We start from the raw sequence: 143,739 nt of genomic DNA, 5'->3' as shown, positions 1-143,739 counted from the left end.
GATTTTTAACGAATAAAAAAAATGAATCTAAGGGTAAGGTGTCGCCTGTTTCCTCGCCGACTTCACATCCGAATTCCGTCCAGAGGCTCAACTCCTCCGACTTTGCGCGGCCGGTCTAAGGTGCGCGACTCCGGCTCAGTATCTCCCTCTTTGATCCCCGGCAGTTGTACAGCCCTGACGCCAGCTCCAGATTTACCTTCTGCTTTCCTCTGCTATAGGCTGAGTGGGAGTGTGGCTTTCTATTGGTTGCTGTATTGACATATAGTGGAGCGTTACAGCAGCAGCAGTCACTTCTTTTTCAGTTCAACTTTTCTGTACATACACATATTTATCTTTATACCGCCCAGAGAATGTGCAAAAAATAACAAAGAAGTAGGAACAATCTCGATCCAACGTGATGTACTATCCGCATTCAAATTAAGGAAGCATCGCACCTTATTTTTCTTAGTTATATATTGGCTCTTCTTAAGGTGCGTTTTTAAGCCACGGGATCACTCAATACAGTGACAGCATGCATTTGATTTTGAGCCTTCTGTTTTCAACTTTCAGCATTTGCCAGACACTGCCTTCCCGAAACATTTATACAAATCACTGGGCTGTACGAATTTCTGGGGGACGCGAAGAAGCTGATAAACTTGCTACAAAATATGGCTATAATAATTTAGGACAGGTAAGAGACTTGATTTCTTTTAAGATTCTGTGCAATTCGCTTGAAGCCGCAACTGTTCTGGGCAGTTCGCTTGAGTGTTTCTATCAGAAGAATGTGTATTGGTGGGAAGCTTGTTTGCATTGTACTTGTTACCAATTCCTCAATCGTTTCATTTTTCCGTTGCTGTCTCTGCGGGTTAGATTCTTCGACTGCTTCGTAGACTAAAGAAAGCGACAAAAACGTAAAATAATGAGGCGATAGTACTAAATCTGTGTAGGAATTAAAAACCGCAAAACGGGGGAAGAAACCGTCTTGTGTCTGGCGTTTGGCGTTCAAGGTGTTTTCTCGTCTGGAAACCAAAATACAAAATAAATAGGATGCGACTTTTCAAACATTCAGCCTTACAACAACGTACCATTTCTTTTCCGGCTTATCCGTTTGAAACGTCTCTAGATTGTAAACTGCCGACACACAAGTCTGTCTTTAGAAGCGCTTTCCAACTTTTTCAGCAGCCTTTTCGCTTCTCAGATTAGCGTGATATCACTGGCCATCTTGCGGTAGAGCAGGGCAGTGCTCCCAGTTCTTTGTATTACATCGTGGGAAGGTGGTTATTTGCTCCGCAGACCCTGGGTTCATTGTTTCTAAATAATTAACATTCGCAAGCCTAGAACAGCTGTGCACGACCGAATTTACTTCTCTTGATTAGGCACTGTTGACAACCACGCTTGGGTTTATGCAAATTAATAGCTTGATCATTTAAAACTGACAAGCTGCGTGTCAACGAGTGTACTTTTTTGTAGTCTCTGCTTTAATCAGGATGCAAAACATTCATTGGCATCCCCGGAATCTGGGTCTCTAAGCCTTCAAAACGTTCATGTGTGATTTTGCCAAATAGATCGTTAGCAGGAAAAGATATAAGGACATAAATGAATATTTTTAGTTCAAACGTAAGATTATGAGTTTGGTAAGAATTACACCCCGTTCTGATTGTCGTGCAAGTATGTGTATTATTAGATAAATGGGAAAAAAAATATCTTGGCGTATTAATACATCTGTTATTGCTATTCTAAAACTGATGTTCAATGACGTACGCAATTGCTGCCTTTTAACTGTGTATTTTGGACCATGACTTGACTTGACTTGACTTGACTTGACATGTTATGTTATGTTATGTTATTGCTATTGTGTTACTGTCTATTGTCTTATCTTCTGTCCTATTTATATACTGCACCTGAGTGACTAATGAGAAACACTTTTCATTATACTATGCACCTGTGTAAGTTTAATGACAATAAAGTTGAATTGAATTGAATGACTTAATATAAACACGTTTCCTGCCGTTGTGACACTTGTTTTAAATAAGGAAATAATTTGTCGTCCATTGGCTTTAATCACATATTGACTTCTTAACGGAATCACTGAACTAGAAAGAATCTAATCAAATAGGTAATGAAATGGCATTCTCGCGGTCTTATTGTCTTTCCTCGATACAAGTTTATATAATTTCTTCGCAATAGCCACAGTGTTTACTTTCTTACATTAATCAAATGGAACAATTTCCACGTACTTAAAGGATTTCCTCCTAGTTCTTATTAAACCTGGACAACCTAACCAAAAAATGCTGCATTGAGTTTTTAAGATATGGCAAAGGTATTTGTTTCTGTGACAGCTCGTTTCCTCTCTCCCTGGAATTTGAATTTTTAAACATTTTGCACATCAAATCCTGATGTTGCAGCCACAAGCACATGGTTTCATTTACTCTGCGGTGATCATCCTCAGAGCAACTTCTGTATGTTGTCTTGTTGCATTTTTACAGGAAGCTCTGATTGTCTGCGTGGTGTTTTCCACAAGTAAATCTGGATATACTTATGTTTAAAGATATAGTTACACTGTTTTTCCACCAAACCTCCATTCAAGGCTAGGACTCGGAGTTAAGACATTGTGACATTTGCTAAAAATCGTTCGAACTGAACAGAAAGAGAGAGGGTGAGAGAGACAGCTGTACACACCTTTTATAGATGTGAAGATCTCTGGGGCTCTTTGTGAAATTCCATGTGTTTTTTTTATTTCAGAGTTCATTTTTGTGCAAATAGCTGCTGGAATGACTCCTTAGGTTATAACATGCCTTCACTTGAATTATAAATATTATTTGCATTTAATGTAATTAAATATGCCTCACTGAGAAAAAAAAAAACCCCACAAAGGACACAAAGCATTTATTATGTAAAGGTCTGTGTGTTCTGTGCCCTTTAACACACTTAACAGTACAAGACCTTCAAGCCTGCAATAGGGTTTAAATATTCTTTAGAACTTAGATTCTGTCAAATTATATTTATAGCCTATGCTGTTGTGTAGGTATGTCTAATGTTAAAAGGAATACACCTCTAATGCCTCCAGGTGCATAATGTTGTTCTACACCAGTGTTGCTTGTAGAGATTGAAGACTGAAGGTTTCGAGGTGTCGGGGCACTAGGCAGTGGTTTAGAAATATTTACTAGCAGCAGTCTAACCTTGAGCTCAGTACCTGTCTCTTTGTGTTGTTTAGATTGGAAGCCTGGAGGATCATTATCATTTTCATCACAGCAAGGTTGTCAGGAGATCTGCTTTCTCTTTAAGGGGTTCTCACAGCTTCATCAATATGGACCCTAAGGTAGGAACTGGACAAATGTCCACTAACACGCTGTCATAAGGATGTTGCAAATAATAAAAGTATTTTTTATCCATCAGGTTAAACCAATTAAATAAACACTACAGTCAAACCCCCGACTGAAACTGAGCATTGGAGCATTCCTTATGATATCAAATATAATAATTATTACGTTAATAATGGTTTATCTAGCATCCAGCATGATGCAGGCTACTTCTCCTGAGAAGAGAATATAAACTCTTCAGCACCACGTAAATTCACACATTAGCAAAGCTAGACAAAATGAGGTCTCTTGACGAATAAACAACACATGTATTTGTAAGATACAGATCTCTTTGTGTATTCTGTTTAATAATAATTCTAGAGTTTGAGTTGTAGTGTGTCTGTTGGAAGGAACAGAGAGTTATGTCAACAATGTACAAGCTAGTTTCTATTCCACTGGCACACATATAATGTATTAATAATGCAGGGGCTGTTTATAGAGCATCATCTGATAAAGAATCCAGGCAGGTTTAAGACAAAGTCAAGCTGTTTCCTTGGCCTGAAACCTGGCCTCCTTACTAAGATTATCTTTTTCAGACATTCCTGATTCTCAGGAGAAATAAAACCTAGGAGCTCATGCTTTGAGTGGCGTTGGCGAATAGTCATTGCGATCATATCGTGTCCAAAGACATCCACACAAATGGAAAGCTGAGCTCAACACTTAATAACCTTCTTTATCGGTGTCAGGCCAGTTGATCTGTGCTGTACATTGAATTCCATTTTCCCACTGTTGCCACTACAGTGCTGAATAGCAGCACTGCAGAGCTGCATTTTATTGCTATATGATTTGAAGGCCTTCCTATTATTGTGACTGGACTATTTATCAGTTAAATGGAGTATAACTGCATTGTAATGGTGCAATAAAGAGGTTTTTTCCCCCTGTTAGAGATAAACCTTGTGAGCAACCATTAAAGCTTCTCGGAAGCAAAATAAAAGCAGAAATGTTCCAGCTGAATTAGGTTTAGTTTTGAGACAAAATGAGAACGTTAACAGTAAAGAGGTTTTCAAAGATGATGGCAAAGGAATTCATCTTGTCAATTATTTATCTACTCTGGAGCATACCCAGTTCCCTTAAGCAAGGCAAAGAAATTGTTACAAAGTTCTGCCTGTGTGACTTAGAACATATGATGGCATTCAGAATGGTAATTTGTAGCAATCTACACTTGGATGTTTTTTAACCGAGGCAATTTTTTACTAGGTTAATTCTTTCCTGTGCTTGAGTACATTTTCATGGCAAGGAAATGGAGTATGTATTGTATTTAGAGCTGATGATAAAACTGTCTTATAGAACTGTAAGACATGTGTCGACTAGCCCAATAGGAATTCTGAAAAGCCGATTTAGATGTTAATATTTGAAACTGTGTCTGTCCTAGTCACTATGTGTCCATAACCAGCGTCGTAATCCAAAATAGGTAAACAAGCTCAATTTGCTTCGATGACTTTTTAATTGAATTTGAATTTGAAATGTTGTAGCTGTCAACTACAAGAATGCCAGAAAACATGTTATTATATGGGTTTAGAGTTGACTGCATTTCTTTCCCATATTCTCAGAAAACTTCAATCCCAAAAGAATCTTTTGAAATTCCATTTTATGTCTGACCTCTTGTCCTACTTTCAAAACTAACAATAAAACATGAGTTGGCCAATGCTTCATTCATTTTTAAGGATTTCTTTTTAAATGAAAGAAGTTTCTGGCAGCCTAACCATTTTCATTTCCATTAAGAATTTCAAGGTTTCTGTGTCCCGTTCCAATAGTTCCAATATGGAAAACATTCTGTAGGCTCTGCCTGGAACGTGGGTAAGCTGTCTGTCGTGGAGAATAGGCAATGTCATTGTCACACGCATTCCCAAGTCCTTAGGTGTCATTATGCATATTGTTCTTTAAGCTTTTTTGGCTGAAACAGTATTTCCTTTGTTATCCAAATCTATCTTTACAGCTTTATGGAAGGTGACCTGATCACAGACAATCCAACATCCCCATCCTTGAAATTTAAAATGGACATACTGTATCATTGTTATTGAGTGGTGATGTGAAACAAGCACAGGTTCATTTTACAGGGGGTTTTGTGTGTGTTGTGTGTTGTGTGTGAGCCTTAGGTTTTCGACTGAGCTGTTTGGAATGGATTGCATATTGATGATCTCATTCTTTGTTTGAGTGAAAGGAGAGGATACACTTTACTATGACAGGCAAAATATACTGAAAGAATGCGTAAATGTAAATGGTTGAATTGGTTAAAAGAGGATGGCATACAGTAAAATGTATTTGAAACTTTCAATGATATATTCTGTGCTCTTTTGAATACTTTTGGCTGGTAGCAGGAAAGGCCATTACAAAGCACTTTTCCCTTGCTATGTCTTTTTTCATTAATAAGGAGAGCTTAATAAATAAACAAATCAGCTGAACGATGGATAGATTTCGCAAATTAAAATATGGAAGCTGTTTGCTTTCAAAAAAGATGGCAAAGGTCCCTAAATTAGATGTGTGTGCCCGTTTTAGATTTGGAGATTAACTGCTTTGTCTGAAACCCACTGCAGGTTCATTGGATTCAGCAGCAAGTGGTCAAGTCCAGGGTCAAGAGGTACATCAGGACAGATCAAAATTTCATCTACTTCAACGATCCTAAGTGGTCCAACATGTGGTATATTGTGAGTAAGCCTCCTTTTTTGGACACATTCCCATTTAACACAACACCAGAAACATACTGGAAAGCTGAGCTTTGGCCCTTACTAGTCTTCTTGTTTGTTAACCCTGTTGTTTCTGTGACCTTTGCCCTCCTGGCTTCGCCTTTCACTTGGTAGGTGCAATGGTTTTCTCACTTACTAAGAAGCACAGGGTTTATTTTTGTTTCTCTTGCACCTCCCCCACAACAAACAGGCTTACAGGATTTATTTTTTCAGGGCAATAATATATACAGTACATGTAAGTAATTTACTCTGTGATTCAATGTCATCTCAAGGGGATACCTTGTATATTATACATTATATATTATACAGTACAGAAAAGGAATGGCTTTTATTTGTTGATTACATTACTTCATATATAGCCCCCATATTACCTCCCTTTCTCTGCAAGGTTTACTCTATATTCCCTGGTGTTGTTCTGCAGTGTAAATAGAAGCAGACAGCACTAATGTTGTGATATTGTTGATTTCTCTCTGTTTGAAGTGCCTATCGCTGCCGCACAGTCTGAAACGTGCATATTAATAGAATTGCATCCTGAGCTAATGTACCTGCTGACAGATTTTTTAATTAAATGAGTTTGTGATAAGAGGTCTTTATATTTACTCATGTGTGAAATTGTTCTGCTTCAAATGGAGTTCTGCGAGAGTTAAAACCCAGTACACTCGGGCTTGGAATGGATTAAACCGGGCAACAGGACCAACCCGTGTCTATGACGTGATAGCAGAAAAGTCTTTCATCAACTGGAGTGTTCGCCATTTTTCTGCAGTCAGTGCCCATGTTTGTGTAAAAGGACTAGTTAAAAATGTGGTAAACATTTCTCTTTAAGCAATTTCAGATTGTAAGTTTTAGAAAATATGCTACATTTGGTATATGTGTATGCATTTCTCTATGTATATGTAAATACTGTATGGCATACAGTATGTCTAGCCACCTGTCTGTCCATACCGTATATACAGTAGTCTATACATGTCTCTCTTTCTCTTATTGGGCTGGGAAATAAAGCTGTCATTTTTAGGTTTCCAATTGATTTACCAAATATACAAAAATAAACCATTAAATACTTAAATATATATCATTTATCTCGTAAATCTGAATTATAACAGCATGTTTGGAAAATATTATGAGCTTTGTTCAGTTTCCAGTGGTATCCACTGTATACAGTACAAGTTGAGTATCTGGCATTCATGACCTCGGTACTTTCTCGGAATCTTCTCATGGGAATATTTCTGTTTTGCTAACTTGTTTTTTTCTCATGTGCTCGGAACATTGACAGTGAAATCTGAACAGGACGATTTCTGTTTTTTTTTTATGCGTTGTGCACTGCTGTAGCCCAGCATTTATTTGCACACAAATTGTCCCATTTTAAGAGTATACCTCTATTTCAAGCTCATCACAGCATTTCTTACCAACTGCTTAACGGAGTGGATCATGGATGACGTCCCTGTGCTCATTTGTCTCAGTTTATTTCCCAGCAAGGTTCACAGAAAAGATCTCTGTGATTAAATTAATCTGCAGGGTCCTGGCAGGATAAACTTCACAGACAGTATTGGGAGATATATATTTTAGGTCAATCATTTCTTATATCCCGTGACTGCATCTCGTGATGTAGCTTTCAAGTGAGGTTAGGAAATACTTGTGCAAGGTAATTATGACAGAGTTGTTTATCATATACTGTATACTACTAATTGTCAGATTTTTCACCTCTCAGAAGAGAGGAAACAAAAACTTGCATAGGGCCTATTCTGTCTGTCAATTCTGAAGTCTGATAAAATAGTTTATCTTGTGACGTATCAGTGAAGTGTATATATGATGTGGATCATAAATATATACCACTTCCATATTTGATGGTTTAACCCTGTGAAGCTGTGACTAGGAAAATTAGACTCCAGACCTCTGCGTGTTTATTTAGAAACGTAATTGAGTACTTGGCATTATTCTGGAATGTTCAAATGCTTAGTTTGCATGTATGGAAATGCTTAGTAGTTTGCATTTAAGGTATGAAATGACACCAGACTTTTTTTACATGCTACAAAGAGGTAGCTAAGTAGGGTTCCAGCTGAATGAGTCTTGAGATGCTGATGACAAGCAGTATACTGTCGGACTTTTTGTTCTTATTTTTAAACATTTAGAGGAAGGGGACAGGGCTTTTTGTCCATGTTGCTGATGTCTCATACTCTACATTCCTCACATTTAGTGCTTTTTGAGTATGAGTCACTCAGCAGAGGAACAGGGACAAAAGAACTCGGCTCATTCTTTTTTCATTTTAATTTGGACAGCAAATAGCAGAATTTCTAAAATCATACTTTTTTCTGAGAATGAACTCTTCCAGTCTCTCTGTGACATTGCTGTGGAAAGGCCAGGTATGCATTTGGACAGCCTCAGTCTGGGGGAATATGCAGGTCTCTCCAAATCAGGTTCTTCAGATAGCTAAAAAAATGGTCATTTTGGCCAGTGGAACCAAGAGACGAAAGACTTGGTTGAAGTAAAAAGCTGAAGGCTACTGTAACCCCAAGTGGACCAAGTTTAGATTGTCCTCAGCTTTCTGACAGTGTTGCAGATTATTCAGGACCAGGTACATGCATTGGAGCGGACACATTTTTTGTTATATCTGTAATGGAAATATCAAAACCCCTTAAATCTGAGCAAAAGAAAGCAAGATAGAAATCAAGGTCCAGGGTTCATGATTTTCAATATGTTACAAAAGGAAGTCCTTCACTAACCAATGTAACAATACTGAGTGGTTTCAGTTTCTTTTTCCTAAAGATTAAGATCATCAATGCACATTGCAGGCAGACGATTTAATCATTAAGCCTTTATCCCCTCTGAACAGTAGCTATAGAAATCCTTTTGTGTCTTTTGTATTACCAACCCTGAGCTGCAATCTTCCATCCGGTCCAGTGAGACCAGTGCTTGTTGTGCCTATTCAATTAAAATTCACAAGATGAGATGATTAATTTTTATTGATAATGTATTGATCTGATGGCATTATTGGCACCCAGATAACACCTGCATTAAGGACAACAGTGCATGCATTTATTTGTCCCTGATGAGAACACAGAAAGATTTTTCTGAATCTTACAATTGTAGATGTGATTAAATGAAAATATGAAAACTGAATGCATTCCATCAGTAAACTTTCAAGGTCCTGAGCCTTTTCAGTTTTCCCAGCAGTAAGAAACATTTACAGCATGTCTGATGCAAGTGCAATGCTACTGGCCTACTGTAACTCCACTTCATTTCGTTTCCTTTTTGTTCACTGGTAGGACAATGCCCACACAGAAAACAGCCATTACTGTCAGACAGTTTTTTCTAAATGTGGTGTATGTTGTTCTATTGAAAAGCTTTTTTGAACAGTAGCAAAAGTGTTAAAATGGTAGGTGCTGGGTTTTCTCTCTGTTGCCGTCATTCAGCACTGCAGTGACAGAAGCGGCCGCTGCCGGTCTGAAATGAACATCCTGGCTGCCTGGCAGAGAGGCTACACGGGGAAGAACGTCGTGGTCACCATCCTGGACGATGGGATCGAGAGGAACCACCCTGATCTGGCACAGAATTACGTAGGTTTCATTGAAAAAACCACCTCCACATCAAGGATCAGTAGAGCCCGCCAGTGAGAATACACCGCTGCTGTACCATGAACCAGAGCCCCTGCAGATTAACTCCAGAGAATAGCTCCAATATGTAACTACTGAGAGCAGCACAGGGGGGTGGTGTTTTGCACTGCTGCCTCGTGGCTCCTGGGTCCTGGGTCTGAGTCCTGTGTGGAGTTCCTACCTTCAAAAGACATGTAAGTTAAGTGGTGTCTTTAAATGACCCCTGCAAGCTTGTGTGTGTGTGTGCCCAGCAATGGACTGGACTGGGGAAGCCTTGTGTTTCTGAAATAGGCTTCGGCTTTCCATGACTCCTAGTACAAACACGCGGCTTCTTAACACTGGATGGATGAAACCATCGAGACATGCCGCCTTGCCATAAATAAACTGCATTTTGCTATACTTTTCAGCTTATAGTTGTAAATCATGGCCTGCAGCGGTTCAAATTTATTACATGCGGCTCAACAGCGGAGCAATCATGTGACGCGACATAAAAGTTAAAGAAAGCAGAGGACTGTTGTTTTTTTTTATTGCGCTGCACCTGTGATGATTTTTGTTTCTTTTTCCTTTTTTTTTTGTTTCCAGGATCAGCTGGCAAGCTATGATGTCAACGGTAACGACCACGACCCCACTCCGCGCTACGACTCCAGCAATGAGAATAAGTGGGTGCCAGCCTCTCCCTCTGTTGACAATTGGGTTTTTGTCAAGGCCCTCCAGCTTTGTTGGGGGAGGGGGGGTGAATGCATAAGTATTATGATGTAACGCTCTTGATTAATACATTGCTTTAATTAAACGCCCCAGCTGCTTTTAATGTGGGATCTGTGTGGGTGTTCAGGTTTTGGCGAGTAGAGAACATCACCTAACCATCCTAATCCTAGCTAGGGCCTCATGAGCACTGTGGGGCACCGAGAGGGCTATGCTGTGAGTTTAGTTTGGAGAGCAAAACTAGACTCCCGAGGAGCTGGCTTTTTTCTTGCTGCTATTCCCTTGCCGCCTTTGAAAAATAAATGAGCCATTCTCCCCTTCATCGTCCCAAAGTAGCCCAGAGCAGTGGCTGCTTCGGGGACGAGCGGCGACGAAGGCTGACGTGCGGTCACGGTCCTTTTCCCCGCCCAGCTTGTTTATCCGAGAGAAGCGACTGTAAGATATCTCGGTTAATTTCTTCGGGGGTTGAATTTCAGCAATAGGATTTGCCCTTAGCCCAGATGATGTGCCCGGCTTTTTTAAAAAAATCAATTAAAGCAGCACAGCGGAGCAGGTGTGTTATGTGTCACCCCCATCACACAGAAACGGCATAGAGGAGTCTGGCACAGGGACGTCTCTGATATACCTGCCCTGGGGTTAGAATAGCAGCTTTAATATTCATTTCCACACCTTTCACACACTATGTTCATTAGTACAAAGCTAATGGGAGAGGGTGTAATGCAGTACTTTGTATGCTGAGGTACCTTATTGGTGTTCAGCACCACATTCAGTCTGAAATGAACTTGCGATTGCTCTGTGGCAGGCCTCACGACTTCAGATACTTCGAGGGGCTAATTAAAACAACCAAGCTTCGTTCTGAAATTACATTTTTATCTCCCACTCCCTTCCCGCAAAACATGACAGGTTCACCTCTTTCGCTTCTTTGATTTTATTTTTCAAAAGCACCTTATAGGTGCTTATTATAGGCAGGCATCACTTTTGATTTGCTATGGACGTCGTTAAAAATGCATCTGCCTGATTACCTTAATCTGTCTAGGGGTGAGAGGACAGACATAACTAAGGTGATGCCTTTTTATCGCAGCGGGTTCCATGACTTCTCTGGATTTATTCAGATTCTCTGATATCCTTCAGCTCTGTCTAATCTTGTGCAAAAGCCCATTTGAAGCTGCCTTTCATTCTCATAAGCAATATTGAACTCATCTGCCAGCAAGACATTGTTGGTTACTAAATCTTTCGTTAAATATAACATAACATAATAGCTCACTGTTTTATGTGTACAGTGAGATTACAGTGTTAATCTCAACTGGTTTTTTTAAAATCAACCTGGGTATGGTGAGATCTGGGTATTTTATATAATGTTTTATTTCCAGCCTCTTAATGTTGCAATTGAGGCAAAAAATACCAACCCTGTACATATCATGTCGGTTGTCACTGATAGTTCTGTATTTAAGTTCACAAATTCCTGTATTAGTGGTGGATTAGTCTTAATTACTTTTCCACATTGCTACTTTGAGAACAGAAGATGCAGTGGGCATGACTTAAGGAATGACATACAGTCATCACAGGTTGTAGGATGTACAACATGACTTGAGTCCTTTCCCTTCTGAAAATACTCTGCAAGGAGTGCGGGTCTGTCTGTTTTTTGAGGAAAAATCATACCAACAAACAACGGAAGTAGAGTAAAATGAGAAATATGGCGATGGATTTTGTTTCTGATAGATCAGTGTGTTTTTTTAATGTTTTTCAGGCATGGAACACGATGCGCCGGGGAAGTGGCAGCTGTCGCAAATAACTCTCACTGCATCGTTGGTATTGCGTACAATGCTCGGATAGGAGGTAGGGTCTCTGAGCAGAATTATTCCACACGTGTGCACAGGATTAACCTTGAGGTGCTTTGGCACTGTGAAAGGGTTTCACTACACATTAATTTGGTGCCTTGGAGTGGGTGTACATTCATGCATTCACAAAACTATTAATTCATTGGAAGTTTCTGCAGTGTGGATTCAGGGAATTTTAATCAAAAATGAGAATCGAAGCATATACTGCTTACCCTGCGCGTTTTTTTTCCATCCGCAGCTGTGCTTTTGAAATCCTAAGATGAAAGTTTTTTTTTCTTTCACAAAATGCCAAGGGTGGCATCAGGCTCCGGAGTGCTGCCAAAGGAGTTATTTGCACCAATTATGCAATGTAGTTCAGATTATTTTTTTAGATGATGCAATCAGTGAGGCTCCACGTTGGAGAGGAGGGGAAGTGGCAGGGGGTGGGGGCTGGAGGCGAATGATGGAGGCCTGAAAAAACGGAATTTCAAATACATTCTTTCAGTCTATTAGAACGTTAGTCATGCACACAGAAGTAGCTGAGTCTGCCACTGGTGTGTGGAAGTGTGGAAGGAAGAGTGTCCTTCTTCTGTTATATCACTGCCGATCACATCCTCCCGATGGTGTTTGGTTGAAAGACTGAGGCTCAGACAGTAAATGCTCCATACACTGATCTGTGACTGAGCTGCTCCACTAGCGGACTATGAATGAGCTGCCTCAAGTGTAGGTTGGGTGAACTCAGGCTGCTCAGAATGCAGTTCCCTTGACCTGCCAGCAGGTAGCGCCAGTGAGCAGGCAGCGCAGTCGGTGAGAGCTGCGCTCGCCGGTCCGCTTGACGCCGGATGTCCTGTAGGATCGGCTGGCTGGCAGAGATGGGAAGAAGCGGGCGGCCTGGCAGCGTGCCGGGCCACAGGAAGGCATGTGAAGCTGTCTTGGGAGTTCAGGGTGAGAAAACGGCTCACGTGAGAGACAGCAGGTGATGCCGCTTTGGAGGGCAGAGAAAAGAAACGCAGCTGGAGACTCCAGTTTGTGTAAAGTAAATAGTCTTGATTGGGTATTTCAAAAGGTGCCTGGTTTACTTCTTGGCTTCAGGTTTTTTTTTCTCCACAAAATTTTCATAAGGAGCTTAACGATGCCTCTTCTGTATGGAAAATCTTTCTGTAGCAGGAGCTTGTCTTTATGACACATGTCTCAGTAATGAAATGCACAGTTTTAGTAGCTGCTTTGACTTTTAAAATGGAGCTTTAGTTATTACGGTTTGGAGCAGTTTTATGTGCAACCTCAGCTGTTTGACTTTCATGTACTAAGACTTTAGAAAAGTCATGAGTCTTCTAAGAGAAATGTAGAAGAGTCATCTGCTTTGACTTCAGAAAACACAATGGTATCTGAATTTCTGTCTACAGCTGGTTTATATATTCAAGATACAGCACATACAGCAAACTGAGATTACACATCCATATGTGTTTTCGATTCTCCATAATATGTTTGACTGGGGAAGAAATAAAGCTAATTAAGGGACAGAGGTGTCCCTGCCTCCCCCTCCCAAAGAAAGAAGAAAGCCGTCAGGTGTGTCTTCCGTGCGGAGAGACAGAACGTTTTGAATCTCCTGTTTTTCTGCTTCGTATTACATTGTGTGTCACCAGAACAGAGCTTGTCGAGCACATTAGCAACAGAATATCCAAAATGGCTATGAGAACAATTACAGATAAGAGGAGGCCATTCGACCCATCTTGCCTGTTTGGCGGTTAATTAATTAATCCAAGCATTTCATCCAGCAATGTCATAGAAACAAAATACAGCTGTGGCTTCAATAACATGGCTGGTTAGCTTCTTCCATATTCCCACTACCCTTTGGCTTCTGTTTTTGGTTTTAAGTTCCCACTTGGGTCACCTGTCACTGCCCTCTGGTTCATGTTTCTCTGTTCCATCGGAAGGAATCCACTGGGTTGACTTTGTCAGCGCTTTTGAGGATTTGGGACACTTGTATGTGGTCTCCTTGTAGTCCTCTCGTGTTCAAGACTAAAAAGGTTTCCTCAGCCTGTAAGTATAGGCCATTCCCTTATCAACATTTCTCTGGGCTGATTCCAGAGACTTATCTTGAATTTTGGGCTAGCTTATGCGCAAGATTCTGACTTCCGATTTTTAACAGTAAAATATAAACAAGCTCTCTGGTATTCTCTAGTTATGGTTATAAATTTCCAGTTTTACAGGATGTTCGCTGTTTTTGAAATGCCCTAAACACCTCTTGCGTGACATATTTAATCCAAGGTTTGCACAATGTGTTAAGATGGAATACTTTAAGACCATGGATCTGACTCACTAAGCCTTGGATCTAGTCTTGCGTATAAGCCCTGCATTCCATTTTGTCTCATTCTGCTCCTTTTACATGTTTTCTCATTCTTTTATTATAAGTCTTTAAGGATCAAAATTTATTGTGAGAGTATTGGTGGTGCTAATGTCTCAGAGTATAAGAATTATGATTTATGTACTTCTGTATAGAGGTCTCACGTGGATGACTGGTAATATCTAGGCTGTTCGCCAAAGTAAAAAGTAAATAATGTCCAGACTGAACCCCTTGGTAACATCACTCTTCATGTAGCATTATAACCTTTCCGAATATGTAGCTTTTAACCCTGATGCTAATGGAGCAACTCTGAAAAGTGCTTCATTCCTTTATTTCCACTGCAAGCATTTTCCACTCTTTTTGGTGAATTCACTAAATATTTTCAAATGCAACCAAGCAGCTATTTAGTATGGAAATAGTCTTTGTGTATAGCAAGGTAGTCTATTCTGAATTTAATGAAATAGTTATAATAACAATACTACTACTACTATTACTACTACTAATAAAAATAATAAATTATTCACCATCTTTCTGAGTGTTAATTATTTTTGCAATCCCAGTTTAGCTTTCCCATTTAGCAGCTTTTGCTAAAAAAAAAACCTTATTGGAAAGGAGAAGTATCTACAGAGTTCAGAAAAAGCTATCAATTTCATTTGAATAGATTCAGGCACATTGCTTTCCAGGGTGTTTAAACTCTCAGGAAATAGAGTTCCCTGAATGAAATTCACACAAAAGGAGTTCCTACACAGATGCTTTTTCAACGGCTTGACTTATTGGTGAAAAAGGGAAAGAAAATGTGCCCTCAATGTGGAAACAAACAAAATTCCCCGTCTCTTAAAACATCAGGATGTTATTTTCAGTGTTTTCAGAATTTTATTATAATTTTCACCAGTTCTTTCAGCTCTCCCCAGTCCTGGAGTAAAGTAGTTTCCGAGGGCTGTTCAGCTAATTGCCGATATTTGCTCTCAGGCATTCGGATGCTGGATGGAGATGTGACAGATGTGGTGGAGGCGAAGTCTCTTGGCATCAGGCCCGACTACATTGACATTTACAGTGCCAGCTGGGGGCCGGACGATGACGGGAAGACCGTGGACGGGCCCGGTCCTCTCGCCAAGCAAGCCTTTGAGCTGGGCATTAAAAAGGTGCTGGGGTCCAAGGTGGTGGCCTTTCCTCACGAACACAGAGGCATTAGAGGAAACAAGATTGGTGTGGGTGTGGGTGTGGGGAGTGGGCATTGGAGTTAACTTTGGTGAGTTTGTCTGTGCATTTCGATGCTATTAAAAAGATAAAAGAGAAGGTGAGATTGGGAATAACAGGGGTGACTGAGGAAGAAGAAGCTGATGAAGTAGTTTCCTAAATGACTGACCTGGTATGCAATAACTGGACTGCAGGAGGTGTAGAAATATGTTTCAGACTAAGCTCACGCCAATGGCCCTCACTATGAATCCAAGAGGTCACCAGTCCCAAACAACAGCAGCCCAGAGGTCCTGTTGCAGGTTCTCCTTCAGTCCTGGGGCCAGCACGCCACTGACGCTTCTCTCCTTTGTCTTGGGAGTGCAGGGCCGGAAGGGACTGGGCTCGATCTTTGTCTGGGCGTCAGGGAATGGCGGCAGGCAGGGAGACCACTGCTCCTGTGATGGCTACACCAACAGCATCTACACCATCTCTATCAGCAGCACCACGGAGAACGGCAACAAGCCCTGGTACCTGGAGGTCTGCTCCTCCACGTTGGCTGCCACCTACAGCAGTGGAGAATTTTATGACAGGAAAATAGTTGAGTATGAATTTCATGTTTTTGGTTTCATGAAGGTTACCAGCATTCACTCTCCCATTTTTCCCCCATTTTTGTTTTCCAAAAAGCTTTTAATGATTTTCTTATGGGAACATGAAATGATTTAATGTGCCAAGTATTTTCAGCACAGACATTTTATATCCATCACTTATTTATCTGCAGATAAAGAGCAGATTTTCACTGCAGAATGAATGCATCATCATTGATGCAGACACGTCTGTTTTTGATTGCTTACTGGTACGAGGATTATATTTATTAAAGGAGCTGTAAACAAGTCAGGATAGCATGTATCGGCTGGCAACTACAGAAGAGGAGAAAAAATAGACTGGAGTAATTTGCATCCATCCATGATCAGACAGTTGCTTATTCTTGATAAGGACAATGACATCCCAGAGCCTGTCGTGGAAGCTCCGGGCAGGCTGGACAGTGTGCCTGTCCATCACATACCAGTTGCCAAATGGACTCATGCACACAGAAAATTCAGATATATCAATTTACCTCGCCAGCTGAATTATTTTGGGAGGTGGAAGGAAACTGGAACAACTGGTTAAAACCCATGCCAGCACACAGAGAACATTCCAATCCCATATGGAAGATAATGGACTGCAGACTCGAACCCAGGACCCAGAAAGGAGCAGTGAAGCAGCAGTGCAAACCGCTACACCGATGGGTTGCCGATGGGTGGAAATTTTTCATAATGGATGGATTATTTTGAAGGATTAAATCGCCCTATTCCATGTTCAGAACACAGTATTAATTAACCATCTTAAATTCTCCTCCTGTGGCTGACACTAAAATGACAGCTGCCTGCAGTGATTCCCCGATTTGTGATTTAAGTAGCTGAAAGCATGTCTGTCTGAGTTTTTAAAGTTCTCTTTTGAATTTTCCCAGGGCTTTTCTGAGCTGCTCTCCACTTCCCCAGATAGTTATTTCTTTTCACGCAGAAACAAGCCAAAACACTTTGAGAGTTTCCACAGCCCTAGACAACTAGAAAGACTCATCCAAGTGACCAAGCTGAAAGGACAGAGGAAAAAAATGCAAATCCTACAGCTGAAGATATACTTTCTGCAATTGAGAGCTTGTCTAAAACAATGAATGACAGATTGAGGTCCCCGGACAGTTCTCTTGCGTCTGTTCAGAAATCTTTATCTGAGCTGGCTACTTCTGGCAGTGAAATGGGGATCGCCACCACTGACCATGAGGACCACATGGTCAGTAGTCGTGAACAAGTTTGCAAAGAGGAATACTGATTGTGATGCCCCCAGCTGTAAAGTTAGAAACCCTGAAGGGACTAGAAAATGGTCTGTGGCACATTTTGTTCTGAAGCTCTTAGGGCAGGATAACTCTGAAGTCACGTATTGTTGACAGAGCACACTACTGGGGTCAAGGCCTATTGAGCCAGCACACCCCTGTGGCGTAATGTCTGGAATCCACTGCAGTCCTACTACTCTGCCTATATTGCCAATGTGGCTGAGACATTCCTTCAATACGGATGGAAGGACACTGGTGTGAAGCAAGGATTGCATTTTCCTAGCCTGACTGTAAGTCAGGCAGGGATCCACAGCTATGTTTTTCACTTTGCCGAAGGAAGCTGAGGAATGACAGTGGGGATTTCTTGAGCATCTGGTAAGACTAAAGGTCTGGTTAATTTCTGATGACAACATGGAATTCTTGCAAACAGGACAACAAAATGCAACTATAACTGGAAAAGAATCCGAACAGGATACAAAACATCACTGTTTAACATCTTCATGACCTGCACAAGGCGGGGGGTTTGAACTACAGTAGGTAGAACACAAGTCGGTTGCATGTGTCAGTTCTTCTGTGAGTGTATGTAAGGCCATGCATCCTCACTGCAAATGTCTGATACAAAGGAGTAATGTGTTTAGGAAACTAAATTGAAAATATAGATGTGGGCAGCAATCATCAGTTGCCAGGCTGATATATAAATTTATATCACACTTTTGCATATGTGGTTTCCTAAATGTGATCCATAGCAGCCCTGACCCTACCTGTGCCTTCTAAGGAGTTAGAACACAATTTTGCATTTCAGTTTTAAAAGGAGTTAAAGGTCCCAAATGAGGACATTGAGATGACACGTAACACAACCTACATGCATACTGAGATTTGCTTAAATTGGCTTCATAGTTTCAGACATATCATTCTGATTTTTTAGCAAATCCAAGATGGCAACCAAATTATGTGACCAATCATCTTTTCATGAACATGGTACAAATTGACTCAACAAGTTCCAGACATCTATGGTGTTCAGTTTCAGAGAACAGTGTTTTTTTCTTTGTATTGTGTCAAAAATGCACTATCGTGGACCAACCATGTGACCTACTGGTCTAGCGTCCAGTCTGACACAACTTTCCATTGGCCTTTACAATTCCACAACATTTCGGCAGTTTGTTTCCTGAGGTTTTGATTACATTGTCATTCGAAAATATTTCAAGAAAAATAATAACCTGAGCAATATCAACATAGTTTCACCAATTTTGTCAAAGTAAATTTATCACGATGAGCTGCTATGATAAAACTCTGGCTTTATTTTTTATGGTCCTTTTCATTCATTCAAATTAAAACAAAGTATTGGCAAGGTTAGGAAGTGCACCTGTGTTTGGGATTTATATACAATATACTCACAATATACTCCCTTATTGGAGCAAATTTATATTGTCGTCCCTAACACCCGTACACCAGTAAAACATTTTAAAATGTCCCCACGTACATTACAGCACATGCTTTGTTTTGAACTTACACAGTTGAGGTAGCAGTATAATTTTTGATTAAACCAAATTCAGTTTGCATATTTTTCAGCAATGATTTTGGTCTAGAAACAAATGATATCTTCTGATACTTCTGGCTCGTAGAGTTTGATACCTTTTGACAAGGTTCAATGCCTTTTTACTTTGTGACTGATTACTAAAAGTTTGATATGGGGGACAGGCTTCACAGGCTATAAGCACCTCAATTAAGGGGAGTACAAGCTGTCAGGGCTATGTATAAAATAAGACATAAAGTGGTGTTTAAGTGGACCTGAAGGATATTAATAAAACACTTCACCGAATTGTGCATATAGTTGTATGCAACTTCACGCACAAAAGATATAATAAACTTTCTCAGCTTTCTTTACCTGTCAAAAGTAGATGACATGGATAGATACGTTTTGAATGCAGACTTCCCAGTTCAGGAAATAATAGATGCAGGAAAGTAAAAATGCTGATCAACACAGATGCTGGCCTGACTGTTTTACCGTTTTGAATGAGGAAATGACAACAGGTTGTTTGTATGAGTGACCTCATTTGTACAACAACATAAACACCAATGTGTATTCTGCAACTAAGTAATTGACACACCGTGTTCCCAATCTTTTAAGGAAAATTCCATTGAAATATTTTTGCATTTTGGGAGAATAGAAGACAATTCCCAAAAGTGAGAAATAATGCATGGTCTCCGGATAACACCCATCCGTCCTCCCAACTTGAACAATCTATGCCACCATTCTGAGAACTCTCAGGGGCATGAATTGATACCCTAGTCTTGATCCCACTATTTGCATATCTTACCTTTTTTTAATTTTCAAAGTATCAAATGATTAATTAGCAATTATCTTGCATAGGAAGCTAATGCTCCTATTTAAATTGATTTTTTTAAAGATACATTAAATAAATTGAAATGGGGTGTCAGACATTGGAGCATTCTACCCTTCTTTATGATAGGATGCGTAAAAGACGTCTGTATCTTTTTCAGAAGAGATTCCTTCTTTTAAAACTTCTGATTCTTTTGTATTGCTACTTATCTAGGGCTTTACAGTATATCACATTTCCAATATACATTGACAGCATAAGGGTAGAAGTTGCATTAGACTATCACACTTTAAACATTATCATTGAGAAGGTAATGCAAGAACTCTGATTATATTGGAAGGATGGTATTCCAGGTGATAGAATCAGAAATTCCATCATGGTGTGCCATTGAAAAAAGTATTAATGTGATCACTTCCTTTCCTGCACTACTATTCTCAGCAGTAAAACCACCTAAAGCTATAACAGATAATGTCATATTGAGAAATTCTCGGAGTATATTGAAATAGATAAAAGCCAATTGTAACCCGTCAGATACTTCCATTTGTATTGTATTATTCTGTAATCATGCTTACCTCTTCCCAATCTCATGAGGCATTCAAAGCTCAAAGAAATAAAGGACTAGCTAAATGTGATAGATTATGATAATAATTTTTCCTCATTGGAAAGAAATTTGATTTACTATTAATGCATCTTTCGATATTTGCAAAGACAACGTCCGTCAAAACTTACCTCGGTTTGAAATTTCCCCCAAAGTACATAGAAATGTACATGTTAGACCCCCACCTGGGTCAATAAAGCTAATTTCATGTTTTTTTTTTCAAGTCAAATAAATGACTTAAACAAATTTGCGTAAAAATATCTGAAGTGCAGAAAATGGGCTACAGGTTTCTGATGGGCTTTGGGAAGGAGAACCAGAGAAAAACATATATCTGTGCCATGAATGCTAAATACTTAGAAACCATGCCAGACTGTGCCAGAGTCTATTTCATAAACATTCTGTTTTTAATTTTCATATGCGATGCTAACAGGTTATTGTAGTAAATATGGGAAACTGGGCCCATGGAGCATTGACTATATGTGTATATTTCAGTGAGGAGCAGCTAGGTATCTCAGGTTTCCTAAATGTGTAGTAGTAGTCTTCAGTTCTTTGTTTCTGTGCTGACTGTTGTGTTTCTCTGTATTGTTTTTTTTTATTTTGGGTTTGTGGTAGTAATTGTAAGATTATAAAATGTAAGACAATTCTTTAAGCCACTGCTAGCAGTTGAACAGTGTGGATGTAAAAATGCATATGGTTTTGCTTGGCTTAACACTTGTGTCCAGCTGAGGTGGAGTGAGATTGCCTTGTGCTCATGGAGCTGTTCAGCTTGTACTGTTTGGTCAATGGGCATTGTGTCCTTTGCACCATTGACCTACAGTACTCTTAAGAAGTAGTCTGAGAACCATGAGCATTGTTGAGAGGATAACTCGATGACATCTGCACATGATTCAGAAAGATCTTGCGGTAATTGTTTACAGGTTGTAAGTCCACAGTCACTGCTTGCGTTTGGCTGTTAACTCTGTGGGTGTCCTGGTTTGTTTATGTAGAGCAAAAAGAAATGTTTACCTATAGTTGTTGAACTCCACCGCTCCGGTTTCACATTAAAAAACAAAATGTACGGTAATTCACTAAAGATGTTTGGGGGAAATCCTATTATTTGTTTTCAGGACAAGTCGGGGGAGAAGACAGCTTATAATGTAATCAGTTTATGTTTCATACAGGCAGGGAAGGCTGGACTGTGTTAGCTTTCTGTGACATGCAAACTGTCTGTGGCTCTGTTCTGTGCAGGTCACCACAGACCTTCGTCAGCGCTGCACTGATGGTCACACAGGCACATCTGTCTCTGCACCTATGGTTGCTGGTGTTATCGCTTTGGCACTGGAAGCCAAGTAAGTAAATGAGAGGCCCCCAGCGAGTCTTAACCATAAGAATTCAGGTTCGTGTTAAAATATACACTGCGGAACCACACAATGCTGCAAAAGGTATCCAAACAGGAAGCTCACTGCAAATTCTGAAAACCATGCTCTGAAAATGTACTGACGTCCAGGCAGTGTTGCATCAGAGGCAAGAAGTCATCTTTTAATATGTCCCATAACAGATTCTGCCAGGCTCTGGTGTCAAAAGGAGAAAACTGTTAGGTAGAGAGTTTCGCCACAGGAGAGATTTGACCCCAGGTAGTTGATGACAGACTGTACCCATTCATGAATTAGAGGTAGTAATTTGTCAGTAAAATAGACTTCCCGTTTGGATTGCTCAAAGCATTACATTTACAAATCTTCACTGACTGGAAATACCTGAATTTAGTTAACTGAAGAAGATCTTTGCAACATTTTCTTTATTAAATGACATGATTTTCTGCCACCCCCTTAATAAAGTTCATACTTTTTACTGCAGTTATTCAGCCTTTCACTTCATCTGCATTGAAATTCTTAGTTGTGCTTCCTCCTTCTTAATGGAGGCTTAGCATGTTGAACAATAGAATATAAAAGCAGCTTTCCACTGCAACAGGTCTTGAGTGGAACAGAATGTACTGTATGATGACCTGACTGGAGGGTTGTACGTTTGATCAAGGGCACAAGTATTTTTTCACGTAGGTGACATACTGTAAGTAATGAATTACACATGACCTTTGAAGCTTTCATCTAATTGATTTTTTTGAATAGTGTGAAATTCTAATGCTATTTTCCCTCCCGATTTGTCATCTTTGATGCATAGCAACATTTCTTGCCTTCTTTATTGCCACTAGAACCACTTACATTTTTAAGGCATTTGCAAAAGGGGAGCATATTTGGACTGGTTTAACCTCAGAGGCAGTGGTTGGGGCATGGACCCCATTCTTACACTCACTCTTAAACACAATTACAACAATATTCTCTGGGATGGTTTGCAGCCCGTTGATAACCTGGAGAGATGTCCAGCATCTCCTGGTGAAGACCTCTCGGCCTGTCCATCTGAAAGCAAGTGACTGGAAGACCAATGCTGCTGGCCACAGAGGTCAGTGCCACTGTGTGACACAAAACCAGGCTATTCTGTACTTCCACCAGATATGATTAACCCTGTGTGTTGCGTCATCATACATTGACGTTTGATGACTGTTCAGATCATGCAGACATCCAATTTAATAGAGCACCCAGAGATATGATGTAGTGATGAGGATAGGTTAGGGTTAATATAACTACAGTGTAGCTATAGATGCTTAATTTACATTCAGCACACCCAGTAACCAGGAATGATGCTTAATTTTTCTCCATAACACTGCCTCTAGCATTATGAATATATAAACGTCTTTGAGTGTTCTGTTCATTGTTAAGAGGACTGTCGGGATGCAAAAGACACAAATACGAGAGCCAGCAAATATATTTATAATTCTGATTTCCACAGTCATGCTGGCAGCCGACCAGATCGCAGCCGAACTCTGCCGGCTCTCATCAGTGTGTGTCTCTCCTCAGTCAGCCATCTGTATGGCTTCGGGTTGGTGGATGCAGACGCCATGGTGGTGGAAGCGAAGAAATGGAGGTCTGTGCCCCCACAGCGTGTGTGCACCAGGACATCTGAGAGGAGGACCAAGTAAGGAGAGGGGCCGGGCGCAGATGGGCTGAATTTGGGATTACCTCAGTCCTAGTACTTGAAAAAAGATAAAGCTAACTGTAGTGAGTTCAGGTCTTCATTTCTCCTCATTTTGCTCCTCAGTCTCAAACATGCTATTTCACTTGCATATGAATTCACTGTCTGGTTTTGGACAGAGTATTTTAGTATTTTTAGAATATATTGTGGGACATAGGTGCTGGCAAGCTTTTATCTGAAAGTAACAGACTTGGAGAAAGCCTTAATGAAGCATTCTGTAATGCTTTAATCAATCACTGATGTAATTAATTATCTTCCCCTCCTGCAGCATCTACTAGCAGAATTGCAGACGTTTTGATATTTCTCTTGCTCACACAACTTCACAGTCCAGATCAATATTTTAATAGGTTGTCTGATAATAATCATCTATAATTATCACCACTTGTCTTTGCCATGAAGCCAATGTCATGATTAGTTCGTGTCTAGGTAGTAGATGCATTTAGCTTTTAGAACCTTATTGCAAACTTGTTCATTTGCATAAAGGTCTGTTAGCATGGTAGAGAAATTAATGGGACTCTATGGCCGTTGATATATATTTTAACCCTGTGTTACATTGGGAAATGCGGGCAGTAACCATGTTTTCAACAAAACGTGGTCTTTACATTGCGTCTCTCAAATGTGGGAATTGCACAAAGCTGTGGATGTTTTTTGTTAGGGAATGTATGTAGTATCTAAACCTTGTGGGCCTTCAGAAGTTGCCTCTTTGTGTTTGCAGACAGTGATAATAAGAATAAGAATAGTGATAATGATGGTAATCAATTAACCTTACGATCCAAAAACATAAAACCACCGCCCTCTATTTTTTTTTGCCAGTAAAACCCAAACCATCCATGAAACGATTGACTTCTACTAGAAAAGCTTGGCTCAGCTGCGTTAATCGTTGCTTAGATAAATAACGAAGGCCCTGACTTCTCTGACAGCCTAGCACTTCCTGTTTTTCAGCGAGCTTCCAAGCCACTGCCGAGCTCTTGGACAACAGTTACCGAGCTTGCGAAAGAATAAACAATGTTAAACTAGGTCAAAGGCCTTGATGTGATTAAGAAACACTAAAAGCTAGCTGCACTTTTATTTGGCGCCATAAAAGTGTCATTAAAAACCACCCAGAGAGCAGCAATTTGCAGAGGAAAGCCAAATCTGGTCATGTTCCCTACGCATGAGTATATCTCTGCATAGGATTTCATGTTGAGCTTATTTTTATTATGATTGTTTTAATGCAGCGATAAGGACTAATCATACAATTTCGCAGTTGTAATTTCTCTGCACTCCTTCCCTTATTCTGAAATGGCCGGCGGGCTTTAATGTTCAGACCATTAAACCCTGGGCTTTAATTGTTTCATTTAAATCTCATTGTCACCTATGTGTTCTGTGCCTTAAACAAGTAAACAGACAAAAACAAAAACAGAAATAACTTTGTGAACTTCCTGGACTGCTGTATAAATGATCTTCTATTGCAACAGCAGCAGGCAGGAAGCAGTCTTTGATTAAATTTGAAATGAGGGCAATTTGCCCTTGAGATATTATGAGACAGGGCAGCCGAGGGAAATGAGATCACTAGACCAAACCTTTCTGAGTAGAAGTGGAAGTGCAGCTTCCCTGCTGTCAGATACAGAGTGGAGGTAGTTCTCGCCACTTTTGCATTAAACTGGTAACGCGAACAAGTAACGCAGAGGAAAGTCTGATGTGTTTTGGGGTTTTTGTTTTTTCTAAAATCTCTAAAGAAGAGGCAAGGCAGCTGGACTCATCAGTACCAATTTCCAGGCAACTAGTTGTTATGGCAATAAAGTGTTGAAGTTCTCGAGCACTGTGAGGAAAATCAGCTGCAGGAGGAAATTGTATGGGTAAGCTAGAAGGCGTAGGTAGTGCCCCAGTGAGGGGTAATTGAAAAGCACAGTGTGTTTTGTGCTTGTGGATGTGGAAAGAGGGGCCGGTTTAGGATGAAGTGTTGAAGGGGTGATTCAATCCACACTGGTTGCTGCTCTTCAGATTTATTTTTCTTCTTCTGTGATTTGGGAAGGGTAACGTGGTCGAAGTTCCTAAAAGGGGATCTTAGCCCTCCATGCCAGGGCGGTTTAGCGCAGTTCTGCTCTGCCCCAGCCACAAATGAGGTCACGGTCACACACAAGCCCAGAGCCTACACTTCCCAGACAGTGCCACAATCCACTGTGACCTAAGAACAGGTCTGCAGCTGCTAGGTTACAAAGGGGTGATGTTAATTCCTGTAACAAGCTCAGTGTGGTGAGTCCTGTTTCACAGACTGGCCACCTCATTGCACACCAGGATGAGTGAGCGTGCTTCAGCGTCAGTGCTGGCTTGGCTCTTGTGCAATACACTACTCTTGGTGTTTTATGGGCATGTTTGAGACTTCACAGGGGAGTTTCCTACAGCTTTCTGTGTGTGGCCTTAATGTTTCCTTGAAGATGTCAATGAGGAGGGTAGTTTTCCATAGGTACTAAAAATCGAAAGCTAATTACTGTGCTTGTTTTGGACTGCTTTTCTGTTGTATTAAGATGATGAAAGATATGTGCTGGAAGTGCGATGCTCAATTTCAACACAACATTTGAAATGTTGGTTCTTGGTTTTGAATTAATAAAAACAGCATACTTCAATATATTTTGAATCTATTTATTATGCTGATGCAATGGAGGTGATGCTTTGAAATAGTATTGTTCAGAGCAATTGGAAAATGAACTGCCAGTGTGATAAAGACCTGTCTTTCACAGCCCTTATGAATCAATACAGATATCGACCTTCCACATAATTGTCTGGATGCCTTCACAACATATAAAACAGTTAACTGTGAAAAACATATCTAAATTGTGCTTGTTAATTGAGATTGTACTGTGGATGTAAAGGCTGCCATTTGTTTCTCTAACTTCTCAGGCTTTAATCTGGGCTTTCTATATATTTTGGCTTGTGTCCATATTTTTTCCTTTGTATATCTTTACCATCTGGATGTTTTCCTTCACCATTATTAATTTGTACTGCGTAAGTTAAACACACACACACAGATGCAGAAAAGCCATTTTCTGGGAACAATTATATGTTATCCCCTTGTGATCAGCCAATAAATATATCTGCATTGTGACAATGTAGAGGAATCTGTGATGAGTTTAGGTCAGACAGTTGGTCTGACCTATCGGCGCTTCATTGCTCCAGAGACCAAAGGAGTTGCAAGCCACGTTCCACACAGGGAAGACTGAGAAATCAGCAGCACCTTTATTTATTTCTCTATGCATATAAGCGAGTATGACCAGACAGAGTGTCTGCAACCGTAGTGGCGGATCAGTAATGTCACGGGTGGGACAGTTGCTCAGAGCCAGAATATCCCTCAAAAAGGGAAGTTAGAAACTAGAGATAGATGTGTCAGGCTTTTGGGGATAGGGGTTATGTTCTTGACCTCTGGCCAAACAGTATCCATCAGCTAAAATTCTAATAGTTTCGGTTAAGAACACTTGGGGAAATAAAGGTGAAGGTTACAGGCCGGATCTTAGGGAGGGTTGGGGAGAAACACTGTGAGTTCCCCCAGAGTCGATAAATTACAGGTTCTGTGTACAGTACATAGGTCCTTCTAGTCACACTCCCTGTGCACCATAGGAGCAAAAAGTGCTGGAATGCATTACAAAGATCCTATTACTTAGCCTTTTTTTACAATAAAGTTTGTGCTTTATTGTAAAGCGGCAGTTTCTCTGAGATTCCTAATGACTGGGGTACCTGCCAAGGAACCCTGCATATCAGCCAAGTGATTCCCTTTCAAATGACCACTGAACCACACTGTGTGAGACCTGTCCTTACTCTCGCTGTGCTGGCTGTCCAGCTGTTCACAGCACATCCCCCAGTAACAGACTCCACAGACTTCATACTGCCAACTCTGATTGTTTTCATTTAATTGAAACTAATGATAACAAACATTACGTGTTGGAAACAAATTGGAAAGTATGTATGTTGGAGATTAAAGACCTGCATGCTGGGAGGCTCCAGTCTTTGTCCCAGCGGTGTCTTAGTTCACCAGTGGGCGTGAAGCCTTCGGCAAATGAACACGAAATCTCTGGCTCTGCAAGTTTGGATTTGATATTTTTTTTGAAACTTTCAGTTGGTTATTTCTGTGCTTCAGAAAAGGGAAAAAATGTTAAACCTCAAAAAGGAGGGTGCGGGGGATGATAAGAGAATAGTATTATGAAGACATTCTTCCAATACTTTCAGTCTGCTTTGTGCTGTACATAAGCCTAGAGCTGAGCTCCCTTAGCCTGTTACATGAACTGAATTCATAAAGTGATGTTAGGCAACTTAGAATCTGACCTCAGTGTTTTCTACTGCCCTTCATTCAAAATGTATTATCATTCATACAAGACTGATAAAATGAAGATTACCTCAAACAAAGGCTCACAGAGCTAAGGAGACAGAGTTAAAGGGATAATGCTATGAAATGTCTATAATTTAACAGCATTTAGCAGGATTTCTAATCATGTGATGAAGTTATAAATTTAGGAAGTTAGGCAGTGAGCTGTTTGTCCAGGCTTAATATTATAAACACCTTTTTTATGTTTAAAGGACTTATTCCCTCAAAGACTTTAATTACAAGAGTGCGTTTCTCTATCTCTTCAATATCTGAACTAGAGATCAGGGTTTTGTCATGTGTCATCTATCAAGTTGCTACAAACCTTGTAAGATAGTAACTGCGGTTCTGATTTTTGGAATCTTTGGTTTGTGCATTATTTCTGAGAGATGTTTTGTACTGGTTTTTAGGAAGACGTACAGGTTGTTAATATTCATATTACCGAGGGTACTGAAAAAACTGGCAGACAATGGCCCGACTTACAGCCAGAATATATGAATTTGTTTATGTGTTTGTTTTTATTCTTACTTCAGGTCTTACTATGGTAGTCATTGAGATACACAGGGAAGCTTCCTTTACACATGAGATGGCCTAGGATGCTAACTGAATGAATGATGTTAGCACTTTTGATATAAAGAGCTTGGCACTAGCATTACTGTACCCAGGCTGTAAGACATGCATCCTAATTCCCAAGCTTTTCCCTGATTCTGACAGCTAAGGGTGGCGGTCAGTAACTGTTCTGTTTTTGCAAAAACAATTTCCCCAAAAGGTACATCCGTCCCGATCAGATCCTGAACAGCACCATCGCCACGTCCGGCTGTGCTGACCACCCGGACCAGCACGTGGTGTACCTGGAGCATGTTGTGGTCAGGGTTCTCATTGTGCATCCTCGCCGAGGAGACCTGCAGATCAACCTCATTTCACCCGCGGGCACCCGGTCACAGCTATTGGCAAAGAGGTGAGTGGACCGCATGCCTCTTCCCTCAGAGCGGGGCAGCCAGTCCTTTCAAGGTTGCACAAGAGCGGCCAGCGACAGGTTCAGCAGATCACTGACGCAAAGCCTGACACTTCAGGGGGGTTCACTCCTTTCTGCTTTCTTAGCACGTGCGCATGGCTTGCGTCCTTGCTTGATGCAGCCGCTGTTTCGCTGGCTCGCTGTCTCATTTCAAAATAGGGGACAAGTGTGCAAGGGGAAAGGCATCCTGTATCTCAGGAGCATGCTGTGCACTGCAGCTGGGGTCGGCCATTTCCGTGAAGGGACCAGTGGTGACAACTAGAGGAGCTTCACTTCGCCATGAAGAATGCTTTCACGCAATTCCCTTTCATGACAACTGAAAATGTTAGCTTCTTATTTTTGGGTCACCTAGTGGTTGTGTGTCATTTTAATTAGAATGTATTTAAACAAAGCCATTTTTTTTGCATCTTCAACAACATTTAGATGCCTTTTTTATTAAGGAAAGAGGCTGATAAGAGAGAAATGATTGCAATTCACCGTCTCATGAATAAAATCAGAAAGGATTTGGATTTTTTTAGATAAAAAGACGGATGAGTTCATTTGATGATTATCAGGGGAAGCGTTTTGCTTAAAATGTAAATGAAAAAGAGATGAGTCTTTCTCCTTTTTAGTTCACTTAGATCTTAATTGCATTAGTCAGTTCCAAGGAGTTTCTAACATTTGTGGGTTTTTTGCATAGTTTAATCATTTTCCTCTGTGTATTCTATATTTTGACATTTCTGTAAAACACTGGTTAGCTTTTTTAGCATCAAAGTGGCCGCTCTTTGTAGCGTTTTGATATTTCCTTTTCTCGGTTGACTGCTCTTTGTAGCGTTTTGATATTTTCTTTTCTCAGCTGACTGCTTTTAAAATATTCATGTTTTTATCAGACAATATGTATAATGCATCTGGCAGGTCATGCTCCTGGTATTAAGATGTCATTTATTGATCTTTGGCAGTTATGTGTTTTCTGTTTGCAGTAAATAAGATGAATATCAACAAGATCTTATGTACCAAAGCAACTTCTTTTCTGCCCCGGAAATGGATGGATGGATTGATAAAGTATTTTAGTAATTACAACAGAGTGTGTGTTGCCAGATAAGACATTTGATTTCAGTTAGTGGTGACGAGACTCTGGCTGTGGGCTAGTCTGGACCCTATAAAAGCTTTTCCTGCTGCATCAATGAACAAATACATTTGCTTCTTAATTTGCAAGCCATATGCGTTGCTCAATTAGATTTTCCCTTAAAGTAAAAGCATGCAAGATACTTATCCTTATACATCTAAAATAACAGAAACCTACAAAGTTAATTTAAAGTTGTGGCTAAGAGCCAGTAAGAAGGAGCATTGTGTTTGAATTGGTGCTGATTATCCTTTGTGACAGGAGCTAAGAAAAGTTTTCTTTAATCAAACCAAAAACACTTCAAAGGAAAGGGTTCCTCCAGTTGAGCACAAAAGAACACGCTGTTCTTCTTCATTGATTTGTATCATGAAAATTGATGACTGAAAAGCCTTCAACTGACAACCTGAACTTGTTCACAGAGAATATGAACATCATGTGGCCTCACAAATGCCAGTAGGAGGTTTATAGTGGTATAAGTGAGTTTAATCTTAACATCTACAGTATCTCTTGCTAGTTTTGCTGAACTGCTGAATGATCTGATGTGGATAGGTGTCCAGCAAGGGTTAAGTTTAATTTCTTAGTCAAGACCAAAGTCAAAGTCAGGTTCTGGGAACTTGAAGCTTGCTACCTACAGTATTCAGGTTATTGCTTTTGGCTTTCCATCAAGTTTGACAATAATGAAGTCATTTCTTTATTCCTATAAGGCAAGCATCAGCTAAAATGGCTTTAAAATAATAACTTTTATAACTCTGTGATCAACACATGTTATAAATAAGTCTCTGGTTGAAACCAAACAAAGGCATATTGGAAATGTCTTAAATATCCTAAGAAAAGATAATAAAATTTGCATAATAATTCTTCTTCTTATGATATTTTTTGGGAATTAACTAAGGAACAAAATGAATTTTGCCAGAAAACTTCTGGTTCCAAGGAAACACTTGCGGTTTTACAAGTTTGACTTGCCTTTTGCTTGCACGTCCAGGTTGTTTGATAACTCCAATGAAGGATTCAGAAACTGGGAGTTCATGACTGTGCACTGCTGGGGTGAGAAGGCTGAGGGACAGTGGACCCTGGAGATTCTGGACTCACCCTCTCAGCTCCGCAATCCTGAAGTTCTTGGTAAGTGTTTTATTTATGGAAATTTATAGAAATTCCTTTTTGGAATTTTGAATTTTGCTGAACGTTTGCACAGGGTGTTTTTTTTTTGCCTTTTTGAACTGTATTTGAAAGTTATGAAGGAGTTAGTTGAGAATCATACAGTGCCTTATAGATGTCTACAGCCTATTGAACTTTTTCACATTTTGTTGTTTCAGTGGCTTAGAGTTTCACACATTTAAAAGGATTTGCCCTCTTCTGTGATCTTATTACACGTCATACTCCCCACTTTTAAGGAGGAAAATGTTTTTATTGGGAATTTTTTAATTTTTTTATTTTGTATTTTAAAAACACAAAATTAAAAACTCATAATTGAATATCTCTCAGACCTCCCGAGTTACACTTGGTAGAAGCAGCTTTCGAAGTCAGATCTGAGGAGTGCTTTAGTTTACCACTCTTGGGTAGAACACCTGCAGCATTTTCAAAGATGTCTTTGGCCTCATGGTATCCCATTCTGATCAGTCTCCTTCTTGCTTGGACTTTCAGTTTGTGGAACCTCCTGATTGAGACAAGGTCTTGGTGGTGCCTTGAACTTTCTATTGCTTATATATGCTGTAGTCCCGACCATGGTTCAGATGATACTCAAGGCCTTTGACCTAGTTTTATACCTATACCCTGATCCGTGCCTTTCCATAACGTTATCGCTGAATTCTTTTGAAAGCTCTTTGTTTTGTTCATTTTTTAAGTCTTTACTTGGAAATTTTACTTGCTTTACCCAGCAGTGGGAACCTACAGGAAATGCTGAATTTGTCCTGAAAGCATGTGAATCATCGCAGTTTAACACACTTGGACAAATTAGCATATTGTGTGATATTGCAGGTGATTGGATAGACCTGAGCTAACACAGGATTGTTATTACAAGGGGGGTGGACTCTTATCCAGTTAGCTTTTATTTTGAATTCATTTTCTACAGTCTTTTTCACTCGGGTGTTGTGGGATAGGATGTGAAGATAAATGGAAAAAAGATTGATGCATTTTTTTCAATGCATTTTAATAGGGCAACAAACTTTTGAAAGCAGGTATAAACTTTCTATAGGCACTGTATACAAATAATTATATTTTAGAATGATTTAAACTGCTATATGCTACAGTATCTTATATCACAATGCCATGAACAGTATATTAATTTCCTCTTGCACCACATAGAAAAAGACAGTATTTGTAAGAGCTGAATTTCCTCCTTGTATTAACTTTATTCACTGCGCAGAATGCAAAGTGCCGTTGAGACAGAATGCTTTTCTTCCTTCTGTGCGCACACAGGCAAACTGAAAGAGTGGACTCTGATCCTGTACGGGACCTCGGAGCATCCGTACAACTCTCACTACAGCCCTCACCACTCCCGCTCCAGGATGCTGGAGATTCCCAGCCCAGGACAGGAGCGTAAGGAGCCAGATCTGCTGCTCCAGGAGACCCCCGACGAGGAGGAGGTGGACGAGTACAATGGTAGGAGGCTGGAAACTGCCCTGGTCCTGCCTCGACTCTGTGCAGCCGCTGACCTCCGAGAAGTGGCTGTTTAAAGATTTAAAAAGGCCTTAAAAACAAACAATCCCTTTCGGGTTTCTGATTAGTTCAGCTAGTAAGCTGAGGGTATCCTCACCGGTTCAAGCTCACCCAAAAGAATTTGGCCCAGTAGTGCCCTGCTGCTTAGGAATTTTTGATTAAATCCCAGATTTGAACCATGGATATGTGGTCTTAATAATAATAATGTGGTATTTGGCCCGCTTGTACTACAGCAACAGCATTCCTCATTCAAGTCCTGTTGGGCACTTCCAAGCTCCCATCGTAATCGTGCTGTATTCCCACTGATGCTCGGTTACTCTCTTCACCCTGTTGGCTAGCAGAGGGTGGAAGATGTGGCCTGAGTGTCTTCACAGGTCTCAAAGGCTCTGCCCTTTGAGCCTTGTTGACGTATTAGCCATTTCAGACTGGAGACGTATTAGCCATTTCAGACTGGAGCTGATAAAACTAGCTTCGACAAAATAGTTTTTGTCAAAGGACAAAAAAAAACTTAACATTAAGAATAGCTTCACTGGAAGGCTGTCATTCCACTATTTGGTAAAAGATCCAGGGGACTGGCATCAACATTTGGCTTACTTTTTTCCCCAGAGATGCAAAATGCTGTGCAAATTGCATAAACTTTAAAATCAAGAAGGTGTTACAGCCCCTGCGCCTTTTAAAACAGAATGCCATTTGTTGTGCTTGTAGTTGTTTAAAATGCCAGGATTCTGGACACAGAGTGGCTTCTTCCTACACATAAAGCGTCTGCTACTGTAGAGCATTCCTATCTATCTAAACGTTCTTAATCTTGCAGACATTTGTGATAAATTAACTTATAAGCACATACCTACTAAATCTAATACATTGCATTCAAACCAGATTTAAACAGACCGATCTTCATTGTCAGGCTCAGAGGGTGCAGCTGATCAGTGTGCGATTGTCTTGTAGGACCATGCCACACTGAATGTGGAGACCAGGGCTGTGATGGCCCCGAAGCCGATCATTGTTTGAACTGTATCCATTTCAGCCTCGGGAACATCAAATCTGGCAGGTAAAGGACTCCATTTTCGAAACGCATCAAGAATATTTTTCTTTGGAATCACTCAACAGTGCGATAGATACCTTTGTCCCAAGCCTCAAGGCAGAGAGAGCAGATCTCTGTTGTGCTGCTATGCTTTCTGAATCTGAACCTCACTGTGACTGCTGAATTAGCACATTTCCATTTGCTGTATTATGACACATCCAGCACTGTGAATGGGTAAGGGAAAAGAAAGCAAGAGCTCTGCTCCCTTTTGGAGCCTTTCAAGAAAGGATGAACAGCGTTATAAGGAGGTTAATGGAACAGGTGTTAAACCGCAATTAAAAAAACCTAATTGCTTTGAACTACAGTGAAAATGAAACACTTCCAGTATACGTTTTCACAGCCTTTTCCTGTCCAAGTAATCTCCACTAGAAAAAGCTACATTAGGTCTTATAACTGTCCTAACTGCCTGTCTAGAATAAATCATCCAGGCTGTGGTCTGCCAAAGTCTATGTCATCTAAGTATTAGTGAGCCATTAAACACATTAGACTCCAGTGCTTAATGGATCCAGCCCATAAGCTCATATTTTTCATCCTCGAGCATTTGAAGCTGTAATTCTTTGCTCCACAATTGACAGGACTTGTGTCAGCTACTGTCCCCTGGGGTACCACGAAGACGTTGAGGCGCGGCGGTGCCGGCGCTGCTACAGGGGTTGTGAGAAGTGTGCGGGCAGGGCGCACAACCAGTGCACTTCCTGCAGAAGGGGCCTGTACCTGTGCGCTGAGGAGCACACATGCGTGGAAATGTGCCCTCTGGGCTACTTCCCTGATGAAAGTAAGAAAGAGGAGGAATTCACTTAAACATACTGTACATGTGTGATAAAGAACTGAACTGCAGAAATGTGTTATTGGGGCAAACTTCCATCTGGTTAAAAGCTAAAAAACAGCATGTACAGTAACTATCTATTCATTACTATATTCTCTGAGATGTAAGCGCAAGTAGAAATTGTGCTTTCAGGCATGGTGCTTCATGGCGGAAACTTCTATTGAGGAACTCATTTATGGCATTTGAATTTCTGGAAGGGGTAACAAGCGATTAAACGATAGCATTTAAATGCCCACCATCCTTAATGAAAAAAATTCATACTTGGAGAGAATAAACCTCACATGCCCATCTGGTAAATTTTGTTACTCTGAAGTATGTTATTACTAATTGTGTCCATGAAGGTGTGAAATGGAAAGAGTTAGTGGTGCTGGAAGCCTATTAACAAAGTTGAATTCTGCTTCCAGACAGATGTTTTAAACGGGATTCATTCAGTGTGTGCTATAAATCCTTTAGTCTGTCCATTCTGGCACCTGGTAAAGCCTGCTATTTGTTTGCATTGCTGGTTTCTAAAAGGAAAAAGGTGTGAAAAGCTATCTACAGCTAATTTCTTTCCACCTTTGATCGGGTTTTGAATATTTTGTTTGTCGTTTCGGCCTCCCTCTTGTAAGAAGTACTGCCCTGTTCAGCCGTCTGACGCAATGTGCTCTGAACTCTCCCCGTGGGTGGTTTTGGGGTCTGTCAGTCAGGTGCTCTTTATATAATTAGCAAATAAACATTTCAAACGCTGCGCTGGACCAGTAACTGCGCCAAACATGAGGTCAAGCTTGCTAGAAGGGCATTGGCTTCCTTTATGTTTTATCTTCCTTTTTTCTGTTAGTTCAGAAGCAGTGCTTGCCATGTCACGAAAACTGCATGATGTGTCTCCGGGATGCAGACCGGTGCACAGCTTGTAACGAAGGATACAGGTAAAATACACCCTGGCACACGAACAGCCTGCGCTTCACACTGTCTTGTGTCTTAAGAGATGCGACATTATTAGTTACTCGAAGCTGCCGGAAAAATGGAATGGCTGTTAATATTACCCCTTGAGCTGTCAGGTTCTGTTAAACTGGATGGTTTCCTTGAATACAGAAAAGGGACAATCGCTGTACCGTTCTGCTTTCCTGTGTAAACTGATTCAGATGTAAATAGGTTTGATTTTTTTGTCACGGACGGGAATTCTGCGAGATAACTGGTGAACTGAACTCTTACCCTGTGCTGTGCTGTGCCCATGGCCCCTCGCTGCCCTCCCCCACAGTCTGGCGGGCATGACCTGCGTGCCAGAGTGTGCCAACGGCACCTTCTTTCACCTGGAGGAGATGAAGTGCAGTGCGTGCCATCTGTCCTGTTCCACCTGCACGGGTGAGCTTTACTTCCATATCAGACATCGGTTCCTTTTCGGTGAGGCTACAGACAGATGCATTTTGGAGGTGCTTTTCAATCTGTGAACATACAGTGCTGAGGAAACATTTTACGGGTCTCTTCCAAATTCTGATGAAAAGGTAGCTGGAATAATTTCAGATAATATCCAAATACTCACCAGGTGTTCCCCATAAAATAAGTCATGGATAAAACGGCACACAAATCCATAACCTTAACCATAATAATGTTATTATTCCACATTGCACAAACTTGTTTTTTACACGAAAATGCATTTTTTTGCAGAGGTATGCAACCCACTGGTTCATGAAAGTGATATGTAGTTTTGATGGAAATGTAGGTTTTGGTAACCTATTATTATGGCAGTTATTCAGAATCACAATTTAAGCCTTTTGTAGTGCGAGTGGTTACTTGCCTGTGGTATACAATAGTATGTAATATTATATCAGGGATTAAATGAGAGATCTTTACCACTGAACAACATTCTTAGTTTGTCTGTTGCAAGCCCCATATGTAATTTACTGAGAAATGGGAGAAGTGTGACCTTTTTTTTTCACTGGTGCTCTATTGTGGTTCAATAAGTGGTTGTGTGCTGTTGACTGCTCAGGGCCTGGGATGGAGGAATGCATCCAGTGTGCCAAAGACTTCCTGCTGCAGGAGTGGAGATGTGTCCCAGCGTGCACTGAGGGCTACTACCCTGGGGAAGCTGTAGGTCTGCCTCAGCAGATCTGTCGCAAGTAGGTTCTGTGGTACCGCTAGGATTGTAGGACTGTGGAGTCCTTTCAGTTTATTTAGAGAAAGGTAACGATGCCTTAGGGCAACATGATGCCCTAAAATATGTAAATCGAGCCAGATCTCCTGTAATAAACTCTGATTTAAAAGAACCAGCTGTAAAGTGAGGAGAAATTATAGAAGGGGTGCAGATGCATAGATATTGGCGGCATGTTCAAAGGTGCAGTACATTTGGACATGCCCTCCAGTATCTGTACGAACTGCAGCTATCAACCCCTCTACCTTATTCTTTCCTTTTACAGTTAGACTGTCCCGCAGGCTGATGGTAGTAATTAAACCATTCTACCAGAGCATCCACACTTGTGTTCCATAGATTCTGGTGATGGGAATGTCAGGGAGGGGAATGGGATTAGACACACAGTTACTGGGACCTCTTGGTTCAGAGCCAGCTGGTGGCGGAGTCAGGCAGGCAGGGAACGTCTTTCATAACTGTAGTCCTGGAACTTTCAGGAGCCACTTTTACAGCAGCTGCCCAGATCTCTGCTGTAACTATTTAGCAGTTAAGCCCATCGCCAGCAAATCACAAATGTGTTTCTTGAGTTATAGGGGTAGGCCAACTCCATTCACACCTAGATGACTGTAAGAAGTGTGGTCAAGCCATCTAGTTGTCAGCTTCTCCTGAGCTTAAAAAAGACTTGTTTTTCCCTGAAGGGCCAAGATTTTCATGGGGTCTTTAACTCCAGCTGAGAGCTGATTCTGTCTGACAGGAAGTTATGAATTAAACTTTGAGATTGGAAGTTGAGATTCAGCACGGTGAGATTCAGCATCAGGCTTCTTTGCCGATAAGCTTGCATAAAAGACTTGGAGACTTTATGCCTCTTCAAGACAGTTGTCTCTGCTGACTGATGGTAAAGCAGAGGTGAGGCAATGGTATATGAAGCACACCTCAATAAAAAGAAATGATTGCACACCCAGACATTATGAAGATGCTGTGCAGATAAAAAGCAGAGCCAGCTGAACACACACCCTATACTCAGAATTATATCTTTTAACAGACTGTCAACGTTTCAGCAGGACAACTTTGGCTTGCTAAAAATTAATTCTCAAACCCAAACCCTCCAAATCCCAAATGTTAGGGGAGTACCCTTTGGTTTAAATTGGAAGAAACAATTGAATAAATAGACACATCTGATTTAATAATTTATCATTAACAGGCTACACGAAACACACCTGCCACCTATGGCACCACACACCTGCCCAGGCTGAACAAGTCACCTGTAGCAACTTGTCTGGTAGTTTTTAGACCAGAAACATTTTTCTGAACCAGACACAACCCGAAATCGCTCTTCAGTGTTAAACAGGGTGCGTTTAACATGTGAAGTCTCTGAGTCGTTCATCTAGACATACCCCTTTATTTTCAGTGTTAATCTTGCATTATGTGATGCTAATTTTGAGGATTTGCTTGCTGTGTTCCTGAAATGAGTCGTCTTTTCTGAGGGTGGAGGCAAGCTGTGAGTGTGCATTCAAATCTCCTCCCACACGTGCAAAAAACAGAAACTGAACTGAGGAAAAGAATCAGGCTTTATAGAGAACTGGCAGACCTAGTAATGATTTAATATTTTTTCATGCAACATTAAGGAAAAAAGTTACTTTCCCACCTTGAGTTAACTAAGGGTTGTTTATATTATTCTGTGTTTGAGGTAGGTTTCAGTAAAAACCTACCTTGTTAGCCTTATCTTACCTATACAGTAGATGAAGTTACATAACATGTTAGTTATGACTCTTAATTCTGAAACTTTTCTGGAATATTTATTGGTACTATATTGTCATTAATAAGGGTGATTTGGATAAGTTTGGTGATACATTTCTTTCTTACCTCTAGATGGAATATGTTCCTAAAACATTTTTTTTCCTTTTGTTAATTTTTGGGATTCCTTTTTTTTTTTCATGAATCGTCGAGCCCTGTGTTTCTTGCCTTCATTCACACCAACATTTCCTGTGTTGTCCCAGAGGCAAAGGGAGAAGTGATAATTAAATATCAGGAGAAACAGAGTCCTCACATCTCTGAAATCATTTAGGTCCCTGGTGTTTTTACCAACCCACTTTTTCTTGGAGATACAGGGCCACAGCATCTCTGAGTCGCCTCCCATCTGTGTCTGATTAATAAGAGCTCAGCAGCTTCAGCTGGCTAAACTTATACTGTGCTGAAAAAAGGAAGAAAGAAAACACAGCATTTTGGCCGTGGAGCCTTCTCAGGTATGAGCTTCTTCCTCACACCTGAAGAAGGCTTCACAGACGAAACGTTGTTTTCTTTCTTCTTTTTTTCAGCATGGAATAAACCTATTACTTGTTCCTTTGCAGCCTATGTATGCTGATGCAGCTACCCGTACTTACACTGGGCACATAAACATTTCTGATTAAGTTATTGTGCTGGGAATGAAGCAGTTATCCTTGCCATGAGTTAAGAGTGATGGTTTGGAAACACAGAAATTCTGGAAAGGCAGTGCTTACAAAATTATTCCCAATTGCTGGTTTGGATTTGGTTGAGTCAGAAAGTGTTGCCTCAGCATGCATTGTCCCTGGGTCTTGCTGGGTTGGCACAGAAATTAACGATTTAGCACGTAGGTAACAGTTTTACTCAAGAGTAACTTTTAGGATCTGTCGTTGTTTCTTCATTTCCATAATTGCCCATAAGTCACTAGTGTAGTGCAATTTAAAAGGAACAACAAAGAGACTCTGTTATATAAATCTCTTCACCTGCGCCGCAACTAAAAATTTATAGTCGCATTCCAAGACTCTAGATCACTCTAATGGCTGCGATTAAGGCCCAAACAGAATGGAAGGCTGATTTTTAGAATTGGTTTGTATAAATCAGACTTTTGTTTCCTGTAAGTCTTCTAAATTAAACCAGAGGTTTTAAAAAAGGTAGAAGTTGATGCAATGGATATTGAGAGAACAGCGGTTAAAAAAAAACCCATATACTGTAGTTCCATTAGACTGACATCATTATTTCTGGGAATGACATCGTTTTGTGGATTAGAGGGGGGTGGGCCTACAGGAGTAAAGAGCGACCACAGATGATTAAGAAGGGCAGTAACACATTAGGCTTTGGTCTTCTCCCTTCATCGTTTTTATTGAAGTCAGGTGTAGGGAACAGTAGTTCGGTTTCTGCTGAACGATGCAGCCAATGTCGGAGAAGCAGATCCAGCTGTGCTGTGCCTCAGCCAGCTAATCGGAGTGCGTTCCTGCACGCAGCGCCATTGGTCATGTGATTCACGTTCCTGGGCTGCCTGCCCTCTGTTTAACCCAGGCCGTCTCCAGGGATCAGTCAGGACACCCGCAGGAGACACGGAGAAACGATGAAGGAAAATTTTAACTCTGTCTTGGCTCTTCCTCCTACAGCAGGATTTTTCTTCCATCAGTCTGTCCCTGCTGTTCATATGACTGGTGTCTGTAGCAGGTTTATACTGTGGGGCCGGAGTCAAGTGATGTACATTTACGTCAACACAGGAGCTGAACAGAACTTGTATATGACTGTAGATATGAGTCGATGGCCACTAGAACTATTTCCATTGTAATATGGACATGGTGTAGTGATTATGTTATGTCACCTATACAGTGCCTTGCGAAAGTATTCGGCCCCCTTGAACTTTTCAACCTTTTGCCACATTTCAGGCTTCAAACATAAAGATATAAATTTTTTATTTTATGTGAAGAATCACCAACAAGTGGGACACAATTGTGAAGTGGAACGAAATCTATTGGATTTTTGAAATTTTTTTAACTAATAAAAAAATGAAAAGTGGGGCGTGCAAAATTATTCGGCCCCTTTACTTTCAGTGCAGCAAACTCACTCCAGAAGTTCAGCAAGGATCTCTGAATGATCCAATGTTGTCCTAAATGACTGATGGTGATAAATAGAATCCACCTGTGTGTATTCAAGTCTCTGTATAAATGCACCTGCTCTGTGATAGTCTCAAGGTTCTGTTGAAAGCGCAGAGAGCATCATGAAGACCAAGGAACACACCAGGCAGGTCCGTAATACTGTTGTGGAGAAGTTTAAAGCCGGATTTGGATACAAAAAGATTTCCCAAGCTTCAAACATCCCAAGGAGCACTGTGCAAGCGATCATCTTGAAATGGAAGGAGTATCAGACCACTGCAAATCTACCAAGACCTGGCCGTCCCTCTAAACTTTCAGCTCAGACAAGGAGAAGACTGATCAGAGATGCAGCCAAGAGGCCCATGATCACTCTGGATGAACTGCAGAGAACTACAGCTGAGGTGGGAGAGTCTGTCCATAGGACAACAATCAGTCTTACACTGCACAAATCTGGCCTTTATGGAAGAGTGGCAAGAAGAAAGCCATTTCTCAAAGATATCCATAAAAAGTCTCGTCTAAAGTTTGCCACAAGCCACCTGGGAGACACCCCAAACATGTGGAAGAAGGTGCTCTGGTCAGATGAAACCAAAATCGAACTTTTTGGCCACAATGCAAAACGATATGTTTGGCGTAAAAGCAACACAGCTCATCACCCTCAACACACCATCCCCACTGTCAAACATGGTGGTGGCAGCATCATTGTTTGGGCCTGCTTTTCTTCAGCAGGGACAGGGAAGATGGTTAAAATTGAGGGGAAGATGGATGCAGCCAAATACAGGACCATTCTGGATGAAAACCTGTTGGAGTCTGGGAAACTGGGACGGAGATTTATCTTCCAACAAGACAATGATCCCAAACATACAGCAAAATCTACAAAGGAATGGTTCACAAATAAACGTATCCAGGTGTTTGAATGGCCAAGTCAAAGTCCAGACCTGAATCCAATCGAGAATCTGTGGAAAGAGCTGAAAACTGCTGTTCACAAACGCTCTCCATCCAACCTCACTGAGCTCGAGCTGTTTTGGAAGGAAGAATGGGCAAGAATTTCAGTCTCTCGATGTGCAAAACTGATAGAGACATACCCCAAGCGACTTGCAGCTGTAATCGCAGCAAAAGGTGGCTCTACAAAGTATTAACGCAAGGGGGCCGAATAATTTTGCACGCCCCACTTTTCATTTTTTTATTAGTTAAAAAAGTTTCAAAAATCCAATAGATTTCGTTCCACTTCACAATTGTGTCCCACTTGTTGGTGATTCTTCACATAAAATAAAAAATTTATATCTTTATGTTTGAAGCCTGAAATGTGGCAAAAGGTTGAAAAGTTCAAGGGGGCCGAATACTTTCGCAAGGCACTGTATATGATGAATGATATTTTAACACAAAACGGAAAGTGTTCTTAGGACTCCACAGCTGACTTTGTATTTCCTTCAGGCGGCATTGAAAAAGATTTAATCAAAGTCATTTTAAGTCATTTTAATGAATCTGTTTTATTTTAATGAGCTTGATCTACTTAGTATACACATGGTGGGTATTTTGTTGTTTTTAATTTAGATCTTATTTCTAAACTGGGGGTGTACAGCATGAAATTAGCTATATTGAGTGTACAGCATGAAATTCCAGTTCATTTGTTCAGAGTTGCATTCCTCTTAGAGGACAGATGGCTATTTAAGTATTGTTGTTAATTATGTAAGGTGGTGCTACTGAGTTTTCCTAACATCTAAGAATGGATTTTTGAACCTGTCCCTTGTTGAGTTGACTTAGCACGACCAGATAGAACATTTGAAGCAGTCTGGATGTTCCTGAAGAACAGAAGCTTATTTCACCCTTTGTTTTTAAGGACTGCTGGGATTTGAGGCCCAAAGCATTTTTCGGCTGTGTTGATTTCAGTTGGCAACAGCTGAGAGCTGGAAATAAGTTGCCAGCTTTGAGCAGACTGCATACAGAGTCCTTCTCTATCAGTGCTACTTCCCTTCGTGTAAAGAAAGAATAGCTGAGATGGTGAAAAGGCAAACAATACATCAGATTATCTGCTTCAGTGTGAAGAATAAACATGCAATAGAAAAAAAGCTTAATAGAAAACTCTAAGTGTCACAAGTCCATCTTGGAAACCGATAAAGACAAAGAAGCTGACAAAAGAGAAAACCGATTTGATTTTGCAGCTAGTAATTGACTTTTAAATTAGCCACTGACTCATAAGCTTTGTCTCTTAAATCCCGTCTCTATGCTCAAAGCTGAATGGCTCTTAATAGGTTTTAAAGTCACTGTTCTGTGTTTCCACAGTGAAAAGGTGGTGTCTAACTAGATGTGTGAAGCTGTCACTCTGTCCTGTAAATGACCTAGTGCTGTTCATCTCACTGTCATGAAGACTCTGGTCGCAGTGTAGATGTTCATGAATATTCATGTCATGATGTTTCTGTTTTTATTGACTTATCGTGCAGTTAATTATTCTTGACAAGCTTAAAATATAAGAAAAAATGGTCCCTTTCCCTTTCTTAGGAAAAGATAAATGCAATTAAAAACAAGGTATACAGAATATCAGTGGAAATTGTTCTTTTCTTCAAAACTTTCTTCAAACCTTGTATACTAAAATTGTCCAATTGTTGCACTTACAATTTTTGTGTACCTAGGTTCTTACTTATAAAATCTATATTGTGTTTCCCGTTTTTTTTCCAGATGTGAAGAGAATTGCTTGACTTGCCATGGTGCAGGACGAAACTGTACAAAATGTAGAGATGGATATAGCCTCATCAGTGGCACATGTATAATAAATGCAACATGTAACAATGGTAAGCTAAATTCACACAAATAACTTCCACTTTAAACAGGCTACCTCTACCTTTCTAAAAACATTCTTTTTCTGACGCACATCTGTCTAATTTCATTTCACCATAAAATTATCATTGCACGCAGATGCTTCATTTTTGGGGGAAAAAATCGTTGCATAGCATGAAAGCCTGCATAGAACCCTGGTACTCTGTAACAGGGACTACCTGATATTGTGGTAGTTTTACTGAGAGCAGTGTTGATGTCTCTGTGATGTTATTAAAAGTCTGAGAACATTTCTGAAATGTCTGCACAGATGCCACAGTTCACTGGATTGGAAACCTTTAGCTGCACTTCTAAACCACATTAATATGTGGAGTTTGTATTGCACTCTTCTCTCTGAATTTGGGAAATAGGATACAGGAAGGCTTCTGATTGATATTGGAAACCTATTTCAGAGCCATTGCATTATTCATTAAAATACATGCCTCGTTAGTAATACTGCTGAACTAATAAATTGTATCTGGTGGGTCATCTCTGTGCTGCTGTGGGTAGTTTTCCAAAGCTGGACAGAAGGCTGCCATCAGGTTTATTCAAAATTACTGCCACTTTGGCCTTGGGGCTGGGGGCTTGGAACTGTTTCAAATAAGTTTTAAAAGTCTTTTCGTATCTAGGTCTTTTAAGAGCCTGCTGTTAGTCATTCATGGCACCTCTTTTTAAAACTCATAATTTCTGAGAGCTCTTGACAGTTTCGCTTTCTAATCGAAATGCTCAGAGCTTTGTTTGTTTTCAAAGAGACACATGTTGCGTTTGTCTTTTGTCTCTCCGAGTGCGAGTTCCTCTTTGAAAAACCTAAGCTTTACATTTCTTTGCAAAATGCAAAGATTTATTTCTATTCGAGTAGTTACTGAAGTCCCCACTTGAGCTGTAAATGTCTCTCTCTTTTGATGTTACCTTTTTGGGCTGTACAGCAGAGATGAAAGAGAAATATCCTTTATTCTTTCAGACCAATGTTTCGTTTGTTTTTTTTGCTGCCGAGGCCCTGTGCTGTCATCAGCTCTTTACACAAGGAGTTAACTGGTATGGTCTATTGGCAAGAGACTGGAAGCAGTTCAACTTCCCTGTATTTGATGTGTGTGCTGTGTGTGAGATGCACCTACACACTAATGTTTGTGTTGGAGCTGGTTTTGCAGCTTCTCGGAGGAGATCCTTTTCGGCTGTAACTACCACTTAAGAAACCTCTGTTTAAGATTTCCCCCACCTGGCCTCCAAGAAAATAGATATTGTTTTAGCTGGTTCCAATATCCATAGTCGTCACTTGTTAAAAAAGGCACTCACTAATGAAGACAAGGTGCCTTGCGGAGTGCCCTGCAGAAATAAGCAGTTGCTTTTCCCTGGTGGACCCTTCTGTAAGTTCAACACAAGGTCTGAAACTCTTTCCAGTGCAGTGGCTTGACTGTGTTTTTTGCAGCATTTCATTTTGCTGGAGTTGGCTAGGCTGCTATCTGTCCTCTCTCTGGACTGTTCCGTCTTTGTAGAATTACAATAACAATCTTGAAACATGCACTATGTGACCTGTGCTTCCCCTCCCCCCCATGTATAATCCTGGAAGGATTCATTATTTTCTGTCTGAGATTTTGGTTTTGGTAGAAAAAAATAGACCCACTCTGAGACTTCTGTGGAGTTCAAAGAGAAAACATTACCTGGGCAAGAACGCAAAATTGCTGTGAGCAAATAGGGCCCCACATGCTTTCCCCATGAACTCATTCAGTTATATAACATTTCATAGGCGTAGCTACCAGGAGCTTTCCAAAACAGTGCTTTCACTGTGTCTAGTCTGAGATCCTCATTAGAGCAGAGGGAAAGACCAGGAAAGGTGTTGCTGTTGATGGAGAGTTTTCTTCATCTTTATGAATATGCCACACTTTCTTTCTTTCTTTCTTTCTTTCTTTCTTGCGAAATGGCCACCCAGCGGATGAAGTATTTTGTGAGATGGTGAAATCCAACCGACTGTGTGAGAAGAAGCTCTTTCGACAGTTCTGTTGCCGGACGTGCTTAATGACTGGATGAAGTTCAATTTCCCGGAGAAAGAGAGACTTTCCAAGATATTGACTCCACAATCTGTTGTAGATTTTTTTAAACTGGTAAAAAAAATCATCTATCAATTTAAGGACCCCCTTTGTTATGATGCATGTTTAATTTGAATAAAATATATTTTTAAGGTTGTCTGATTTTATACACTGTACACACAAGATGACATTCAAGCATTTTTTTTAAATCCAAAAGCTACATTATTATTAAAATGTGGTGCTCTGTGTGGTTGTATATGATGGTATATGAATTTCTGAACCACTGTATAGAGGCGTTAAGTATGTAACTTTCCGTATTAACAGGTTTTTAAATGAACAGTATTGTAAGGTTAGCCTTTTCATCCATTTAAAATGGTATATTGCATAAAAATGTTAATGTGAATGGATTTTTAAAGGGTTAAATAGGATTGTTGTACATTTTACACAGTATTGTTGTTTTGCCTTTATTTTGCTTCTCTAAAATCTAACGTTCACGAGACCCATTAAAAATGATCAGAAGAATCAGTTGAAGAGTTCTGCAGATCTTACTGAAAAATTATTTTCCCCCCTAAATCAGATTTATACTTTACGCTCTTGGGTAGAAGTGAATAAATTGAGTGTCTGTCTTTCTAGTCTGTTATTATAGTCTTATCACACAACTAAAAATTGCTTCATTTTCTAGGCTAATTATTAGCAGAAATGTTCATTATAAGCTGCCCTTACAACTTACCTAGCAAGAGCATGTCATCATTTCTGTCCAGGAGAATGGCTATTTACCTTTAGTGACATGCCAACCAAATAATTTCAGTAAAAAAAAATTCAAATGAACCTCATTTTTCAGATTGCTTAAGAAGACGTGTTCCACAACATAATAAAGAAACTACTGGTCAAGAGTTAGTTAAGAAGAATACAATTTGTGTCCCACAGTAATGCTTAATAATTGGAATTAATGTATAGAGATTGAATTAAAACAGATGTTAAGGAAGAGTGAAATACTTTTGCAAAATGTATTTGCAAATGTAAGCAGTAAAGGTTTTTGGGGGTTTGCTGGGATGGAGATGATTAATAAAATATTCTCCTTTATCAGGAATTATTCATCTCCCAGTAACACTCTGACATCAGTATGTCCCTTTTCCAATGATAGCTGCTGTAGTTGGAGTCAGAGTTACTTGTCAGAGCCCTGCTTAATGCTGAAAATATAGGACAAGTTATTATTCCTGGGACAGATCCCTAACATACTTTGTAGACTTAGAAATGTTAACTGCAGATTGGTAGCTTATGTTTTTTACCCAGTGAATTGTAGTCTGTTGAGTGTGTCATTCCTCCAGAAGGAACTTTTTTCCTGCAGTATAGCTAGATCTTCAGTGTGTTTTATGTAATGAGTGGCCAGTTAAGAGACAGTTCAGTCCAGCTGAGCTGGTCTCAGTCCAGTTGTACAGTGTGGAGCTTTAGACTGGTAAAATTCCAATATTTTCCTTCACAGGGTGGGTGTGCTGTTTGTTAATAAAGGGCCAGAGACTAGTGGCTACACATGAAATGAATTGTCTGCTTTGTAGAGAGATGCACGTAGTCTGGGGTCTATTCAGTTACTCTTTCTCACTCTGTGTCATACTGTATACAGTTTACTAAAATGTCAAGAAGCTACTCAAACCTCTTTTATTCTGTATCGCTTGTACAAAGTGAGCATAAATCCGAGGCAGAAAACGAAAAGGTTGCTGAAAAAAGTGTTTGGCCAATATTTTGATCAAAATGAACAAGCATTTATACAGTACCTATTTACTATATGCAGCTAGATGTTTCACTGGTACGATGTGGGCAAAGTACAGTACCTTGCGCTAGGTTACAACCGCAGTGCCTCACCTGGAATTTAAACCCACAGCCATCCATTGACCAGCCCAGAACCCCAACCGCTGCTCTAGACGCTGAGCATGAAGCTGTCCACGTTCCAGAAGATGAATGGGTCGGCGGAACCAGTCCCGTGGAAGTGTCGGCTCTTTTTACCGCTCAGTTCATTCTGTACGTTTACGTTTGGGCGCATTGGAGGCTTTTTTTTTGCCCCTGCCTGCAAACTTGTACCATGTTATTTAAAGATGTTTAGAAATGTAAAATGTCCCCTACCCATATCCCCCCCCCCGACCTTTTGTACTGAGGTCGTGTCTGTTTGTTCCCTCCGGTGCCTCTTCTTGGCGCTCCTTGCTTCGGTCCGGTGTTGCCAAGTGTCAGGAGCATGAACTGCGCTTCCACTTACATTACATTCCGCATCGGAGCGGGGCTTCGGAGGGAAAGAGAGGAACTGAAGGACTTTGTTCCTATTCTTCACGTTACTGGAATGATAGCAGTTACTTGTCTGAGCATCATACTTCTTGAATAAAAAAAACAAACAAACTCGATTATACCAATGTTTGCAGTTCATTGTTAGTAAAAGTACTTTTAACAGATGGCAAACGCTTTAATTGTTCGTGAAGCAGCAGACGAATTGTGTGTATGTATTTTAATGTAGTGTCAGTCATCTTAACAAACATGGGATGGAGTCCCCCTATAGGATTTCCTGAGATGTGTATTACTATAGAAAGTCTTATATGCCTATCAACAATGTATTTTCTCAAAACACTGGGCACATCACATTTGTTGCTTTGGTGAAAAAAAATGGTCATTGGCCGGTAACGATTTGAAAGTCTTCCTTTTTGACAAAAATGTCACTTTTATTTTAAAAACAAAGTATTGTAAAAAGTTTGAAATCTCACAATTTTTGTTAAGGCTTTGTAATAAAGTTGAATATATTCCATCAACAAAGATCATTGGGTGTGTAAATGTGCATTGTAGAAGTTTTGTATAGCAGGTAGAGGGACTTATTTAAAAGATGGGAAAAGTGGCACTCCGTTAATGACAGATCTCTTTACTTCAGGTGCAACAGTGATCTGATTTTCCCCTTGTTCTCTTCTGTCCATGAATAGCTAGCCATGTGGACTTTCTTTATAGAAACTTGCCTACCACCCTAAGACAGGGGAAATACTGTAATTTCATATCAGGCATTTGAATATGAATGTGAAATTGAAAAGTGCAAATGAAAAACACTTGCCACATACTGTTGAATGCTAAGTCCAACTTGTCTTACAAATGCTTGCTTTATTGATCCTCTGTATCAAGGATTTAGAAAATCAAGCTGCTGAGGGAAAGAAACTCCACTGGAATTAAACTGTAGATGTGGAATCTGATCACTGTTAAACACAGATGATGCTTTTGGAAAATGACTTTTTTCTTCTCGCTATCATTAGTGCCCATAAAAATAGTTTCAACAATAGGTTCCTGATATGTATTGATCCAGGGCAACATCAAAATGTCAGAGCTTCAGAAACATCATGTTACCTAATGTTCAGACACACTATACGGATTTAAAGTCCTGAGCACTATTTAATTTCTTGTCTAGCTTTACTAGAACTGGAAAAATAAATAAAAAATACTAAAGTCCTTTAAAGGCCCTGGTGATATTTTTTTAATTTGTACATTAATATGATGTCTTTAGGTACTTATCCTTCCAAAATAATCATTACAGAGCAATGACCCAGAACATCATGGAATGTGCTGGAGAGTGAGTTTATTTAACACTGCTTTGACTGTGCTTTAAAGGGCTAGGGTTGTTGTTTCTGTAATAGACTATTGATTTTGTTTCAGATTTGGCATTAATTTCTATTAGGTTTTCTCATTTTAATTTCAAGTCTCAGGTTTGGTCAATGTCCTTTTACTTGATCACGTGCGCTTTGAAAAATGTTATCTGACATGCTAAATAAAAATATATCTTGCAGTCCTTTTTTTACTATGACTCGCGTTGTCTCTGTGAAAAAGTGTTGATAAAGTCTTAAAGAGCCTTATTTTTATGTTTATATATTTTTATATCTGCCAAAACCAACTATCTTCTGTACCGTGGCTAAGCATGCTGTCAAATCCGTCTGGCGGAGTCCTGGAGTCCTGTTATTGTAATATGTGGTAATACCAGTAGAAGTATAAACTAGGATTCTTAATGTCTACTGTACGTATCAATTCTTCAGTTTAAGCCTTCACAGGCGAGAAATTGAAAGAGACAATACACAATTGCATTCAGCTTCCAGCCGTGAAATTTCACAGACACTGTATTATTTTTGACTGAAATAAGTGAGAAATAAGTAAGAAACGTGAGAAACTAGGAAGAGTACCTGTAGCTGAAAGTGGAAAATGTATTATTAGACATTTAGAACGCCTAAACCTGTTAAAAGGGAGACCTTAAACCTGGCTTTTGTAGCATGTCTCATGTAGCAACCGCTCGACAACATATATCTGAATTAACTCAAGACGTGTGACATGCAGGATTTTTTTTCTTTTTTAGCGAGACTCAGAGCACTTCATATTGAAACGAACATACAAACGATTTATCTGGGATTCTTTAGAATCAACGTCCTTCCTAGCTTTCTACAGTTGTAGAAAGGTAACAGTACATACTATTATTACTCACTTCAGCAGCTACACGATTTTGCCCTGTCTCATCAGTAATGGTGATGGTAAGGAAAAGAATACGGAAGATGAAAGCAAAATAGTGTTGAAAATCGTAAACTTATTTAAATTAAAACGAAACGGTTAAACAACCATGTTTTTTCCCCCGTTGTTACAGAATAACCTGTCAAAATCAAATACAGGCCTGACAGCCAACAACCAGGTTGTAATTATAAATTCAGCTGACTTTGGTGTAGTGTTTCTATTATTGATTTTTTTTTTCCTGAAGGGTGTTCACTTCGATTTATTTTTCACAAGTACAGGTAAACGTACGTTTGTAATAGGAGGCAACCAGCGACCAGGAGTTAATCCTTGTGGATGTGTGCCACCATCTGGCAAAAAGGGAGACTGTTTTTTTAAAAAAGGGGGAAGTAACGTGAATGCTAAATTGATTTTATTTGAAGAACATTGAATATCGCATTGTAATATTTTAACGTATTTACTACACGTTGTTTTACGGAGTACACACATGGAGTACAGTTTTTAAATTCAGATTCCTAATAAAATGTCAACAAGTTATATTTACATAAATTTCACTGAGTAACTACAGTTTAACGCCCATGCCATGTATATGTTACACAGTCTGCATATTCCCATATTTAACAAACACTAATACTGTGTGTAATCCGATAATAAAAAAACCACAACAAAAGTTCTGTACCTTTAAGGATGTTAAAGAAAACGGCAATAGTCAGAAAGAGTGAAAGTAAAACTGACTGCCAAGGTAAGCAATGTCGTTCTTCTTAGAGGAAATGAATGCCTTTTTGAAAAACAAAAAATAAAAATAAAATCTAGCATTATCTTGAGTATCTCAGAATGTCATGGCAAAACATAGATTCATTTCCTCCTGCGTGAGAGACGTGATTCCCAGTTTCCATTTTGGCGAGAATGTGTTTATACTGTATCTTCCGTCGTCTGCAAAATTACTTTGTAATCTCTTAAATTATGATGGCGCTGAAGAGGTTTTGAGGATCTCAGGCGGGTCTCAGACTACCAGCAATCGAATTGCCTTTCTCACTGAAAAGTGATATGAGTAATGGATCATTTCAGTTTAAATCCTGAATGTCACACAGGATACTCTATACTACGACTAGCTTTTTGAAAATATAATTAATAACGAGAGGCAGTGACTTCCGTATTTCTGAATCTTCAAAAGACAGCTTGTATAGGACAATGATTCATGAGATAAAATGTAAAATGGGATTTTGGTATCTAAAAAGATTAACGTTTATTAAAATTGGTGAAATAAAGTAAACAAAATGTGTTTATTACATCTTTAAGGCGTGACTGTCAACTTCTGTTGTGGTTCCCTTCATAATTTAAAATAAAAGAAGCAGTTAAAGCGATGTGTATATACAGTATATTAGACTTATAAATGATAAATTCATTACATTTTTAATTGTAGTTTTTTTTAATCTCATAATCCGCTTCATCAATATAGCAGGGTCGACAAAAAAAAACGTTTTTGACTGACAGGACCTTGCAGGAATACAAAGCCTTTCTTTCTAAAACACACTGCACTTTGATCAGAAAGTTAAGACTAACTCACAAACAATTATGCTAATCTGAGGTTCAGTTCAGTTGAGATGAACAAAAGACTTATGAATCAATCACTGAAAGAAGTGTTTTTGTTCTCTCATACAATCAGAACTTTAAATTGAGCGCAAGCAATATCAGATCTATTTATAATCAACATACGGCTATGAAAAGTAACCCTACACAAGCCTAAACAGCATAAAATCATGTAGCATAAACAGGAGTGAAGACCATGACTCAAGGTAGATACCACTCACTTTCACATAAGCCTATGATTATCTGCTCTCGAGAGGCTTGAGTCTCTAATTTGTTTTGAGACCTTAAGGAGCTTTACAAAGCAAAGCGGGGCAGACCAGTTACTAATTCTCTGAATTACTGAGTAGTACACATCAGGATTAAAATATTAACTTTAGAAAAATATAAAATACTTTTTTGCTTTTTGTCAGTGATGGTGTGTATAACCTATGTACTATATTATTATTTTTTAATCCTTATAATGTATGTCATGTATGTCAATGTATGTCATGGTGAAAACTAAATCTTACTAGATTTATTAGTTGCTTCAGTAATGGTCTGCGGGAAGAAACAGTTGGATCTGTCACATGTAAAGGTCAGCTGTTCAAATTTAATTTTGGGATATTTATTTTTTTAACCATTTTATTAGTTTTGCACATTTACATCTTAAAATACAGCCTCTCTTTTCCTTTCCTTTTTTAATCCTCGTGATCAATGTTGGCATTATATAACAAATGTAATATTATATATTTTTTGCTTGTATTGTTAAGACATTTCAGATTCACAGTTTATCTGGGCTTTTTAGGAGATGGAATATCCTTTGGCAAAAACACCAGGTGAGTCACCCTCTTTTGTGCCGTGTTTCATTATATACAGTACATGTGCTTCAGGTCCAGGGAGTTCTTTGATCAACAAAATCTGCTTTAAACTATTGCCCTAGACCGAACAGAAAGAAGTATTTACAGCAAAAGGTATTTCTAAACAAATATAAAAATATTGTAAATTCAATAATTTTTGTATGATCAATTTAATATTTTTTGTATTTCATTGTAAAACTCCTTGTAAAAACTTAGGATCTTTCGGTTTGAGAAACTGAAGGCAGAGGTTAGACATCTTTGTGTGTCTTCTATACGTGCTTGTCAGTGCTAGCAGAGCAATCATGTTACTGCATCATGACGTGACCTGTTATAAAACCTCAGACAGGAGGATTGAGTCAAAGATGAGCTGATGAGCGCTGAGCTGAGATACGTACTGTATTGGTATGGGAAACAGCACTTTGCTTTGTGTTTTCACCACGTTATGAGTTTCCAGCGTGATACTGTAAGTATGAGGCCCTGACTTTGAGCTGCACCATTATGGAAGTGATGAATTGTTCAGGAGATGCAAGCCTGCTCGACAGCTGGAAGTCCATGCGCTGACAGACCCTGCTCTCTCTCCAGGCCCGGGTTCTGGGATAAGCCAAGATGACCGATTGAAAGCAGCCCGACTGCGTATGCAAAAACAGCAGGATGCCCTGGTCAGGCAAACAGAGCTAGAAAAGGTAACAGCTTTGAGAATATTTCAGCTAGTGTCCCTTCCAATAGGCTTTGCCATTACAGGCTCATTCATTATTTAACTGATAATAAACAGGGTCAATGTACTGTACAACTGTACAATGTACAGTTCTAATTACAATAAATCAACTTAACTGGATGTTAAGCTGCAAAGGTCTAGTCTTGCAAGGCTAAATCCAATGTTGTCCTGAATAATACTCATAAGACATTAATTGTGTTTAAATATTAATGTTTAGATAGAAATATCAAAATATATACCAAGAGGCTTACCTGAAGTTCAGAAGACTCTGGAATATCCTCCAACTCCGTGTGAGAAGCCTGTGACTGTGTTCCTTAGTGTGCTGCAGTCTGGCTGCATGAACTCACTCTTAAGCTCTCGCTAAAAGTAAAACTCATACCAGAGCCACAGCAGCTCGATGAGCTGAGCTCATCCTGGTTTCTGTAGCATTCAATGGGCTACAAACCATGCAACCCCCCTCCCTGGACAGGACACCACTCCATTGCGGGCATCAACCCCAGCAATGCTGGTCCCCACTCTCACAGCTGGGTGGACTGGAGCCACTGGGGAAAAGTACCTCACTCAAGACACAGCAGCAGAGCCTGCAGCAGGGACTCCACTCCACCTCACTCTCCCCATCCCCCTGGCTCTCCCTAGCTTGGTTGTAATTTATACCTGAATGTACAAATAAAACAACTTCATTAGCTCCATTTAATTCCATTAAATTATTAAGGTTCATTATCTTTTAAGGCATTATGATCAACTTTTCTACATTTGAACAGCCCACTATTCAAGTAAAAGTTATTCACGAAGCCATTCCAGCTGAAAAGTATCTCTCCTTTTCTGCCAGGAGATTTAATTTAATTTCCTTTCCAGTGTAAAATGATATATTCATTAAATAGCATGCAATTAACAGTTCAGGATTTTTGTTGTGCATACCATTAACGTGGGTGAGAATAGCCAGCTTTTCTTTTGGTTTCACTTTACGTTTCTGTCTTTCAACCCCAGCCTAGTGAGGTCTGTGCTCCCAGTCCCTCGGTGAAGGCTGACTCGAGCCACAATCAAGTGCTGAAGGCAGAGAGGGGTAAGAAACGTGCCGTGCTGAATGTAAAAGGCTTTGCCCAGGGCAGGGAGAGAATCGCACCTGTCTAATGGAATTAGCTGCTCTCATCTCTGCTGTGGCTCTGTCAAAGCTCAAGGTTAACTTCAGAGCCCAGCTAGCACATACAGGCTGCTTGAAGAACTTAACTGATGGCTCACAAAAAAACGTGACGCCGCCTCTGCTCCGCGTCAGGGAGCCAGCGAAAGAGAAGAGTCGCTGGCAAAGGCAGTTCCCACAGTGCAGGGAATTAATGGAGGTTTCAGGGCAAGAGTTGAAAGTGAAAAACATAAATGGGAATCCTCATAGAAGACAGGTGATATTGTGATTCTCTCGATGAAGAAGAGTGCAGGGGAAGGCACTGTTGTAATGCATATTTTGTATTTAAGGTTTATTTTCTTTCTGTTTCTGTCTGGGAGGGTCACTGGGATATGACCAAATTGGTTGTTTTAAGGGATCTGGCTTCAGAGTGGTTACAGGTCTTGGTGGATTTTCCTTTTGCCAGGATAAGAGTTGTTTTAAGCTCTGTGTAGATAGGTTGAATTGAAGTAACCTCTATTGCCCCTTAGGGAATGTGTCTTGCACATAAAGAGCCCATAAACATACAACAGATATGCTATAATACTATAATACAATACAATCACAGTACAATCTACCGAACGACAAATTGACTTTGTTCAAAACCTGCATTGCACTAGAGACCTTATTCAGATCTAAAAATAGGCCCTAAAACTTCAGATCTAAAAATGTATTCTTTCCCCTTGTGTATTTTTGTCTTACCGAAGACCGTCTGTCTCTGCTCCATGGGGGGCATCCTGATAAAGAGTATGACAGAAAACCTGCCCACAGTCTCTTCCCACTCTTCACAGCTGCCCTGGGGGAGACCTGTTCCCTTCCACTTGTCAAACTATTAGTGGAGCGGCAGTCAGCCAGCTCAGTTTGAGCAAATCTCATCACAGGTTACAAGCAGAAAAATCTATTACTGGGAGAAAATAGGAACAAGCTTTGTTCTATTGAGCCTAAATTGCCTTTACGGCATCTCTTATTGTATAAAGAACAAAAAATGTTGATTATCTAAACAAATATAAACTGAACCTATGAAATACAATTGATCAGGGATTTGTTTCTTTCAATCTCTGTAAGAAATCAAGGTCCATGTTTCAGTTACATTTCCTGTGCAATCGGTGCAGCACAGTTAAAACAAGCCCTGCAAGCCCTTCATGCTTCTGAACGCACCTTAAGGACTTTAGAAGTCAATACTTCTGTGCTTCTATATCACATCTGCTGAACTATTGAGAAAGTATACCAGTGTCCCTAGAGGCATAGAGGCAAAGTCAGAAAAAAAAACTTTACTGAGATTTCAAAGAAAGAAAAAAAGTAAATGGCTTGAAGTTCCAATAGAACAATCGAACAAGCTACATGTTCATCTGACATGGTGACTTATAAAAAGATTGGACGTACTGGCATTGATTTCAGGAAAACATCTGGGATTTTAAGAAAAAAATATAGAGCAACAAGATCTTTAAATATGGCCTTCACAACCCATGTAGACAATACTTCTGACAGATCTACACTAGTATCACATTTGAATACTAACTAGAAACGTCAGCTGGGTCTTAATTTGTGTACACGATTAGGAGAATAGCCTTCAAAATAAATGTTGTTTATGGTATCCTTGGCCTTTGACTGCTTTCTGTGACTGAACACATTTTCCCTCTGTGTCCTAGATATCTTCACAGAGAGACTAAAAACAAGAAAACAACCTTAGCAACAGCCTTTAATCAGCTTTAAATTATGTAGAATATCAATCCCTTATAATAAAATCATCTTTTGTTACTTAAGAGTGACAGCATTTGAGCTTCAGCAGTGCACTGAAAAGAGTTATAGTATGCTAGGATGATGCTATCTACCGGAGGTGATCTGAAATATTAGTACAAAGCCTTATGTTATGTTAGGCTTATGTTAAGCCCTTATTTTTTACTAGATTATTAATATCTAATATATTATTATTTATAAATTATAAATTATTATTATTAATATTATTCATTTACATTTGCAGGAAAGTTTTAATGAATTAGGGAGCTTTTTGCAAATATGCTTAACCAAATCTGTTCACATGTGATAGTCTATAGTCTAGATGCTAAATGTTTAATTCTTGTGTTACTAGAAAATAACAGTACAGTTACTGTACAGAACGAATGCACTACTGTTGCTGCAGGACAGACACCATCAAAATGATGTCTTGACTCAGTGGAAAAAATAACTGCAGAGTCTTAGTTAGAAGGTGTTACTAAGTTCTTCAGCAGCAGAATCTTTCCTGGAAAAAATCAATATGAGTCTTCGTGTATGAGTACATGACATCCTAACGCACTCCTCCTCTCATTATGATACCTTTTACTATGGAATCTTTGGGGAAGACAGGTCTTGTTGTTTCGTAGATCCCAGAGAACATGTGGCTCAGGATGATGCCAGGAGAGCAGCCTGGCTCCGGATGCAGGACAAAATGGACGCAGATGCAGAACACCACAAAGCCAGATTGGTGAGGCAGCATTTCGAGTGTTTTTTTCTTCCCTTTCCATGCAAACCTGCCAATGTAATGGTTCAGTAAATCAATTACTAATCCACTGGGGAATGCTTTACCCCTTGCATATCAGAATCAGTGGGATAAATGGTCTATTGTTCTATTAAGCCAAGCCTGTTTTATTTAATCCTTTTTCAAAATAATGGACTGAGCACTTCAGAAAACAGACTGAATTGTAAATGCACACTTTTTGTATTTTTCCATAAACATGATGCAATAAATAGTCAAGGAACACAAATGGCGTTCTTGCCTGCATGAGAAAATAATTTGAAGGCTACAATACTGCAGATAGCAGTTAAGTACAGTATAACAATATAGCTGTATTTTTTATGATGATCAGTTTGTGTTTGACTAGTCTAATTAAGAAAGAAAGTTTTCTGCACTTCATTCTTTAACGAACATTTAGCTGATGAACGATATGAACTGGATTCTCAAAGAAAATTTACGTGCCACAAATACACTGCCTTCAATCCCAGCCCTTCTGGTGTATTTGAAAATAATTCATGTCGAAGTGTTTTCAGAAGATTGCCTTGTAAATGTATCCTGTAGTGTTCCACAGACAGTGCACAGCAGAATTGTGTAAAGGACACTGAATTCATTATGAAGTGTGTGGACTGGGTTGCCACCTGTCTAGTTTTCATCTAGGAACAGGGTAAAGGTTTATTCCATGTTGAAAGGAAAAGAAGAGACACAATGTTATGGCTGTGGAGTCTTCTTCATCTGTCTCTGAATGCAGAAGAACCTGAAGACGTCTCCACAGCTGAAACATAATGTCTCTTGGAATGGAATAAAACTTTACCTGTTCCTTTGCAGTCTACACATGCTTGAGCAGTTACCTGCTTAAACTAGTTTTCATCTAGATGGTCCGGTTTTTGTTCTGTGCATCCAGTTTGGATGTCTTACTTTTTGATGGTGTGCAGAAATTCAGAAGTGCAGCCCGGATCTCTGACCTCTGTTGCAGAGACTGAAATGGCTGTGCCAGGACCCCCAATCAGTCCACCCAAAGCAACACTTTGGTGATATCCCCACAGGTGGTTCCTTTTCCTGGAAAGGGAAAGCACGACATTTGTTTGGGAATTCACTGTGGATAAGATTAAGATCTCTTTATTAGCCATCTGCAATTTCTTGCAAATTCCTGCAAGCATTACTTTCCTTCAAACATGTCTTATGTTTCTCCTTCCTTTTGAATATTTTACAAAACATTACTGGCACAAGCGTCTCATAATTACTTCATTGATTCAGCATTACAAAAGGGAGTGGCGCTGTGCATGTGTGAGCCAGTGCAGATGCTGTGACCTCTGTGCTTTGACAGATGGAGGAGGCGGAGAAGAAGCAGCAGAGAGATAAAGAAGCTGAAGAGCAGAAGAAGAAGGAGAAGATTGAGAAGTGGGAGTTCATGCAGGAGGGCAAGAGCTACCGAGGGAAGGCGAAGGCAGCACAGGTAGACCGTACCATGAGAGCGCGGTTGGTATTTTAAAATGATCAACCAAATCACATAAGCTCCATACACTGTACTGTGTTATCCACCCTGAAAGCAGTCTCAAAACATGTGATGTTGCACATGGATCTCACCTCTTTTCCACAAACACTGTTCTTCCCATGCAGAAACACTGAAATGCACACCTTTATGATAATCTAACTGGCAAAAGCAGAATTAAGGCTGTGCCTGGGGCAGTATAGTTTGTAAGGTAAAGTATGACCCAAATGATGGGAAGATATGGCAAAACAGATGTACAAGGTAAAAACATGGAAAAGCCACAGAGGTACAGTACATACTTACATACTTCAAAAGACAAATGTGCCAGAGCAGCTGAAAGTTGAGTGAAAAGTACCTCCACTTTATTGTTTTGTTTGTGGAATACTGATGACTGTGAAAGAAAAGCGATGATGTTATTAAGTCTGCCGGCAGTTGCATTCCAGGAGTGCTAATGGAAAAGCACAGCTTCTCAATGATTTCCCCATGGAAGAAATCAATGGCAGGATTTTGAAATTGTGCGGTGCACGTTAAACCATCTGGTGGGATCAATGTGGTGTCTTTGCTTTCTTAATAGCAAGAGACAAGTGAGCTCGCTGCAGTTCCCAAGAAGACAAGAGACAAGAAGCCTCTAAGGTCAAATGGTAAGAAGAGCTAATAATAACACTGATCTTTACTTCTACTCCCAATGGACAGCATGCCAGAACAGCAACTGGTCTGTGAACTTAAATTGCCACTATGTGATTCTCCTAATATTATAAAATCCATACCAATAAGTTGAAGATGTACAGGGAATAAGTATTGTGATTAGCTACAAATATCTTTAACATGAAAGTAGTGGAGCAAAGCTGCTCTCTCATCCTGCAGCCAGAGGTGAAATTTTGGAGTTTCTTCATGTATTTGTTGGCCTCAGCACTGTTGGTTAAAATGTGTATGCTTGGCATTTTCCCATTCTTACAAGACAGTATGCATAACAGTCATCTGTCATCCTAAACCCCATCAGGCCTTGACTCCAAGTGCATATCCTAATGTACATAAACCCACAGGAAACCAGGCTGGGAAAAGGGCTCAGCCATGAGTTTTATTGCCGCAGTTTAATATGAAAAGGCAGTTTTCCGTGATAGTAGTGGTGCATCATCTAATGTGCTGACATACACAAGGGTAGAATCACTTTTCCACGCACATTAACCTGCGCAGGACACACAAATAAGTTTCGTGAAGCAAAAAACAAATGCAGATTAAAATGTTAACCTTCTTGTCTGACAACACTGGTTTAACGTTTACCTGAACTACATTGTGTCTTTGCCTCCACAGACTACAACCCCCTGTCAGGAGATGGGGGCTGTGGCTCCTCCTGGAGGGCCTCTCGGAGGAGCGGTGGAGGATGAGGTTAGGGACCCCAGTCAGCGCTGGGGTCTCCCTGTTGCCAGCTGGCACAGTGTGCTGACAAAGACATCGTCTTACTAGGCTTACCAGACCTAGCATGCAATATGACCACTGGAGACAACTGGGATTTCATGAGCAAATGTTTTGGAATGTATGCCCCAGAGGTTATTTTATTTATCTTTCTCCCCTATAAGCCTTAAATACAGGTGTCTATTTTTTTATTTGGAAGGTAGTCTGTCTCACAGTAGCATTGCATGCCGAGTCTGTAAGCTATTAATGAAATCATCTTTTTAAAGAGACTTTCTCATTAAGATGGTAGAAATAGATAAGATGATGCCTTGTATAATCGGCATTGTGAGTGCATTATTTCTAATGTTGCTGAGGTGTAGAGCTTAATTTTTAATACTGTAAGTGCCTATGCAAACTGCCAAATGCAGAACTATATTCTTTCGGAAAGAGCTAAGCAATAAATGTATGTAAATCAAGTACTGTATGAAGTGTTCGTATAAACTTAATAAAAACACTTTAAACTCTCTCTACAAATGTTTATGTAAACAAAAAAATCTGTTCTTTTACATTTACATGTCTGTAGTGTATATAGACTTACAGTAGAATACCGAATTCAAACCTTTCTAGTCCTTCATAAGGACAGCTTGCAAATGAGCAGAGGCGATTTAGCCCGTCTTTGTAACGGACACGGACTGGAATCCGTGTCAGATATTGTAGAAGACCCTATGCGATGCGGTAAGAGCTGGAGAAAACAGGAGGCGTGGTAAAAAGGAACACACAGGGGTTTAATAGTGCACAAAATAATAGTGACAGTCCGTGAGACAGTGTACGGGGAAGACAAAACGGCATCCAAATCCAAACGAGTCCAAGGGCAGGTCAAAGCACAGTCCGAAAGTCCATCAACTGGAAATCCATCCTGGAACGCGACAAAGTTAAAATCCCCGAGAGAGGGGAGCACACAGACGAACGAAACATGGAGGTCCAAGGGTGACGGGGCGAGATCCTCCAGACCCCGGGCTCAGGAAGCGGGAGGTGTCGGGGATGAGGCCTATGCCCTCAGGAGACGGACGTAGGGTTTCCTGGTACTAGGCGGGCCTCACGACATCTTACCCTAATGATGAGCCCCGAGGACTGGAGGAGCTGGTCTTTAAATAATAACGCTAAAAGGGTACACCTGGAGAGCTAAATCACACGAACAATAATGAGAGCAGTGGAGCGCCCTCTAGGGAGGGATGTCGGGCATGACAGTCTTGCTTGCTTGGCTTTGAGTAACCAAATGATCCAAAGATCTCATCCAAGCTCATGCTCTTCTCTGTCTCAATATGGTCGATGCAGCTGTATTGTGAAATGCCACATGTCACTGTATGAAAAAGGAAAAGGAAAGTAAATGAATAAATTAATGATTGTTAAGCAGCTCCTGCTCTCTGTGTCTCCATATTGGTCCACATTCATTGTCAGTCTCCAGCACCAGCTCCTGAAAGCTGTGCAATAATTCATTAAACTCATATAGAGCTTTTGTGGACACTCCACTCAAAGCGCTTTACAGGTAATGGGGTCTCCCCTTCACCACCACCAATGTGCAGCCCCACCTGGATGATGCGACAGCAGCCATAGTGCGCCAGAACACTCACCACACATCAGCTATCAGTGGGGAGGAGACCAGAGTAATGAAGTCAATCATAGATGGGGATTATTAGGAGGCCATGATTGATAAAGGCTATAGGGAGATTTGGCCAGGACACCACAGTAACACCCCTATGGCTTTCTAGAAATGCCCTGGGATTTTTAATGACCAGAGAGAGTCGGGACCTCGGTTTTATGTCTCATTCGAAGGACAGCGTCGTTTGTTATACAGTACACTGTCCATGTCACTACTGGGGCATTAGAACCCACACAAACTGCAGGGTGAGCGGCCCATACTGGCTCCACTAACACCTCTTCCAGCAGCAACCTTAGCTTTCCCAGAAGGTCTCACATCCAGGTACTGGCCAGGCTCACACCTGCATCGTTTCAGTGGGTTACCAGTTGGGAGTTGCACAGTAATAAAGCTGATATAGTGCAGGGATGAGTAGCATCTGTATTTTAATCAGTATGTCTTAATAAACATAATGTTATCATAAATGTTTTATATACTTTTAAAAACAATAAATGATAAAAATATCGTTTTGCATTTTCTGTAGACTCTCTATAATTTAGTATTTTTTTTACTACCCACTACAGGTTTGCGTTCAGGCCCTGGAATATGAGCCCTACCAAAATGGCCTCTCATTTCTCATACGAAACATCCGGGTTGTTTGGGTAGTCCGCTCTAATGTGTTTATCTCTATGGTTCGATGCTGGCTACTGCTGCATGCTGGGAATAAATGCAGAGCCAGTTAGCGGCGTGCTAGGGGAAAGATTTTCTTGAGGGAGCTTTGGTTGTGGTTGTTTAAATTTTATTTGTAACCTTCTTTAAGAACAAAATCTATCTGTTGCTATGGTGAAGTTGTCGGCAGAGTTGATCGAACAGGCGGCTCAGTATACAAACCCTGTTCGCGACAGAGAATTGGACCTTCGAGGTACGTTGCGGGCCGCAGGACGGATAAAGCGGTAAATTTAACAAAGGCCGCGGAAGATATTGAACCGAGTTAAATAATATTTTGTGATTTTGTATATCATCACTTGCAATTTAAAATCCGATGTGTCGAGCACTTAACCTTTCAAGGCGGAACGTTTTGTTTTTAATCGTTTCTTGCGAATTATTTTATCACAAATGTACCGTTTTAAATAAGCGTAATAACTCGTACGTGGCATGAAATAATTTTACTGTTTTTGTGTGAAAACAGTAGAACGTGCACGTGCATTGCAGTAAGGTTTTCTTTTCTAAAATTTTCATTGTTATGCGACAATATTGATAAAAGGCGAGTTCAGAAGTCCTTGACGGGTTTCTGCAGCTATTTTAAATGTAGCCGTGTTCAATACTGGGGTGCTGCTAGGGTCTCAAATCATGTTATATACGAGATATGCAGCTATTGTTTTTTTAGATGCATACAGTTATTAGTTTATACATTTTTCAAGGATGAGGAGTGAGATACATTTATAAGCTAATGATTCAGCGACAAATAACTAGAGTTGAGTCTGAAAAAAACGGTTTTTTTTCCATTCGTTGAAAGGAGACCTTGGCAGATTGGTGCGCCTTGATTGTGGCTGAGATTCTTGTTTTCAGTGGCCGATAAGTACGATTACAGAGATGAACTCTGGTCAGTGTCCATCTTCAGTGTGCAGTCTGATGTTTTTTTACTTGACAGTCCTACCAGGCTAGACATTCTCCTGGTGACACTTTCCTGACTGGCCATGAAGGGTTAAGAGTGGTGGTTAAGTAGCAGTACTAGAGTATTGTGGGTTTTGTCCCCGTTTGTTGTTCTCATCCCAATTTCTCGTGTTCAGGTTATAAAATCCCTGTCCTGGAAAACCTGGGAGCCACATTGGATCAGTTTGACACTATAGATTTCTCTGACAATGAAATCAGGAAGCTAGATGGCTTTCCCTTGCTGAAAAGAATAAAAACGCTGTTGATGAATAACAACAGGATATGGTGAGCATAACTGGAACTGTTATTCATTAATAATTGTACACTGCATAAAGAGTATTTTCCTGTAAATTTGAGTTAATTGGCTTTAATTGCATGGTCCTCATTGTTGGTTTAATCTTGTAAGCTTGTGCTTGTTGTGTTTTCTAGCCGAATCGGTGAAGGTCTTGAACAGTCTCTTCCAAATTTGAGAGAATTAGTCCTCACAAGTAATAACATCCAGGAGCTGGTAAGCTATTTTTTTTGTCTGGCCTTTCTTATTTACACATGCAGAAAGATGTTTTAAGCTGTGGTGTTATGTGTTGACTCACATGCATCCCAGTGTTAATGTGGATTTTCAAGTGTGCCTTTTTAAAAATAAAAAAAACTTCTAAATCTGTTTATTTTTTCCCTAGGGGGATTTGGATCCTCTTGCATCGGTAAAGAGCCTAACCTTACTGAGGTATATATATATTTTTTGGCTTCCTCTAAAATGAATTAACTCTTGTTGTGGTCATACTCTTATCTGAAATTGAAATTCATTGGGAAATTTGGTTTGGTATTAAGTGTAACGGTAAAACTATAATCATTAACAGGGAGCCGAACTAAATGAATAAGGATATGGGTCCTGTCTTCTCTTGTCATTCATCTTAATTAAAACCTTACTTCCTGCAGCAGTACTGCAAATTGTAAAGTAATACAGGAAGGCTCCACAGCCGAAAAGTTGTTTCTTTTCTTCTATTTTCAGCGTGGTATAAATTTCTACTTGTTCCAAGTAATACAAGTCTACAACCTGAAGAGTAAAATACCTTCTGATAGAAAGATTTATGTTCTGTAATATATTGCACGAAGGAATGCTAGTTTTGTTATAGGCGGTGAAACACATGGAGTCCAATTTTTTTAACCCAGGCTGGAATTTTTGCATGTGACAAATGCTTTTCTGTCAGTACCTGTCAAGAGCCCGTCATTCATTGATCTTTCATTTATTTGCTGAATGCTATTAGTGGTCTGTGGAAGCTGAAAGTGATTTTGTCTATGAATGTGGTGTACATGATTTGGCAATAGAGACCGCATTTCCACTCAGTCACTAACTATTGGTTTTGGTTGATTCTTGAGCCTTTGAGCAGATTCTTGTTTTTACTCCAGAGTTGTTGGAGCTCTGGGGTTCTGGATATATATTTTTTTCCAGCCACAATTCGGGTCTTTTTAGTATGGTCATAGAAAATAAATTGACATCTGTGTGATTGTCTTTCGTTTTTCAGTTGGGAAAACAGAAGTCAGACCGCATACCTTAAAGGGAATATTGAGATGGAATTAACATGATAAATATAAAAAACACAGAAATCAGTTTTCTCTACTTTCTCTGTTAGGATGTTTGCTTTTTCCCTGTAGTTCTGTCAGTGTATAAACTCTCATTAGTCATTAAAATGTCAGTACCTTAACATTTGTTTTTGGAGATTTTGCAAATTGTTCTTGTCAAACTCTTTGTTGTTGTAAGGAAATGCTCCACAGTTCCACAGAAAGATACAATATCCTGAACCCAAACTATATTATCGAGAAGGTATTGATTGGTATATCATTCTGTTTAACATGCATCAGCCTGTAAATACAAGTTTTTGGCGTAAAACACAGTTTTCAACCTTTTAATTTCAAATTAATTTGAAATAAAATTGAATTTGGCTTGCTTTTTCCAAAACTTTGTAGTTCACATCTGTAAATTGAATTATCTGTCAACTGTAAACTAACCTCGTACTTATTTTTTCAGCCTTTTAAGGAATCCAGTAACCAACAAAAAACATTACAGGCTGTATGTGATCAACAAGATACCACAGATACGAGTGCTGGACTTCCAGAAGGTGAAACTGAAGGTAAATTCTGACCTTATTAAGGAAAGGGGGTTTGGACAAATGAGTCTTTAAAGTTCTGTGCAGAATCAAGGAAACTTCTCAGTGCATGTATAATATTTCATTTTAATCTACATCAATTTTACAAGACATAACGGCTTGTTTTTTTTTTTCTAGTCTTGGTGACATTACTGGGGAAATACACTGTGGCAAGGCAGAAATGGGAAATTGTACTTTTAGGGAAAGCTGAAAGGATTTGTTTACGGTTCTCTTACAAGTTTTGTCAAGTGGAAACTGTTTACATTAACTGTGTGATGTATCGCCTTAGGAGCGTCAGGAGGCGGAGAAAATGTTCAAAGGCAAACGGGGTGCACAGCTTGCAAAGGATATTGCCAAGAGAACAAAAACGTAAGATGAAAGCACTTGATCTAGCACTGACCTTCAGAAACACTGGAACCTGGCTGATAGTTGCACAGTCGCCCATATGTCCGTTAACTTTTCCTGGGCATTCACTAGGAAAAACAACCACCATTTCTTTAACTACATAAATTCTCAGTTTCGGGTCTTGGAGTAAGTCTGATGGTTTTCAGTGTTTCTGAGGAGAGCTGTTTCAAGAAGTACCCGACTGTATCAGTATATTGACAAAGAAAAGATACTACACTGATGTTGTTCAAACTTAGTGTTAAGGGCTGCGAGAAGCTATACAGTGGCAAGGGGTGTGTGTGACACTTTGCTTTTGTGTTGTAGGTTCACTCCTGGTGCAGCCCTCCAAGCTGAAAAAAAGAAAACCGGGCCATCCCCAGCAGATGTCGAAGCTATTAAGGTAACTCTAGACTCTTGTATGGTCAGGACAGGTATTTGTAATGCTTGTGCTATTTGCAGTAAACTCTTTATCTTAACACCTGAGAGCACAGGCATGTCTTTTCCGTCTTTGCTTAATTTTTTACTTACTGTTTACTGTTTTTGTATTTATAAAAAAAAGTTGTCATTGCTGTGACATGCTTTCATGTTGTGGGTTCTCCTGTCAATCTACAGAATGCCATAGCAAATGCCACATCTCTGGCTGAAGTGGAGAGGTTGAATGGACTACTGCAGTCGGGACAGATTCCAGGCAGGGATAAGAAACAAGGTTAGTGTGGCACAAAGCTTATATGAGGTGCTATATAGAGATTTGTTCTAGGAAATGATTTTTTTTTGGTCAGTGTTCTGTTGGTTGAATGTATCTTGGGTGGGATCAAATTGAATCCGTCCCAGTATATTGATGAGACTTGACAATCACACCCCACTAATAACCATGCAAACTGTAAAACCCACCTGTTGCTGTTGAAATGTTTGCAGACAGATACATTGGGGCTGAATGGATGTTAGCTGGTAGGTGAGTGGCTGACAGCTGATGATTTCAAGTGGATGTAGTCTTAATTGGAACAGTTTGCAAAAGACATTTGAAGAAAAGTCTGGCTCTGGCTCAGGGTAAAATCCAAGGCCTTTTGCCCTGAGCCTTGGGTTTTGTCTGTGCTGTAATTCAGGGGTGTGACAATTCACCCTCAATGCTTTTCTGGATGGTGTTTGAACAAGGTCCTTCATTACTTAACACAGTTTATTTGAATGACCTAAAATATCAGCTTTTTTATACAGTTCTTTTAAAGAATTTCAGTCCTCTGGGTCTGGACGTGAACACTTCTGATCAGTTGCCATACTTGTTTTAGGGCCGGCAGGTGAGGAGGAGGAGCAAGAGGAGGAAGAAGAGCAAATGGATGAAGACATTCCTGTTAATGGGTCATAGTACATTTTTTAAATATAAGGCACCCAAAACTATGGGTGAAAGTGCCCAACTGTAGATTTATTTTTTATACCTTTTCATGAAAATGTGTCCACTTTGTGAAAGACTACACAACTTGTTTGAAATGTTGGGATTATAAATCAGTTAATACTTAATCTTGTGAAGTGTTTCTGATCCTGACCAGGTTTTGTGTTTATAATTTCAGACCATTAAGAATAAGGGGCTTAGTAGTTAAACTCTTGATGTAAAAGAAATGTACAGTTAAGGTCATGTGTGTAAATGTCCGAATGGGGCTTGTTAAGTCATGTTCATGTTGCCAGTATCTTTAAATAAAGTGTATGATTGGACAAAATGTTGCCCTACATTTGTTAAAGATGCATTTCTCATTTACTGTGTAAACCATGACATGAAAAATCCTTGTATGTTTGCTTGCTTTTGTTTACAGTGAAATAAAGATGTAATTTTATGATGATAATGATGCTTTGCAGACTGTTTGCATGGTATTTCACTAAGCAGTTCAGTTCAGATGAACAGTAATTCAAATCAAACATTACATATGGTTATTAACAATGTGTTGGTATACAAATATTTCTAAAACGTTACAAGATCATAGCTAGAGTTGCCAAACATTTGGGCAGCAGTATGGAACAGTATAGTTCTGGAGTGGACATATGGTGGGTTCAAGTTGGTTGCTCAACACTGTTGTTGCACTTCAAGTTATTCCTGTAAAATACTCAGTTCTATAAATTGGTGCAAATATAAATCGGGCTGGACAAACAAAATTGGCCAGATATATGTGAATAAAGCCAGAGTACAATTTTTAACTACACATTAAGAAGACAAGCATTGTAGTTTTAAAAAGGTTTCTAAATGCAGAGACCCCATCCAACTTGGTAAGGGCTGGATAAGTAAGAGATCACTTTATTGGCCATATACAGTTTCTTGCATTAGGAATTTGTCTTTTAACATACCCCAACTTGCTCTCCATGAGACACAGGCAGGGAGAGAGAGGTTTGGGGTCAGAGCACAGGATCAGCCATTTATACACCACCCCTGGAGCAGCTGGGGTGAAGGGCCTTGCTCAGGGGCCTAACAGAGTAGGATTCATCTGCCAGCTGCAGGATTTGAACCGGCAACCTTCCAGCCACAGGCGCTGATCCTTGGCCACAGTGCCACCGCTCTGCCCATCACATCTCTGTGATGTGAAAATGAAAATTCACCCTGTTGAGATTCCATGATTTTACATATTAAGACATATCTCACCTTCACCTAGTCCTCACCAAGTCCTGGTAGTAGATAAATCTTACTTCATGTGACAACACACAACTTTTTGTCATTATTAACAAACAAATCAGCCAACACTAAGTAGCCTTAAAAAAGTAAGTGCACTCTATGACTTAGTAACATATGGAACCCCCTTTAAGCAGCAATACCTTGAAGTTAACGTATCTCAGTTACGATATCTTTGCTGACTGCACTATCTTTCTTATACCCGAAGAAGGCTCCACAGCTGAAATGTTGTTTTCTTTCTTCTCTTTTCAGCATGGAATGTACCTATTAGTTGTTCCTTTGTTTCCTGTAAGATTTTTCTTATTTTTCTTCAAAAACATTGTTTCCTTTCTTCTCTTTTCAGCATGGAATAAACCCTAACTTGTTCCTTTGCAGCCTATGCATGCTGATGTAGCTCCCTACTTGCGCTGTGGAGTTTACTGTGTTCTTTACTAATACTGAAGGCAAACCTCAGCCCACCTTTATATTTAGTGATTTAAGGCTCTAGAGTTGTTAAATTGTCTTCATTAAATCTTTATTAATTAGGATGTCTTATTTATCAATTTGTATTACTCATTTGTAGTGGTGTTCCTTGTTTATATTTGTGAATCATTAATATTTAGATACCTTATGGACATTATCAGGGCATACCAGTGTGTAGACAAAGGAACACTCAAACAGTAAGAAAGCTATGGAAATATAAGAAGTGCTATGTGCTATATTTGAGTCCCTTTGCTTTTGTAGTAATGTGTATTGCTAATTGTTGATGTTCTGTTATATAAAAAATGTCTAAAATATTAATGAATATGGATGAAGAACTACTACAAGGACCATATTTTCCATTGATTGTGCGTCGTTCCTGCACAATACTACAGTGCGATGACGAAACATTTCCACCGGTGGGCGGTGTCTGTGACATCACATCCTTCTCTGCTGCTGTCTGGCCGCCTGCCGCTGCTCCACGTCACCCATCGCTGTGATTGGTGGAGCGGGCTGAGGAGGAACTGGATAACAAGCGTTGCGGAAACGGGCAGCCTGCTGTTATATAGAAGCGTTTTGTTTTGTTTTTATCTGTGCTTTTGGTGAAAATGGAAGTGGATGAGTCGACTACTGAGATTAAAACTGAGACACCTCTCAAAAACCAGGACCTTAGTTTTCTACAGCAGAGTTGTGAGTTTTAAAGCCGCTTTGATTATCTTTCCAGAAAGTATTATTGTGTTACTTTTTAGTAGTAGTACTGTTATGATGGTCAAGCTACACATCAGCATGACAGGATGTTATACCCAATAACGATTAAATTATTGCATACTGTTGATCTCGTTTAACCGAGTTGTCATGTTAAGAAGCCACAGCCATTTTGTTCTCCAGGTTTGGTACAGTTTACTGAATGATCCTGCTAACTGCGCAACAGTGATTCGGAATCGTGCATGAATGCACCTGACACTCCGTTCTCAAGCAATACACCAGTTTTACTAAATTTAGGAAACTAATAATCCGAAACGGTATACTTTGGATTTGTGTTGTATGTTGAACTACTTTCACACGCGAGTAAAAATCATGCGCTTTCACTCTTCGTTAATCTTGTACTTCAAGGAAATGAAGTTTTCTACCAAAAACCGACTCTCACGGAGACCACCTCTTTTCTAACCCAGGACAGCTGAAATCAAACACGGGAACTGCTTTGTATTGTATGTCGGGTATTTTCAAAACTGTCTGTATGGACAGGCAAGGAGTTGTGAAATGAACTTCAACAATCCACATGAAGGCAAAGTTATATTCTGCAGACCATTATAAGTAATTTACATTTCTTAGGGACTTCAACTTGTCAAGAAGTAGATCATCCCTGGTAAGGGTTGTGGTAAACAGGGCATCTATCTTGGAGTTTTAGGGCTGAAGGGAGGAGTATATACTGGAAAGGATGCTAGTCCATTGCAGAAAGTACACAATCACTCAGGGACAATCTCCCATTATCATCTTTGGAAGGTGGGTGGAATTGTACCTGGCAAAAACCCGTGTTAACATGGGGAGATGATGCAAACTCTGAATGAAAGAATTGGGCCCTAGAGCTTAGATGCAGCAGCATGAATTATCATGCCACCATACTTTTCTTAGCAGATCATAGAGGTCCTTTTTAATTTTTTACTTAACGTATTTCATGGAATACTTCTGAATAGTTCAGAATTGCCTTCAGTGTTAATCTGTTTGCCATAATTCTTGATTGAATTTGAAGCTGTACATTTAACCTGCAGCTTTCTGTGTGTCTGTCTTTGCAGTGGGAGCTCTTCTTTGTGATTATGGCTGGTACCTGCTGTTCGGGTGTGTTGCTCTTTACCTGCTTGTCCAGCAGCTGAGTAAGAGAAGAGCAGAACGGCATGGATCAGGTCCCGGAGATGTTCACGGTCAGTGTACAGGCCTGCTGGATTATTACTGAACCGTAGGCCCAAACGGGCCCATAAGAGTTCTCATTTCTAAGCCTTTTCTGTCCAGTGTATTGCCTTATGATATCATTCAAGGTTAAGGGATGACTTGTGCTGAATACATTCTGCGAACAGCAGTGAAGATTATTGCGTTGTTTGGTGTCTTTTCCTTTTCTGTTTTTTTTTTTGTTTTTGTTTTTGAGTGTGTAGTTTGTGTTTGTTGTTTTATTTTCCCTTTTGGCTGGTGCCTGAGCTGCATGTGTCTCTTTTTTTGCACCGTACCTCTTAAACGGGTCATCCTGAAACTTGAGAGCTGTTCTGAAGTTGCCCGTGTTCATGTTTGAAAAGATCCTTCGGCTGTGGTGGAGCGCCAGGCAGCTTTAGAAGCCGCCCGTCGAAGGATGCAGGAGAAGCTGGATTCTAAAGCGGAGCAATTCAAAGAGAAACAAAAGCAGGTGTGTACTGTGTGGACCTGTTTAGTGTTATATTAACCGTTTGATGGGGGTGGTGTTAAAACATCACCCGCAAACATTCAGTCCTCATATGCCAAATTAAAAATAAGAAGCTGACAGTTGGGGGAAAACTATTAGTATCCCAGTGCTGAAAAGAGCAGATCTTGTACTGCTGACTGCTGATCCTGTGTTTTCCTCCTTAGCTTGAGGAAGAGAAGAGAAGGCAGAAGATCAAGATGTGGGAGAGCATGCAGGAAGGGAGGAGTTACAAGGGCAACCCCAAGCTTCTGCATGTGAGCAGTCGTTCCAAGCAACATATTTCATCGCATATGTATGTTGTCAGCCTAGATGCACTGCTCAAGCTAAAAGTAACCTCTTTTTTAAATATTCTGCAGCAGAACACAGAGGAAGCCAGCTCGACAACCGTTTTAAAACCCAAAACCAAGAAGCCACTTCGAGATAGTGGTGCGTACGATCGGCCTCTTTCTCATGTAACGCGTCCCGTGCTTGGATGTGCTCTTGGAATTTTTCTAGACAGCCTTTTCGAAGTCTCGTTTTAAGATGTGGGTGCAGTTTCTTAATTTTGGAAATAAAATTGGATAGTCAACATAGGGGAACATTGGCCAGCCATCTACATTGGAGAAACAGGAAGGAGACTCGGAGACCGCTTCAGAGAACATGTCAGGGCTGTGAAGATTAAAGATCTCTCCAAGCCCATTGTTTCTCATTTCACCTCTTGACGGCCACGACCACTCTAATCTCCCCGTCTGTGTTCTCAAAGACGGTTTTCCAAACTCATACATCAGAAAGACCATCAAAACTAAAATTATTCTGCAGCTAGGATCACACATTCTCCCTTCCCTTAACGACAGATTACTGTTCTTTTAAATTTTCTCCATTCATTGGAAGTTTCATTTCACATCTCTCTGCACCCATTCTGACTTCACACCTCTTGATTGGCCTCTCTTTCTGTCCCCTGCTCCCGCCTCTCACTCCTCCTCCCTCCCAACCTTTGTTCTCCCGCTACTTTACCTTTGCCTACTGCCCTGTCTCTCTCACACCTGAAGAAGGCTCCACGGCCGAAACGTTGTGTTCTCTTTCTTCTTTTTTTCAGCATGGAATAAACCTATTACTTGTTCCATAGGGGAACATTGTACATTTTGCATACTGAATATTCTATATGACTTAAACTAGCTGCTATGATCCATGTTTTATGCAGTATTTTCTAAATGTAAGAGATCAGGCATCTTGTAAGCAACAAGGCAAAGTGTTGCTGACAGTCTATTAATACTCAATCTTGTATTTTTTGCGAGTACTAATGTACTTCCCTGTACTTGTAAGCAACCAGAGGCAACTTGTAAAATAATTGCACTCCTTGTGAAACCTCTTCACAAATGGCTTGATGAAGGTGCTCTTCTGATTGCAGCTTCAGCCGAGATTCTAACGGTCTGTGTCATTTTTCAGGGTTCAACGCTCTAACGGGTGAGGGGGGAGGGTCCTGTACCTGGAGACCTGGCCGGAGGGGACCCTCTGCTGGAGGATGAGGTTAAAGCAGGTCAGGGTGACACTGCTGCAGTGACCTCTGACCCTGCTCCAAGAGCATGCACAGATCTGCTGAAAGCTGGCAATATTCATGAAGTCTTACAAGCGGCTGTTCCAAAACCACCCCCCCCCCCCCCCCCCCTCCAACTCAGTTTGGTTTTAGCGTAGCAGTGACTTATGGAAACCCATCCATATCTTTATTTCTGGGCACAAAAAAAGCTTCATCTGTCCTTGTGTACGGGGTGTTGTGTAAAAAAAAAAAACACCTGCAGGTGAAATGCAGTTCCCAGGAAACACTGTGCAATTTAATGGAAATGAGATGCAGGTGAATTGGATACCAGGTACTGATTATGCCGGGTGACAAAGTAACCATTTTTCTTAGTACTCCGTCTTAATCTATGTTGTTGTCCTAGACAGCAGCACGCAGTATTTAGCCATCAGCTGTTGTAAATACTGATCAAATGTCAACTGTAAAAGGTGATACTGCTACTTAGGACTAAATCCCTATGTTTTTTTTATTCAGCTCTGTCTGAGCAGAACGTTGGATGGAACGAGTCTGCTGTGCTTCTGAGATCGACGGCTTTTAATGATGTCACCCTTGTAAATGGCAGAGCTGCCAAAGGGGGTGACTGATGAGTTTCAGGAGAATGTGTGTGTTCGTGGGTTTTTTCCCCTTTTGTAGTGCTTTATTCTGTGAAGGCTGGCATAGCCAGGTACATTACAGCTCAGTCTCCTAGTCTTGGACCCAAACTTAATTGTAAAAAGTTTCAGACTTTTCTATCTCCGTTTGCTACAAAATGCATTACTAAGCTAAGGGAGTTTGTAATTAACACAATTGCTTACCCACATCATAATTTGGCTGAGTGATGCATTGTTTCCTTTTTGAAGCTTCAATTGAATATGCATTATAAAAACTGCAAAAGTGGTTGCAAAGAGGAAATTGGCACTTTAGCAAAAGTTGAACTGCTTCCCAACCACCATTGTTAAGTATTGAATGGAATATTAAATAAGTACCATGTGGTCTTCGCTTCAGAATTAAAATTGTGTGATTAAAACAAGGGGAAGTCTGGTGTGAAAATTAAGTTTTTGTGTTCAACATTATACAGTGAATCCATGTGCTTTTTTTCTGTAAATAAAAATGTGACATGCACATACAACTTTGTTTTTGTTTGTGTCTTAGTTAGGATTTTGACTTGAGTAATGTAAAGACCCAAAGTCCAGTCACTACTCTTGAGAGATGCATTTTCCTTCAAGTGGGCAAAAACGATGATTTTATTGGAAACAAATATGTATGCGTGGAAGCAAATACACGTTTATTGTATTTTGTTTGTACTTACATGTGCAGTTTCATTTTTTGAGTAGCTTCACTGGAATTGTCTTTGTAACAGAATTCATACAATTTAACTTAAGTATTGCACAGTAGTTTGATTTTCACATCACAGGCTGGATAGCAACACATTTTCAGAAATGGATTATGCATTCATGGTATATATATATTTTTTTTAAAGGAGGGTTTCTTGAGATGGAGTTATGAAAGCTACAGATGTGAAACTGAACCTTGTGTGTAATTTTAACAGAAGTGGCTGTTGCATTATTCCAGGCTTCCACTAGAGTGTGCAAGATTGTCGGGAACTGAAGTTCTTTCAGTTCATTGACGAAGTTCATACAATAGCTGCCAGGACTGAGTGAGGAGCAGGTAGTATTGTATTTCGAGACATATGAAGAAAGATTGGGACACATTCAATAATCGAGCCACTGTCCATATTGTTGTGCTTTGATGCTGTGCTTTTATTTTTCTGATGTCAGTGCAAAGATGCATTTTCAGTAATGTTAAAACTTTTCTTATCTTTATGAAAAGTTGGACAAAACTGTGACTGCATGACATCAATGTTGGCTGAAGTTCGGAGAGCAGCTCATTGATTATGCAACTCAATGGATAATAACTTGGCACTCTTATTAAATGTCATAATTGTTTTCATATGATCAAGTACATTGTAACATTTTCGTGTATCTTTTTTTCTTATCCGTGTTCTGCAGCATTAAAATTAGGTAGCTAGAAACGTAAGAAATATCACTGTAGTTATCACTTTTTTCGAGGTCTTAAAAAGTTAGTGCAATTTAACGCGTATCATCACTTTTTAACCAATCAGCCTTTCGCTACGGTAGCCCATCAGGACATACTGTCCGCTTAAGCCGCGTTGCTCCGAGGGGTTCGAACAGACTGACAATGGCGAGATAGACGGTGGGATGGAGGAGCTTCGCTTACAGCAAGGAAGGCACGGCGGACTTAGATAATGATCTATTAACAGGAAACCTCAGAAATCTTAATGATAAGAGGAGTAACATGAAACGGACGGTGTAACTACAAGCTGTAGGAGTGACGGGCCGTGTTGCTACGTATGCAGCAGCAGCAAGGGGGAAGAAGCGCTAAGAGGAGATCTCTATCATGAGAGAGAGAGATCGGAGCATTGTGGAGGTGCTGCAATTTTGCAATTAAAGGTGGCCGTAACAGACGCTGTGTGCAGCACGAATAGCGGTGGGACCGAGTTGGCGACGGTTTAGGGAATGGCAGGTCGAAGCCGCCGAATATGGTTCAGCGTTCTTCTGGGGCTGGTCGTCGGGTTCACGCTGGCTTCCAGACTGATTTTGCCGAGGGCCACGGAGTTGAAGAAAGCTGGTCAGAAGCGCAGGGCAAGCTCCGGCGGCTGCGGGTTTCGCGGGGGTCTGAGGAGAGACTACAACGGCATGCTGGTGTGGCAACCCCAAGATAAAGGATCCCAGGCGACGGTGAAGCCGGTGCCGAGATCCAGCGACTTTCTGTTCGTCGGCGTGATGACCGCGCAGAAGTATTTGGACAACCGAGCAGTAGCGGCTTACAGGTATGTGTAGCCAGGACTCTCTGCCCCTTGTGTAACTTAACTGCTCTCCCCTGCTTCGAATTCCTTAATTCTTTAATTAGTATCCCTGGGCAGAAAAGACCGTCTTCATTTGCTTACACATATTTTGCTTGGGTTTGTGTATTGATCTCAGATCAGTTGGTCACTGCAGGTGACGGCTCCGTTGCTCGTGTTATGTCACCGGGGTATGCCGTTTAACATCAATATTCACCTGTTTTGTCCAACATAGACTTTGAGTGAAATGACCAGTGTTCCTGCAGGTATGTGAATCGATCACCCAACAGAAATTCAGTAAACCAGTTAACGCTACAGCTTCTTTAAAATGTTCCGTATGCAAAAAGAGCGATGTATACATATGACACAAATGACATATCTGTACGTCATTTTAATATTTCAGTGTACCTGGCTATGGCTGCCTTACTCTGAATGTAAAATGTTTTAATGATGCTTCACGTAAATTAAAAAAGCGAGGACCTTGTTGTATACAGAGAAAAAGTATACCCGTCATAACGGGGTGTCCCAGGTAAAGAAAAACAGCGCGTCTCGATGAGGATTTTAAATCGAAAAACTCTTTTAAGTATTTTTCTGCGTGAAACACTAAAGTGGATTGAAATACATAACAGTTTTTTTTTTAAAAAAAGACGTTCTTCAGGCGTACTTTCCGGAAGCGTTAATTATGGTATTGGCGTGAAATTCTATACATGTAACGGCAAAATCTCTATTCCTGTTACACATCTATATTTTTGGAAGGCGGGAGCGCTGGTGCGTTTTTTTGAGGAAATTCTGCCCTTGCTGTTTCCATGAATTCGACTTCAGGAATGTAAAAACTGCACTCTCCAGATTGTCTAGTTTTCAATGGCATAAGTGAAACAGGGATAACATTGTTCAGATGCCTTCCGTGAAGGGCAGAATTTACAGCGTTAGTCAAGAATCGCACGTCTCGCAGGAACGGCTGTCTAGCCCCCTCTATTCTATACAACACAGACCTACCTGACAGCCAAAATAGACGCTTCCCGTGATTTAAGCGAAAAAATATTAAAATGATGGTGTGTAACGCTATCATAAGGACTATTTAGGTTAAACCTTGGGCTATAAGTAAGCAGCATGTCAAGTCAGACACTTCATTTAAAATTCTCCTCTAAAATGTTTTGGGTGTGATTACGTGCCCATAATTATCACAGTTGGGTTTAATACTGAAACAGAAAAGGTTGGCAACTATAAGATATTAAGATGACTTGGCTAGCATGTGGTGTTGTAGAACAGGGCTAAGAAAAAAACAGACTTTTCCAAGTCTAGAGGTCGAAATTAAGGATTGGACTGAAAAATTTTGAACAGAACCAAGAGGCATTTCGTTTTCATGAATTCAGTCATGTGAAAGATCGTTCTAATTATTTCAAAGACAAAGAATTAGCAAGGTTGAATATTTGCAGAACCATACCAAGAACGTTTTTATTTTACAGGATTTCGATTAAATGGCCAGAGTGCTGTGCATAATGTGTTTAAGTAGTTGTCTCTTTTTCATGTTCAGTTTTATGAGAAACAAAAAAAACTGAAGATGTTACATTTCCTGTGTCACATTCAGTGATTTGACAGATAAGGAAGAATGGAGTTCTTGTTCTGTGGCCAAAACCCATTTCAAGTCATGCAGCTGGTAGATCTCTTCGCCCAACCACTCTGCTAGATCCCCAGTCTGATTTTCTTCATCCTCTGCCGTTGAAGCACCAAACTGAGCTTCCATTTTTATTGCACCCTCATTTAGGAGGTAAAGGGCCCTGTGAAAAGTATGCTTCCTGAACTTAACTGACTCGCTCTTGTATATAGGAAGGACACACGCTTTCCTGGCTTCTGTTTTGGCGTGTGCAAACAAGGATATGAAAATGGTATTAAGTGTCACAGCCGCTTTCCTTTTATAAGACTGACACCTTCGAGTCAGACTTCGCGTTGATTGTTTTTAGATTTAAGATTATTAAATGTAAGCCGTTGAGCACGACAAACAAGATAACCGCCGGGTCTCACCCGCGGAAAAGAGCTGGATTCTACCTGGGGTCATTGCAGTTTTAGTAAGGTCAGTGCAGACATGACAGGTGATACCTGGGAACCGTCATTAAGACGGCACTGTATCTTTGGGTGCAGCCATGGCCCAATGTTGGAACTCTTGGAACAAAAATGAGGTCTTCCAATGAGGACCTACTGTAGCCCGATCAGGCCAGGAGGTGTGTGCTCCACACAGCCCAGTCCTATCCTGCACTTCTTGCGTTGAGGGTCACAGTATGTGAAATTGAGCCGCATGTTCCACAGCTGGCAGTAGCTTTGAGACCTGGAGGATTGTTCTGACCAGAGAAAGTGTTGGCGTTCTGTCTCCTGCTCATCCAACCAACCACAATGTCGCCCACTCCTGCGAGTATCTATTCATTTGAGTGGGACTTCCTGGTGTTTTGGTTGGCAATCGTGTTACCTCATTCTGTGAAACTGTCTGAAACGTATATGACGTTTTGGGCGGTTATGCTTTTACGATGAAAGAGTTGGCTTTCAATTTTTTCTAGGTCCTCAAACCGCTTGAGGATTATAACCAAACGCCCGATCTAATGTGCAGAATTTTTACGGAGGGTTGCACGATTCATATATCCACTGTTTCTTTTCTTGTGCGTTTGCATCCTAAAGGACCTGGGCTCAGACCATACCTGGCAAGGTGGAGTTCTTCTCCAGCGAGGGCTCGGACACCTCCATCCCCATCCCCATCGTGCCGCTGCGGAACGTGGACGACTCGTACCCGCCCCAGAAGAAGTCCTTCATGATGCTCAAGTACATGCACGACCACTACCTCAACCAGTACGAGTGGTTCATGCGGGCCGACGACGACGTCTACATCAAGAGCGACCGGCTGGAGAGCTTCCTGCGCAGCCTCAACAGCAGCGAGGCCATCTTCCTGGGGCAGACCGGCATGGGCGCCCGAGACGAGCTGGGCAAGCTGGCCCTGGAGCCCGGCGAGAACTTCTGCATGGGCGGCCCCGGGGTGATCATGAGCCGCGAGGTGCTGCGCCGCATGGTGCCCCACATCCGGGAGTGCCTGCGGGAGATGTACACCACCCACGAGGACGTGGAGGTGGGCCGCTGTGTGCGCCGCTTCGCCGGCGTGCAGTGCGTCTGGTCCTACGAGGTAAGCGAGACGGAACGACCGACTCCTCGTTGCCTTTCAGGCGGGTCGCGGGTTTCGTTCACATGGGCACGAAGTTTCTGCTGACCTGGGTCAGTGCAGCAGTGCTGGTGTTCCCAGTTCGAGATCTGGGCATCGCTGCTGGGTAAGGGCCGGGCCATTGGTAGGCCTTTCATGCGTGTTTGGCAGATCATGGTTCTGGACCTCTCTGTTGATTAGTCATGAAATTGAATGACCTTGTTTCACTAAACGCCTAAGTTGGAGGGGTTACTTGGGGGTTCGTGAAAAGGATCTTCATGTTTTCTGGAAGAAAGAAACTGATTTTATTTTGTCTAAAATGACTCACGTTTTCACCCATGTATACAGCTGGGTGATTTTAATGAAGCCGTTTGGGAGACGTACCTTGCTCAAGGGTTCGAATCCCAAGTGCATCACCTGGGGGTTCGAACTCACAACCTGCCAGGTATGAGTCCAGAACCCTAACGGCTGCCCATGATTTTATTTATACACTTTTACACTTTTATTTTTATTATACACAAATACCATTATGACAGGGCAAATAATGTGTGACAGTGTTGCGTTTGTGTTGTGGTGACATTTCGAATCTCTCGCCTTAATTTGGAGGTGAAATAAGGTATCCAGGGTTGGTAAACCTGCCTCTTTCTTGATTCTGTGGTTCTGAAGATCTCACTTAATCAAAACAGCACAAATTGAAAACTGTCACCCAGAGTAACTCTCAGCTGTTCCCGTCTGATGCTCTGGTTCAGCGAGTCCTCTGTACACTGCTGTCTTCAGGACAGCTCAACTTCAGTGGTACTTTAGTCCCTAGGAGCCATATTCATCTTGTTTTCCTTGAACCCCAAGCTCCCAGTTAACTAAATAATTCAGTTGTCTGAGTAGGATATGATTTCACAATTGCAGGCCCCTTTATGGAAGAGTGGAAAAAGTTTTAAAAGATGTTAAAGGTTCAAGGGTGTCTTAACCTTCAAAATATTTGTAGACCGGGAGGGAATCAATGTGAAGTGGCTGAGTGGAGCACTCAGTCATTTACTGGAGGACTTAACAAACCTTTGGCTCTATAAGTGATCCCATGAATTTGACAGTTAAGAAGCTAAATCGCCAGGATCCACTTTAAGTCATTCTGACACGGTAATCTGTAATGTTTTTAATGGTGCTCAGTTTATTCTAAACTCCCTAAATGTTTTCTGTTTATGTGCGTTCAGTCATTGCAGGGTTTCTGGAAAGCTGTGTGGCCAGCACTTGAGGAGAAGCTCAAATTGCCTTGTTAATTCTTAAATAAGGTTCTTTGTAGCTACAGACACTAGTTGTTCTTCTGCACACTCAAGTGATACATTAAATATTTGGAACATGTTTTGTTGGCCTTCTGCTCCAAAGGCAGAAACAACAACAAAAAATAAATCTCGGTTAAAGGGCTTACTCTGAAACAAAATCTTAATCCTACCTCTGATCAATGTGTTACATGAACAAGCAGAATACACACTAAATGTACTGGGCTGTAGGAAGAGGAATGTTTATCTGGAAGGATATTTTCCCTTATGTACATGTAGTCTGCTTCAGCTTTCTCATTCTAGTCTGTTGTTTTCTAAAGTTAACTCTGCAGAAGGCCATATTGGTAGTGCTGTAGCGAAGTGCACTTTTGGACACTATGAATTGCTGCTTTTCTTTCCCACAAAATGGGGACAGTTTTTTGTAATGGTCTTGGCTTTTACAGTTTGTTTTGTATGGCATGAACAACATCATGTCATCATCGCAAGCACAATGAACTAGGGCAGTGCTGCCTGAAATGTGACTTGGGCATGTGCTGTTTTCCTCTGTAAAGAATGCTCTGATAATAGGGGGAACGCATTTGTAGTTTTCCATTGTCAGGTTGTGAGGTAATGAACACGTTAGATTTGGCTGTATAAACCCACCTTACATACCCCTGAGCAAGCTGTTCATTATCCATTAAAGAAGCGAGTAACTGCACAGGTTCTTCTGGATTTTGAGCAAAGTGGGTTTCTGACTGAGGGAGTGAAGAGTCCCTTGAGACTTACATGAGTTCGTGTGTTGAGAGGAGCCCACGGTGTTAGCACTTAGGTGCGTTAGTTTTTCGGTTGATTTCTCACATGTGAGCTTACATTTTTATGACTAATATGTAAACTTCAAGTTAAAGGGTAACAGCTTATTTTAAATCTAAGCAAATGTTCCTTGGCCAGATAGTGGCTAAAGCTGATTAGTAATCTAGACAAAGCTAAACCAGCCATCAGCTTTGTGGTTCACCAGTAACTCGGGTCATCAACTCGTGAAGTCTTACAGACAATGGAAGGGACCCCTCTGCAATCAGACAGCCCTGTGTTTTGAGACTTGGGGACAAAAAATGTAACCATGAATTAACTGGAGACACGTATTTAGATTTGCGTATTTAGATGTGATCCACACAGTGCAGAGACGCAAAACGTGCATTTTTAACTGCTTTTATGTTTCTGGAAAGACTGGTTAGATGGAGAAATGGATCGATGACGACTATCAAAGCCAGCTCCCCGATCATGTTTGGCAGGTAGCGTTAGGAAGAGGAGGTATTTTTGGTCTTTATTACAGGCTGTGGTTTAGATCTCTGCCTTGTAATGGGAGCCGAGGAGAGCTTTGAACTGCATTCATCGAGTTTTAATTACATCAGAAAAGCTTGTTTATTGCTGTCTGCAAAACACAAACAACCTGAAATCTGATTCTTGTTTCTTTTCGGGTCGCGCATGCTTTGATCCCAGAGCGTGCAGCTCGACTGTTTGGGTTTTCCCTTCTGTGTTGTGTTTAACGTTTCCAGTGAAATGATAGCAGGGCGGCACACCCCAAAGCCGCCTGGAAAGAAAAGGGCTAGCCTAATTTTAGTTGCCTCGAAATCAAATAAAACATGTGAGTGAAAGGAGTATAAATGAAAGAGCTGGGCAGAACTGTCTGAAATTAGCTGATGAGGAATGCTGAATATCGAAATGCGGGCCAGATGTTTAGGATTATGGTGAAGTGGGGGCTCTGTGCAGCACGATGTGTTTAAAATTACTCAACACCAAGCTGGTAGTTAGTGCGAATAGATGACATGAGGGAGACATAAAGCCCAGTACTTAAATCTGTTTGCATATATGAAAGGACAACGTGTTTAACCTTGAAATCCCAGTGATGAATAGCTTCCTTATGAATTCTTGGGCTGTAAATTTGTGACAAAGCCTTCAGAGGCCAGAGCGAAGGGGTGCAATTACTGCCTGCAGACTAGACTCACTGAGGCCACTAAATGACACCAGGGCCGTCCCGTTTTTTTTTCTCGTGAGGTCATGAACACTTCTGTCCCGGCTCACGGGAGTAAAGAACCGATCTCTTGTGGAAACAATTGAGGAATTGTTGCATCGTCTGAGGGGTCTTCTGTCTGAGAGTCCTATTCCTGAGGAAAGAATTTTCAAAAAAGTTTACATGGGTTTTTTAAACCGTCTATTGAGGTGCCAAGAAGGGTGACTTCCTATTGGATATCAAAGTCAGTTTTTATATTAGGGGAGCTGCCTGTCACACAGAATCAAAGAACTGTTAGAAGTGTTACATTGAGCTTCAGTATATACAGTCTACTGTTGGCAGTGACTGTACTACCTGTATAGCTCCTTCTTTCAACAAGCATCTCTTCATGAATGGTTATGTTGAAGTAATAATACATATATTTCTTCTTGTTATGTCCTTGTATACATTTATAGATGTGTGATTTAAAAATTGAACTGTAAGCAGTTAGTCTTTGGATATCCCCAATATCAATTTTTCCTTTTGTAAATTGAGTTTTCAACACCTCTACCTTCGCCAGGCTCCAGCTGACGCAGACATTTGCCGTAGAAACCATGACAACCTCAGAGAGGTTCACTGTAGAAGTGCCAGATAAAGAAATTGCTGTCATGTTTGGACCAATTCTCTCCCATTAAATACATGTGAAAACACAAGAAGTACCTAGCTGAAACTTTTAGTCAGCTGCAATAAGAAACGGAAAGGATATTTTCGTGTCTCTCGTGTAAGAGTAGCGATCTGCTGTCACGGAGATGGGCTTCAAAACCGTCTCCTGGGCGACTCAGTGCAACACTGACCATCCTTCAAAGATAGCTTTCGAGTGTTTCGAGTGTTGATTCAAGGAGAAAGACAATGTGGTCCTCTCAAGAAGTGGCAGCCATCTTTTCCATGTAGTGCACGAAGCTCTGCAAACTGCTGCACCTACAGCCCCTGAATATCTTACTAGACCTGTTTTGAAATCAAAGGTCACATGCTTGAGCGTAGCCAAGGGCAAGAACATTTGTCAGTCACAACCCTAACAAAGCAAGTCGAACCTGCTTTGTGCCGTATGAGTTTGCTACTGAAGTTGGGAATTTTCTCAAAAATGCTCTTCTCACTTCCAGTATATTCCAAGGGCCAGATGCTGGAGCTGCAAGCCCTAGTTTAGATTTGTGTTTCTACACTGGGATTCCTTCTTTTGAGCAGTGCTGACATCCATCTACAGTGTGCTGCCATGACTTTGAAATGCAAACAGTTCCTGGTTTATCAGTTTACCTTGCTGTAATAATTCACGTGAGCTTGGATTCTACTAAATGGGAAAAAGTCCCTTGGTCTTTGTGATATTGTTATTCTTTGAATGATATTGTATGGTAGTGATGGGGGTGGGTATCATTTATCCTTTTCACAGCTTTTGTGCTACCAGGTGTCAGTGATAAAATCAATAAATTATTACCTCTGCAGTTTCTGCTACAACACATCTCATGTGTGTCATGAAGAAATGCTCTATTTTCTTGGGTTTTGTGTGTTAAAGTTCACTTCCTGAATGGTGATTTTGCATCATGATCATCCATGGGTTTTGGATTCCATTTTCTTATCAAATCATCTTAATGTGTTTTGGAACAAAAGCTGAATTTCCCTTGTGCTGCCCTGCTTAATACAGAAAGTGGGTGGAGGATTTATCCCTTCTGCATTTTGGCATTCTGAAACGATAGGCACGAATCTGTGTCCACTTGTTTTTAGTTTCTTTCAAAGGACAGGATGAAAACCCTGTAGAGAGGACCTATAGAGTTGAACACTTTTTTTTTGTTCTGAGCAGGGAAGCTTGTGGTGGAATGACAGTACAACAGTGTCTCTGTGCTGTACTTGCTATGTAGATGACTACTTGAATGAACAGGACATTGATATCACTGGGCTAAAGAACACCAAGTATAATTTAATAATCTCATTGATCATACAATTCAGAAGCCAGTTTGCTGTCAAGGCTTACAGTTTCATCTACTTGGCTTTCTTGTACATTTCTTAATTGGAGAACAGGTAACACGATAGGGAGTTCTAATGCTCGAGTATTCGTTTAAAATGTTCTGCTTTCTACAGTCAGTTAAAAAGAGTTCCCATCTGGGAAATACTGCAACGTAGATGTTCAGCTTTTTTTTCCATCCGCTGTTTTCCAAGTATGAAAGATTTACAGTTGGTCTGGAATACGCCACTGAATTTTAAACCCGTAACTGCAAACCACTGTAAATACTGTACTGACGTGCAGTCGGAAATGACTTAGCCTTGACTTTTCATTTAGCAGTGTTCAGCCTCAATCCTTTTTCATTAGGCAAATACATTTTACTAGTATTATTTTCAGCCTTTGGTTTATTTTTGAAAGTGAGCCCAGGACTCCAGAAGCCATATGCAGTGGCTACATGCGTGTCCTGCAACTCTTGCAAAGAAATCATGCAGTGATGTGAGTAATATCATCTGTATGGCTTCATGCTTTCATCCCAAAACAAACATTACAGGAAAGAAAAATAGGCAAAGTGATTCATTCTTTTTTGACAGTGGCTGTATTAGCATTGAACATAGTGTTGCTCACCAGGCACCAAATGATAGCGGAACTGTGTTGAAGTGAAAATGTTCGGTTTTGTGAACGTCAAGCTGGGAGCTGTGCTGAGGAAGATGGCTTAGTTTCCAGTCCTGATCGAGAGAGTAAAAAAAACCAACACAAATTAATCATTCGAATATTGAAAAGAATTTTTAAGTAGACTTGCTGAGGGAGGTGGGGAAACTGAGATCATTTTCTTTCTTTTGAGACAGTCATGTATGTGGCTGACCTCAGCGTATTTTGAGATATCCTGTGGCTTGTACTGAAAATGACTGTTATACTGTTTCTTTTGATTACACCATGGAAGAGTGCTAAAATTAGACCAAAAACAAACAAACAAATGTTTACCTGTAGCATTTAATGTATAAATAAATGCAAACATGAGAACGCTAAAGACCACGTTTATTTATGGCATTAAAGTCCAATCTAAAGCCTTTTTTAGTACTTTGGAAGAGAAGGCTCTGTGAGTTCCTGCTCCGTTGGGGCTAGCGGTGTTAATCTTGTCACTACAAGATAAAAAGCTTTCCATATTTCTCTCTGCAAACCTAGAGGGTGGGCTGTGAATGTTGTCAGTCCCCCTGAGAGAAGTATTTTTGTCTGTGTAATATAGACTGAGCCTGTATCTTTGCCCTCAGCACTTATGTCATATCTTAAGTATTTTATCTTCGGAAATCACTTGTCATTTGTTTGTAGTTATGAGCAATGTGAAAACCCTAGCTTTGCCCTTTGCTATTTATGTAGCAGTCACTATTGGCCTCTGATTCTTCCATTTATCTCTTTATTGCATGCTTGCATTTGATGAGAGCTTTCTGACAAAACTGCTGCACCTTCATTGAACACTCCATATCCCCAATCCTACAATCATGGAATCTATCAACAGTTGGTTTAGGTGTGCATTTCTGGATTGTGCAGACCTAAATTAATACCGCATCAGGCTTGAGCAGACAGTTGTTACAATATTAACTTTGTGCCATTTCATAAAGGTCTGAATTTCATCTCATATCTGCAGGCGCCCAGCATTAATACTGACATTTCCTCACTGCTATATCCAAAGTCCTCTTTCTCTGCTTTTGTTACTGGTTTTCAGGATTGAAAAGGCTAACTATTAAATTTGATTAGATGTTGGCTCTCGTTTCCCTGTGTCAGTAACTAAAAGCAAATATGGCCAATTTCTTCCCCCCACTTACAGAATCCTGCAGTCGGCACGGTTTCTGCGATACAAGTAATTGATCCTTGTTCACAGAGAGCTGTAATTGAGCTAAACAAGATGCATTGCTAGCTGCCCCCAGCAGAGTCACTGTCTCTCTGGCAAGAGCTTCCCCCTGACATTAATAAATGCTCGCTGTGTAAGTGAGCAAAAAAATGTATTTTTATCCAAATCACAAGCATCTGCTGTTTCCTATCATGAACCCACAGCTTATTTGTAATTTCTTTTGAGTACTTGTACGTTTTTTCTGCCAGATAGGGTTTGAGTTTCCTGCTATGCTACACTGTATGTGTCTACTGCTTGGGACAAGAAAGCCTTTGTGTTAAATCCACAGTAACCCTTTCTTCTGCACACTGCTGTCTCTCCTTCCACATTCAATTTGTACTTATTACTCTTGTTTCATATAGCCTTTTGCACACCAGTGATCTTTAATCCAGTTAATATTTTCATAAAGATACTTGAAATAATATCCCCCCAAAAACTTTTTGAAAGTGTTGTTTGTTGAACGACTTCCCTTTTTCAGTCAATCCAGGAAGTGCAAGACTGAGAAGTGTTTTCACAAGCTGATGGCAGCTCAGGCTGATGGACCTTCACTAGCATGCCACACCACAGTCCTTGAGGAGAAATTGAATGCTAACTGGTGCAGCTGTGCAGCGTTCTTAGCATCTCCTGAAGCTACCAGAGCTGTGTTCCTCTGTTTTATATTTAGCTTGTATTTCTCTAATTATTGATATTTCTACAATAGAATTGTGTGCTCATTGCTCATTGTGTGTTTTTTTTCCCACCCAGGTTAGTAGTCCTGCCTAAGGGTGGCATGATGTTTGCCTTTGTGCTGACTTGGATGGGAATCCTAGAGGTTCTGTTCTGATGCCCTTGGATAGTGTGACCTGCCCCTGTGCTTCAGAGGATAATTATTCAGTTAACAAGTCTTCACAGATTAAGCAGCAATCTCTTTGTCTTAATGAGAGAAGAGTCTGGGAGATGGGATTGATGTGCCTGCCTTAATAAAACTTAGGTTTTATATATTGGTGCTGACATATGGGAGCTCAGATGACCGGATTGGTTAAGGCATGTTGATTCGAATGGTTCACTACGAAGAAGCAATATTGTGAGTATGGGACCAGGTGTTAATACAGTTAACATTTAACAGGATGGAGGGATTCACACCACTGGAATGAGGTTATTTTAATCAGTTACAAGGCTTACAAAATACCCTGGGTGGGAAGTATCAGCACAGACTTTTGTCTAGACCTTAAAGGCCCTGAATAAAGCACAAGAGTTTTCATTTGAGTGTGAGTGGGTGCTCCTTCTCTTGTGAAAGTGACATGCACTGTTTTAGTGGCCCCATCTCCTTCCTGCACAGCAGCACAGGACATAATTTGTCTCCAAGGTTCTGAAGTTTGCTTTTCTGCAGCCACTGCCTTGCATGATCTTTTCTTCCATAGTATGACTGAGCTGACAGCGGATCCAATCACAAATCCAGCAGTAGACTCCTAACTTCCAAACCCCAGAGCACGTTGGCTGTTAGAGAACAAAGTATTAGGTCTGGTGGACTTTGAAGGCAATAAAAGAACATGGTGAGAAAGTCTTGGTTGTATCATTTCCTGGGCAACGTCGTCTTTTTTCTTCTTCTCCGCTCTCTTCAACCCACTTTGTCTTTCTTTTCGGTTTGACGGTATTTAGCTGTGAATAAGATCACTTTTGCAGTTTTAAAAGTGTTTGTGAATCTTCACGGGCTCTCCAGGAATCAAGAAGAACTTGTTTAATTCTTGCTCCACTTTTCTCTTCCACATAATTGTTTGTTTTCCCGTAGAAGGAAGTACTCAAATTTTTTGTTTTGTTTAGGCTGAATTGACAGCATTCACAGTACCAATATAAATAACGCAGCTTGTCTTTCAGTAATCCTAAAAACTCACTTTCAGAATCGGACACATTTTTTCCCCCTATAAGCTTGACATGAGTAATTTGCAGCATGGAATGGCAATTGAACATAGTTTACTGAATTGTCATTTCCTCATACCCTCTTAAGTACTCTTGATAATTAAATGTTAAGAGGAACATTCTTTTTCACTCTGGGGTAATGTGATTTTTTTTTTTAAGAAGGGATGTCACCCAAAACTAGTTACTCACAACATATGAGTCAAAGCATAGCTATTGTTGTAATGAGCCACTCATAGATGTGTAATTTTATGATGTTTAAAATGTGCAACATCCATAGACTTATAATTCATTTTAAAACAAATTTGACATTTTATCCTTGAGCATGATCTGTAGTTCTGATCTCTTTTAGTGTTCAAGGAAAAGTACCTAATGGGGCTATAGAAATGTAACAGGTAAGGCAATACACAGCTGGCCTCAGTGTTATTCCTTTAGCCCCGAACCAACATGTCAGCTCAAATGCGACAGTCATTCATCATTTTGCCCCAAGAATCCCAAAGAAGCTACCCAAATGGCACAATCTAGGTTTTGTCATTTTGTGTTCCTGTATGGGGAAGGCTCTGGTCACAAATCTAGTTGCATTCTCAGATGTTTACAGAATAATCCCAGTGTCCCATGCAACTGCAGTCACAATGACTGTCTCAGACCAGGGCATTCTGGGAGGTGTGAGTTTTAATTGCTGGCAGGGGGCTTGTCTCTTCCTTGGGGGTGGACTGTAAAGTTGTCACAGTGGACATTAAATGTCGGGAGCTGAGGAATATACGTGATGTCATCAGCACATGCCTCTGAAACTTGAAATCTTAGAGGGAGGGCCCCTCTTTCACCCCCTGTGTAATCAGACCCTTCTCCACAGACACTGTGTGGAATATTGATCCTCTTTTCTAGTGTCTGCACTGTTGGGCAAATACATTTTTCAGACACAAAAAAAGGATTCCACAAGACTGCAGGAAAATTCAAAGGAATGCAAGTCTTGCTTATGTTTAATACCATGCTTCAGTCCTTCTCTGTAATTAGATATTTTCTTATCGTAACTTGATGTGTGTGGTAACATCCATTTTTTTAACTGTGCTGTACCACACATTGAGGTTTTGTTACTTCCTTGCATTTCAATGTATTGATGTAGGTCCAGTAGATCTGGCTGAGTATTAAGCTGATTAACACTAGGATAGGGTGTAAGAAGTTTAGCTTGAGGGGATACACAATGTTTATACCATAATTTAAAGTGAGTGGCAATACTGCGGCAAAGAATTACTCTGTTCCCGACCAATGATGTTTTCTGATCCTTTTATTGAAGGTGTCTTCCCTGTTATGCCAAATAAAAGAGCATTATCGATCTGAGTTTGTAGGTGCTGATTGGAACTGTAGATTCAACAGTAATAGTTGTTTTCATGGTGAAATTAGAACATATTGATTATAAAACTGAAAAGATCCACTTCTCATTTTAATCTGTAACATTACATTCTACGTGAGATTTAATTCCATCAGACATGACACCAGCAGACATGAAGTGTGGTTTTATTAAAGCAACACTGACTGCTTCTTACTCTAAAACATTTTAATGCTGTGTTTTCAGTTTAATCTATATGCTTTTATTGATTTAATTGGAATACTCAGAAACTACTTTTGTAGGAGTTATTTCTTTCACAGGATCCTTCAAACTATTTACTTGGACTGAGAGGAGGGATAACTTTGTAGACCTGTAGCTGGGTTAGTTGGCTCTCAAGTTACCTGCCTGTGTGTACCCTTGGAGAAGGCAACACTAATGGCAGCTCAGTCACAGGCAGCATGTAATTTCCTCCTCTGTTGTGAACTCAAATGAAATGGTTTGCTAAGCCCGTTTGTTTGAAGAGGAACCTTGACAAACTCTCTGGCTTTCTCTAGATCTGCGTGAGAAATCCCCAGTAATGTCTCAATAACTGCATCTTGGAACAGCTGTTTGTTCGAACCACCACCAGTCAGGCCGACAAAAAAAACCCCAAAACAAAAACCAGTTGTATACAGTAAACAGATGTCATCTGCAAAGCAAATTTCTGTTTTAAATGGAAAAACATTTGTGTGTGTTAGAGAGATTATGCTGATGTCTGACTGGTTGTCATCTATCAAGGGTTTAAGTGTAATTAAGATAAATGAAAAACTCCTGAAAAGGGTAACTCTATGACTGAGCCAATGATACTGTAGTTAGGTGAGTTTGGCATCTTTTGTTCTAGGTAAATATAGTTTTTATTCTCCCAGATTGTTTCGTATTTCTCATGAGCAGCAGTGCTGATATATTCCATAATCAATCCTGGCAGAATTTCACATTCTGCGTGGCTGAGACCTCTTTCTGCCATGTCAGATTATCTGGTGAATCGAAATATGGACCACAGAGCCTTCATGGTTCAGTGTACCGAACAGAAAAACCCAGGCATTTAACGCAGTTGGCAAGATTATCAAGATTACAGCATAAGGTTAATTGCTATACTAGATATAAGATATTATAAGCCTGATTAGGCGTTTTTGGAGTTCCATAAAGGTTACATAAACTGAAAATATTCAAATTATGTGAAAGAGTTGCACAAATAAAAAAAATGATTTGAACTTCCTGCTCATGTCAGGAAGCATGAAATGTGTTTGTTACTGGCTCTTCCATGAGGAAGAAATGCAGGCAGTTAGTGGAATCATGTGGGTGTGGGTCAGGACACTGGCCTGATGCACACCAACCTACAGCAGTGCAGTGGCACGAGATGCAGTCAGCTTCCTCAGTGCATGGCGTAAAGTCATCAAGTGATGAAAGAGTCCTTTTTATCAGTTTCCTTCAAATTGGTGACAGAATTATTCTGAAATTCTTTTCTGTACAAATGAGACCTGTGATCAAGATAAACAGAATCAGGTGCTTAGTACACCGAGAATTGAAAACCCCAGACAGGGGCAAATGTTAGACTATCTATGTAAGCAAGAGCCAATCAGCCATTATTGTTTTACAGTGCGTTCCGGTTCCATGGCATCTGTTTTTTTTAAGTAACTGTATTTAAGTTTTATATAAGCTTTGTATCCTTTCAGATCATCTTGTGGTATTGGTAAAGCTGGGCTGTCTCTTGGCCTGCGTTTATGTCTGCTTAAATCTTCTGGATGCAGAACATTTGGAAAATACAGTAGTGCCATTTCTTCTTTGTACAGGTATTTTTTCCATCCTCAGCACTGGATTATGTTGGAGGCTCCACCAAGCAGGGACTCAGGTCCTGTGCTGCAGTGCTGCAGGATGCCCTGCCAAGTCATCAGTCTGAGGCAGATATTTTTTCATTTTTTTTTCCCCTTTAATTGTCTTTACCATTGAGCCTCAGCCAGCACTGCCAGCAATAATTTAGCAGACTGCAAGAAGGCCAGGAGCTTTTCAGCTCTGCACAGCCCACTCCTAGGCTCAGGCATGTCGGTCCAGGGCAGTATTGGCATCAGCTGGTGCTCCAGCATGCCACAATAACCATCACACCCCTGGCCACCACATCCAGGCAGAGCCTGTCTTAATTCCTGCTTTTCTGCTTCTTTCTTCGGCACTCCAGAGCCTCATTTTCTTTTTTCCTTTTGCCATTTCTTGAATCTACTAAGGTCTTGATTAAAGCCATTTGCCTCTGTCCACCCCCACCCTTTAGGCAGTTCATAAAAGCATTACTAGGCCTGCTTGAAGAAGGTTTTAAGACGTCCATAAAAGCTCCCTTTATCTTTGCACATGAAGTTTTATGGGTGACCATAAAGCCCTTGTGAAAAATCTTTTTCTATTCAAGGTTTAAAATTTAATAGCCCAAATGTAGGTGCTTTCCTGGGGATCTGTATGGTTATTTTAGGTCTTTATATTTTTTATGTAGCACACTGTGCTTGGGGCAGTTTCAGCATCAGCTAGTGAATGTGTGATGTTAACAGTTGTCTGAAAGTCAGAGCATACATCCCTCCATTTTCCAGAACTGCCTTGCCCTTCCTTGTCATGGTGAACCAGAGCCTAACCTGGCAGGCACAGGGTACATGGTGGAGCTGGTGGTCTTGGTTGGGACATCAGCCCAATTTCCAACACATGCACGTTTATTCACACATGTTGGAGACACGAGCTAACCTGGGCGGCTTGTCATTTGATTGTGGGAGTAAACCGTGGTTTAGACATGGTGCGATAAGGTGCAAGCTCCGGACAGAAATCTAGTACCAGCTGCCACTCCCACAGCTCCCACAGACAGACCACGTGTGCTTTAAATACTCTGAACTGTGTTGGTGGCTGGCACACCTCACAGACCTCCACTGTTAAACGACCACTTCTGCAGTTCACACAAGACTGCAGAGAACCTGTTACTGGATTTCACCGGGTTTGCAAAGTGCCATCCTTTCTCTCCTCGATAGAGTGAAAACAAGTTTCATGCATGGGGCCATTTGTATCTCGGCATACATCGCATTGAGGCTGATAGACCGCCCACCCCCACCCCCACAACACCTTTACGTCCCTGCTGTTATTAGCGTCTGAAGGTCATGTTCATTATCGGAGCTGCGCAGCTCAAGAAAACTCCCCCCCTTCCTGATGTTCTCTGTTCCTCACGCCTGCTTCTACTTCTGCTAGACACTGGGGGGATTCCTGGCTGTAGCCCCAGGCTTCTTGCTGATGATATGAACCTATTTCTCCAGATAAAATGGATCAATGTGAAGTCAGTATAGCCTCTGGGCCAAAACTGCCTATTAATTAATAAATGACACTGTGAATGTGGGAATCCCCAAGACCAAAGGGACAGCACTGTAAGAATTGTGTTGAATGGCTTACACCACACTTTTTACAGTTAGTAAATTGTAATGCACAACCTATTTTAGCTCCCAGTTTACTGTCCCTGTTGTTGATATAATAATGGTAACGCATCCCAAAGGATTCAGGGTCAGCCATTTCACTTCCTTCAGATTTCACTAACTGGATTCTTTGAAGGAACTGCAGGATGAGATCCTTGGATCAATTACTGACAGGCTGCATGGGCTGAGTGGCCTGCTCTCATTTGTAACTGTCCTTACCGAGGTGGCATCTCAAATCGAAGCCGGTCCATTGCCTCGCCAACTGTTCATACATTGCAGCTCATAAATTGCAGTTGAGAAAAATACATCTTAAGGGGAAAGCCCAGGGGAAAAACAAAAGCTGGTCCTATGCAGGAGATGTTCCTCTAGCAGTAATATAGCATTCAAAAGCATTTCCTTCAGTAGTGTACATGCAGGGTTCTAGATGTGTTTATAAGAAGAGGGTTGCTGTGGGGGTTCGGACAAAGTTACCCAAGCCATGCAGTTGAAACTGATAACCTAGAGATGCCTCTCAAGAAACAGCTTTATTGGATACTTGGATCAGTTAGTGACCAAATGATTTCAGCGGGCATTTTGAAATTGTTCTCGTGTTCGAACTCTTACATTTCTTTGTCTGCTTCTCCGGCTGCACACATTTTCCCTACTGGATTACGCGTCGATGCTGAGCACCTATTTCAGCTGCTGGAGCTTGGAGTGGAGAGCTCCCAGCCTGGCCAGGAGAAGAAAGCCCCCACATTCTCGGGGCGAGCTGGCTCTCAGCTGGGCCTTCTTAGGAAGCAATTAAAGAGATGTGTGCTCACCATGTCACAGCGCATGTACCACACATTACAGACCTTCAGAGTCATCGTTGCCTGTAAAACACTAAAAGGAATGACAAGAGAGAGTTCCTAATAACTCTTGTGCTTACAAATGTTTCCCAGTACAGTATAGCCTACGTGTCAGCCACATTTTCATTTGAACCTCTTGTGCCACAGTTTTATTTTTCAGCTTTATTTTTTAAATTAGTGAAAAATGCCCTTTTTTCACAAACATAACAGCACAAAGAAGACATGTTTAATTGGGTTTTGGGTCCTTGTGGTTTCTTCTGCAAGTTTTAAAGCAAAACCAAGAGAGGTACCCTTATTTTTGGCTGAATCAACCTGGAAAGAAAGACATCTCTGCTCTAGCAGTTGTTTTTTTTGTTTCCTAAGAGGTTTTGTTGCAACTTTTGTGTATTAATGACCTAAATTCAGGTGTTTTTTCTAGGCTGAGTGTTCACAGTTCCTTTAGTGCAGTGCTATTGTGTGTAAAGGTAGAAAAGGTTTTCTACCTTGTTCTTTAAGAGTTTCCATTAATCATTTTCATTAGAAGTCAATACAATATTTCTGAGGGGATGCTGAATGCTGATAGATCACACAGTGTTTGACTGTCATTGGGATACAGGGTGAAGACGTCATGCGTGAGACATGCCAATCTAGCAGGGATCTTGGACGTTTGCCTTCTGTTCGCTATGGTTACAGTACCTCGTTGCCAGTATCCACTTAATTATTCAAATGGCTGCTACTTGGCTCCGCTTCACAACTGATGATCTCTTTGTATCAGGAGTCCTACGGTGAGACTGATAGGTAAGGCTCTGTGTGTAGACCGTGTGTCTCAGGTGGCTGGCCATGTCTTTAATCAACATCTGGCTGACAACAGCTGCTGGCCGGGAGAGAGGGTGAAGGTGTCAGCCTGAACGGCACATGCTGTGCAGGCTGTTTATCCACCCGGCCGTCCATTTGGCTGTCCTGGATTCGCACATCCTGCTCCCCCGGCGAGGTAGGCAGCAGGGGCTTTTCCCTTTGCTTTGCGGGGGTTGGACTGCTGTGGGATTGAGGGCGTGTGGAGCGCTGGGGCCGAGAGCAGGTCTGGACAGCTGACGAGGGGCGGCACCCCTGCTTCACAGTAAGGCCCCCCAAAGCTCTGCCATTTGTCTCTTCCTCCTCCACAGCACCTGAAGCAACCAATCCCCTGCGTGAAGAGGAAGGAAGCTGACATTCCCTAGTGCTAGAGAATCGGCTCCCTGCTTGATGTCAGTAAGGAGCCGTTGCCTGACAACCCAGTTATTTTGACTTTTTCTCTTACCATAGTGCAATTATGTTAAATACTAGTAAGAAAGGATGAAATCTAAAGTAAGAGAATTGCCCTGACTTGAGGGTGTGTTCCAGCCGATGTCTTTAAATGAAGAGTGTGATGATCACTGTTTGCTGACCACGAAACCGGATGATTTAAGGCATGCAGCGCGTGCCATTCATTCACTGTACTCCCTTTTAAGGTCCGCATGTTGTTGCCTGACCAAGGAAATGTCCTGGTTCCCCAGATAAGAAGCTGCTGTGGCCAAACCCAGCCCTTTCCCTGTAATCTTGTCGAAATTATCTAACCGTTTAACATATGTTACAGCTTTAATGTAATTGCTTTCATAAACGGAAGTGTTAGGGTCAGTGTTTCTAATTACTTGCTGCCATTAACACCAGTGTTATTTTGCGGTCTTGCATGCAAGGAAAGAAATGCTACGTTTATGGCCGTCTTTACCTTTGTAGAAACAGCACAAGCTTTCTGCCTACGTATTGTACCTAGTTTTCGAAACAAGTGAAATAAGTTGTCACTTTGGTTTCCTTGTCATTTTTGTTGTCCTTTTGATGGAGGGGAGAGTTGGAAGGCAGCGTCGATGAAAGACTTTTATTGAAGGATCTAGCCTTTTCTAAACTTCTAAGGTTTCTGCGATGATAAGAACAGAATTCATTTAAGTACCGGGGAGTTTTATAGCTCAGTGTCTCTGGAAGAGAAAGAAAGCAATGTCACGGTTTCTAGAAGTTTTGACCTCTGTCGTTAGGAGGTGATCCCTTTCCGTTTTAGTGGGCAAATTCTGAAGTTGAACAATTCCTAAATTTTCTCGCTGTGCTTCCAAAATCCAGCGTTTGCCTATGTACAGCACAGTAGCCGGCTTTAATGCTATGCAGATCAAATTTTGATCGTGATCATTTTGTAGCTGCTTTCTTAGGTTTAGAGTTTGTGCATTAAGGCATTTTGAGACGTTTCCCTGACAATTCAAAGATTTCATTGATTTCAGGGAAGTGTGTGTGAAAAGACTTATTAAACTGGCTTCTCAATGTTATTTTCTTGGCGGACTACAGGGTTTTATTGTACTGATAGCCTATCCAACCAGACACTGCTGTTGCCCATTCATGTGAGTTGTTGTCCACTTCACAGGATGTGTTCTGGTGCCCTTGTAATAAATCCTGATAAATCAGATTTGTTGTGGGGGGCGAGGGGGGTGGGGAATGGCTGTTCCCTTGACGTCACACTCCGCTGCAGTAATCTGCGGAGAGAGAATGCTGGGTGCATGCCGGAGAGAATGAGTCTTGTCTCTGCCCACTGTCTCACTGTGGTGTGAGCCTGTGCTGCACTTTTCCAGAACACAAAAAGGTAAACCTTTGAGCTTGTGGCCAAACATAAGGAACTGGAAGTTGTCTGCAAGGCTTGGTCGCTGTTTGGAATTGTTCCACCTCAATGCGGAATATCTGGGATTCTCACACGTCTGTCACAAAGGCTCTTTTTTACTTTTCGGAGGGAACAGGAAGGTTTTTTGTTTTGTTTTGCAATTAAAAAAAAGATTGCCTTTTAACTTACTGCGCCACGAGTGTTTAAAGGACTTTGAAACGCCGTTACAGAAATAGAGAACTGTTTATTTTGATTTAATGAAAGTTGAGAAAACCCGTTCACCATACGCTGGCTAATTGTTTTTGTCAAGGAATAAAAGTAGGGCTGGAAGACTGAAAGCTGATCTTAATAAGATTCATTTTGAAATGAAGCGTACAAACGTGTTGCGGACAGGGTTTTGTTCCTGAGCTTGAGTTTTCCTGAATGTTAACTACTACTAATGCTTCTCGCATTACACTGGTGAGAAAGTAGTTTCAAGTATTTTCCGGCAGGCCTTAGCTAAAACATGATGTTATCCTTAGTATTTATATCCCCTATGCAAGAAAATAGGTAGTTCTAACCCTTGACCATCCTGCTCAATGGAAACTGCCAGTTTGCTAATTCACCACTGCCTCTTCTCTGGGTGGCATGTGGGGGTTCTGCTACTGTCTCAATCCTGGATCCAGACCTGATAGTGTGAGGCTCTACATATGCTTACCAACTTATTTTCCTACGGGCAAAGTCATTCAAGAGTGATTTTCCTTTCAGCGAAACTACAGCTCTCCTTTCTTTGTGTGACTTGCACTTCAGGAGTGACTGCTCTTCTGTAACACATTGCTGAAACTCCTTTCTGCTTCTTTCTTGGTCTTGGAGCAGTTAGAAAGTATGTGACTTCCCCACCTTACCTTACAGTAATTGCGTTCAGTTGGAACACACTTCCAAAAAAGTTTACGTGAATAATGCTGCTCCATCATTAGAAAATATTTATTTTAAAAATGTCTAAAATGTTCTTTACACAGTTTATTCCTTTTGGTACAGATCTTCCCATGTTGCAGTTGTCAGATAAAGGAACAAGTAAAAGTTTATTCCATGCTGAAAAGAGAAGATTGTTTAGGAATTGCATGGCCTCTGCTGAACCGGTCTGTATATCAGTGTCTTGATCTCAAACAAATGTTGGGTTTCTGGTGTATGCAACAAAGTGAGCTTACGATTGTACTGTTTGGTAATGAGTAAATTATAACAGCTAACAGGCATCTCAAAGGAAAAATAAACAGGCAACAGACCAGGCAGAATGAGTCCCTGAAAGCTGCCTGGGTTTGATAATCAGCTTGTGAAGTTGGCAGTGTTGAGTATTCAGTGTTGTCAGATTCGGGAATGCCTGAGGGCCTTGTTTGGGCCAGCTGAGCTGTTCTGTATCTCTGGAACCCGTTTACACTGCTGTGACATTTACGATTGACAGTCTCTGAGCAATGAGTAAGCCTTTCAATCCAATTGAATGAGATTATGCTGTAAGCTTCTTAAACCTACTACTGTGCATCAGGCAACTCCCATTAATCAGAGTGGTTCAGCTCACATGCAGACGATAAAATCAAGAATTGAGTTTCAGCAATTGCACAGGTAACTCATCTGCATTCCAGAAAAAAGGTACAGAACTGTGTGTACAATAAGCAAGTGTATCTGTGTGTGCATTTATACAGCATGCTGTCCTCCTGTGCGTTTTATAAAGCAGCATCAAACTATTCTAATATTTTTCTTTTCAGACTTGTGGTTTTGCAGGAAAATGATGACATGCTTTTAAGTACGCCAGGTAATGGAAACAATCCTCGTATTATACATCTCCATATTTTAGAGTACACTAAAACCAGGAACAATCTGAAGCACAGCAGAAAGATCAGCATCTTTGATCGTCGCACAACTCAGTGCTGTGAAAGGGAAATAAACCTTTTTTCTGTTCTCTGTTTTCACAGTGTTTCCTTTATCATTCATGCAGTCTACTGTGTAGTCAAATACAACTATCCTGCAGAAACCTCTGGTGCCACAGTCAGCAGATAACTGTGTAAATCTTTTAGCATGAGTTATAGCTTTGACTCTAGTCATTCAATCTCTGCTGGCACCTGCAAGTGCATGTGAATGCCTTTTTCAGCTGCATTTCAATTGGCATGGCACTTTAAGTGCGTGTGGTGCACAAGATTTGTTTTCCTTCAGATACCCGTTATTAAGCTTTAAATTTTCAAAGTATATTGCCAAACAGTTTGGCACTTTTGTTAGATCAAGGAGATCGCAATTCTTGTATGTCTCGCATATGTAGTGTAAATGAGCATTCAGCACTTGTAGAAAATGCTTGCTGCCCCTGGGCCTCCATCACATCATCAAAACGCTGTGAACACCTTAAGGGGATTAAAAAATCCATACAACAGCACTTTAAAGGACAATCTTAATGGTGAAAACAACAGAAAATAAGTAAAGCCCTTTACACAGCCATGTTTTATAAATAGTGCTGCTGAATTGAACTAGAGCTCCTAACATCCCTGAAGGATCCATTGAAGGCTACTTCTAAAAATAGCGCAAGTGTTCAGTTTATGCAGTGGCTAAATATAGATTAAAGGCAAAGGCAGGCTTTCTTGGCACCGTGTTGAAAGTGAATATTGAAGTTTCAGTTAGCCACTTCTCGTAAAACAATAGAGACCGAAACCTGGCGTAGGTGTTTTGTAACGACATTTGTGTGCGGCATGAACGTGTGTGTTCATGTGAAAAAGCTGGTTCCATTCTTCACCCCTCTGCTTTTCTTAGTACCATCATCCACGGTCTCCTCTGTATATTGTAATTGTGTTTTATCTTGTGTATTCTTTTTATTTATTGTTGTTGTCATTCTGTAAAGTGCTTTGAGAAGCCACCTTTAAAGGCACTATATAAAATAAAGTTTGTAGTTGTTGTTGTTATTATCATTGTTGTTGTTATTATTATTATTATTATTATTATTATTATTATTATTATTATTATTATCATGAACCAGCTGAAGATTTAATTAATTTATTTCTGCTTCCTGGATCACGTTTACAGACAGCTGGTGCTTATCCTTCAGTTCCTCTTTGGATTAGCTGGGGTCTCGGGAAAACTGATAGACGGATAACCTTATCTGGTCGGGGAGCAGAGCCGTCCGTGACAGCGGGGAAGCCGACAGTGAGAACCTCAGGCCCTCCTATTGTTCCCTCCAGGCAGATGAATGGAGCTCTATTGGGTTAATTGGCAGTATCGCGTAGCTGGTTAATTCCGGGGGTGTTAATGGAGCTGGTCAGATTCCAACGGAGATTCCTTTGAATTTCTCGGAGTGGTGCCGAAGAGACAAGAGAATAGGGCTGGGGCACTTCAAATTGAGCTAGAGTCCGAGAAAGAAGCCTTTTGTGTGGATGTGGGTCTGTCTGTAAGGCTGTGGCAAGAATGACCTCTTTGTTCCCCTTACAGGAGGTTAGGACTTCAAGGAGGGCCAGCTTACATTGTGTCCTGTGTGTAAGACAGGCAGGGGGACTGGCTGAAGCAGAAGCACAGTTGCTCTTATCACAGCCTTGGTAGCACTTCTGGTGCTCTGAGGTAATAAAACAAGCACACACTGCCTCCCTTCTGCTTTTTTTTTTATTTTACCGACTTCTGGATTTCCGAACACATCCGTAAAACAAAGTCTTGTTAGTTAAGATCCCTCCTTCCCATCGGCGAGGTTAACATTTCAAGATCCAAGTCGTTGAAAGAATTCTTTCAAGTTTTATCATCATTCAAAAGTTCTTTTAACCAATCAGCCCTTAAAAAGCCCTTCATTTGACAAAGCTTTCACTAGAGCCTGCGCCTGAACTTGGCTTGCACATAGTGCGCTTGGTGCTGAAAGCCCAAGACCATCTCAGTGATTTCTTCCCAGTTAGAAATTGCCACAATGTCACTCCTGCATTGTTTGGAATCGCAGGGCTGGTTCTGTCCCAGTCTGAAATCTGTAAGCTTTGCTGCAAGAGAGGATCTTTCAAGATCTTGAAAGAATAGAATATACTTACTACTCTGGAGGGCAATATGTTGCTAAGTTATCATCTTGATCATTTCATCTGATATTTATCATTGTGCGCTTATTGATTTGTCCAGTGACATTGTATTGTCTGCTGCACTTTTAGCGCTGGTTATTTTCATAAGCCTTAATAATGTTTCTGGAATAGTGTGTGTCTATCTGTCCAGTCCTGGGCTTTTCTCCATTGCGGGTCCAGCTTATCTACCAATCATGTGTCCAGTCCCCGGCAGCAAGCCCTGATCTAATTAAACCCCTGCCTCTGTCTGAATGATGATCTAAGCTTTTTATCCCCTAGCGTATCATTTTACAGTTTGCTGTTGCCCACATCTGACAAGCCAGGCATTGAAATCACAATGTCATCTGTAGTGAGCACTGCTGACTTTTAAATTGATATTATGATCTTTGCGTCTTTAAATTAAATGGAAGGAGGTGATGGGGATTGCAAGATAAGAAGACAGCCAACTCTACATAATATTGTTTCTTGAAATCCTTTAAAGAAGTGTGTCAACAAATAGACCCACTCTGCTTTTATCTGCTCAACAAAGCAGGCTTGCCAGTTTGTTTGCTGTTTGTTAAACAATGTGGGCTTTTGACACCCCTCTTTGACATCTTTTTCAACTACAAATTAGTAGAATTTCTACTTGCCAGCAAGCATTTGGCGGGGGTCTTAGGGAATTTAGTTTTGCTAATCTGGAAATTAGTATGTGTTGTGCAAACATAACAAGTCATTATCATGTGGAAAGAATTGAAAGAGGTTAAAGTTGTCATTTGCATTTTGTTCTGTTTTGAAAGAAAAAAAAGTCTGGTTATGTATTTAACATTTTGTACGTTTTTTTGTGACCGGAAAATGATAGAATCGGCATCTTGTCTTATTTTGTTGATCCTGGTGAGTGCTCATATTTTGTGATATTATGATATTTCAGATCCTGCAGGATTTGAATAGGACAGGACTTTATCTGGCTGACAGTATTAACAATCTGATATTCTGGGACACCAGAGATGCTGAGTATGGAATACAGTTTCCCATCAAATGATGCAACAAATCAATTTTGTGGTACAGTTATAATGACTGAAGGAAGAGAAGAAACTCTGAAACTTGATTCTACAAGTGAAGCATTTTCTTGTATGATTCTGGGGTCCCGTCTGAATTAGCACTCTGTCCAGTTGAAAGTCTGCTTGCCACGGGTAGTATAAAATTGGGTTTCTCAGTTAAGACGATGAGTTCATAAGAAGCAGCAAGAAGCAGCTTTTATTTCTAATGCAGAAATTCTTTCCCAAGGATAACATCTTTTCCAGTAGCACACTGTAGCAATTAATTTTCTGTATCCTCCCACCTCAGAAATGTAATAATGAAAAATTGAGGGTTCCAAGGGATATTTGCCACTCGGTTTTCAAGGCTCTCATTATGGCCTAGGCTGCCAATATGGCAAGCACCTGCTCTGACCCAGTGAAAGAATCGACTGCTTCCTTTAGTGTAATAAATGATAGTTCTCAAGCTGTCCACAGAAGCAGGCCTGGTCTGCTTGGAGCCTTCCTACACTTTCTGTCTCCTCATTGCACTTTCTCTTGCCCAGTTCCACGGTACTGAAATGCACCCATGGACACATGAAACTGTCTAGGAATGTGTGGTGGCTGCTGCATACTTCCCTCTTTTCCCAATTTTACATTTGCTTACTGCCTAAATCCAAGAAACGAAAATGTGCGTGTGCATGAATCGGAGAGTAGCCTTGACGTTCAGCTATCCCGAAATGTTTTCATCTTTAAATGTACAACTGTGGAATATTTTAAAGATGTATCTATCTGTGTTTTTATCTTTTTACATGAAATACAGACGTAAGCTAACTATAGCGAGTAACTGAACGATCCAAAGATCTCAGCCTGCTGTTTCTTGAAAGAAGCCAGGTTATCAGCTTCAGTAACATTGCTGGGTAGCTTGACTCACACTTCCACTATGATTTGGTTTAAGAATTCACTCATTTTATTGGTTTTAAATGCTTTTGTAAAGTATTGGAAATGTCACTATACACTTGGAAAGGCTGCCAATTTGAATTGACTCAGTGTTCAGATACATTTTATTTTACCGGGCGTCAGTTTAGATTGGCCCAGAGCAATGCTTAGATTGTCACTACTTGGGTTACTGTACAAATACCAGGGATATGTCCACTTCCTTTTGAGGAAAAAGTGCTTCAGTTGGTTGAAAACTATTGTATATCTTTACAGGAAGAACACTATTCAGAGTAATAGATTTTTGTTCCCATGGGAACTAGATTTCATGGGAAGATGTATTTTACATATATAAAGGTGAATAACAAAAAATATTGAATAATGATTGCATGAAAAAGTGTATTGCTCTTTAAAAAATATATATACAATAATAGTCCATTCTATTTTTATTTTTCATAAACTATTTTGATGGCTTGTGTTCAGTAATATCAATGTGTTGTAAAGCACCAGAAGAATTGGAGATATCAAGTACCATGCCTACAGTTGTAATTAAACCACTTTTAGGGTTTTTAGTGTTCCGCTTGAAGCCTCATAAAACTGATCTAGTCTACTTGTGCAAAAGAGAAGTGACTGATCCTGTAATTAATCTGTGATTGCAGACTAACTTTCTGTTTATAGCAGTATTTTCTTACAAAGGAACACATTTGGAAAATAAGAGAGCATGTACTTTCCTTACATTTCTAGCTCTCATGCTTTTGATGCCCGGGTACAGTATATTTTGTAATCATTTCTGTGTTGATATTGCAATAGTAGCCTCTATTTTGCTATAAGGACTCCTTTTAGAGCAGCAGCTTAAAATCTCTCAGGGGAGCATGCACAGTTTCTGCAAACATAAATGCAAAAAATGCTGAAATGTTTTTGAAACCTTGGTTTTGTATCTTTCCCTTACAAGCTTGCTTTATTTGGTTCATTTAATCTTGAAACTCTTGGGTTTAACACATGTTTCTGTAGCAATTTCTGTTATGCCTTAAGCTTCTATGCAATTATGATTGAACATGGAAGATGATTTGAGTGTGGGCTATGAGAAGTTGAACATTTTGTGGTTTGCTTTTTCTTTATTTTGGTGTTCACACCACGTTCAGACTCTTCCAGTGTAGTCAGTAGTGCTTCCATTGAAAAGACCGGAAGGATAATTATTACCTTGTCCTTATCCTTCTATAGTCGCTTGCTTTCTTGTAGTGAACAGGACTGGAAATTGATGAGAAACAGCTAAAGACATTTACAATGCTCTTCAGTTTATGTTTACCCTGTTCCTGTCCTGTGTGATCTTGCCAATTAGAAGAATTCAGTCGCAACGCTGAAGTTCTTTACAGAATGAGAGCCTGTTGCAGAGAGTCACATCTTGAATCAGTTTGTCTGTGCTGCAAGTGCTGTCGCTGTAATGAGCAGCTGGATTTGTAATGCTTTTTTTGGTTAATTATGCGTCGAGCCCTAAAAAGATGCTTCGGGTATATATGCGTGCTATGGTAACTGTTCTGCAGTTTCTTTAAACACAGTGTGGGAATAAACTAAGAAAAAGGTTTTTTTTTTAGCCCTCAGACACAGACAAAAAAGAGAAATAACACTTTTGAACACGCAGCCCCGGAAGTGCTGTCCAGCCTGTGTTTACTGATCTGATGTAGGTTTTTCTCTTTCCACTACAGTTTAAACAAAAGCCAAGTGCACTATGATAGGTTCCTGCGTACCTATCTCTTGAAGTTGGTAATGGAGTCTGTACTGTGCCGTTAACTGAGTTACTCACTGAATGACCCCTGGGCTGGGAGGGGAGCTGGGGTCGGGGCAGGGGCATCAGCAGTGACCTCTCCCCCCCAGTGCCATGCTGGGCACCTGTGAGCTGGCATTGCTGCCAGGGAGAGGTTCCTCTGAGCTCTCTGCGGTTCTCTAGCTGGGACCCCACGGAGTGATGCGGGTGGCCTGCTGTGGAGCACTGTATCTCTACTGGGCAAGCACAAGGGTGGTTGTCTCGATCCCTCTTGGAAACCTTAAAGAGGTCGGTACCTGCCAGCCACAGAAGAACTGAGAAGGGCTGTTTTCACATCAGCTGTCTCCACTCGACTTCTGAATCCAGGTGACCCAGCATCAGCTGTTAGAAATGTGGGATTGTGCAAGGAAGGCAGCAGTGGTGCTTTTGACTTTCCGTCTAAGCCAACAAACCTGTGTCACAGTGCCTCAAACCAAAATTGTTTATCCAGTGGAGTCTTACCTTTCACAGGGGTACAGCAGCTGTATCCCCACCTGGGATGTGAACTCGTGACCCCCCACCTTGGACACCTCTACACCATGGTGACACTATAAAGTATGACAGCATATGACAATATAAACTCTGTTACTTTGTAATATCACATTCAAGCTCCCGTCCAACCAGAACTTACCAGCTCTGGCAAAGTGTTTGTCTCATTTTCTTTTGCAAGGCTCTGTTGTACACTTATATGAAACAAACCTTTCCTTTTTTTCTTATGACTCTCGTTTGTAAATTCGATTGTTTCTTTGTGCTTTACTTTTACTTGTCCTGAAGACTTGTTCTTCCTGAAGGTCATCCTCCCTCACTGCAGTTCTGAGAATTTCAAAGGTAACTAAGTCTCCTTGGAAGCTAATGAACCTAAACTGCTGATTAGAATGGCGTTCCTCCCTGGTGCCAGAGAAACTGCTAGCCTCAGTGATCAAACGGCAGTGTCCAGGTGGCCTTGGACAGACCAGGTTCTAGGCTATTGGTCTCCAGCAATCCAGCTGTAAGTGCTTCTTCCTCGATCAGGTTGCTCACTCTCCCCCTTGGACATGTTTTAAGGGCCAGAATGAAAAGGTAATGATGGATGCCTAATGGCGCTCTTGCCCACCTGTTTTTAAATCTGTATTATTTCTTTGGAGATAACTGAACAGATGGAGGCAAAAATGCAGTCTATTTTCTTTTCTTCCAGATTTCTATTACAACACTTTAAGGTCAGTCTTGCACCATAAGCAGTCATACATATGTGCTCAAACTGTATGTAATTAAAATAAGAGTGTGCTAAGAGACATTGAAAACACAACAAATTCTTTTGATTTCAATGCTCATTTGTTGCATTTTTATTGCAAGTATACGTAAACTGTTCTTTACTTCTGCAATGAATATCTTATCATTCTTGGAGAAAATGATCTTTTGATCTGTCCAAGTTGTTGCATTAGAGATCGAACTCGAGTGCATTATGCACACATTCTTCTACGCATTATTAAGCTGTGAATGCTTAAGAGCACCCTTCGTTGTGTTACATGGGATCAATTTCTGTGGCTTGGCAGTATAGCTCCCTTTTTTACAGTGTAGTTGTCTTTGTTCCTTTTTTGACAGTGATCTCTGTGGCATAAGTGTATCTGTGAGAATCAGTATCATAAATAAGTTGTCTTTATTGTCATTCATGTTCAGAGTAGTTTTTTTAATGGAGAACAAGCAAATGTCTGTGCTTACGCTGCTTAAATTGCGGCTTGATTTTTATTTGCTTCTCTTGGACTGAGGGACATGCTTACAGAAGTCTGGGAAAACTTGTCATGTGACTTACCGATGACAGCAGGGGAAAGGGTACTTGTATGTGGAAGCATTTTTAAGAGTCTGGTTTATGACAAAGATAAATGAATCATATATCCTCCGCCTCTTTGGGATCACATCCAGACGTTTATTGCTGAGTTTCTATGATAAAAGGAATGCCTTGGATATTGGCCCGAGAGGAAGAGGCAATGTGTGTTCAGTTGCTAAAAACCGCCAAAGGCTAAATGGAGGTGAACTCGTTATTCTGTCGACCTGTTGAGGTCAGGTCTGTTTCTGCTTCCTGCTTAGTAAGGCTGTCGTGTGATGTAATTGGCTTTGCAATCCTTCTGTTCTTTACTTTCTAGGGACTTGTTGGTTATAGATCAGCCCATATTGCTGAAACACGTGGACTCAGCATATAGCTGCAGCACGATGCCAGTATTAGGGATACAGTAGTTGCTATTAATAGTACATACAAGTAAGAAGTCATAAAGTCAGATTTTATAAAGCTATTTTGCTTAATATTTTGTCAGTGAGGCCCTATTTCCTTTATTTAATCCTGCACTAATTAAGCTATCAGTTTACTTTGTACACAAACCACGAGTTTACCAGCAGAGCTCTCTGCCTCTTTTGACCGGAGTAGTTTCAAGATGTTGACTCATTTCACAGGGTCTTAATAGCTGGTTTTCTGACCAAATGATTGAACATGCCTTCAAAACCACATCTCGAGTCCAAGGGTCTATTTACAAATGTCCCACTGGCTAATTTCGCTAAGGAACGAACACTGTCGAAGGAGTAAGAAAGAGGCATTTGCATGGTTTCAGCATTGCAAATGTTCATGTCTCTGCTACATTAAATTAAATTTCTAATTAACGCTCCGAAACCGAAAGTAGGCTGGACAAAAATGAAAGAGCTTAATTAGGTGTGTGCTAAAGACATCGCAGGGCACTGAAGAGGCACAGCGGGAGAAATATGGTCTGAATGAAGATGGATAAACGGAACTAATTAGACTTCAATGGAACGGTAATCTCCTATATTGTTCAATCAGGTGCTCCAGCAGTGTGCAAAGTCCTTACTGCTAAAATAAGTGCTGCTAATAACCTAAAACCATATTTTTTATGTTTTCTTCTCACGCTAAAATTAATTCAGCAAATCTGCTTGTCGTAGACAATTGTGTAACGCAGCGGTCCCCAGCCCTGTTCCTGGAGGAACACAGTGTCTTTCGGTTTGTGCTCCCACTGTGTTCTTCACAGGCTCATTGATTTGATGTTTGTGGCTGTTAACCATTTCTCCCAGCAATTTTTGAAAACCTATCTGCATCGTATTTCGATATTTAAAACATTGAAGTTGAATGTAGGAGCAATCCATTTACCTGTACTAATTTCTACTTTTCGTGTTCTTAATGCTGGTGATAGCGATTAGCCACACATCGCTGCCTGTGTACAAGAATCTTGCTGCACTGAAGCTCCTTCCCAGCGGATGGAAGAAGTTGGGGATTCTGTTCTCATCTGGCAGTTCATCAAAGGTGTTAATCCTTCAGTCGTGAGAGGACTCAAAGAACAGCCTTGTAGAGTGGATATTGAGAGGCATTTCCACTGTGAGTCTGCATGATCACACTTGCCAGTCTAGGCAGCGGAGTCCTAGGAAAGTAACTTCAGCAAAAACGATCTGACCTGTGAATCACAGCACCCCTGGCAAAATCTCACAATCCACTGCTAGGCGGCATGTTTCTGTGAATGGTAAGAGAAACCCTTTCCCAGCCTAGCAGTGCTGAGTTGCTACATCTGGACTGTGTTGTGGGCCGACAGCTGCTCTTTGTACCTGTTGCCCCTCCTAATTAATACAGACGGACCTAATAGGCCTGACTGTAATGGCTGTAACCTAACTGTATCGTGTTCTTGACTGCTCTTCGAGACGAACCTACCATTGAAAAAGTTCAGTCTTTCAAATCCGTGTCCACAGCTTACATCAACACGGCTCACTGCTTTCAATTTAATCCAGGAAAACAGGCCTCTGATCTCCGTATTACGGTAATTATATTACCATAACAGTTCTGAAGCCTTCAGCTGTTATTTTTTCCATTAAGAAAACCAAATGTATTCCTCCTAATATGTGCACTTCGCAAAGAAAGAAGAAAGCCATTCCTTTCTAGTTAGAAAGTAAGTGTTACAGTAATAATACTGTGTACATTTTCCCAGCATGTAATTTAAACCTTTAGATTGTGTAAAATGGGTTAATTGTGCGTGGTATTTATTTAGCACATGCCTGTACGGCGCTGCCAAGACTGTACCAGTCCAGTGCAGTAAGCTATTTATTTTGCTTATTCTCTCTCTCGTTGTGGCATCTGGCACCATTGTGTCTTGCTTATCTAGGTGAAGAAGGGGGGAAATGTTGAACAGCCTTCTGGGCGCCTGCGGTGGCGTTTCGGTGGTTCTGCTGCAGGAGATCGATGGGATTGCTACTCCTCTCTTCCTTTTGCAGCTGGCTCCCGAAATATTCCGAAACCCGCTGTGCCAAACGTACTGTATGCAGTCGAGGCAGTTCAAGTTTTATTTTGCCTTAAAACTTCGCTTTAAATCTTTTTATTTAATGTTCAGGTGGCGTTGGATGTGCATTTCGACTTGTGCATCAGACCTAGAGGTAGTTGTTCAGGCGCACAAAAATGTAATTGAGATGGAGTCTTTAGCACATTGGGCAATGGTTGTGTAGCGACATGTTCTGTCCTAGCCTTTAGCCATTAAATCAGAGGTCTTATGTCATATACAGGCCATTGTTACAAAGCTGCACAGTTCATCATCCATATTTGGATGAAATTAAATTTCATCACTTATTTGGGGATTGAATATAATTTACTGATTGATGCTCTAGTGCCTGTCTACAGTGCTGAAGAGGTGACAGAGAAAGGTTTTCTTCCATTCCCAGCAGCATGCAGTGTCTGCGTGCTCAGGCGGAGTTTTAGGAATCGTTGACCTTTTTCAGTGAGAAACTGACAAAAAGGAAGTTCTTTCTAAAGCGTGCTAAAGTCTCCTGTCACTGAGCCAGTGGTTAAGCATGGTGTGCCTTACTCTTCCAGACAAATTACACATTTAAGATGATGTTGGCCTAAACGCTCTAATGAGTTTTCCACTTTGGCAAATTTGTCTCTGCGCCTTAGTGGCAAATGGGATTCTAATCAAGGAGGTAAATCAAATGAAAATGAATACTACATTAGCATCCTGATTTACACTCATAATTGTCAAAAATGTTCCATTTGAGCTCTCCTAAGATGCTTCTTAAATGTGCTGTTCTAGGCTGTTATATAAGGTGTGTACATTTGTCATGTCATTGTTTGGTCGAGGAAGAATGAAATGAAAACCATGATTTTGTTTAGAAGGTTAAACTTTCAGCTTGCGTGAACTGAACAGAACCCTCTTGGAATTCCCTTGTAGATTGCTAAAAACGAAACTCTTGACGTGACTGAACGATATGTTCCTTGTCGGTTTCACGGAGACAGGCCCAACGTGTTGATTGGCGAAGAGAAGGCATCTTTTTTGCGTCGAGTCACCCTGCGTTTGTTGGCAAAAATGTGATTTCTGTGAGTCACCAGAAGAGGTCTTTTGAAGTTCAAAACCCTCTTTGTTTCTAAAGGAAAATCTACTGACCCCGGGTCACCACACCGGGTGGGCAGAGGGTGGGGGAGGGGTGGGATGTTATTATTACTCTGCTTTACAGTGCTGAGCCCTGCGGGCCCTTCCATTCGAAGGACGGGGGACGTCATTCTCTGTCGGCTTCACTTCCAGAACCTGCAAACCAGTACTGACGCCGAGGGGGCGGGCAGCGGTTTCCATAGAAACTCGCAGGACTTTCTAAATCTTCTTGATTTGCTTTGGGTATGTTGTGTATCTTTTAAACCCTGAAAGTGCTGTATTTCTTTTGGGTGGTGTTGCTGTTGGTTTAAACTGTTTAGTTTGTGTAGTCATTTTCCTTTTCCATGGAAGCTGTTGTTATGCAAAAACTAAATTGAGTGGGTTTTTTTTTTTATGGCACCATGGAATTGCAGCACTCGGGTCTAATGCATTTCAGCTTAAACAGATATCAACCAAATCACAGGACACGTATACAAGATTACTGCTCAAAGAATCATATGTTTTTAGTATGAAACGACCCTTTCTTTCGCTAGGTCTGTCACGGGTAAAATAGCATTTGGTGAATAAGACACTACACTCCTCACTCTGCCACTGTGAGAAGTGGTCCTGTTTGCAGGAGATCCCAAAATAGGAGGGTAAACAAACACTATCGAAGCTGCAAAGGATATTAAAAAATATTAATACAGCGTTCTGTCTGGGCAAACACTTGGCAGATTTTATGTAATGTAGACAGTTGCCGAGTGTTACCTTGAGATTGGTTGAACTAATTCTGAAAATGTTCTCTGACGGCTTAAAAGAAGTGAATCTGTTTAGTCTTGAACAGAGGAAACTACAAGGAGACGAGTGGATTCAGGGATACTCAAAACCCCCAATGACCACACTGAAACACAAACCAGAGAACTGAAGTGGAAGCTACAGGGAAGTGTGTTTACACCGAGGGAAGGAGACACATGTGCAGACAAATAGATGTGGGAGTATGGAAGACGTAACCCATCTCTGTTGTCCAAGGCGATCCCAAGGTTTCTTTCATGAAACAGCTGGACGAAATGCTCAACTAGCTACTGCTAACAAAACAAACCAGGTGGGCCAACTTGCCTCCTCCGATTTGTAGCTTTTATGGTCTCAAATGTCACAGTGGATGTGCTCATTGTGAGATGTTACTCTGTCCTGTTTCACCAAAGCAGCTGTGCAGAGGTTTGGGAGTAACGCCAAAAGGAACATTTTTTTAAAGGAACATTAGCTTTCGATTAGTGCCTTTTATCACATAAAACTTTGATGCAGATTTTTTTTAATCAAATTGAACCAAAATGAAGACTTTTGCCTGAAGAAATTGCACTAAGCAAGCGGGGGGAGGGATTTTAATGCTGACTTCATCTCACTTCAAGACTTTGAAGATTGTTGGCAGGGCGCTAGCTGCAGTGATTTTCGTTTGGTCCTGAATTTCTGCAGCGGTAGTGCTTGGAATTAGAGACCAGAAACAGCGACAGCTGGAGACTTTTCCTTAGAAAAGCTGCAGACTTTCCATCCCTATAATTTGAGACTTGAGACTTTTTCAGGGCAGGAATAAAAAGTGTAAAAGCTGCAAACGTCAAAAATGGAAGCCTGAAATTTAGCATTGTTTTGGGCAGAAGTACAATTCAGATTATAGGGGTTTTGCAGTAATAGGTCCTGTTTTTTAACTACTCCCTCCTTACCACTTCTCATTTCACTTTTAGTAATACGAGTTAAATACAAACATCACAGTCTCAGAGAATTGTGCGCCCACATCTCAGTTCCTGTATTCATTCTCTTTTCCTGGGTGGAGTCCCCTAATGGTATCTAATTGCCATTGCAATGGACCACCAAAATCCACAAGTATGTTGTACCTCACCACTAGGACATAATTACCATTGCCAATAAAAAAGTGAATATTGGCAAGTTTACTTTTGTTCTAAAGAGGTTTTTTCATTTTGTCTGTACCCATAAGTAGAGCCCATTTTAATACCAGTTACACCCCTTTTTTTTGTTTTTGAACAGACTGTTTAAAGTAACTGGCTAACCCACTATGCTGCTCTCTAGTTTTATGTAGCAACAGCTATGATTGTCTTGAGGTTAGAAGCAGGCTTGTAATATATACAGTATCTGTACATTGGTCGTGTTCAAGCCTTGACGATAATTTCTTGTTTACATTAGATAAGAGAACATATGATAAGAGACCAGTTAGCAAGGGTCACACTCCTTCACAGTACGTGACTGTTTTCTGTTCATGCTGTACCTGGGTATTAGTAAATAAACAGAAGCTTTAGTAGCAAGTGTGCAGATGTGTTATGACGCTCATCTGGGACAGCTCCTCAGACTCGATTGGCCATGTCCTCTCACAGGGTATGTGAAAAATATGTATACAGTCTGTAACAATTAAGAAGCTGAGATCTACATTTTGGTATCTCTTTGTACACTAAATCTGACTTCATAAAATGACTCGCATCATTTTGACGGCATGTTAATTATTGTATTCCGAAGGTTAAATAAGATGACAGGGACTCCAGTCGATGCAATGGAGTTTATGCTTTGTAACTGTCCATCTCACCGGGGCTAAGGACAAGTGGCCAGCCTGCTACAAGCCCAGGAAGGAGAATGTGGTCCACACCTCCAGTGAGGAAGCAAGTCTGGGTTTAGATCTGCCTGGACTCTGTAAAGTTTTACACTTAGATCACTTGGTACTCCTGCTCTCTAGAATATTGCCTCCTTGGCTGCCAGAGTTTTGAAGACTTGATCGTAAAGGCATTTCCTATTCAAAAACCATCACAAGAGAAATAAATAGCTGCTGCATCTTAAAAAAAGCATTACAGCAATATTTGCCGTAAGCTTTGCCAAATGCCTGATTTGTTTTGTTTTGTAGGCAGGCAGTAATGCCTGTGCAGTTTAAACCTCCCAAAGGATTGCTGCTGATTTAGTGTGTCTCATCGTCTTGCGTCTGGACAAACCCGTCTGTCCCGGGTTTATTCTTAGCAAAAGGGTGGATCCGGGAGCTGTTCAGAAGATCCCTTTGTTCTCGAGCCAGGGTTTTTGGCTAAAATGTAAAAGGCGCATTTTTATTGGAATCATTTTGCTGTACCTTTGCAGTAGCATATGGGGCTCGAGGATCTTCACACAGTTCTGTAGAAGCAATGGGACAAGGGCTTTGGCCTTTCTTTTTCAGGCCTCTTTGACTTACAGTACGGCTTTCTTATCCATTACCCTAGTTATATAGTCAATGTATCAGCTTAAGCAAGATCCACTACCCTACTTAAAGTACAGAAGAAAATGTAATTGGAAGCTTCACCAGCAGGATGTATAGCTTCTTAGGTACCATAAATGGATGAATGGACTACTAATGACTAAAATGGTAATTACTCATGTAATATGTACTATCTAGTGAGATTTAAAGAACCATAAGGAAATTAGATATGGACCATAAATGCTCATACAAATGTTTCTCGAATCCGTCATAACAAAGATGGAGGAACTGTGCATTTTCAGCAGCCTTTGGAGGATGTTTGGCAGTGTCTAATACTATACAGTTTATAGGCAGTTAATATAAATTAAACTTTCTTGGCATCGTGTGTTGTCTCAGGATCCTGGCAGAATCGGAAGGAATGGGGACTAAACCACCCTCTCCTTTACTTAAAGTAGCTGGTCTCTCCAGTGCCAGAAAGTTAATAAAAGTAACACAAGGCTTTGTGTTCCATAACTATCTTTGCAGCGTTTTCGGTTAACTCGAAAAAATTCAAACGGTAAAGCAGAAAAACATTACTTCTTTTTTCTCCTATGAACTAATTACGTATGATGGGGAAGTACGTGCATGTGACTTCTTACAAGTCTTACCTCTTACAATGGGAAAAGGAGAACTGTAAACTGCTTCAGGATTCAAATGTAATTAATCAGTTTCCCTTAGGCATCAAAAATGTTTTATCTATAAGCTGTGCAGTGCTGAAGCTGACCACTTGGGAAGAGGTTAGGGATCTTATTGTTTGTGGTATCTTATTTGAGTTTCTAAAACAACATCTTAAGCTCTGTTTACAGCTCAACTTCACGGATGCAGCTTCAACTGCGTTACCTTTTTCCTGACCCATCCTCCTGATTGTTCAAATCTTCACAAGAGTCCATGTCTTGCACAGTGTAAGCAGGGAAAGGAGAATTTTCACAACTTCCTGTGCCTTGAACACGAGTCATAGTGCTCCCAGGATACACCAGCTTAGCGCTGCTCTTCTTGGGCCTTTTCTTGCACTTCAGTCTGAATGACATCCAGCCCAGAGAAACGGAACATTTAAGAAATTGCCGATTAATTATATAGGTAGTACGTGGCATGAATAAAGTTTATTGCTTTGCCCTCAGGTCATGACTGTTTGTAAGGGTCCTGTTTTTTTTATTCTAATTGTTTCCAGCTCAGCCATTAATTTGGGATGCAGATGCACACCACCCGTCCTGCAGGGAAGTGGCAAAATCGGATGCTTAAAGCAAGTTTTCTTGCTTTTCGAAAGGCTTTTTGTGCATTTGGTTCCTGAGGTCTAAATTGTAAGCACTACCCATCGCGAGGTAGTTATCGGGGAATGGTTTGTTCCCACTGTTCTCCAGTGTTCAGTTCACAAGGAAGGGCCCCCATCTTGCAGTGGGCCAGCAACTCCTAAAGCAAAGGGAGGGGGTTAAGTTGGAGAGTGTAACTGGGACCCCTCCTGGTAAGTATTCTATTGAAAAGGGAACCCCTGGTCACAGGGGTGGTCTAATCACGTAGGGCTCTCCAGATTCAGAATCCTGCACTTGAATTACTGGTCACTGGGAGTGTAGTTGGAATAGGGTTCTATTCATTTTCTCTTATGTGCGATCAGTTTTCAGTTCTGTAATTACAAAGCTCAGGTTTGGTGGGTCACTGTGACAAAGGCTGACTGAAGTGTATCAGTTTTAAAATTAGCATTTTAAATCTCTTGCAGATGGAGAGTTTTGTCTCCACAGTGCAAACCAGGACACGGGGAAGCATAGATTGTACGTTATCTCGGTCGCCTTTGTAGCCAAACGTTTTCTTAGAAAATTGCAATAATGCCCCCCCTTTTTTGTTTAACAATGTAATAACTCTCAGCAGACTTCAGAACGCCAGCTGCATTACTTTGTACAGTAAAGGCTTATTTATATGTTTTAGTTCAGGAACCGAGAAAGACAAAATTTCAGAACTGATGCTTGCTGAATATGGCTTACACACTTTACGGTGTAAAGTTGGGCCTGCCCTGGTCCTGGAGAACTGAAATTGAGCAAGTTTTATGGGTCCCTCTGAAATCTTGAAATATTTTTTTTTTAACCAGTTCACCAGGTTATGTGTACAATTGAGTTATTTAGATTATGTTGTTTTTTTAGCTTTTAAAGAACCACAGCTGGCCTTTCCAGATTTAATTGTACCCATTAGTTTATTAAATTGATCGGAACCGACATGTTCCCAGTCCTTTAAAGACTGATGTGTTAAGGGTGACCTGCTGGGCCGGGGCTCTTCAAGGCCCGGGCTGTCCACCCTTGTCCAGTATCTCAAAGGAAACTGCCCCCGCTATTTGACGATGCGTACATACAGTATTTGCAAGGGAAGGAACCTATTAATAAAGTGATCAAAAGTGATAGTTTGTATCGTTAACTATGTAACACACATTCCAGCGTCTGGTAAAAATAATTAGCACATCAGCAAATATCCAAGTTCCCTGTTGGCCAGCCCTGAGTGGAAACAGCTTCGCTTGTGTATAGCAGTTGGATTTTGTAGGTTCTGTGTGGCATGCAGTATTGTAAATCTTTTTCTACTACAGTCAACTTAAGGAAAACGTGCTTTATCTTGGTTGTAGCAGCATATTACTTCTAAAAATCCATTGCTTATGTACAGACCAACAGGCCCTGTTCCATTTGCAATGTGTTTGAGTATTTAATTACTCTGGCATTTTAATTGTATTTGAATGTCAATGCACCAGCTGCATTGAAATTAAAAATCTGCTTGTATTAATTTAATTACAAGCACGTAATGTAACATTTCTTTGCACCTTAAAAAAAAAAGGATGACGCTTCGATCAGAGACCATGGGTTCTAGGTAATTAACTGCAAAAGTCTCGAGTGTATGGAGAGTGTTAATTATCTTTCAGGGAGCACCCCTTACTAAGTCTAATCATTGACGGTTCCCTGCTGTGTTTTATACTGAGCTACTGTGCCATCCTATTCTGGAGTTCACAGTTATTCCGAATGCAGCTAATTTCCTTTGAACGTCATGTCATCTGAAAATTCAAGCGGAGAGAGCTCTGGGGTCTTGCAGGTTTGTCTGTAATTCTTTCTTTGCACATGCAAATTGGAGAAAAATTCGTTGTTAGGTCTGCTGCTGTTAGTCAAAATAAAGTATTCATTTTCCCATGTATTTAAACCAAAAAGAATGATAAAATCACCAAACCGAAAGCCTGTTTCAAGATAAGGCACCATAAATTATTCTTGAGGAACTTCGCATGTGTCGTTCTTTTATTTTCAACTGCAAGAGTGGCTAGCCTCCATTAACAACCTTTCTGCTCCCGTTTTTCGAATCATTGCCTGTGTGGGTAGAATTCTGCATCTACACTTACACCTGGTGAGATCCCGCTACACAGCAGCTGTGCTTCTTTGGTGTTTTGCTTTGGTATTGTACATTATATAATGTATTATAGAGAGGAATAAGCCGTGGCATATGATTACAAAAAATCAATGATTCACATTTTAGAACTTTGAACAGTAACTCTTGGGTGCAAACGAGATTGGAGCAGTGAAAATTCTATTACGACGTGCTAGACGGCATGTCTATTTCTAATGTATAAAGTCTAACTGTTCGTATTCGTTCAATAATGTGAGTGTGTGTATATATAAATACATATTTGGTGGTTATTTTTGGTTTGCGTTTCACTGGCCCAGTCGGTAATTTGTTGCTATTTTTTGAGATGGGAGCAGAGCCACACATACTCCTTTCTTCTGAGGACAGAAAATTTCAGCTGTGGGCAGGTCGTTAATCTACTGTCCATGTTTAAAGTACAGTGCCATTCTTCCTGTTGGTTTCACACACTGCTGCTGTGAATTCAGTGAGCACTTCTGCTGCACAAGCAGACTGTGCTCCGTTCCTCAAGTTGAAACAAAGGGAATTTCTATTGGATTGTCAGATTTTCCGAAACTGCGGTTTTTCAGTCTCTTAAATTTACTGCCCATCTCTTGGCAGCTGCTTCCTCATCTTCTTGGTCCTGTGCCAAGGGTAAAAATTCAGCACCAGGTTTTTTTTAGACATCAACCTTTCAGCACTGTCATGCTGTGGCTAGCTTAGAGTTTATTAAAAGAGTAAATGGTCATTTCTGGGCAATTATTATAGAAAAACGCCCTTTTTCCTTATTTGAAGCAGTTTACAGTGAGACATTATGCACTCTTGTCTGCACAATATTGCATTAGGAACTGGGTAACTATTTACCTTTATACTTTTGTATTGGTAAATAGTTACCCTTTGTACCTTTCTATATAGGACTTTCTGTTGCAGATCTCTCAGCATGGCTTACGGAGAGCTGTTAGTCAGGATTCACGTAACTTTCCAAGAATGCCACTATTAACATAAGTACCCCGATTCAAATCTTGCATGTTGTTCCTCTTTAGATAATCCGATGCATGAAAATTTCCCTGCTTTGGCTCTTAACAAAATTAGTTTACCATGTACTTCCAAGCACAGTCCCAGAAAAAAACCCTTTGGGATGTATGAGTCAGGAATGGTGACTAGGAGGTTTTGGTTTTTTTCTTTCAGTGTTGGACTGATCCAGTTTGTGGGTCTTTGCCAGTTGCGGCCAGGAGTGCCCAGGGCTGGGAGGGGCGGGGCCAGTTGCGGTTTCCTCTGCCTGCTGCACAGCAGCAGGTCTTGTGGTGACTGTTCTTGGTACTGGAGCTCCCATGATTCCTTTCTGGATGGCCATGCTCATGGGAGAAGCTGGCACTGGGGCACATGGCAGTAGACGATTGGGGTTGGGAACACGTTGGCACTTCTGAATTGATTCATACCTTCATATGGTAGAGGGTCATTGGAAAAAGGACAGTTGTCTTAATATTGTTTTAACTGAGTCTCTCTTTAGATGTCGTCCCCTGGTTTTTAACCTTTCTTAAGTAAGAAGATATTTTATTGCCTTCATTTTTTTTTTCTTTAAGGGGTCAAGGCCAGATATATAGTTTTCAGTTTATGCTCATTTTTAAAGTCAATCAGTATTCACTCCTCTTGCCCACACAGGGAACTGCACAGCATTCTGAAGCTATCAGCCCCTGAGAGGCAAAAGGGTTTTCAAAGTCGGGGAGGACCTTGTGAATTATAATATTGGGGGGAAGAAATCTTTTTAGCGCTAAATTAATTTTGCGCTCCATCACCGCGTCCGTCATGTGCTGCCGATTGTGCTCATTTTGTGTGCCAGAAGTGATTGAATCTGTTATCATGATGGATGTTGGGAGTCTCTTGCCGATCTACAAAAATGTATTTTTCTGTCTCTTCTGGACGATGTAAGGTTTTATCATCACCATAAACCCTATTGTTCCCTGGACTCCCTGCTGTTAGGGCTGTTGTTCTCCGAATCATCCCAGCTTTTCAGGACAATGTTTTGTTTTATTTTATCCAGAGCAGATTTCAGTGTTTTATTCAATATTCTCCATTCCTGGCCTCTTCTACAGCTCTGAGACTGTTGAGGAGCTTCGGAAGCTTCATCTTTTGTCAAGACTAATGGAGGGCATGTGACCACACTCATTCAATGCTATTCACAGCCAATACTGCACAAGAAATGTATTGTAATGGCTACTTCCTGTCTTTAATACACATAGCACTATATAGCTAATTAAATGAGAAACACCTGCTGAGGCCTTGCATTTTTCTGTGCACTATGCTATGCACACTATTCAGTAATACACACCATACTTTTCTCTAATGGTGCATTTAAGAATAAATGTAATCATAGAGAAATACACATTCATTTTCCATTTCCTCAATCCTTTTAGAAAACTGTAACAATCATTAGTGTTAAATGGTCCATTTTTCTACTGACTTCTATAAAGTTATTTGGCAAGTCCACATTTTCAAAGGATACCGTCTTTAAACAAGACCTGACACTTGTTAAATTTAAACTTTTTACTGAGTTCTGAGATTGTATAGCAGGATTACTGCGAGTATTGGCCACCACCTCAAACAGGCATTTAGTCTGATATTGGTTTTCCATTTAAAGTTAATCTTCTTTGCAGGGCTTCCTTTCTTAACTTGATTAAAAGGTAATTTAATTCACCTATGTGCTGCGGCAGCGCTGTTGAGGGACAAAGGGGCACCTTTGCAAGATTAGAACAGACCCCAGTTAGTCCTATTAAAAACCAGGGACTTTACCAAAGCAGTTTTAAGTGTCAGGCTAATTTACTTGCAGTGCAGGCCTGTCATGTGAGTGAACCGCAGTGACTGTGCTCTACTCAGCAGAAGGCCAGCAGTATATATTACATTGTAGAAGTTTTAATTAAGGATCCACCGATATTACTGTCTAATGCAAAGCTGCATCTGGGAAAGGCCCTTCACTTGACATGAGATAATAAAGCCAGAGAAATCGATACCTAAGCTGTTTCCATAAAGTACTTTCTGAGCCTTGTAAAAATGTTTTCCCTTTTGATTTTCCTGCTGCATCCCGAGAGCTACCTATAAAACATTTTGCCTGTTTTATGAGCCTCTGAAATTAAAAGTAAACATTGTAAGGACACATGGAGTGAGCAGAAGTGCTTGTTTACTGGTCTTTGCGGGGCTTGGAGTGCTTTGCTGTGATTTTTTGTTGCGTTCTTAATATCCTGCCCGCTCTCTTTTTAATATCCTGAATTTGAACTTCAACTCTAAGCCACCTGTTTGCTTGTGTATTTTATTCAGATGAGCATTCAGTGTCGTTGACTCTGCCTAAGAAGCATTTGGTCTTTTTGAGCGTCCAAACAGAATTTGAATGCTTGTCAGACGACAGTATGGAAACAATAACATTTAATCCAGAATTAGTTTTTCTTTCCCTTCTGCAACTAATGCTATACCTAAAGTGTTAAATGTTTATACACACTTAAATTGTTTGAATTTTTATTGTTGCTTTAATCCTTTCATGAATGAATATTGTGTTTAAGCACATCTTGTTTCTGCTCATTTGGCCCATCTGACCCATTTGGTAGTTTGTAGTCCATTGAGGACTGAGGAATCCCGCCCATTTGTTTCTTGAAAGATGTCAAGGCATCGGCTTTAGCAACTGCTAGATAACTTGTTCCATGCTCCCGCAGCACTTGATGTAAAGAAGTGCAGATTGTTCTCAGTTTAAAATGAACTGCCACGTAGTTTGTACTTCCCTCTGGTGTGTGGTTCTATGTTCATTCCGAACAGATTGATTGGAACAAGGTTTGTATTTTTATAGACGCAAAGCTGGGTTCCCAAAGTTCCCGTGGGACTCATTTTTTTCTGAAGCATATATATTTGATTTTCTCATGAAGGGAAGCAAAAGGCATTGTTTCTCATGTTTAAAATACGAAGGTTAATTGTGGCCATCATGTTTAATTGTTTGTAAGTATAACTGAAATTCCCAGTATTTCTTTTCAAAAGGAACTTTCTTAAAAAACGCCTCCTCATCCTCCTTTCAAAACAAAATAGATATTGTGGGAAACTGTTCATTAAAAGCTATTAAACTTCTAACACAAGGTACTGTAACACACATCATATGCTTTAAATTTGAGCTTGCAGAAAATTGCGCAACAAGTTATATTCAATTGAGCACACATCTTCGTGTAATTTTAGAATGAGCTGACACCATGTTTTAATCCATAGTTGATTGATGTGAAAATGATGTACTGTAGGGTTAGAAAGTGTCCCGTGATCTTTTAAAAATGGTGACTTCTAATTGCCTGGAATCAGAGATGGTTTGAGGGCCACTCTTCAAGCATGTAGGAAAAGCAAGAAACAGTCATCAAACTTGAAATGCAACTGAATTCTTCGTTCGTCGATTGTTTGGTGCAGCTGATTGGACAGCTTAGATGAATATCAGTTGTATTTGATATTAAGAATGTATTTTTTTTACATTTCACGCATGTTTAAACAGAAAGTAAGAAAGTAAAGTATCTGGTTTACTAATCAAAGCAACTACAAGTTCATGTAATTCTAAATCAAAGATTGAAATGCATTGGCATTTGACCAAGAGTCTGAACCTATTTCCAGAGTTAGCTTAATAATTTGTGACCTTATGCTGCCATTGCTATACAGGATGACCTTGTCTTCAGTCCCATAGCGTTTAAGAGTATGATGCTCAAGCAGCATGAGGACATCTGTAGGATAAGACTGGGCAAAAGCACACATCTACAATGGAAAAACAACTTCTAAGGCATACAAAAGAAAAACGCCAGGAGTTAGTCTTGCTTAAAACTGGTGGTTCTCTATCCTGGTCTGTCTGTTGGTTTTTCTTCCAGATGGCTTCTGAATCACCCATGCTAATTGGTGCCTATAACTGATGTGCTTGCTGGTTTAGAATTAATTTCTGCACTTATGGTAGTCTTTGGTTTTAAAAATACCCTTAAGTATATTATTTGGGCTTAAGTGCATCAAATTCGATCATTACGAATTAATCTCTAATTTCTCACTGAACGGACACTGAATGGACTGACAAAAGTTTGTTTTCCATCTGCTTCCATCTGTCAGTTAGATATAGTGGTCTTCATTTAGGCCATAGCTGCACAGCTCCAGTTCTTAAGGATCTGAATCTAGCAGATTTTCCAGATCTATTTAGAATATTCACAGCTTAAAACTGTTGAAAAGTGTTAAATTGATCCAGTTACGCTAGCAATGAGTTCGAACAGCTAATTAAGAGCAGATATGGAGTCAAAGCCTGATGACACTATGGTCTTTCAAAACTGGAGTTATGTACTAGTGCTTTAATTACTGTACAACATCAGAATTTGATTTCCAAGTTCATTAAAAAGCTCTTTTTGCACAGTATTTTAATTTAATTGTGGACCCATGTATCAGCAGGTTTTGGTTATGGAGTGTCTTCACTGCCTTCTAACAGAGAAAGCTGAGATCAGACACATGTGGGCTGTTATTTTACACCCACAAATGCAGCTGTAGGAGTTCAGGCATTTCTTTATAGGTGATTAAGTGTCTAAAATTCACTACTGGACACTCTTCATTTTGTGTCAGTCTGAAATTTCTGCATCACCCCAGGTCCAGTTACATTCCATTTCAAGGCTCCAAATTCTCAAATGTCTTCAGCAGCAGGTATTGTAGGATTGCTGGACACAGAATAGCCAGCTGGGATGGTACATTCTGTAGGGCTGGCATAGCTCTTCGGCATGATGACAGATTGTGCAGCTGTGGCCCCGAGAGCAACAGTTGGTAGAGGCATGGCCAGACAGATTTCCAAGCGGGTATTTAGGAACAGTACGAAACACAGAAGATATAGGATATCCTGTTACCCATTGTTGAATCACAGGCACAACACATTTCAACACGGATATCCATAAAATCAATAAGAAATGAGGCTGAATTTTACATTTTAAAAAGCAGGGCTATTCCAATGGAGACAAAAGGAGATTTAACGAAGGGATTTAATTCATTGTGCAGTGTCAACAGATATGATTTGGTTTGAGCTAAGATGGAGTTTACACAGGGTAGCACTCCACTGCAGTGGCCATGTTCAGTATGGATCCCAGGGCTAACTTGAAAGGTAATCCAGGCTGAAACATGACCTCTTCTTTGTTAGTACAGTAGCTACCGGCAATCCATTTGTACACAAGCTACACGGATGAAGCAGAATTACCAGATGTTGGCAAAGCCTGTGACGTGGAGCTCTTGAGTGGCTTGTCTGGTAAACTCATTCACTCCAGAGTACAGGATGTGGCCAGCAACCTAGTGAACCCAGATCTGAATCCAGGCTTTGCCAGAAACTGATTCGAAGCATAGCACTGGGGGATAGGCATGTTAAAGTGTGCAGGACATCTTGGGCTCTCCGGCAAGTTAGCGTTATCCTACATTAGTGTTGATCACTCCCTTTCTGACCCAATAGCTGTGCTGTCTGTGTTCCAGAAAAGCAGTCTCTCCCATTCCTCCGCCACATTTACACCTACCAAGCGTTCATGCCTTATATATTGCACATGCTTAAGGGGATCTGCATTTCTTCAATAATGTTGAATGTCCTTGAACCATTTGCTAAACGTTTAATAGGCACTTCAGACAAATGGGTTTCTTTACAAGAGACTGTTAATACAAACTTGGTGAGATCCTGATTGTTCTTCCTCTGAGGTGGAGAATAATGACACAGAAAATGGGACACCAAACTATTAGACAGTACTGTGCAACCCAGCTGCAGCCTCTCAGGTAGTGACATCAGCCACAGCTGCAGGACTGTACTTCACAGTGCGTCTCAAAACTTCATCTGGCAGTTGGAAAAGTGATTATACACACAGATGGTTTTTAAAAACATTAGATCAGCTGTTGGGTGTCCCTTGAAAAGTACAGTCACGCCAATTAATCTGTCTCTAATTCTGTCAGCATTACTGTGGTGTCCGATATTTACTTACAGCCTGTCAGCATTGTCGGCACCATCTTATTAAAGCCGATGATTTACACTCATATGTAAATACATATGCAATGTATCATAATTTTACAAGCTTTTGTACGGATAAGTGCATCTCATAGCTCTTAATTTGTTTATACCTCAGGGCAACTTAAACATGACAGTTGTGTGTGTGTGTGTAATGGTATATTCGATGCACACAATTTTAGTTTTGCTTAGATACTGCAGTTTTATCACTGTTTTTCTTATTTAAATATCCCTGGTGGGGAACTTCCACAAAGACTTAAGACTGACAATAACCAGAGACACGTTCTGGTTTAGGAAAGCTTTTCTTCGCCTGTTATCTTTGTGCATTAAGTATCTCTGTCCTGCCTCTGTTTGTTTAGGAGGCTGTGTTTTTTTGCTAGTCTTATCTGAAAGAGCACTAATGGAAACTGTCCTAATCCAGCTCCTTGTTTATGTTAGGGCATAACTCAATGTGTTGGCATCTATACTTTTACTGACTACTCTGTAATTCAAGCTTGGTTTCTCAAAGTGCAGGCCTCTGTGTATTGAAACCCTAGCAGTTTTTTTGTGCTTCTTCTTAATAGTATTTTAAAGAAATAGCCCTATGGTAAGTGCTTGTTAAAATGTGAACTTCCTCATATATATATACAAGTAAGAGGTCAAATTAAGTTATGTTGATAAATGTTGTAAAATGCATGCTCTTTTCCTGTAGTCTCCAGTTTGACTGCAGACTGCTTACAGCTGGGATATATCACACCGTGGGGTCTAGCCTCTTACTGGAAACTCCATCCATTTAAAAAAAATTCTCAACATGCAAGTAATTTCTGGTTTTTCACTAAAAAAGCAATTTGTGATTTTTTTTTTGTGTCTTGCTCTGGGACGTGGAGACAAAGAAATGGCTCTTTAAAAGCTGTTGTGTAATCTGTTTAGTCCTCAAGGTTAACACCACACTCCGGAAGAAAAGAAAAAAAAAACAACAAATCCAGGTAATCTAGAATAGATGCAGCAATTCCCTCAAATTGGTTTCTGGTAGAGCATCTGCAAGTCATTGTATTTCACCAAAGTGCCCGAACAAAACCTCCATTTGTAGTTTTTTCCTTCATTAGGTATGTCACTTAGCAGACACTGTTGCTTGTGGTTTAACTCTTTGCACGTTGTGGATAGAAGGCTCTATAAAGTTGTCATGGCAAGATTTGGAAATAGAAGAGTGGGATTAGAAAGCTCCCCTTGGGACGGCCAACTGGTGTGATGTGGAGAATAGCCAGTTTGTGCGGATGAGAAACCCGGAGGCTCCAGAGGAATGGTGCTCCGTTCAAGCTGATTTTAATACTGTAAGGGTCATCGGGTAAAATTGGGTTTGAAGAGCGCGATCAGCTTAATGACTGTAAAAGAAATCGTTATAATGAACAAAAACTGTACATTAAAAACGGATTCAAAGGGCAGGCAATTATTGCAGGACTAATGATGGTGTAGCTATCGGAAAGCACAAGGAAGGTGCCCGACAGTGCTGTTTGATGCCAGTTCACAGCTGGACAAGAAGTGTTGACCTTGCCTACTGCTTTAGTCTTTAAATGCGCAGTGTTGTGCTTGGCTTGAAAACCATTTTAATACAATGGTGCAGTCAGACAGAGAAACCGGTTATCAGCAGAGTCCTGGCATCTTAAGATGTTCTTCAGGAGATGAAAAAAAGGATCAGGCTACAAGTGTTATACTAATGTTTCTAAATGTCCTTCACCCAGCCTCGTTTTTTTTTATTTGTAAGACTCAAAGGATGCATAGTCTAATCTAGAAACAACTGAGAACTTTATCTACAGTAATTAATCTTCCCTGTAGCAAAGTTTCACAAATGTTTCACTGTTGGATATTTCAGGATCACTGCCTTTGGACCTCTTTTTGTGCTTCATGATAAGACGTGTCTTTGACGTTCTAAGAAAAAGCACAGTAGTCATTTTTGTACTTTGTTTTAAATTGCATGTGATGCCACAGATTTTGCGTTTAAGTCAAGGGGAAGCTTCCAATAGTTTAAGGGGTATAATTCATTTGTCTGTGATACCTGATTAAATTGTGGTGTTTAAAATAATATTAAATGTTAGTTATTCACCCCTCGTTTTCATTGACAATCAATAGAGTGACTTTTTTTAGTTATGAAATTCTTCAGTTTTTAGTGCATGGCCTATTTTACATCTTACAATGTATCAATATAATAACAGACATGGTTTAAAAATATACTTATTGTTTGTCATATGCAAATGAACTTTCTTCTGTGGTGGTACTCTCTTGTTTTTAAATGTCACCCTCTTAAATCTGATATTTTGTTTCATTTTTCTTTTACTTTGACTAATGTTAATTTAATCTTTTTGTTTCTGGTGGCTTGGAAAACTTTTATGAGTCCAATGTTTAATTATGCTTTTGATGAGTGAAACATTATTAGATCCTATTAGAGCCTATTGATGCTTGCAAGGTAATCTGATCTCTGGTGCTGATGTATCCGTTTAAACAGATGTGAAGGGAAATTCTTTAGGGATTTGCGTTTTCCTTGTAATTCAGTAAGTATTTGTCTTCGGTTGGATGGAGTGTTAAATTTAAACCGTGTGAAGAAGAAAGTTCAAAGCAAATTTTCCAATTAAAATGAATAATTATTTATGTATGGATTATTGGATTATTGTGTATCTGGTATAAAACTATCTATCATGCTGTACCCTGTATGCAGTGATCCAGGCTAAAAATTAGACAAGTAGACACAGATTTCTGAATGAAATATACTTAAACAGTTTAGATTGTTCTTAGATTAAAAAATAGCGATAACAGCCCGTAATGAATTAGATACTGTGGCACTGTTTAGTCTGCAGTAATCATTATGGGGAAGGTATAAAGACACACAAAAAACTATCAGTGTACAATAAACAGCTACAGAGTGTTTAAAAGTGAGAAAAACAGGCTTCACTAATGCTATATTAATAAACTTCGTCTCCAGCCTTCCAGTGGTCATGGAAAATGGCCTTGCAACTGTAACGAAGGAATCTCATTTTTAAATGCGCTAACGAGCATCTAGCAAAGGAGAAAGGGTCGCTTAATTCTTCTTACTTGTACAAAAATAAGGAATCATTTTTCAGAGCTCTCAGGCTTCCATTTTAATTCCTCTCCAGTCTGGTCTCGGGTGTTTTTCTTTCTCCCCAGGGGACAAGACTTGTGGCTATGCTCCAAACTGCGCTGTTAGATTGGCCTTTTTTTAAGATAGTTTTCTGGCTCTCCAATAATTTCTTCATTAGAAATCAACAACACAAAAAGTTCCTTCTTGGTAAGGTATTGAGCCACTGCCAATAGAGGCCGTAACAGCTGTACCACAGTTTAAACATTTGGTCTCCTGTGACTTGGGGAACATTAGGTTTTTAAAGCTTCAACAGGTTTTGAGTAAACATTCTCTACCAAAGTCTTGCTCTTCCCCTATATTTGGTCTTTTACAACTCTGATTCCCAAGAATGTGTTCCTTGAATTCATTATAATCGGCAGTGTTGAGCTAATGGCATGGTCATAAACAGTCTTTGTTCGAAGTTTTGATAATCAGAGTACTGTTCTGTTCCAAGACTGCAAAAGCAGATCTATGTGTTATGTTGGAAGAAATTTTAGATGGTGTTAGGCATGGACCTGAGATTTTTGGCATTTACTTGCAGGTTACAGTGACAACAAGGGATTGTATCAACAAAATTGCGTCGCACACAATCCCATAGTTAGGATTTGTGGATATGTTTCATGCTTGGAGTCAAGAAATGGAGGCAGTTCTTTAATGAGTGTACTGTATATGTTGAATGTATGTCTCGTCTGTGTTCTTGCTGTACCGATGGCAAATCCCACCAACTATTGCTGTGGGGCAATAATGATTAAGCGAATCTAATGTTTGTCGCCCTCTACAGATGCAGCAGCTGTTCTATGAAAACTATGAACCCAACAAGAAAGGGTACATCCGAGATCTTCACAACAGCAAGATCCACCGGGCCATCACCCTGCATCCCAACAAGAACCCCCCGTACCAGTACCGCCTGCACAGCTACATGCTGAGCCGCAAGATCGCGGAGCTGCGCCACCGCACTATCCAGCTGCACCGCGAGATCGTCCAGATGAGCCGCTACAGCAGCACCGAGGTCCGCAAGGAGGACACGCAGCTGGGCATCCCCCCCTCCTTCATGAGGTTTCACCCTCGCCAGCACGAGGACGTGCTGGAGTGGGAGTTCCTCACCGGCAAGTACATCTTCTCCGCAGCCGACGGCCAGCCCCCCAGGAGGGGCATGGACTCCTCCCAGAAGATGGCCCTGGACGACATCGTCATGCAGGTGATGGAAATGATCAACGCCAACGCCAAGACCAGGGGCCGCGTCATTGACTTCAAGGAGATCCAGTACGGCTACCGGAGGGTGAATCCCATGTACGGCGCGGAGTACGTCCTCGATTTGCTTTTGCTCTACAAGAAGCACAAGGGGAAGGCCATGACTGTTCCCGTCAGGAGACACGCCTACTTGCAGCAGACCTTCAGCAAGATCCAGTTTCTGGAAGAGGAGGAGATAGACGCCAAGGACCTGGCCAGCAGGATCAACCAGGACTCGGGTTCCCTGTCCTTCCTCTCTAACTCCCTCAAGATGTTTGTTCCTTTCAAACTCAGCGGGTCCAACCCAGAGCTCAAGGAGCCCAAGGAAAAGAAAATCAACATTTTGGTCCCGCTTTCAGGACGCTATGAGATCTTTGTCAGGTTCATGGCAAACTTTGAAAAAATCTGCCTCATCCCCAATCAGAACGTCAGGCTGCTGATCTTGCTGTTCAGCACGGACAACAATACAGAAAGAGTGAAACAGATTGAACTGATGAGAGAGTATCATATCAAGTACCCAAAGGCCGAAATGGAGATCAAGGCAGTGTCGGGCACTTTTTCCCGTGCTCTGGCCCTGGAAGTAGGCTCGTCCCTTTTCTCCAACGATTCTTTGCTTTTCTACTGTGACGTTGACTTATTGTTTACAGCTGACTTCTTGAAGAGGTGTCGGGCCAACACGATATTAGGAAAACAAACGTACTTTCCAATCATCTTCAGTCAGTATGATCCAAAGATCGTATACGCGGGCAAGGTTCCAAGTGACAACCATTACGTGTTCACTTCCAAAACTGGACTGTGGAGATACTATGGATTTGGAATTGTTTGTGTGTACAAAGGGGACCTGGTTCAAGCGGGAGGTTTTGACACCTCAATCCAAGGATGGGGTCTGGAAGATGTGGACCTGTTTAACAAATTTGTCCAGTCTGGGATCAAACAGTTTAGAAGCACAGACACTGGCATTGTGCATGTTCACCACCCTGTCATATGTGATCCTAATCTTGATGCAAAACAGTACAAAATGTGCTTAGGGTCCAAAGCGTCATCACATGGGTCTACACAGCAGCTGGCTGAACTGTGGCTGGAAAAGAACAACCCAGGGTTCCGAGGAGTTGGCAGTAGCAATAATGGATCAATGAGGACCGTATGAACCAGTCCGACCAGGTTTTTTAATGTCGAGGTTTTTATTGTTATTCTTAACTAATTTATTTTTTCCAAAAAAAAATGTTTTATAAAAGGCTGTGCGCGGATATATTTTAGAAGTATTTTTTCTAATACATACATAAAACCTTCCAGGATGACAAATTTGTGTTTTTTACAAAAATTAATGAAACACACCTTTTGCATTTTTTTTTGCGGATGAGCCTAAAACAAAGTTGAGCAGTGGAACAACAAATAGTGAATTGTTTAAGAAATTTGCTTTGTAGCAGATTGAGAAATCTTGACGGTTCCGTGTTTGAAAGGATGTAAAAAGTAAGAAAGCATCCTGGCAACTTTGTGTTACTGATGAGTTGTACTGCAGTTTTGCACTGCATTAAGAGACTGGATAAACGTCAAATGTGCCCTGATGGTTTTGTAATGTAGGACCTAAGACTGGGTTCTATATTGAAATAATGCTGAATCATATTTCAGAAGACAAGAGACAAGCCCCAATGCTGTGATTGCAGAAATCTGTTTTTGGCTTTAAGCTGCTTAGTTTGAGGGATGACCACCTGGCCATATGGACAAAGATGTCAGAACCTCCCCACTCCCTCAGTAAACCAAGGGGTTTGGAGGGCAGATGGGGGAAGTTAGTGTGATGAACACCAGGAAACAGTGGTCTAGAAACCTGTATTTATACCCCAGAGCCAGTAATCAGTAGAAGTTGGGGCCTGTCCTCCTCCTGAACTCTGATTATCTCCATAAAAATGTTACAAAAATATGAGATTTACATGCTGTTTATATATGTGGCAAGTCTTGGATTCTGAGAAGTGGTGTGAGGGTAAATGTTTTTTTCTTTTTTTAATGTTTACAGGAGGTTGCATGAAGTTAAAAGTTTCACTTCAATTGGGAATTATGGAAAGAAGAATAATGGTTATTAAGGACCATAGTTTTATTATTGATTCTTTTCTTTATTGGTTTTCACTTTTGACAATGCACAGTAACACTGAATTTTTTTTTGTTATAGTTTCACCTTTTTATTTCTTCAAAAAATGAAAACTGTGGTTTGTTTCCTCAGTTAAGGCTGTCTAATTTATTGAATATTCATTCATAGTTTTTCTCTTTATCTGATCATCTGTTTATGTATTGTTACTTTTGTTATATTTGAAGGATTGTATAGCCTTCTTTTCACTGTTGTGGGTAGTGTTACTTCTTTTACAAAGTAAATTGATTTCCAAAGAGAGTTTTCGCAGCAGTTATGCGGTATTGTTTGTACATGTCGTTCTTCTGCTGAAGATGCCTACTGTAAACAGAGATCAGAAGAACAGTAGGACTGTAACAATCCTTGGGGAGAAACATTCACTGGTAGGTTTTTCTAATAATCCATGTTTTGAGAACATTGTAACTTGCCAGTTAAGGTGTAGTAGAATGTTCTCCTACCTCTGATTAAGAATCATTCTGGACCTTTACCAAAACTCCTCTAAAGTTTTTGTGAAGTACTTCTGCTAGGTAGTCAAAGGGTGTGCTCTCCCACAATACTCTTTTCTTTGTTTTGGGGGGCTTTGTTATTTCTGTTCTCTTCAAACCCTGTTCTTCTGGGGGGGGGGGGGGGGAGGGAGGGGTGGTTTTATATTTAATAAAAAATTAAACTTTTTCCACTGTTCTATTTATATTTTCTGTTTATGCTTATTGTTGTTGTTATGCTTTATAAATATCGTGTGGCACACAGACATTGAGATTCACATTGCTGTCTTATAACTCATGATTCTGAGCCAAGGATCCATCTGTGTGGAGTTTGCATGCATCCCCACCCCCCCCTGAGTTTTTCCTCTCCACAGTCCAAACACTGTGCTGTCCAGGTTAATCAGTGCCTCTGAATTTCTCCAGCCGTGTGCAGGTACTGTATGAGCGAATGTGTATGTGAGTGCCCTGCAATGGACTGGCATTTCTGTCCACACTACACCTTGTGCCTTCTAGGTTGGGTTCCAGCTCCTTGCCAACCTGAAAGGACAAAACAGTTCTGAATGGCATGAACAATCTGATGAGTTAATGGTTGCTTCTTGGGGAAAAAATTGTCTTTTTTGATCAAGCGATATGAAATTTTGTCTGATGTCAAACTGTATTACCCTGTTCTCCTACCTCTGAGGGTAGTATTTTTTTTTTATTTAAGCCATAAACAGATCAAAGTACTCCTAGGATGTTTGTATCTGCTGCAATGACCCACTACAGACTATTTCAGAGACTCCAGGCTAGGATCCTCAAATTTCAGGGGAGTAAAGGATCTTTCTCCTTTCTGCCTTTATAGAAAATATTTGTGAATCATAATTTTGCTGGCAGCGTGTGAAATTTTGATTATTGCCTAGCTAGGCTCTGTCATTATGCACTGTATGTCTAATAAAAAATATGGCAGCCGCTGGCTAGAAATGAAGATTGCAAGAGGGAAAGTAGCTGCTGATTCCTCGCTCCTAACACTTTTGTTTGACAGAATAATTAAGTGCTGCTTGTGGAAACTTTGCATGTTTTCTTACACTGGACCTGCCAGAAACAAAGGTCTAAAAGAACTCCTACCAGTGAAGGCTTTCACCCAAACTTCTCTGGCGCTCAAACAAAAGTGGAACTGAGAGTAGCCTTACATAACCACCTGGGACCATTACTTTGTGTGACTTTACTGACACCTCTACATTAATTGAAGTAACTAGGGGGTCGATTCCAGCAGATACTCTATCCTTGCCTATGAATACTTAATAAATGTGTCTTTACTCATAAGGGGGAGGTGTCCTTATACGCTGTCCCATTTTCTCCCAGCAGTTGCCTTCAAAGTGTTAGTGCAACGGTCCGTCACAAACCTCTTTTTAATGAACCCCATCAACTTCAGCACAGTCTGGTGTTAGGAATCTTATCTGGTCTTCAAACTGCCCCCGAGCTTGTCATTAATTAAAAATGATCTGTGGACAGGCTTGCTGTTGGTTATTGAATTGTCCAGGTGGAACTCTGTTTTTAATTAAATGATCTTCCGTGTTAGGTTAACCTCGTTTGTAGCTGATCAGGCTTTTGCATAAAGCGAGAAGCATCAGGATGAAGTTGCGATCGATACCATCACTGAGGTACAACACTTCTCTACCGGCTGAGTAATTTGGTAAAGTATTTGAAATGATTAAAAAAAGGATTAAGTGGTTATATTCTAGATTAATAATTTTTAGCTACTATATGTAACTAATAGATGCACATTATGAACAATGGTCTCAGTTGGCAAGTAACTGCTTGAAAACATCCGAGTCTTCATTTTTTGTTGCATTTCCTCTCTTCCTTAGCAAAGGATTCTGAACACCTGCTCACCCCTGGAGACTGTGCATCTTACTGTTCTTGTAGAAATGTTAACTCTTCCACTGAATATTCCAGGTTCAATATTGATCAGCAGAACTTTATTTTTTCCACAAGGAACTTCATTGGTGTTGCTGGGCGTATTCAAAACACATTCAGACATACAAAAAAATCCCTCATACATGAATGAACAGATCACACAGTATTTAGAAAAAGGTCACCAATCCAGTGAATTATATATATATACTGTATATTGATGTTACCCACTAATATTTATATTATAAAACAGGCAAATTAATTATAAGGAAGCTAGTGAAAAGGGGAAGGAGTTATGTTCCTAAATCTAAACATCTCCTGTTTTAACTATTAGTGAATGGGACATAGGGAAACTCTTAGAATTCAGCAGTCTAATGGACGAAGGCACGAGGCTAAAAAAAACCCAACATATTGTCTTACTAGACAGGGACCGTATCCTGCATCCAGATGGTTAAATAGCACATGGACTACAGAGGGGGGTGAGTTGGAGCAAGGAAAATATCATTGCCCTATTATATATCTCACATAATATAGGTCTTTTAGACTATGCAGACTAGTTCCCACTATCGTGCTAACACCACTGTAGTTTTCACTACAGAGAGATTACTCCGAGGAACATTAATGGCACTTTTGAATAGTATGGACTGAAGAATGGAAGAATGGTATCCAGCATTTTTCTGTTTTCTCCTTCGCCCTGTCCTGTTGTTACCAGCACCAGATTCACAAGCCCCCTGCACTGTTGCATACTGTACATCATCTCTGGGTGAAACAGTGGTTAGGTGACAATTTCTGCTAGGAAGTAGTCTTCATTAGCAAAAAATGTTCTTATGTGAGAATAACTCACTCCCATGTTAAACCTTTACAGCGGCATTACTGCCTGTTCTATCCAAGATTCAAGAAGCCCAGAACAGTTAAGAAAACATTAGCTGGGGGTTGGCAGGGAAATACAGTGGTAAGTCAAGGGCCAGTACTGTATGTGGTTTGCAAGGAAGATTATCAAAATTATATTATTAGGAATAAATGTCCACATCCCTCCATTTTTCCATAATTTCATCTTTTTAGAACATTATTTGCCTTTTCTTGTAACCTTTTCCATATGTTTCTGACCTTTTATGTGTATCATGTATGTATTAATTTCCAACTTCCTCCTGACTTCCTAGTGTAATAGATTGCATCCCCTGATTTAAAGCTTTCCTGTCTTAGCCTCCTGCCTGGGTGATGAAAGTACAATGATTTTGTTTGATTTTTTTTACCTCATGGTAGCCCCCCTGCAAATAGATGTCTAACCCACTGAATGTCTGCAGGAGAGCATAAACCTCTTGTCAAGCTACAATAACCAGTTTAGCCTCAATTCTCAAGAATTTGCTCAAGTTAACCCTATTGGAGGGCAATATCGAGCAGATGTCTTAGGAAATAACATTCTTTTTATCCTTAAATCATTAGCTTTATTTTGTAATTCCACTATTCTTTACTGTGAACTAATTTTCTATTAAAAAGGCAGTTGGCAGCATCTGAATTACTTTTTTAGCACGTAAAATTATTTCTCACGATGGGCAGTTTTTTGGAAATTGCTATAGATTTCAGTACTGGTGAGCTGTACTTTTTATATTTTTTTCTTGCCATTTAATCTGCTTTTCGGTTTTGACAGTTTTTTTTATTGAAAGTTATACCAGTAGAGTGACAATGAGGAACACATGTAGCAACTTTATAACCTCTTTCTCCACTTTCCATGTTTTAACAAATACAGCTTCCTTACATTTTAGTTTTACTAGTGTGACGTAAATGAAGATTATTTTTTTATGTGTAGCCATAAAGTGTCTGTCACAGATGCCATCAGTTAGGCTTTCTATAAAGACAAGATGTGAACTCATCATAACTGATCAGAAACTCCAGTCACAAAATATCCTTGTTGGGATTGTGTCCATACTCTAAATCTGCTCTTATGAATGGGGCCTTTGACCTCCCTCTGGGGTCCTGACTTTAGCGGCTACAGGTACTGATTATTTTCCTTCTTGCAGAAACGCAGAAAGGGACTGGAAGGATTGAGGGAAGGGTTATTGAGTGGAGTCCAGATGGGCCTTGCAGACCACAACAAGCCAAATTAATTGTCTCTTCAGCAAAATACGCAATAATTTCAAATTTAAAACAGTCCTGTAGTCATCTGGGTTTCATAAAACTCAAAACCAGAATGACACTATCACTGCATCCCTTAGAATGTAATTGAAGTAATTGGGAAGAAACTACTAGTGTTAGCTCAATCCACTAACATTAACAATTGATAATGCATGACATACAATGATTAGAAAAGTCTGAATCCTTTGACAGAAGGAGCCTGATCTTAGGAGGTGTTAAAATCTTTCTTTTTCTTCAGGCCATACAGTATATAGTAGGTATCCCCTAGAGGAGTAATTCCTACTCCAGTCCTGGGACAAAACTCCCAATCCTGGTTTTTGTTCCATCTGAGCTCTAAATCACCAGTGCCGATGCCTTTAATTTAATCTCCATGCTTAAGACTGTAGTGTTATTTTAAAAAATATTCTACTTTAAGTACACTGTTTCAAACACCTACAGCACATAGAATCTTAAGCTGCCTCTGCTTAATTGTTTATCCGTATTTCTGTCTAAACTGATCTTAATAAGTGGCCAGTTTATTCAAAATCACAGGTTGGAATGACGTTGTCGGATATTCCCACTATCTCTTGTTTTCTTGTAGCTTTCACTGACATCCAAAACCAGAATGTTAATATTGCAAGCACCGTGCCTGAATGAGGAGACCAGTAACCTGACACTTTCTAATTAGCACACAGTTGATACCAATTACAGATCCCATTAGACTTTTTAAAGAGCTGAATGTAAATTTAAAAATGTCTCTCCCCCAGAATACTGAAATCAATGCTCCAATCATTATGAAGGGAGCTGGAGCAAAACCGAGGAGAGACATTGGAGCCCCCCCATGACTGGGATTTAGAACCACTGCTCTAGATCCATGACATACAGAGACCCCCCAACGCAGGACTTGCTAAATTTAAGACCATCATCCCAGTTGTCTTGCTTCATTTTAGTGGAGTAGAAGCAGAGGGGATTTTACTTTTAAACTAACAGATTTAAAAGAGGCAGTGAGAGTCATAGCTCGAGTGTGAAACAACAGCAGAAACTGTTTAGACTGGTATTGATTGTCTCCACTCATTTAACGGGTCTTTCAAGGGATTGCTTACTTTGTAGTTCAATTCAACCATCTAAGGAGTCCACACTGTGGCTCCTGCTCATTTAAACAATGAAGTGGTGTGCCAGCACCCTCTGTCTCGCAGGGAATTAGAGTGAGAAGTAATTACTAGATTCATATCAAAGTACAAAGTAAGAAAACAACACGTGAATAAATGAGCCTTCTGTTGAAACTGGTGAATCTGTTTGTATTTTTGCAATGGTGTGTCTTGTAAGCTCCTTTGAACACTAGTCCTCTCTTTGGGCCCTGTGGAGTCTAGTTTCAGAAATGCAAAGGATACACGTTGCATTGTCAAATAACTGTTTCATGGTTTCACCGATCACAGTGACATTGACAAAATGATTGTCGTGTTTTTTTTTACTGCTTGCATAACATCAGCTGTTATCTTTGCTGATCTTTATCTTTAAGAAGCTGTGATGAAAGGATTTCTCAATCCTTCCTCAAGCCATGTAATCTTAAACTGACACTGCATGTCCCACACTGCTAGGGAACAACCCATCTTTAACTGAAATAAACTACTGCTTACAGTTTCCATTGAACAGCTGAAGCCCGTACAGGCTGTCAGGTTTGCATTAGCTGTGCCTTATGCCAATTCATTTTTAGTTTTGTAAATCTAGTTTCACTTAGCATGTGTGGTAATGGAACAGACCAGTCTTCTGGGCATTTAAAATATTGGATTGCGATCACTTTGAGGAACAAAATACTGTCCATGTTTATTTCTCTGGACGTTGTTTTGATTAGATTTAACTGTTGCCGTTCCTTAAGGATAAACCGGAAAGGGTTTCCGCCACTTCCTGCCGGGATCTGGGTGTTGCTTTTCCTCTTCTCTTGCACGAAGGAGTGACTTTCTTTTGCTGATCGGTTTGGATGACGCTTTTATCCAGAACAAATTGCATTTATACAGCTGGATCTTTTTACTGGAACGATTCAGTTGAAGTTCCTTGCTCAAGGGTACAACAGCAGTGTGGCAGGTGGGATTTGAACCCACAACCTCCTGACTATCCAAAGCGCCTAAACACCACTGCTATAAGCAAAGCAAGCCTCAGCTTGAACTACTCTGGGAAAACCTCCCCTCAATGTTCTCCACTGCATCTCTGAAACAGCTAAGGAGAATATCACTTACAGCTCACAGTGCTTAAAATTCATCCCCTACACAGTTTTGTCATGTTAACCACATAAGTCTGAAAACTATGTGCAATGTACAGTATAGTGTGTCTCATTCATTTTAGATCAGAAAGAACTGTCTCTTTTTGCATGATACAGTAAGTATTGCTGCTTACCTTCTATTGCTAATATAAAGCAATTAATATAAAACATAGATAACTTTCTAGTTCTAAAGGTGGTCTTCCATGACCTGTTACACTATGCCCAAGACATTATACAGTATACAGACAGTATCTTAGAGTAAATAATTCCTATAATTCATATGTAACCTCAACATCTTTTCATTCTCAAAATATAATTTAATTTTAATAGTTAGGAGGTGCTGTTATATGCACTGGTGTTCAGGCATTGAATCCAATACATATTGAAAAATTAAATTGTTTAGAGATCATAATGCCTATGAATGCTTAGAAATGATCCTTGATGCTTAAGCTTGGCACATTCTAGCATAAATTGTTTTCAGACTAAATAACTGAATTTAAAAAAGACAGATGAATTGATTTAACAATTATATTCCAAGGGAGTGAGTAAACAATTCTAAGAAATTGCGACCTAAGGATAATTTCTCCTGAATTTTGAAAAAAAAATATATGTCAAATGTTAACTTGCCAAAAGCACTTTCTCCTGAAGGAAAACTATCACCATCCAAAAAGTTTCTTGACTTAAGCATAAGCCAAATCTCCCGGAGATGCTGAACAGCGAGTAGCGCTGCAAAACAACAGTGCCATTGTTGAAGCCAGACGAAAAGCAAATTTAGAGATTACAAATTTACTTTCAAAACCCTGCTCTCCCCTCAATACCCTGTGCTTTGGGTTTTGGAACTTTATGTGCCTAAAATATTAAGCTACCCAAGGTTGTCATTGTGTTTTTTGTAATTTCCTGAAAGCCTGCTTCAGTGTTTTTCAGCTGTACTGTAGGTATAATTCCCATCTCACTGTCTCTTCTTTGTCGAGGAAAGTTGCCCAGCTGTTGCCTACTGATGCTTGGGGACAACGTAGATGAGATTTGCCTTATCTACTCGGAAGGGGGTTGTTGTAACTAATTGCGGTGGGCAAAGACAAATGTACAGTACTCCCCCTGGTTTGAAATTTAAGCCTGGTTTCATTTTAGCCTCTCAAACACCCTTGCAATTATAGCGCTGTATGTAACTCTCAAGGCTCTTACATACCCATGTGTCCTGTAACCAGGCATTAAAGTTCACAAAATTCAAATTCAAGTATCTGAAGTGACACCCTCCTTTCAGTCATATTCCCATTATATTTGTAAAGTATTCATTTCAAATTTGCAAGTTTGAAAGCATACAGTATCTCTTATATAAACCTTATGCAAGCCAAAGGAACTTCACACACAGCATTCTGCTTTCGAAAGAGACTTCTAAACTGATTCAGCCTTTTGTTTGGTTACTGGCAGTGTCTCTTGGTAACATATGTACTATGTTTTTTTTTGTGCAAATGGTTCTCAGGGAAGAATTGTATGAAAGCCTTTTTATTTAGCATGTTTTTCCATTTAAAATGAGTGTTCTTCAGTAACATGTTTACTAAACATAGCACTGTTATGCCCTTTTTGGTGCGCAGAAAGACTGCAAGACATGCACATTTGTTTTTTCCTTGATCTGTGCTTAGTCATCCAAACCCCTCTATGATATTGCATATTTAAACTTGCTTTAATACATTTGCTTTCCTAAGGGAGGAATTGACCCATAGTGCAAGTTCCTGGGAAAAATAAAATAAAAAATTAAACCAAATAACCAAATCTGAAATGCTGAAGGAAAATTAGCATGTATTTGTTTTATGTCCACTTGATTTTGATAACATCTGAATCCTGTTGATATATATAACCCTCTTTTCTGTGAAAGATTATATAAGAGATATTCAAGGCCAACACTGTCTCTCTTTTATAAAATATAATTTTGAACATGGAACATTCAGTACCACAGAAAAAAAAAAACATTTGCCAAAAATGTGTTGCACCAAACTAATTGACAGTCATTACCTTACAGAGTGGTGGCAGGATGTTTTTATGCGGCCAATTTGAATGCAGCCCATGGTTTTAAGGCGATACTATTTCTGTGCACCAAGGGAAATGTAACAAAATGAAACAATATGGTGAAAAGAAGGTTTTGTAAGCATGCCCTGCATTCAGTAATTCCTCAACAGACTTGTTGTACTGTTGTAGATGTAGCCTTGACTGAGATGGCTTAGCAAGCCTGTGATCTACTGAGTCTTCCATCCTTTAACGGCATAAAATGATTAAGCTGTTTCTATAATAGGAATCCTTTCTTTCTGTAAACTCAAAATACTGGAAATGTTTACCCCTACACGTTCTCATTACAGTATGTACACTAGGAGTGGAGTCTGATGAGCCATTACATTACATTTTCACACCACATAAAAACCTGGGCCTTGTAGAAATAAATTGTTTCAGTCAATTAATCACTTATGTTCATATCTGCTACATGTCTACACTTTTAAGCATCTTATGTGTTGTGTAGAATGCAGTGCCACTTACAGCTCATTCATATTATCTGCGAATGTCTCCTTACAGTAGCCACAGCTGGTCATGTAGAGTCACAAATCAGCAGGTTATATGGGTCACCCTTAAATCATCCATTTATCTTTTGTTTCAACCAATTATGCAGGTGATTTGTTCAATTAAGGAGATTCATGAAATGAAAATACCAACACCCTGTAGCTTACGAGGATCACAGTCAGTTGTCCATTGATAATTTAACAGAATGAATCAACTTCCAAGTCTTTATCAATTGCTGACTTAAGGGGGACTTGTAAGGTCTGCTGGACGGTGGCTGTGCAGGGCCAAGCTGGCCACCTGTGACATATACAATGTGTCTCTCCAGGTCCCAGTATAGTGACACCCCCAAGGAAGGAAATGCATCTGCAAAAACAAATGTGCAGTTACACCACAAAAGTTGAATGGACAGTTTTATTGTTTCAGTAAACGTTTTATATACCTAAATATAAAAAGAATGTTTTTAATTGGAGGCATAAGAGCTGTAACAATCCATGCTCTCATATTGTCAAATCTGATACCCTGGTTCTTTCACAAAATGCTTGGATGAGATTCTTGGCTCAATTAGCTGCTAACAAACAAGCTACAGTACATGGGCTGAACAACACTTACTCTTGTTTGTTATTTTCGTATGTTTTTTAAGAGAATCCAATTCAAAAATGTCTGGAGGACGATCCGAAAAACATCAAACAAAACCCCCATCCCCTTTCCTGTTTTACTCTGCAAAGAAATAATCAAAAAAGTCCGTGTTGCATTTTTCCCTGATGTCACTGTTGTGAATAAACTGAAGTGGCTGTTCAGCTTTTGTTAATAAAAGTTCTACATACAAGTCTAATTTGGAATGACGTCCCAACAAATCAGTAACATGGATCAGCTGTACACACAGTCTGATTGATGGCAAGAACAATGAAAAACTGATACGGGTTTACTGTGTACAGTTAATGCATAGTTTACAGAATAGTTTCTTTTGGTTTACAGTATAGACAATTTGAAATTCTGGCCTGTCTAAATGTGTTCTGAGCACATAGGCATATGGTTATTCCTGTACTCGGTTTTAACTGAGGCTTTCACCTTAATCCATTTCATAAGTACCTGGTATAGGGTGAAGCACCTCACTGTTTCAAAGGGTATTGGATGTGTTTCCCATACAGAGCCATCACTGGTACAGTATGTGTGAAAGCAAGGGGATGTCCTTCAGGTCAGCTATGCCAGTTTCTGTCCTCATACACACCGGCTCTGCAGTGTGGAAAAGCAGGTGTCCTATATCAGGCACTTACTGTAGGTCACAGGCAAGACATTTCTACCACAGACATCTGCAGTCTTTCTTTTGTTAACCCCTCCGTGCTGTTTCAGGTTTCAGGACCCAGTTAAAAATCTTAAAAGGCTGGGGAAGAAAAATGAATCCTTATGAAAAGAAAAAGAGTGTCTTACACAGGTTTATTTTTATCTACACTACCACACGTGATATTTCTAGAAAACTATTACAAACTTGGAGTGCAGGGGTTCCCAATGCTGGTTCATGGATTTTCTTCCACCTGAGCACCCAATTAAATAATTGAACCCCTAACAGACCGGGTTAGGTTTCATTTGAACTCATTGAAGAGGTTGTCCTTTAACTGCTGAATTTCTGAGGCACCTTAAAATCTCCTACATTGGAGTAGCTTAGCCAATTAATCTTTTCAGCCATGCAGCTGCATTGATAACCTGCAGGTATGGGGGGGGGTCACCAGGCCCAGGACTGGTAGCCTCTGCTATGGTATATTGAGACACAAATATTTTTCTCTTATACAGTGTTCACAGCAGAGGCTGCTATACTCTCAGAGTTCACTCCACTGGAAAGTCCACTGTGCCCTGACTCACCAAAGCTTCTCACAGATTTAGATTGTACTCCTCAGCAGTCTAAAACCTTACAGTACTGTCAGGAACTCTTTCCTGTAAGAAAGACACAGACCTCCTGTTGTCTTGGCAAGGGAACAAACATCTCGCATCGCAGCTGAAAGAGGAATTGGCTCTGAACGCATTTTCATCAGGCTAAACCAATTTCGGCCAATCTAATTGTCAACTGTGGAGCCTTTAATTCCTCAGCCCAGAGGCAAGCCAGGCTCCTGGGCCTGCTGTTCTTGAGCTGTCTCTGTTGGGGAGACCCGGGTGAGGCCTGGCTGGAATGTTTCTCCCGCTACCTCGACAGTACTTTGACCACTCTCAGGAAGCTGCCCCAGGGGGCTGGCTACCATATGGAAAGTATTACTAGCCAGGCCTCTTGCTGTTTTCCAATTGATTTCACCCCCCACCTCCAACGAGCACAGTCATGTCATGGAAAGGCTGAATGAATTCGCCTGTGCCACAACCTACAACACAGAAATGTATTTTATGAGTGCCCTTCAAGCCCAGCCATCCCAGAAAGTTGTGCAGAAATATAAAAAAAAATCCTTTATTAAAAGCAGTTCATTACACAGCCTAACTTGCAAAAAGACTGTCCAAACTCTATGGGATTAATTACAGGAGACCGGGAATTCTTCCACTGCTTAACATGCATGCATGAGATGATTGTAGCCATTTTTAAAAACATGTCTTGCTGGTAGCAAATGTTTGAAAATGTGTTACAGATTCACTACAGATCTGTCCTTATTCACACATAGTGCCTAAAATCTAACCAAGTGGACCTCTGCAGAAAGGAAAAAATATAGTGGGAGCTTAATTCAGTGTCATTATCCACCTAAGAGCATCCAAAACTGATCTCTTATTAAGAGTCGTTTAGACAGAGCTAAGGAGGCAAATTCCTAAACAAGTTGCATAATCACCAGCTGAACTGGCTGGAACAATGCGCTTAAAAGCACAGTATATTTGAAAACAAGGACAGAGTGCAGAAACTAGTGAACAAAATGAGCAAGCACATCAATTAAAAGCACCAGTGATTAGCAGCTCAGTGGGAAAGAAAACCAACAGACACAGGGTCCCCCAGGAGGAGGGCTGGAAACCACTGTTTCATACCACTGGAGAAGACATCTGTGTACACATGGATTGCTAAAACAATTCTCTAGAAAGAGAAGTCTCTGCTTCATTGTTGGAAGCTGTTAAAATAAAAGCAGGCAAACTGCATAGCATTTTAATGTTTGCTTTTTCTACCTGCACATCGCATATAATGCGTTTATGCTCAAGCAGAGGTAGAACAGAAAATGAAAGGCAACTGGAGCATGGCTTTCAGCCTTCTACGAGGCTAAATTAACATTGTCCCCTCCTGCCTGTTTCTCCATCATGGACACAGGCTGAACAAAGACATCTGGAGAGCATTAGATGAGAAGCGACGACAGCCCTTGGTGCTCACTGAGATGAGAGCTGGTGCAAATTGCTCTTTGAAATTGCCTTCTAATGCACAGAGAACCCACTGCTCTGAAACCGGCGCTGCAAATTAAATGTTCATCTAAATGATCTCCATGGTAACATGCAGGATTGTCAGCCACCTTGACCTCCTCAATAAATCACAGCCTTTGGAAACTCAATCTCAATGTGATGAAAGGTTCTGTCCTCTGTGTAACTAAAGCACCGCGTTTTGGAATAAAATTAAGCGCAGTGAAATGGGGGACAGTCTAAACCAGTTTACCACCCCCACAATCCCATTGAGCCTGACTCCAGTTCTGCGAACAGCACTTCAGCCTGTCTCCCTTATTGCAAGAGCTGGCACCCCAAGACGGGCTCCACTCTCATCATACAACATCCTGCATTTGCATCACAGCACTAAACCTCGCATGCTTTAACTTTAGAAATCCTGTAGAATCCCACACGTCTTCTGGTCTTAAATATTTTCTAAATGATGTGGAACATTGTTAATTATTTGCGAGCATTAATTAGAGTTGAGAAAATCCTTGCCTTAGGCTACCTGAACCAGTTTTCACAAAGCTGAAGTAGTGGGAATTGTAGGAGCCTGTTTTCTTTCCCCCAGTGAAGGTCAAAAGTCTTCAGTCAGTGCTGCGTTATTGCATTCATTTGTGGTTACTTGCAGCTTCATAAAGCGGGTTTTAAAAAATATTACCCAGGTGCTTGCCTTGTCATCACCTACTTTTCACTCATCAATCATGCATCAGTAGCTAGTTAGTCTTTGGAACTGCTCTGTGAAGCCCTTTCCTTTGAGTGGAACTTCAGACTAGGATTACAAACTACTATTCAGACCCCTACACACTCTATATGATGCCAAGTATTACAGCACATTATAGCTGTGTGCCTGTCCTAGCCCTTTTGTATCAGTCAATCCCCTAGCCATTTCAGTTACTTTTCTTATTCAGCTTTTTTATGGTTAATACATTCATCCTCATCTTCCACATGACAAACCACAATTTTGAAAATCATGTTGCTAATCCAAATTTTTTTCCATAAAGAATACAATCTTTTTTTTATATGTTAGGGATAAATGGATAAATGGCAGAGAGCTTCTTTATAAAAAAAGAACATTGCATTTGGAACAGTTGTCTTGGCCCATGGGCTAGGATTTAAACTGACTGCAATGTCCGTTATTCCCATAACTTTCTTATAAGCATGTACTTCCTTGTAATTGAGCTACATCAAGGAAAGCAATCTCTATCTCTGCCTTTTTATGCTGATCCCTTATCATGATCTCTAGGAGAAATGGTGTGATGTAGTGCACAGGAGAAGGCTAAGAGTTGTTGAGATTATTGCCGGCGAGCTTGGTTTCGATCTACTACAGAGAACACGGCCAGGAAGCACATCAGCTACCAACACAGCAAACAATTTTCTTGGAGAATTTCCTGTCAACCGTCTCAGGAACATATGTTAAAGCGCAGCGTTTCATAAAGAGAATGGCCAAGAATGAGGAAGTTCCAGAATTTCTAAATGCTGAGTGTAGGGCTGTATTTGTTCATTCGTCATATAACAATTGGGCCCTAGAAACCCATCTTACCTTTCTTAAAATATCTCTGCCTCTTCCACACATTGCATTACTCTGCAATGATCAGTTAATGGTCACTTGTCAGCTTTGACAACAGTTAAGTGTCACACATAAATCACGTGTGTAGATGTAAAATAATGCTTACCAAGGAGTACAAGGAAACACTACACCCATTTAAGCAGAGCAAAATGAAAAATGGCTGAATTACAAGGAGAAGTTTTACTACATTGCTGCCAAAGCGGGTGGCACAGTGGTGCAGCAGTTAGCATTGCTACCTTGCTGTGCTTGGGCGGTGCTATCTGCATGGAGTTTGCATGTTCTTCCCATGTTCGTGTGGGTTTCCCTAGGGTGCTTGAGTTTCCTCAAACAGTCCAAAACAAACTGGTAGGTTAATTTTCATCTCTGAAAACTGGCCCTACTGTGAGTGTGTGTGGGTTTGTGTGGATACAGCTAAAGCTACTCAATAAAAAAAAACTATGCTTTGTATCATATTTTCAGTACTTGGAAATATAATTCAAGCCTTTTACTATCACCTCTGCCTCCATCTTAACTTTCAGAGCCTTCACTTAGCTTGATAGAAAGCCGAGTTTTTTTTTTAACCAGAATTAAGATTCATGACTAGTTTACTCCAAATAGTTCATCTATGTTTTAATCCAAGTAAACACTCTA

The 143,739-nt window shown here is 40.5% G+C and overlaps 5 protein-coding genes across 8 annotated transcripts in view; all 5 read left to right on the top strand.

Moving 5' to 3' along the window:
• The window catches only part of pcsk6 (proprotein convertase subtilisin/kexin type 6), a 46,192-nt gene extending 327 nt beyond the window's left edge, over positions 1–45,865 (top strand). The window contains exons 1-21 of one of the 2 annotated variants that reach the window (XM_015343251.2): positions 377–670; positions 3,194–3,298; positions 5,873–5,983; positions 9,430–9,573; positions 10,192–10,268; positions 12,059–12,147; positions 15,442–15,614; positions 16,033–16,245; positions 21,680–21,780; positions 22,782–22,885; positions 23,341–23,458; positions 28,618–28,806; positions 30,948–31,084; positions 32,381–32,563; positions 33,566–33,668; positions 34,277–34,473; positions 35,342–35,429; positions 35,762–35,865; positions 36,491–36,620; positions 43,171–43,283; positions 45,233–45,865. In XM_015343251.2, coding sequence (XP_015198737.2) covers positions 512–670; positions 3,194–3,298; positions 5,873–5,983; positions 9,430–9,573; positions 10,192–10,268; positions 12,059–12,147; positions 15,442–15,614; positions 16,033–16,245; positions 21,680–21,780; positions 22,782–22,885; positions 23,341–23,458; positions 28,618–28,806; positions 30,948–31,084; positions 32,381–32,563; positions 33,566–33,668; positions 34,277–34,473; positions 35,342–35,429; positions 35,762–35,865; positions 36,491–36,620; positions 43,171–43,283; positions 45,233–45,330 — 2,736 coding nt within the window. In that variant the 5' untranslated portion in view covers positions 377–511 and the 3' untranslated portion in view covers positions 45,331–45,865. Of the gene's footprint in view, positions 1–376; positions 671–3,193; positions 3,299–5,872; positions 5,984–9,429; positions 9,574–10,191; positions 10,269–12,058; positions 12,148–15,441; positions 15,615–16,032; positions 16,246–21,679; positions 21,781–22,781; positions 22,886–23,340; positions 23,459–28,617; positions 28,807–30,947; positions 31,085–32,380; positions 32,564–33,565; positions 33,669–34,276; positions 34,474–35,341; positions 35,430–35,761; positions 35,866–36,490; positions 36,621–43,170; positions 43,284–45,232 lie in introns of those variants that run through there. The other variant, XM_015343252.2, reaches the window with a different exon arrangement.
• A 4,611-nt stretch (positions 45,866–50,476) lies between these two features.
• Positions 50,477–60,030, top strand: LOC107076905 (selenoprotein S-like). Of its 2 annotated transcripts, none has more exons than XM_015343196.2 (8): positions 50,477–50,577; positions 52,175–52,240; positions 52,844–52,944; positions 53,964–54,039; positions 56,493–56,593; positions 57,948–58,076; positions 58,687–58,753; positions 59,424–60,030. In XM_015343196.2, exons 2-8 carry the CDS (start codon positions 52,213–52,215, stop codon positions 59,495–59,497), a joined length of 576 nt encoding a protein of 191 aa, XP_015198682.1. In that variant the 5' UTR covers positions 50,477–50,577; positions 52,175–52,212; the 3' UTR covers positions 59,498–60,030. The 2 variants fall into 2 exon arrangements, with proteins under 2 accessions (XP_015198682.1, XP_015198685.1); XM_015343199.2 differs by having other exon boundaries at positions 50,480–50,577; positions 52,210–52,240.
• A 1,815-nt stretch (positions 60,031–61,845) lies between these two features.
• Positions 61,846–67,150, top strand: snrpa1 (small nuclear ribonucleoprotein polypeptide A'). The gene is made up of 9 exons (XM_006628763.3): positions 61,846–62,062; positions 62,931–63,078; positions 63,223–63,301; positions 63,468–63,514; positions 64,817–64,919; positions 65,224–65,303; positions 65,643–65,718; positions 65,931–66,024; positions 66,602–67,150. The coding sequence occupies exons 1-9, from the start codon at positions 61,981–61,983 to the stop codon at positions 66,676–66,678; spliced, it is 786 nt and encodes a 261-aa protein (XP_006628826.2). The 5' UTR covers positions 61,846–61,980; the 3' UTR covers positions 66,679–67,150.
• Positions 67,151–68,920: 1,770 nt separating this feature from the next.
• Positions 68,921–73,512, top strand: selenos (selenoprotein S). 2 transcript variants are annotated; one of them, XM_069190596.1, is made up of 6 exons: positions 68,921–69,114; positions 70,218–70,343; positions 70,710–70,816; positions 71,017–71,106; positions 71,212–71,278; positions 72,278–73,512. In XM_069190596.1, exons 1-6 carry the CDS (start codon positions 69,033–69,035, stop codon positions 72,355–72,357), a joined length of 552 nt encoding a protein of 183 aa, XP_069046697.1. In that variant the 5' UTR covers positions 68,921–69,032; the 3' UTR covers positions 72,358–73,512. The 2 variants fall into 2 exon arrangements, with proteins under 2 accessions (XP_069046697.1, XP_069046696.1); XM_069190595.1 differs by having other exon boundaries at positions 71,209–71,278.
• A 95-nt stretch (positions 73,513–73,607) lies between these two features.
• Positions 73,608–129,494, top strand: chsy1 (chondroitin sulfate synthase 1). Its single transcript, XM_006628826.3, has 3 exons — positions 73,608–75,234; positions 77,914–78,409; positions 126,315–129,494. The coding sequence occupies exons 1-3, from the start codon at positions 74,921–74,923 to the stop codon at positions 127,908–127,910; spliced, it is 2,406 nt and encodes an 801-aa protein (XP_006628889.1). The 5' UTR covers positions 73,608–74,920; the 3' UTR covers positions 127,911–129,494.
• The last annotated feature ends 14,245 nt before the right edge of the window (positions 129,495–143,739 follow it).

The sequence above is a fragment of the Lepisosteus oculatus genome, chromosome 5 (genome assembly GCF_040954835.1).
Source record: "Lepisosteus oculatus isolate fLepOcu1 chromosome 5, fLepOcu1.hap2, whole genome shotgun sequence".
Classification (NCBI taxonomy): domain Eukaryota; kingdom Metazoa; phylum Chordata; class Actinopteri; order Semionotiformes; family Lepisosteidae; genus Lepisosteus; species Lepisosteus oculatus.
This window is presented reverse-complemented; position numbering and strand designations above follow the sequence as displayed.

Coding starts and splice junctions, on each gene's coding strand:
- chsy1 (XM_006628826.3), top strand. CDS start 74,921: ATGGCAGGTCGAAGCCGCCGAATATGGTTCAGCGTTCTTCTGGGGCTG. Junction 75,235..77,913: donor CGAGCAGTAGCGGCTTACAG/GTATGTGTAGCC, acceptor TGCATCCTAAAG/GACCTGGGCTCAGACCATAC. Junction 78,410..126,314: donor AGTGCGTCTGGTCCTACGAG/GTAAGCGAGACG, acceptor CGCCCTCTACAG/ATGCAGCAGCTGTTCTATGA.
- snrpa1 (XM_006628763.3), top strand. CDS start 61,981: ATGGTGAAGTTGTCGGCAGAGTTGATCGAACAGGCGGCTCAGTATACA. Junction 63,302..63,467: donor GTAATAACATCCAGGAGCTG/GTAAGCTATTTT, acceptor TTTTTTCCCTAG/GGGGATTTGGATCCTCTTGC. Junction 65,304..65,642: donor ATTGCCAAGAGAACAAAAAC/GTAAGATGAAAG, acceptor TTTGTGTTGTAG/GTTCACTCCTGGTGCAGCCC.
- selenos (XM_069190595.1), top strand. CDS start 69,033: ATGGAAGTGGATGAGTCGACTACTGAGATTAAAACTGAGACACCTCTC. Junction 70,344..70,709: donor AGGTCCCGGAGATGTTCACG/GTCAGTGTACAG, acceptor ATGTTTGAAAAG/ATCCTTCGGCTGTGGTGGAG. Junction 71,107..71,208: donor GCAACCCCAAGCTTCTGCAT/GTGAGCAGTCGT, acceptor AATATTCTGCAG/CAGAACACAGAGGAAGCCAG.
- LOC107076905 (XM_015343196.2), top strand. CDS start 52,213: ATGGAATATCCTTTGGCAAAAACACCAG. Junction 54,040..56,492: donor AGTGCTGAAGGCAGAGAGGG/GTAAGAAACGTG, acceptor GTTGTTTCGTAG/ATCCCAGAGAACATGTGGCT. Junction 56,594..57,947: donor AACACCACAAAGCCAGATTG/GTGAGGCAGCAT, acceptor GTGCTTTGACAG/ATGGAGGAGGCGGAGAAGAA.